The following is a 144,179-nucleotide window of genomic DNA, read 5'->3' as shown; positions in this document are numbered from 1 at the left end:
CCCTGACGAGTCGCATGCAGCCCATGGACTGCAGGTTGCCCACCACTGCTCTGAAGCCTTGGCTTCCACAGAGACAACAAAATATGAACCAAGTTAAAATTCAATGCGCTCATGAAGCATTGATCTTGTTCTCAACATTAGTTTATCTTTACAGTACCTTCAGCAGGCTGAAATATTCCATTGCAACTTCATTATAAGATCTAGTTTAAATTTTCATCCTTAATCACTATAAATCATTCTTCTCTCTCTGTCATTTTCTCAAAAGTCCCTCTTTAGTCTTCTGTTCCTTAAACTGTACATTTTACATTCCCTCAATCTTTCTTTAGAGCCCATGACATCTAATCCACTTAGTAGATGGACAGAATATATTGATTTTTTTTACATTTGGAGGTGTCAAGAACTGTGTACCATATCCCAAGACCTCCCAGAGACGTACAAAAAGAACAAGATTGGATTCTTTTAGCCGTAAGTGTCAACTGGGGCTGCAGCTGTGCCCACATGTCTTTGCTGCTGCCACCCAAGGACAGAAAGGGTAGGATGGGCCCAACTATCACTCAGTTCCTGCATGAATACAGAATCCCAGAGGAGTAGGACACAGTAGTAGCAGAGAACAAGGGCTGGCCATGGAATCCATGTGGACAATATATCTCAAAGAGCCTCAGTTACTTAGGACAAGTAACCATTCTTTCTTCTTCAAATGACTGTCCACATGGATTCGGCTTTTGGCAACTAACAAGCAGTTTTCTGTCCTCTTGGAGGTGGGATCTTGGATTCCTGCTTAATGTCATAATGACTGCAGACAGCCCTACCAAAATGAGCTAAAGAACAGTGTCTTGGAAACATGAGGCCAGAACTCCACACTGCTGCCCTACAAATTTCAGGTACAGGGACATTCTCCAAACTGGACATTCTCAGGTACAGGCTGCCTGAGCACTAGTGGAATATGGCTAGGTGGGTTAAACCTGGCTAGCTCATTCCATGTTCTTATGCACATGAAGACACATTTTGATAATCTATGTGAGAGTATTGCCTCACCTTAACTCTATCAGCAAAGGCCACAAACAGTTTAGGTGTGTCCCTGAATAATTTTGTCCTGTTCAAGTAATGAGACAATACTCTCACTAAATCAAGTGTGTGAAGTTTAGCTTCTCCACAGGTTGACTGAGGTGTGGGGAAGAAAACTGGGAGATTAATAAATTGGTCCATACAGAACTCAAACAACTTAGGCCAGCAACTTGGGGTGAGGCCTGAGGGAAATCCTGTCCTATGAAACACTTCATAAGGGGGACCTATTATGAGGGCCTGAATCTGCTCTATCCTTCAGGCTGATGTAATGGCTATTAAAAAGGCAGTCTATACTGATAGATGGTATAGGGGACAGGTTACTAAGAGCTCAAATGGGGAACCCATCAATCCTGTTAATACTGTACTGAGGTCCCAAAAAGGGAGGGGGCTCCCAAACTGGGGCATAAAAATGTGTTAGGCCCTTAAGGAACTTGCTACTGTAGGCTCTGAAAGTACAGTGTGGCCCTGGTTAGGAGAGTGATGTACACATATTGCTCCTAGATGGACCTTTATGGAACTTAACGAAAGTCAAGGTTGTTTCAGAGCCAGTAATAGTCCAATATGGCTGAAACAGGTGATGTCAAGGGAGACAGCTGATGTTGAGATGCTCAAAATAAAAAACCTTTTCCATGCAGTTTTATAAGTCAGTCTAGTTGAGACTTTCCTGTTTCAGAACAGAACGTTCTGAACTTCAGCTGAACAGCTTCTTTTGGTGGACATCATCCAGTCAGCATCCAAGTTTTAGATGTAAGGATGCTTGATTTGTGATTGTAATGTGAGACTCTGTCAGACAGATCAAGCGAAGTGATCTGGGGCTGCATTGAGAAGTTCACTGGATCCAAATACCTGAACTCCCTGGTTCATGCCGGGGCTGTCATAATCATCAATGTAGCATCTTGCCTCTGTTTATTGAGGACCCTCAGTATCTTGGGGAACAGAGGAGATGGCATACCTCAGTCCTGGTGACTAAGGCATGAGAAAGGCATCTGACAGGGAGCCTGCACCACCAAGCACTCTCTGGAGCAAAACACTTGGCATTTCTTGTTCTTAACTCTAAAGGCACCACCTCCTCCACTGCTCCAGGTTGTAGAAGTTATCATGAGTCACCATCCTGATTTTGAGATGATGGATGAATTTACTGAGGTATCAAAGGTCCAGAAAGGGATGCCTACTCCCTTTTTTCTATGCAATGAAACAATAGTTGGAATAAAAACCCACTGCCACTGAACTTTAAGGGCAGTTCCTCCATTGCTCCAAATTGTAAAAGGGAGTTCACTTCTTGTTTCAACAATATCTCATGAAAGGGGTCCCTGAAAAAGCAATGGGGAAGGTGGGAAGGGATTGCAATAGGGTAGAATATCCCTTTTCGACATTTCCCAGAATGCACTGATCAGAGGTGATTCAAGTCCAGGCTTCCCAGAATTAAAAGAGGTTGTTGCCAGAGGATTGGTGGTAGAAAGGAAGGATGTCACAAGAGGTTCTGTCAGGCTCTTGACACTGTCATCAAACCTCCTGCCTGGTGGAAGACAGAGATCATGCAATAGCAGAAGATGTGGAGGGTCACCATTGCTTCTCTCTTGGCAGCTCCGAGGTTATTTGAGGCTCATAATAGTACTGGCCAGCTGCCTGGAGGAATGTTGTGGTCTCACGTGCATACTTCTTGTGGCTGAGAAACAGATCCAAAGAATGCAGGGTTGCCCTGGCATCCTTTAACAAATGGAGAGCCTCATCCATCTCAGAATTTAAAAGTTCATTGCCTTCAAAGCAAAGGACCTCATTTGTAGTTAAGACCTCCCTGGAATCCCTGAGAACGGGAGCCAGGAAGATCTTCCCATCACCACAGATGTGACTGTAGTACCCTTCCACTATATCGGACTCATCCAGCTCAGCTTGTAGGGAAGTGAGAGCTATCAGTTATCTCTTGGTCTTGCTTCTAAGATCCACAACTCCAGGGCAGCCTGTTAAGTGGACAGCACCTGAGCTCAGGACCCCAGGGCTTCCAGGGGCCACAGCTCTGGGGCAGTCAACCAGAAGCACTACCTGAGCCAGGATTCCATTCCCTTTCATAGAGAATTATGAAATTTGGAAGTGGGGGTGTTCCAATCCAAACCAGAGCACAACCAAATTTCAAAATATCAAAATCCTCCATGAAGAGGAGGACAGCTCTACAAATAAGAACCTCAGTAAGAAGACACCTTTGTGTCCTCTCATCCTTCTTGAAAATAAGGAAGCTCAAAAGATGCACAAACATTAGTAAGTAACTAAGCAATAGCTTTATTTTCTTCCTGCAGCAGATCAGCTATTGTAAGTGTATATATTTTTCTCAACACATAAGAGCACATTTATGATCTTCCAGATTATACAGAATGTGTTACACATGTATTGTAAGCCCTAATCCCACAAAAAGAGTTAAACGCTTGCATAACTCAATGGGACTCATTATGCACATAAAGTTACAGATATGCTTAAACCTAAGCTCCATAGTTCTGATGTATTACTAATATTTTTCTTTGTCTCCCCAAAAGTACTGAAAAAGCCCTCATTTTCAAATAGCCTTTTCACTACTCACCTGTTTTATCAAAAATTTATTCGACTTATTCATAGATTCATAGATACTAAGGTCAGAAGGGACCATTATGATCATCTAGTCCGACCTTCTGCACAACGCAGGCCACAGAATCTCACCCACCCACTCCTGCGAAAAACCTCTCACCTATGACTGAGCTATTGAAGTCCTCAAATCGTGGTTTAAAGACTTCAAGGAGCAGAGGTTACATTCATATGTATTTTGGAGATGAAGTTTTTCTATTTTAAAGCATCTGAACTTCAGTGCATTCTCCCAGGATGTCACTGTGGAAAGACACCATGAGATAACTTCTTGAACTGCCATAATAGCTGAGAGTGCTTCAGAAATGTTGTTTCTCTTTTTCTGGCAGATAATAGTTTTTATAACATTGCACCACAAAAATCTGTGTTATCATTTATTTTTTTGTATGCTGTGAAAATATCCTGCCTAAACTTAACTTGTAATTCCAGAGGATTCCTTGATTGCTAACCACAGCATATGTTACATTTTATCTATTGATTGGGAGCATTCGTCATGCAAATTACAAATCACAACTCCTCCTCCCTTTCTTTTTCTGAGTTAGTACAAAAACACATCAGCAAAATAACTGCAGTTAAATACAATGTGATATTTAATTGAATTGGACAACAAGGTTTTTCTCTGAAAAATGGAAATACGGTCTTCTGGCTAAGGCAGTAGCATGGGAGGGGTGGGGGGGGGGGCTGGGCTCTATTCCTGACTCTCAAACAGACTCCCTGTGTGACCATGGACAACTCATAAAATGACAGATTTTGCTCCTCCCCTAGTCCAGGCCCTTATACACCACTGGTCACGTGCCACGGGAAGACCACAGGAGAACTCCTCTGGCACAGGGTCGGGCCATTTATGGTGGTGTGGAGGGAATGCTGGGCTGTAGCTGAGGGCTAGGAGTAGGAAAGCCAGTGGAGCATGATCTATGAGATTTCTGGGCAGCAGTGTAGCCCATATACAGCTTGATGTGTCTGTCAGATATTACAGCAGCCCTTATCTGCTCCATCTTAACATGGTGGCCATTTTGACCTCATGGAGCAGCAATCTGGAGGATGCAGTGGTAGCTACCTTCACCTCCCCTATGCCTGAGCTGTACCATCTGTGTTGCCCTTCCCGGAGGCACTGTACAGGATCAGACCCAGAATCTCTCTGTGTCCCTGGATAACACTTTAATGTACCCCAGAAAGATGATGGGAGGGTAAATCTTTTTGAGATGCTCAGACAACAGGTTGGTGCCAGTCACGGAAACATCTCTAAATAAATAAAACAAATCTTTTCAAAGGTAACATTTTATAAGGGGAAAAAAAAACATTCTTTTATCTCTGAAAGGGATATGAAGAGCTGTAGCAGGCCTAGTTCTCTAAAAACTAACTTCCACCCTCCACTGGGTCTTCACCTCCCTGCACTCAGCATCCCACTCCTCTCGTGCTCTCTCTTGTACCACCACAAGCACCCTTGTGCTGATGAGAATGGTCAGTCAGTGCTCCCATGTGGCACACCATCTGGTTTTGCTACCCAATAACTCAACTGCGGCCCCTTTTTCACTGGTGCATTCACCTGCTAGTGCTGTGTCCAGAAGCCATTTTTAAATGAGAGACTGTGACTTAAGATTTCAAGTGCAGAGTCAAGAACACCTCTGTGGGAACTCTGAGGTGAATCCACATTCCCATTGTCCCCATGCGTCCCCCAAGACCATGATTATCTCCTTTAAACAACATTTAGGGACTGTTCCTGCACAATGCAGGTATGGAGTGTTGGATGTATACAAGTCAAATAGGGCCAGGTAGGAAGAGAAAAGGAATTCTATCCTGATGTGGTAGAAAACGAATAATGGGTGTGAGGAGGCAAAGTAGAGATTGGCACGAGATACAAATATAATTGAGTAATTTAGAAATGAGAACAGGAGGAAGACGGAGACTGGGAAGATACAGAAGGCAAAGCCTGATGGAAATGGTTAGGATGCAAAGAGGAAGCAGCAAAGACTGAAGAGAAGGAGGGGTTCTCGTGAAAGACCATGGGGAAGAGTGAGAACACAAATGAGGGAAGAAAGAAAAACTAAGGTAGAAAGAAAGGAAAAGAGAAAAGGAAATGAAAGAAATTAATTTAAAATGGTGTTTGGTAAAGTGGAATGTTAGTTGAAGGTGTGCCAGCAAATGAAAGCACACAGAAATGTCTGCTTTTATGTACAGATTCACCGCCCTATCTTTGAATATTCACAAAATTAGATGAAATCACCAGGTGAGTAATCCTCCCCCCTCCATACATTTTAAAGAACAATATGCATAACAGTAAATTTGTGGTATTTTGAGCAGCTCACAACACTTGACTTTAATTCCCCTCAGTTTAATCACTATCTGTGTATAATATATACACAGATGACTCTGAAATGTGGGTGAGTCTTCAGTTTGACTTTGATCCAAACTGTGGCGATAGAAAGGATGCCCCATGTAGACCCAACCATTATTTCCCCCTCCACCTTCATTTCCAGTTCACTTGCTCACTGGCCTTTATTCTTATATCTACCCCTCCTTGCCCCTGAGTTTTCACCTGCACCTGCAACACCTGCAACAAATACAAATGGTAATCTTAGCAATTCCAAAGAACCTGTTAATTCCATGCCCTTTGGCTAGTTTGACAATGATGGGGGTTGGTTTACACTGTGGTCTTATATGGTATGGAGATTTGTAGCTCTGAGCCCAGGCTTTGCATGTTAATTTATTCCTCCTAGATGTGGGGGAAGAATTATTAAAAGGGAGAAAAAAGACTTTTATTTAACCTGATATCATAAGGGAGTAGAAGAAACATTACAATTCCCTATGTCTCTAAAACACTGATCAGAAGAGAAAGTCATGACTTGTTGACCGATATGACTGAAGCTTTTCAAAACCAAAACACAGCTGCCCAAGTCCACCTCTAACAATTACCCTTTTTTTTTACCTGCCCGAGAACTTGCTAGTAGTCATTCTTGGAGACAACACTTGTCATATGAAACATCTTACTTTTTGTGACTCAGTTTCTCAAAAGATGCAAGTCTCATCTATAGCAGTAAAATGAAATAAGCCGAAGAAGTTACATTTTAGTTACTATTTTTCCTTAAAAGTTCTTTCTTGACTGTCAGAGACTTTTGTCAGATTCGTGTCCTGAATGCCACTGCAACATTCAGAGACTTGGTTTCAGCCCTGAATGTATTAATCTGTGTGACATCTGCTGTTTGTATCTGCTTATACCGCTATCACTTAACACAGCAGAAAAAAAATCTAATGCACAATCTCATGTGTTAACAAATGGATTCTTCCAAGGCGCCCCAATGGGTTAATCCACCTGTTGTGGTTTGGCGTAAATTAAAAGATTTATTCTAACAGCTCTGTAGTGACTTGGAATAGTTCCTCCCTGTCTGCGTCGGAGGGAGGCCACTATGCCTCACTACGCCACCTAACAGCTGAGAGCCGATCAACAGGGGATTGGCACTGTAAGTCAGTAGAGTCCGTAGCCAGCCTTCTGGCTGTGGTGGGCCACAAACACCATCAGGCTCAGCCCTCTGGGTGGGGCCAAGCAATACCCACCAGTCAGACTCAAGCCCTCTGGCTGGGACAGAGCAGAGGTAGTCTTTGGCTCAGCTCCCTGGCTGGGGCCAACAGCAAACAGTCTTTGGCCCAGCTCCCTGGCTAGGAATGAGCAAAGCAGTTGGTGGCCCAACTCCCTCGTGGGGGCAGACACCAAAGAAATGCAGGCTGTCTGTCCTAAGGTGGGTAGGCTGCAATCCCAGGAGTGGGGTTGGCAGGAGGAGGTAAGGGCACCCGAGCCCACCCTACTCCACCATGTCCCAGCCTAGGCCCTAACAGTGGTGGGGAATCCTGCCACTGGGTCAGCAGGGATCCTGCCAAAACACGCTGACCATGACTTCAGCAAACATAACCGGACTAATGTCTGGTTTCCCTGGGCTACTTTCTACCCCTACCTGGTCGTAGGGTTTTGCCACTCATGGGCTCTCAGGTTCTTCAGGGTACTCTGCAGTCAACAGTTCCAGCAGCTCCTCAGGGTATTCACAGGGTAGCAGCTCCTCAGAATATTCGCCAAGTGGCAGCTTCTGTATATTCCGCCAGAGGCAGGGGTTGATACAGCTCAGTCCATGTTTCAGGGGCCATAAGAACATAAGATTGTCCATACTGGGTCAGACCAAAGGTCCATCTAGCCCAATATCCTGTTTTCCAACAGTGGCCAATGCCAGGTGCCCCAGAGGGAATGAACAGAGCAGGTAATCATTAAGTCATCCATCCTCTGTCGCCCATTCCCAGTTTCTGGTAAACAAAGGCTCTCTAGTCCCTGCTCTTGGTTGTTAAATTCTGTTGGTTTGTCTCTGTAAGATCTCCATATTTCATACTTCCCATCCCTACCACCAAATTCTGGTCCATCCGCTTGGTCATTTCTCACCTTGATTACCACCAATGTCCCTTCTCTGGTCACATTGATTCCTGCACTGTACCTCACAAGTCTATCTTCCCCATCGGCTTCTCCTACCATGTCAGCACCTTCCCCACAATTTGGACCCCTGCATTGGATTCCAGACTCTCCTCTTGTTATTACAACAGTGAGTTATGCTCCATTGCTGGGGTAACTATTTCAGAATTAGGTCAAAGAAAAGAGAGTGATATAGAAACTGATTATCTTAGAAGTGTAAATGAGAGCAAAAACAGGCATACAGTTTTTAAAGACTTTGTGATGGTAGGTACTATAAGGCTGTAATTTACACCATATGTGTTGCTTTTTTAAAAAAAAATTATAAATGCAGGGAAGAAATTACTCCTTTGTCCAATATTTTCATCTGAATTTTTGAATACTGAAGTATAGGACTTCTGGTGGTCAGGAATTACTTGGCTGAATAGGTATATTTGCCCTGATTTTGTCCTTTTTAACTCTAGACGTAAGAAGTGCTTAATGAAAGTCGTCAAAAAATCCATTCTAGGGTTAATTCTTGAGAAAGTAGCACAAATGCATTAAAAGCAAGTGAGACAAACATAAATCTAAGTTTACATAACCCTACAACGCATCATAATGAAGTTTTTATTTCCATACCTCAGAGTCTACTTTAGCAAATATCTATTAAGGAAACAGGGCTTTCCAAAGAACAAGTGTTCTGTACAACAAATCTGCCAAATCATACATAGCTACATTATGTTGTTACCCTATCTTAAATGATTACCTATTTGTAAGCTAGGGGGAATAGTCCCGCTATTCTGGGGAACTTTCCTGGCTTCTGCACTACCTCGGTGAAGTGGGCTAGCAAAAGGATCTGAGTCCTTGCTCCCACCTCCTTTACCCAGAGTCCTCCCTGCCCACGAGGACTCCCCTTCCACTTTCCTGTCTGGCAGAGTCCTCATAACCCTGACAAGGCTGGGCCCAGGATTCCTGGGGGGTTTGACTCCCAACCCTGCTGTGGTCACCTAGGACAGGGGCTAGGGTGTCCCCACTCCGAGTTACTCTCTCTGCACTGGGCACTTCTCTGACCCACTGACCATTACATTCAAGTTAAAGCAAATGCAAGTTATTTAATCAACAATTAATTTTAAAAAGAATAAGGAAAAATGGGAAAGGTTAAAGGAAACACATCAACCCGCTCTGTGGCAGGGAACATCACAAACAGTGTCTCTGGAATGTCAGAGCAGTTCACAGTCTGTTCCTTGTAAGTCCCAGGCCTTCTTCTCAGGCCCTGGCTGGGCTGCAGGGATGCTGTGGGTTGGACACTTGCTCTGGTGGTGGCCACACGCTCTCACGCTCTGAGTGGTAGGACACGTCTTCCCAGTGTCACGCCCGCCCTGTTGGGGTTAGGATCCAAGCCTGGCCTGCAGAGCCCCTTGGCTGAGGTGTCTCCCTGTGCTGGGCGCACTGCCCAGGATCCCCCTCGCTTTCCCCAGCTGCTCACTGCACCCAGCTCCGGACTGCTCCAGCCCCAGCTCCACCACTCTGTCGCAGCGCTGCTGCTCTGCCTCCAACTCCCTGGGCTGCTCCTTTGGCTCCTCTGCCTCTGGTTGCTGCAGCTCTGCTCCCAGGACAGGTCTGCTCTGCAGGCTGCTTCTGTGACTCTGCTCCCAGCACTGACCTGCTTCGTGGGCTGCTTTTCTGGCCCCTTTGGCTCTGGTTGCTGCAGCTCTGCTCCCAGGGCAAGTCTGCTCTCTCTGGGCTGTGCCTCTGGCTTTGGGGCTGCAGCTCTGCTCCTAGGACAGGGTCTGCTCTCTCTGGATCTGGCACAGCTCTGCTCCCCAGCTCAGCTCAGCTCAGGCCCCTGCTTTCTCCTTAGCTCGGCCCCACTCTGTCTGACCCAGGCAAGTCCAGCTCCCATGGAGGACGGGACCTCCCTGGCCTCCTGACTCCCTGATTAGCCTGCCCACCCTGTCATTCAGGCTGACCTGGAGCATTGGCCTCTCCCCATTGTTCCTGGGGGCTGTCAGTCTCAGGGTCCTGATTCCCCATCGACCCTTCCCCCTTTTCGTTCTGGGAGCTAGCCAACCAAAACACCCCCACTGAATGTTAGTAAGCAGGCAACAGTCCCCTTACATAGTAAAGGAATAAAGTCCTCAACCACTGCACACCTCTTTCCCTGCTAAGGAGATCGCAATAATAATTAGCTGAGTTGATAAGAGAAAGGAGTTTGTAGTGAGGCTGAAGGGCTTCTCTCTGACACAAACAGGGAGGAATCATGCCCCTGGTGGATAGAGCCAGGCCGGGCCTGCCCCTTGCATTGGAAGCAGAGGGGAGAACAGGAAATATAAAAGGCGGAATCTCCAGTTTAATTGAGGGAGAGCCTGGGGAGGGGTCGGATGCTGCTGCCTTGCTGCTGGCGATATGCTATAGCTAAGGTCTCAGTGGCAGTTGGAAGTAAATATCTGCATGTCAGTGGAATTCTCCCTGGTTGATCATTTCAAAGGATGGTTGATATTCTACCAGGTTTGTGTAGGCTCTATGGCACAGAACATTTTTTGATTATTGACAATTTTATTTACAACCTGTATGCAGCTGGGGTAGATATAAGATAAAAATACCAACTTTTTATCTATATTGCCCTCAACACTGCATTAACTGAGCCTCAGTCTTCTCTGCAAAAGTCCCACACGTATATCATGAAGCAAGCAATCCCACTTGCTCAGACACTGAGGGAGGCCAAGGCCTGACCCTGCAATTGAATCCACACGGACAGACCCTTGCACTTGCGTGAAGCCCAGTTGGCTCTGCATGGGCTAAGCACACCCACAAATATCCAGTTATAAGATCCAGGCTTTAGAGAGCTTTTCTATTCAGTAAAAACATGCTTTAGGATAAATAGTAAATAGACTGGTTGTTTCCATCAATTGTCAAATTATTCAAATAATTTCTCTCCCATTGTTTGTCCTGCAGCAGCACTGAGCAAACAATATTAATCAAATTATTCCCAAATGTTTCTCTGTACATCTGCAAATAGTTAATTCGTGAATGAGTCTTTCCATTATTTTAGTACTTAACGTGAGCTAAACTATTCCTTCCTTACTGGGATCTTCAGTACAGTCCTACCTGAAATCTATACACTAGTCCAGGGTATAGTAGACATCGGTGGACTAGAACTTTCATCATTCTTTCTCTGTATTTACAAATATTATGTCACACTATTTACATGTGTATCTGAACAGCAACTCGAAGAGGTATGTGGTGGTGTAAGTAGGCTGGTTTAGTTCCCACTGCTTCTGCAAAACATAGCAGTTGTTTTGACTATCTCCACGGCCTATCAGTAGAAGAGAAAGAAAGCATTGATTAAAGAAATTATAAATGGGTATTTCATCTCTGTCAAACATGACATACGCTACACCTTTACTCAGTTGATATATCAGTTGAGCTGGTATAATATGCCAGTGAAAAGGGGCGGGAGGTGGAGGAGGGTGAAGCTCATTCCAGTTCCTGACATCTGGTGACACCTCATTGAAGACTAAAGATAAGAAACAAGAGACATTATTGTGAGCTTTCTTTATCCTGTATAGTCAGAAGGATGTTTACTTCCACTTACCTGGTGGCTACATATCAGGAGTTCCTCAATATCTGACTTGAAGCAAACAGACCTTTTTATGATGTTTTTGTCACCTCATTTCAGCTTTACATGCAGTCTCCATGGCGTCTGAGAAGCAGGCGGATGTGAATGGTTTTGACCAACAGGTGAGCTAAAATGACCAGGGCAGGAAGATAGCATTCCTCCTTGTATAAACATACTTTTACTGAATAACCGTAGTGGCAGAGAGAGAAGAAACGAAGACTGTGATGGAGAGGAACAACTGGTTGAAGCTGAAGTGGCTTTAACAAAGGGCATGGGAGAGACTGAGAATGAGAAGAATGCATAAAGAACTATATCATAGAGATTAAACAGCCAAGATTACTCTTGTTTTATATGACTGGGCAGACAAACAAGGGCTCTTTAAGCCGAAGGAACGTTAAGAAGCAATTTAAAATTTAATAAAAAAGGTAGAACAAACAGTAACAGCATTTATTTTAGCAGATCTCCTTCAATCTCACTACAGTCTGGTTCAAAAATTCCTGACCTTCTACTGAACCAATGGAAGCAGGGTGTGCTGCCTCTGTAGAACTATCTGCGATAGGCCAAGATAAACAGAATGTACTTGGTGTGGAGACGTTGCCTCCCTGTTGTTAATTCTGATCTCTTCTTCTTCTACACCCAGCAGCAAAATCCTGGAATATATATTTCACTTTTTCCTTGTCGCTTAGAAGCTGGAGGTACTCTCCTTTAGCCCCAGATAGTCTGAAGGCCAACATTTTCTAAGCTGGATGCCTGAAGTTAGGCACCTAAATCCATGTTTAGGCATCTAAATACATGGTCTGATATTTCCCCCCTTCCCCCACAGATGAGCTGATCACCAGCTGCTCTTAAGCACCTTAAGCTCAGCACCTCTGAACATCAGTTCACGTACTCAAATGCCTAATTGGCTTTAGATGCCCATCTTCAGGTACCTAAGTTTGAAAATTTGGGCCTAAAGCGTTTAACTGTAATTTAGTCTGGCATTGCCCATTGTGGTTGGGAGAGTTTTATTGTTTTTTCACATAATCATTAGCCAATGATAATTTCAAAGTCATACATTTTAACCATGATGTAATTCCCTGTTAATATCTCAAAACTAGACCGCTTCATTCAGCTTATTTGACACATTTTAGTGCTGCTGCAATACTTGATAAGGAGAGGGTGGGGAGGAAGAGGTGTGAGGGAATGAGCTGTGAGTGTTTGCACAATCCTTTTTTTTTTTTTTTTCAGCTCAAGTATGTAAAAAGTGAGATAAATGGTCAAACTGCAGACATACTGTACTCAGCAGGAGCCAAAAGCTGCTCTCTGGATTGGCAGCTCCAAAAGCCATCAGCACTGGATCCTTTCAGTAATTTCCAGCTCGGAAATGTCCTTCCATTGCTTGTGACAGACATAAACCAGCTGTGCTTCAAGAAAGGGAGAACAGAGAGAAGAAGAGACAGACGGGTTGGACACAAACAGTAACAAACACTGGAACCAGCTGCAGCCTGCAGGTCACACTTCCACGTCAACAAAAAATGTTATTTAGTATTTGCCAAACACTGAAGTAATTCATCACAAGATATAAGTGGATCTATAATATCTGAAATTGCCTGTGGAAGATTAACTGAACGTATCACATTTCCAATTTGATGACTTAAATGGGAATTGAAATGGTATGCGCTTTGTAGGAAAGGCACTTATTCAATCTGTGCAGTAGCAAAATTCTCATGCTGGTCAATCTCAGCAATGTAATTTAGAAAATTCTAATGTTAGAATATTTGTATTCATAAAGAAGAGGGGGCTGTAAAATTCAATGCCAGCCTGACAGAATTCAGCTGAGTCTGATCAAATATATGCAGCTGCTACTGACTAATCTAAAGCATGTATAAGACAAAACTACCGTGGAACCACAGGGTGAAAGAGGAAGATGTTGATTATTTTAAACATGGTGGTGAATTGGTTCGGAACCACTCATTGCTGGCAGTTGCCTCTAAAAATATCTGCTTTGCTCAGGGGCATTCCTCAAATGAACATCATGGTCCAGTCCAGGGCCAATCGTGGGGGGAAGGGCATTTGGCCTGGGCCTCAAGCTCAAAGGGGGTCTCAAATTTAGACACTTCGTTAACTTTTTGGCATTTGATAAGTTTCGCAACTTATTTTTATGTGCATCCCTATCGGACCAAAATGTGACACACTCTTAGCTTAGAGCTGCAATTTTAAGCAAATAAGAGATGTGATCTGTAAAAGACATAATTTTTTTGTTAACGGATATAGATTGTCATATTAAAGAGTAAAATATGTTCATAAATATTAATAAAAATACGTCGGTTCTGATGGCACAAGATTAGACCATGTGTCGTCATTTTTTATTTGTATTATGGCTAGGGGCTTCAAAAGATAGAAGTGGCCCGGGCCTCTCTGGACCTCTAAGAGGGCCTGGTCCAGTCTATGCAAGATGGCACTTCTAAAGATAATATTGGAGCACATTACTGTAATGCCCGGGTGTTCTTTCATCATCACTGAGCCCTACTGCAACAGCATGGAAAAAATTAAAAAACAACACAGGACCACAAGAAAGAGAGGGGAACATACAAGAGATTTAATAAGAGAAAAAAAATTAAAGCATATCTCTTAGCTGAGCTGAAAAGGAGGAGAGAGATGGGCTTGAGACTCTTTGTTAGTTATATGTATTTATTATTTCTGTTTCCCAAGAGAGAAAAAGCATTAATTCTGTCCCAAAGAGTTCATAAATTAAGGGTCAGATTCTGCCTCCTTTTGAGTAGTATCTTACTTTGTATATAATCAATGGGACTAATGGCAGAATGAGGTACTATTCCACCCACATAAAGGTAGAAGAATCTGACGATAAATTAGACATGATATAACAAGGGGGAAACAAGACAACAAGGAGGAGACGGTGGAAGAAAGACTGAGGAGATGGGAGAATTTCAACAAAACACAATTTTTAGCCAAAATCACCTGCTTGCATAGAAAATTTTGATTTTTTCATTGAATATCCAAACACCTGAAAACCAAATAGCTTTCTGTTTTTGGCTGGAAACTGAAAATCTTCAGTTCAGAAATGCTGCCACAATGCATCATAGGGGCTGTAATTTCGGTGCTTCATACCCCCATTATCCTCTATGGACTGGGTTCCCCAGCTGGACTACATCTGCCATCATCCATCAGAGCCAGGGACTCCTATGATGCATGCAGTGGCTCAGCAAGAGGGGAGATTATGCTTCATCATGGGATATATAATCTGGCAGAGGAGCCCAGCCTGCAGAGAAGGACATGAAATTCCCAAACTATAATTCCCACAAGGCACCACAGTATTTCCAAATCAAAATTTTTCTCTTTTAAACCAACAGTTTTCAACCAACCCTTTTCAATTTTTCATTGAAACTTTGAATTTTTCTATGAGGGAAAAAACATTTTCTGACTTTCTCGACTGTTGGCTAGTTTTATGTAGATGTTGTGGCAGAAGTGGAATATAATGAACTTAAATGTGGAGGGGGAAGGAACCTTGCAAAACAGTTCAGGAAGGGTGTTCCAGCCATAAGGGGCATATGACTGGGCAGTCTGTCATTGAAGACAAGGAAAAGGTCTTGGGAGAAGAAGCCAGCGTTTGTTAACAAACTTGTTTTGTTTTTCTGTTATTTGTTAGATCCCCAGCAGCTAGTTGCAGAGAGGTGGTTTCCAGTTTTAGACGGCTAGACCTGAGAGCTGGGTTCCAATATAAATTTACCCTCAGACCAGTAAGTGGGATCTTAGGGCTTGTGGAGCAGAGTAGGCTGGCTCTTCAGGACAGTGGATGAGAAGTTTAGCCATGTAGGGTATGCCTGAGCTACTCCAGTAGTGGGGAAGGGGGAAAGGCCTGGCTGTCTTTCAGATTATTATAAACCACTGAGCAATCTGACTTCAACAAGAGATAAAATTGTTAGGCATCATACATGGTCACAAGAAGGACTGAGAGCTTTATGATACAGTTAATACTCCTACATTACTAAATTAACATTAAAATACTACAGAAATATTTTCATAGCATCCAAAACAATAGGTCTCTGATATCGATTGGGACCTGCAGATGCTACCATAATATAATTAATAATTGGTTGCTATTATGGTTGCAAAACTGGATAAATGGAGCAGTACCATTTTTGGGCTGTGTTGCTATACAATTCCTTTATTAATTCCACAGAACTACAGTTTCCTATTTTAAACATGGTGGTGAACTGGTTTTGAACGAGTTGAACTATCATTGCTGACGGTTGCCTCTAAAAGTATCTGCTTTCCCCAGGGACATTCCTCAAAAGAACATCATGGTCCACTAATTATGAAAAGTATCAAAGTTATGAAGGAACAGTAAGCTAGCAAATATATACAATAGTCGTTATACTATAACTAACCCATATAATGGTCCTCTAATATAGTATTTCACAGGATTTTCTCAATAATCGCTGAAGAGCCAACATAGGAGTGTTGTGTAAAACCATAACTATTCCTCTAGAGAACTGGATGATTAAAAAAGGTTTTAAATAGCACAATTAAGGATTTAAAACAATGAAACATGTCAAGGTCACACGATGAAGAAAATTTACAGCATGCAGTGTTCTTTCATATGCCTCTCAATTTTTACTGGAATTGAATTGTATAAATTATGTAGGCTTCACAAAGGAATGTTCTACACATCCTAAAGAGGGAAAGAAAAGTTCAACCTCTCGTTTCTGGGAAGGGTCTTAAAGCATATGCCCATTGCTGTAGTTCCTATGCCTGACTCAGGCTAAGGGCTCACCTCCGGCCTTCGTACAGTGCATTTAGTAAAACATTGCAAGGTCTGTTACCTCCTCTATGGCTTTATGTATACCTTTCCTCCCCTGCTGTTCTCTGCCCCATCCTCCTATATGACCCTTCCATTAAAAAAAAACATGTATATAGGATGTTACTCTGTCTCTCGTCTCCTAAAAGAGGTGGCAAAGGTTGCTTACATCCCAGTTTTACTTGCCACTTCTGCAGCTCATAGCCCGTTTCACAAGCCCATTTTGCCTAAAAGTGACTTTTTAACTTGAACAATAGCCACTGCTCTGAAATATCACAAAACACGCAGAATGCCAGGAGGCATGAAACCTCCTGTTTAGGAAGAGAGACATTTTTCACTAAAAGTACCCGTCCTTTCGCACAGTTCTAATTTAAGTACAACAAACGCAAGCCATCCCATTTTACAAACAGAGCTAGTGTAATGTAAAAGGGCCCCATCCTCCACCCCTCACTCAATCCTTCCTCTGGCAATTCTCCCATTCCCCAAGACCAAGAGCACTTTTACTTGAAGAAGTGAGTAATGACCTCAAGTCTGGCCTGTTTGAAAATTTGGATGATATCTTTAATTCCTTTAACTTTGTACTAGACGGCTTTCCTTCTTTCAGATAGAAAGAGATCCAATACGATAAAATACTTAAGTGTAGAAGTAAGTGCCCCTTTATGACATTAAGATCATACATTTCGACTGATCTGTGCACAGAATCCTGCTGATAGAAATGGCATGCACAGAACAAGACTAGTACAAGACCCTTAGTTTCTCCCTGGACCACTGGATCTGATTCACTGCAGGAAGAGCTGATAGCCACTAAAAATGCTTTTCACAGATAAATGCAACAGAGTACATAGCTAATAGCTCAAAGGGAGGTTTCATAGGACCATTAAGGACCACGTTCAGATCCCATATCGGAGTAGCTCACTCATTTGTGGGGGGAAAAAGTTACCCAAACCCTTTGTTAGGGGGCTTATTCTTTCACCCACTCACTTCCCTGGTCCTTCTCGCATGAACAGAGAGCAACGATACCCGAAGTCCGAAGGTGCAAACAATTCGATGTTTACTGGGGTAAACTTCCAGCAAGCATGATTCCAGTTTCCTTCCTTAATATCCTCCTTCCCAGCTCTGACAACACAGAGCCTTACACCTGTGTCCCTGTTCCCATTCCTGCCCTTAGCCAAACATGATTCCAATTTCCTTACCCCCATTCCATTTCCCCCACCCCCCTACTTCCTTGATTATCTGCAGACTATATAGTAAAACTTGAGTTCTGCTTAGCTATACCTTAACCAATCATGTTCCTGAAATTTAACTAGCCAATCCTAACATATTGTAACATGATTATGTACCCAATTATATCCCACCACCTTAATTAGTTTACACCCAGCAAAATTAATTATACAGCAGACAGAAACAATCACAGAACCAGACAGAGATTATACAGACAAACAATAGCAAAGTGGGAACTATAATGACAAAACAATACAGAAGTGAGGATTTCACATCCCAGCTATTGATAAGTGAGTTCTTGCCAGACAGGATGCTATCAAACTAAGTTTCCTTTTACATTTTCTAGGCACTTCCCTTTCTCTGGAGGTGATAGGCACTATCAGGACAGGATTGTATTCCTAACAGCCCAATAGCACCTTCTTTCAATGTGACTAGTTTGGAATGTGAGGATGTGACCATTCACTTCCCAGCTTATGGCTGCCTCTGTTGCTTAGCCAAAGGCCTTAGCCTAAGAACAGGGCCTCAGTCTGTCACAGTAAGAGAAGGCCCTTACACCAGCAGACAGTGATTTTGATTCTCTTTTGTACCTCTATAACTAGCCAAGTGATAAGAATACACCTAAATTCTTAGAGTATAGGCCTTTACAGACAGGCCTGAATATCTATATCCTAACACCCTTGATGAATCTTGCTGTTGTGGGATGAGAACAAACGGAAAATACCTGTATAGGGGAATGAAAGGCTGTAATAGCCACCAAGTGAACTCTGATTTAACTCACAGAAAGACCTGATTACCAACTGGTAATCAAGAACAGCTGAGAGGGGAAAATGAACAGGTGAAAACTGATGCTGAGAACAGCAATGGTGAAATCCCTTCCATTTCTGAAGGTAAATATTTTAATAGAGATCTTTCTGCTGTTTAATAAGGTTTGTTTTACTTCTGATGAACAGGAATCCTCTATTCCCAAGAACCATCAAGGAGCCATGCTCAGAGTCAGAGGATGGCCATGTCAGTGTGGACAGACAAACTGGAATCCTGGGACAGCAGATGGGGAATGGGCAGGAGCTGCTTTGCTGGACAAGCAACAAGGTGAATCAGGTAAGGGTACCAGACCTGCCTCAGCCAAGTTGGTACCACTAGAATGAGCTTGGCTCTGAATTATTTGATCTTGTTCAAAACAAAATCAGTGGTATCAGAGGATATGCATACAGAAGGCTCCTGGTCCAAGGGATGAGAAAGGCTTCTCCCAAGGACTGAGGACCCAGACCTCCTCTCAAACAGAACCCTTTGCTTTTCCTGTTGATGGCAGTCATGAAAAGGTCCATTTATGGAACCCCCCGCATCAGGAATATCTGTCTGAGGATTTAAAGGTTCAGTCCCACTTATCCAGAGAGCTGTCCAGAGAATGTCTGCTCAGATCATAGGCCATGATATTCCGTATGCCTGGAAGTGAAGAGGCTGAAATGAGAATGTGATTGACTACACACCAGTTCCACAGCTTTACTGCTTTGGCACATAGGGAGGAGAATTTTGGCCCTCTCTTTTTAATAGATTCATAGATACTAAGGTCAGAAGGGACCATTATGATATCTAGTCTGACCTCCTGCACAACGCAGGCCACAGAATCTCACCTACCCACTCCTGCGAAAAACCTCACCTATGTCTGAGCTATTGAAGTCAGAGTGTGTGGAGGGGGTGTGGAGAGGGGTAATGGGGAGTGTGAGGTAAAAAGTTTTGGGACCACTTCAGTAGGCCATCCTGCTTTTCTATGCATTCTATGGCATAGTCCAGTAGCTAAAGTAGCAACTGACACTTAACTCCAGAGGACAGTTTATGTCTTATTCACTTTTATTCACAATTAAAAAAACCTCAAAAACCTTTAACTACATCCATGTTTAATAGAGGGAAAAAGACAAGGTGTTCAGGCCTATGGGAGGCCTTTCTTTCCCTGCTATGCAGGTTCAGCTAAGGGCAGGTAGGCTTCCTTGTCCCACTATATTTGTCATCTCTTAATTATTTTTTAAAAAATCCACGATTAAAACCACTGATTTCTCTCTTTAATCTAGACCACTCTTCCAATAAGCATGGAGCCTAAGCCCAGATCAAAGCAACTGGTTTCAAAATTAGCTTAGTCATTGAATTCAATGTTTAACACTAAATGCAGCTCTTTCCTAATTTCAAAATACTTTGCTAGTGCAATAAATATTGGTTCATCAGAATGGTCTCTATAGGGAATAATTCAGACAGATTTAATCAATAGCAGAATGGACTTTATTTAGGTCCCAATAGTCTGTTTCAAGGTTGCATACATAGTAGCCATCATTAAATAACAGTACTTCTGTAGCAGCCCCTACTCACAGCCCATATGGTTACAGTTGTCATTGATCTATTTCTGATTACTTTCCGAACAATGACACAAAACCCTTCCAGAGTCCCCCAAAAACACTAAAAGCTTTGCTACAGCAATACACCTTAGCTTAGCCTGTTGAGAGTTCTACTACTTCGGTGTAATTTCAGCTGTTTGGTTTAGCGTGTGGGTTGGTTGCGGGGTGTTGGCCTGTGATATGCAGGTCAGACAGGATAATCTGCTGGCCCCCTTATGGCCTTAAATTCTGTTCTTCATTTTTAAGGACAATCATTAATGACATGCAAGGTGAGTCCCAGGAGCCCTTTCTCAGAGTTAAGTTTGCGTATTAGCTCATTCAGGGCTCAGTCACAAAAGAATCACCTATTGGTGAGTTCACCACAGTACTAACAGAACCCCAGATTTAGAAATAAAGCACATTTAAAATAAAAATTTAGTTAATGTCTTCTAACCTCTATGTCTGTAATAGAGAAGGAGGATGGTCCAGTGGTTAGGTTAGTGGCCAAGGCCTGGGGTCCTGATCTGACACAAATTTCCTGTGTGAATTTGGGCAAGTCACTTCGCCCCTCTGTGTGTCAGCACCCCAGTTGTAAAACGGAGGACAGTATGTCCTTGCCTCACAGGAGGGGTGTGAGGTTAGATACATTAAAGATGTGGGACTCTCAGAGACCATAGCACTGCTCTCCAAGCACCTAAGATGGAACCTTGCTACTGGGCAGCAGTTAGGAAACGAGTACTATTTTTCAATGTCTCTGAGTATCGTGTTTTAAAAATTCAGCCTCTGCTTCATATATCATCTGAGAAAGCAGTGCCAAATATTTTCTTAAAACAACCTCTCCAACCCCTCTCCCCTTTTGTGTAAGTGTCCACATGCTTTTTGTTCCATGTTCTACGTTGCAGAGGGAGATCGTTGACTGTATTGTCCCTTAAAGGGACTGATCTTCCATTATTTCAAGGTTTTGAAAATTTCCCCAAAACACAAGCTGTTCTCCACCCTATGACCTGCACACTTATACCCATGTAAGCGGGGGAATAGTCCCGCTATTGTGGGGAACTTTCCTGGCTTCTGCACTACCCCGGTGAAGTGGACTAGCAAAAGGATCTGAGTCCTTGCTCCCACCTCCTTTACCCAGAGTCCTCCCTGCCCATGAGGACTCCCCTTCCACTCTCCTGTCTGGCAGAGTCCTCGTAACCCTGACAAGGCTGGGCCCAGGATTCCTGGGGGGCTCGACCCCCAACCCTGCTGCGGTCACCTAGGACAGGGGCTAGGGTGTCCCCACTCCAGGGTACTCTCTCTGCACTGGGCACTTCTCTGACCCACTGACCATTACATACAAGTTAAAGCAAATGCAAGTTATTTAATCAACAATTAATTTTAAAAAGAATAAGGAAAAATGGGAAAGGTGAAAGGAAACACATCAACCCGCTCTGTGGCAGGGAACATCACAAACAGTGTCTCTGGAATGTCAGAGCAGTTCACAATCTGTTCCTTGTAAGTCCCAGGCCTTCTTCTCAGGCCCTGGCTGGGCTGCAGGGATGCTGTGGGTTGGACACTTGCTCTGGTGGTGGCCACACGCTCTCAGGCTCTAAGTGGTAGGACACGTCTTCCCAGTGTCGCCCCCGCCCTGTCGGGGTTAGGATCCAAGCCTGGCCTGCAGAGCCCCTTGGCTGAGGTGTCTCCCTGTGCTGGGCCCGCTGCCCAGGGTCCCCCTCACTCACCGCACCCAGCTCCACCACTCTGTCTCTGCACTGCTGCTGCTCTGCCTCCAGCTCCCTGGGCTGCTCCTTTGGCCCCTCTGCCTCTGGTTGCTACAGCTCTGCTCCCAGGACAGGTCTGCTCTGCAGGCTGCTTCTGTGACTCTGCTCCCAGCACTGACCTACTTCGTGGGCTGCTTTTCTGGCCCCTCTGGCTCTGGTTGCTGCAGCTCTGCTCCCAGGGCAAGTCTGCTCTCTCTGGGCTGTGCCTCTGGCTTTGGGGCTGCAGCTCTGCTCCCAGGACAGGGTCTGCTCTCTCTGGATCTGGCACAGCTCTGCTCCCCAGCTTAGCTTGGGCCCCTGGTTTCTCCTTAGCTTGGCCCCACCCTGTCTGACCCGGGCAAATCCAGCTCACACAGAGGACTGGACCTCCCTGGACTCCTGGCTCCCTGATTAGTCTGCCCGCCCTGTCATTCAGGCTGACCTGGAGCATTGGCCTCTCCCCATTGTTCCTGGGGGCTGTGAGTCTCAGGGTCCTGATTCCCCATCAACCCTTCCCCCTTTTTAGTACTGGGAGCTAGCAACTAAAACACCCCCACAGAATGTTAGTAAGGGGGCAACAGTCCCCTTACACCCAAAATGTCCTGCATGCGCCTAAGGAAAGTTCTGTGTTACGATTACCATAGTAACTGCTGTCCAAGAGCTGCCTTGGTATTTGGTTTCCTGCTGCTTTTAAAATGCTTTTTCTTTTTTGCCAAAGAAAGCTTCTCTCAGTGACCTTATTTTTTAGAATATATTTTTCACTCCCCTAAAAAAAAAAGAGAATCAAAAGTAGAGACCGCTGTGGTAATCAGCAATGTATTTGTTAGTTGTTTTTATGCTTCATTTCAGCCTTATGCATTTTAAAGCTTTTCTGGGGCAGTAGGTTGTTTGGCAATCATGTCCTTTTCGTAGACTGAGGGCCACGCTTGCTGCATACAGCTACCATGACGTGCTAAGGGTCAAATTTAGCCACCAGGCACAGTGGCAGCCCTTCCACCTCCACATGGGGCGTGACAGCAACAGCCACCTGGAATCTTCATTCACTCAGATCTGGATGCAGTGCTCTCATTTACTTTATTGCCCTTGACTGTTGTTCACCGTCCATCCTGCCTCTCACCTATCACAGCAATGGCTCTGCCTCATTCTTCCTGCCCAATACGCTTCTGTCCTTTCTACCTCCGCCCCTTCAGTTTCCTTCCCTCTTTGGCCACTATCTTATTTCAGCCATGACTTTGCTGAGCAGCCCAAGATGAGCAGAGGGTAGAGTGATGAGTTTGCTAAGTAGTGAATCTGTGGCTCTTCTCTCTCCTGCACTATCTAGTTGGACTGCAAACTCTTCAGGGCAGGAAGAAACTTGCTTTTAAGGAGCCCATCAGACTGTTGGTACTGTACAAATAACAAACAATGATAAAAGCCACTTTCCGGATGGACAGCTGGTTTTGAAGCACGGAACTACTGAGGCACCCTTACCATTTGTAATTACAGTCAAAGCCTCTTAAACAAGACACACTTATGTAGATGTTAGGTTAAATGAAAGACATGGCCAAGAATCCACACCCTGAAATTTATTTAATAGGAAGTAATTTCCACTTTATTGGGATACTTCCAAAATCTCAAACTGGATAACAGAAATGGCTGGAGAAGGATTAGCCGTTTATCACCACATAGTGTAACCTGGGGTTTAGAGCAGAGCTCAGATTCAGCTAATCAGCATTGATAACATTTCTATCCTGAGCATTTCTGCTGGTGCCTCCAAGCAGAATGAACTTTCACTCCTTAGTTTATTCATAACATAAGTGAAAAATGTTCAATATCTTGAAAAGTCAAGTGGATTGAATCAGCCCTAATAATGACAAAACCATAGCATCCTCTGCATCTGACTCTAACCAAAGTAAATGTGTGAGAGGAGCAAGCATGATGTGAAAGATGCCCTCCCCATCTGTCACCTGCATGAAGGATCAGGCTGTTTGGACTTACACTGAGACACAATATCAATGAACTTGGTAGGCAGCTACAGCAAGGCACAAGTAGTTTCAAACTGACAGGTAGCTGGTTATCATGTGCATAGGCAATCAAGGCTGGAACTGGAATCAATTGGGTATCACAAGCGTAACAGCAGAACTGGGCTAATGTGTTTTCACATAACATGTACAAAGACTAGCCTGATATCCATGAAAATCAAAAAGTCCATAACTGTGATGTGATCACTAGCATCAAATCCACAGCCACAGAAATCATAGAAAACACTAGGCCCTAGGAAAAAAATGCTTGCCATCTGCAGGCTTATGTGAAATAAATTGAGAATTTATGTACAGATCCTACTGAATAGGGCATTACTTATTACTTAGGTCACATTACAAACACATATTTAAACATTGTACCTGCCCCAAAGAGCTTGCTATTTAAATTGAACAGGAATAAAATGAAAGTTTGAAAGAAAATGCATGGAAGTGGCAGCAGGTCCATGGAAGGCTTGATTCCACAAGGGGCCTGATACTGATCTGATTTACACCAGCCTAAATCAGGAATGGATCTGCTGGGATCACTGGAGTTACAATGGTGAAAAACTTATGTGTGAGCAGAATCAGCTCACAGGTGTTCCCGTCAGTAAACTATTACTGTCACGTTGGATACTGATTAGCATCTTTGCTGGTATTTTCAGCAGAGGACTCAAGAACTGAATGAATATGGAGACTGAAATACCCCCTTTCCCACACAGATTGTCCTTTCTGAAGAAGGTTGATATGCAATAGCAGAGCAGAATGATGAAGTGTTTATTGACCTTGCCAATGCTGTACCTGTTCTGTAAATAAATAGAAGAATTCAGTCATCATGGCCATCAAGCTAGTTTCTTTCCAGAGCATTACATTCACTAATTAGGCCTACATTTTATAAGATGACTAATGATTTGGGGCACTGCCATTTTAGGGCATCTAACTGTGACACTTTAAAGGGGCAGATTTTCAGAAGGCAGGTGTTCAGCGCTTTCTACAAATCAGGAAATTGTAAGGTGTCTCAAGTCTGGCACCCAAAACTTGAGGCACCCAAAATCATTAAACCCTTTTGAAAATACAGGCTTAAAATGTAAGAAGTATCCATGTAGGGCCCCATCCTGCTCCCTTTGTAATCCACTCGAGTTTTGCCATTGACAGTAATGGAAGCAGGCTTGACTCCACAGGCACAGATACAATGGTAGAAATCTCCCCTAATAAATTAAATCTTCCTGATTCTTTGTCCTTCTCTAAAATGTTTGGAGCATGTAGAAGATTTTCAGTCCGGTCTCTGATGGCCAAAACAATTGGCAGGAAAAGCCTGAAAGCCTTTACTACAGCACTTGAACATTAGCCCTGACTCCAGTCTCTCAGATGTTCTTGCTTTTATTGTATTTCTGGCTGTGGTAACTTTTTATCCTACATCATCAAAATGTGGCTTAAACAACATTCACTTTGCCAGTGCCAGATATCTCACTTGCCTCTGTTCAGATTAACTTCTTTGAGAAATCCAAAACATTCTGGCACAAATGTTTACTGCTGCTTGCAAAAATGCATTTCAGCCTCTTTCTACACATTCATTCGACCTACGTTTGTGTGCTTGTCACATGACAAAAAATGGGAATCACTTTTTATTGCAATATAAATTATATTAATTGGATTTCTCTCATAATAGCCATGCTAGGCAACCTAATATTAATTCAAATACTAGGCTAGATTCTCAGCTGAAACCATTCAATGCTTGGCATAGTTGAAGTGGGGAGATGGTTACAGCTACCTGATTCTGGGGGCCACTTCTATGCCAGCCCTGGCCATGGTGTAAACTAGAGCAGCCTAAGATTGGCTGTAAAGTACCGTAGTTAGCTAGTGGAGGAGCAGCTGAACTATGGTAGCACTGCATTCATACCCTAACACATCTCGTGCACCAAGGGACTGCAGGAGGAGATGGCACAGACAACCAGCAGCCAGATTGGGACTCCCCATCACCCAGGGAAATCCAATGGCCTTCCATCTCCTTTCCCGTGCTTAAACGGCACAAAGAACATCATGATATTTTTCTTTTTTTTCCCTGACAGCCAACCACCCTTGATTATGTCCAATTCTTTGGCACTCCCCATCTTGGAATAGACCACTGCTAGCAATAGGCTACATGCCAAGAAAATCAAAATTCCCGCAAAACACAGGTTAACGTATGCTTCTGGATTATAGAGGCTGTTGATTTTTAAAAGATGTTACTAATGTACACTAATTGACTGTGTGCACAGCCAAAAATGGGCCACAGGAAATCCACCTGAAAGCCAAGTGATGCAGAATTGTTAATGTGGCTCTGCAAGAGGGATGTGCATTGTAGGGAACAAACACAGTTAATGATCATTTTCTAGGAACAGACATCTATTAATAGTGCACACACAAAAATAGTTTTTCCACTTTGTTTAAAGAACCACTGTGGTTTCAAGTCCCTTTTTTGTCAACAGAAATAAGGGCTGTATAATGCAAAGAAACCAGCTATACAGAAAATGCTAACTGGAGATAAGAAAGGGCTTTGTTATGTACAGCTGTATTTTTAAATCTTATGCACTTATGCTTTGTGTCTATTATAGTTTTAAAATTAACAATTTAGCACCATGCATACTCTTCTGTGTTGCAGTCATTACTATATTCAAAGGCAATCATGTATAAATAGTATCAATGGTTTATTTTGGGGGTTAAAGATTCCATTAATCTGATTTCCCAGTGTCTGTACAAATGTGTAAAGATAGGAAGACTAAATAAATGTTTGTTGTTTTTTTTAAAAAAAGATTGAACTATTGTATATAAATTTGCTTTCATACCACAGACGGCTGCAGTATTGGGCCTGACTCTCCTCCCAGTTAGACTGGTGTAAATCAAGAGTAGCTTTATTGAATTCAGTGGAGTTTTACCAGTGTGAAACCAATGTGAGTGAAAAGAGAATAAGGCTCTTTGTGCTTTTGATTTTGTTTAATGTAAACTAGAGGGGAGAAAATTGTTTTTAGCCTTGATCCTTTTTTCTCATACATGTCATTGGTTGAGTTTCATCCCTTAGAGAATTGGTGAATGTGGGAATACAGACTAATACAAAACACTTGGCCTGTTTTCAGTTCCTAACACATACTCCAGAGTTCATGTTATGGTTATCAGAAATAATCTATGAAAAATGAAGCTGCACACAACTGCAGATCATCAGCATGGCTTAACCTTGTCAAGTGGGGATGAAACAGGAAGTGCTTTGTGACACTGACTGGCAGAAATACAAACTGATGAAGAAAACACACTGCAGGAAAGAGGATCTCAGACAGTGAGTTAAAGCACAGGATGTTAACTAGAGCAATATTCTACCATGGCCAAGATCAGAGAAAGTTGACATACTTGTTAGATATTTCAGCAAAAGAATCAGTTCCAGCAACTTTTTTTTAACCTTTCTTACAACACAATTTACCAAAAGGTGGCAGAGGGCAACAGGGGTTGCCCTGAGTGATAACATTTTTAATTGTACAAATGCCATTCTTGATGTCATAATCCAAAGGTCAATGCAGCTGCAGGCCCTGAACAGATGTGCTCTACATCTGCTAAATAATATGGAGAAGTGGCTGTAGGATCCAAGTAAGGTTAAAAACATTGGTAGATCAATGGTGCCACTCATGTGGGTATTTGCCTCCTTCCTTTCCAACGTCTTCCATGTATTTCTATACTTCATTAAGAAACCATAGCAAAACAAACAAAAAAGCCCACATGCACAACTTATTGCTGAACAAGGGCCAATGTCCAGATAAAGTCATTGTGTGAAGAAAAATATTCCATGTCTTAAAACTAAGGACAAAATCTTGCCCTTCTTTGCAGTGGCTGTGAAAGTGACTGGGAGCAGAATGGGCACCAATCACACAAATGGTGCCTGAGCCTGAGCTCCAAAACACCTTTTAATTCAAACAGTTGTACTACGTCATTGTATTGTTAAAAAATGGTGAGATGTCCTGTTAACATTTAAATCCAATTACTAGATCTGTTTGCATAGGTCATATTTCCACATGCAAATATGAAGAAGAATTTGTTGTAGGCTGGCTGGTCAAGTGGTTTTCAGTTTTTCTTGCGTTAATTGCATTCTTTTTTTGAGTAAGAAGAAAAACATTTTCTTAAGAAATTTCACAACAATAGGTGCAAAGAGAAAAGTCATCTTCAGCTTTAAATAGAATACTGTTTTATTCTATGTGCTAAACCACTGTTGATACAGAGTGTCCAAAATGAGCGTTAGCATATACTTACTCTTTTCCTGTTTGTCTGATAACTATGCTGTGAGATTTAACACAATGATAAAAGTATACTAAAATGCTGACCACAAAAATATTAGCCCCATGGTTATAGTTTGTACTGAAGAATGTTTTCAGGTATTTCTTGTTTCCTAAATTGACATCACACTGATATTTGAAACAATGGCTTCAGCTAGAAAGGAGTCTGTGGTCATGATACACATTGGTGCCAGTGACATAGGGAGGCGTAAAAGAGAGGTCATGGAAGCTACACTTAGATTATTAGGAGAAAGGCTTAAGTCCAGGATCTCTGGAGCCATTTCTTCTTCGATCCTTCAAGATCCCCATGCAGGATCAACTGGACGGCGGGAACTTCAGGGTCTTGGGCCTCATCTACATTAGAAAGGGTTTGCTGATATCGCTGTACTGACAAACCCTTCTTGTGGAGACACAGCTTACACTGGCAATTTTGTTCGTTTGCTGGTATAGCTTATTTCAGTTCCCTGAATGAAACAAGTTATACTGTCAAAAGGCTTTTTTTTTGCTAGTATAACTGTGTCGACTCTGGGGCTCTTGGCAGTGCAGAAAGGCCGCCAAAAATAATCCCCCACAACCAACATTGTTATACCAACAAAAACCTCTAATGTAGACCTGGCACTAGTGTGTGGATAGGAAGACATTGTAAAGAGAAGGGTGGTTCTAAACATAGTGGAGCCAGGCTGCTGGTCCAGAGCACTGACAACTTTTAGGGGGAATACTAAGACTAGGACCTGGGGAAAAGCTGACAGGTGCTGAGGAGCACACAGGTCAGACAAAGACATCTGCTAGAGATGTTGATAATACAAAGCTATCTGGTAGTAAAGGGTATGATAGAAATGACAACTGAACAGAAGGAGGGAAAGACTGAGATTACAATGGTGCATTCCAGAAAAGCAGCAGGAAGCAAAGCACAAATAGGCAAATGAGCAAAAATAAAAACTATGCATGTCTGTAACATACTGTGAGAAGCATAAAGCAAAATACCAGGGTACTAGAATGCCCAGCAATGGAAGAGAATGGTGCCATAATCAACACTTCTGAAACACAGTGGAATGGTTAAAATGAAAGTAATAGTGTACTGCATTGAAAAAGTGTTAGTCAAGCCTGGATGTTTTGCTAAAAGATGTGCTCTAGCTCATTTAGAGACCATGGGCCTGGTGCAAGAACCAGTTGGTGATGTTCTATGGCCTGTGCTACACAGCCAGTCAGCAGGAAGGATCATAATCACCTGAAAAATCTATGAATAACCCAGGTATAAATTATCCTGAAAGGACAGATTTGCTCATACAGATGAGGAAGTAGCCGTTTACCTAAAAGATTCCACAGAATCTAATGCTTTCCCAAATTTGCCTGTCAGTTTATTCAATTTTATTATAACATATTGCAACACCACCTAGTGTTAATTTACTTATATGAGCAACTCAGAAAATATTAGAATAAGTAAAAAAAAACCACCACTGGAGTCTTTGTGCAATATATTTATGCTCTAATACAAGATGTACAGAACCCTTCCAGTTAATTGCATGTTTGATCATCAATTTCCTGTCTTTCGCAAGTAAATACTCCCACACAGGAAACACAAATATAGTACTTTTGAGTATAGAAGATTTCAACCACTTTTAGTTTATTTTGTGGTCATTCTACATTCTAGTGTTAGTCTCTCTTCTCATAACAGGCCCTTAAACCAATCATGTTAATGAGCTTTAATGAAAGGCAATAAACAGTGCTAACAATATAAATTGAAAGTAAACACATAATACGAGATTTATAATACTGTTCACTACTCTATCAAGAGCAACAATTGATTAGATTTCTGTTTACAAATTATCAATTCCTACAGTACATGTGAGTGCATAGTACATTACCAAATTTCCAAATTTCTACAGAAGTGGCTGAGGCCTATTTCATAGTGTTCTGCAAAGCATGCTATTGAGCGAGGGTCTGATCCAACTCCAATACAATTCAATAGCAAAACTCCCATTGACTTCCGTGGTGAAGGATTGAGCTCCTGAAGCTCCTGAAGATGAGTTAGATACTTAACAAAGGCTCCCTGCCTCCTCAAAAGTGTTAGAAATTTCCTGCTTAAGCAGTTTTGTCAGAACCCATCTTAATTGGATTCAATAAAAAATGGACAATAACTTGGACACAACAGAACCTCAGATATCTAGATCTTAAGCAGGAAAATTCTATAATCTATATATATGATTGGATGTTTAATTTCAGGGATTTTTGCTCACAGTAATACGGTAGAATAAAATAACACCTGGGGCAGTAAGAAATTTCCCCCTGCTTGTCACAGGTCATATTGGGAGGGATTTTGGCTTCACCGAGATCACTATGACCAGGTAGGTATAAATCAGATAATTACTATGACTGCAGAGACTAGGCACCAGGGAAGCTCAAATCTACCCATGTACTGTACGTTCCAAATCAATGTTACATAAGACTCTTCAGTCACAAACAATGAATATTGGCAATCTCAAGAGCCTGTGCAATTTGGAGCCAAGCACTGACAACATTTGAAATCAAGGACAAAAATACAGCCAGTGTCCAGATTCCAAACAAAGCATGCCACAATCACAGATGGTTGTATAGGGCTCAGTTGCAGGGCTACAGGAACGTATACACATACACATACACACATACACATACACACACTGTTGTAGTAGCCAGGCAAGGTACTAACAAACTTCAACAGGACTTTATTTTTTAAAGTGGAAACCTCTTTTCCAAGCTGCTGCTGCACCCTCAGTACCTCTCCCTCAGCCTCTTCAACTCCTCCCCCCTCCTTCCTGTTTCCTGTCCTTTCAGACTCCCAACAGCCCGTGCTCCCAGTTCTAGTAATAACAAGCAACATCTAAACACCACAACAATGAATACAATCCTTTGGTTTCATGGAAATAGCAACTGATCCACTTCAACTCATTTCCTCAAATTTCTTATAAAAATATTTTACATTCTTTCTAAATGATTTATATTATAGAGGTGGCACCAAGGAATACTACAGTTTGCACCTCAAAGGGCCTGGCTCACCAATGCATTACTCCAGTTTTATGCCATGTAACTCCACTGAATAATAAGTAACACAGTGGTGATTCAGACTTCCATTATAACCCCCATTTTCACTCACTCAGTTTTGTGAAGAATTCTCTTTTGGGGCTTAGTCTGTGACCTCTGTCCACAAGTGAATTTTTGTTTACTGCGCGTGACTTGTCCATGACTTTTACTAAAAATACCCATGACTTAAACATAGCCCTACCCATAAGTGCATGCAGGAGTTACTGACACCCATGAAAGCCCTTCTTTGAATTAGGAGATGGGAAGGTCTGAATGGAAAGTCCAACTGAACAACCAGTTGGAAAGGGCACCTCTTGAGATACTCAGACGGTTGATAGATGGCTGTGGACCTGACCCTCAAAAGACAACAAAGGTGAGGATGAGGGAACAAGGGATAAAGAGGGTGCTGAGGGAAAGCAGAAATAAGGGAGATCTCATCAGAAAAATGTGTTCTCATAAATTTTTCACCGTTTTGGTTCACATGCTAGACCTGCATTTGAAACTGGCCCACTGTCAGGATTCAGATAAAAATTAACCCTACTGAATTCTTATTTTAGTAGCACCTGGTTCCAGACATCAGCCTATCTCTGCTCTTTCAATTGAACAAAAAGGATGGAGTTTTCAAGAATGCTTAGAATTGACCTGCCTTTGCTCCTCTTGAAGTCAATGGGAGCTAAACCATTCACTTCTAAAGGACCAGAATTAGGCCAAAGCCAAGTGCTTTTGAAAACCCTGCCCAAAGACGCCCCAAAGACGTCTATAGTATTCACTTCTGATACACATCTTGCAGATACACATATTGTCACACCCAGTTATGTTTATTCTTGCTTTCTGAAATAAATATTATATACAATATATTATATTATATATTATAAACAATCCATTCTAAGTACCCTGGAGCAAATTTTGGGAAAATACTTACATCAGTACTCCTAGACTAGAATCCCCTGTCAGTTCTTAACATTTACCAATACTATAAACCATCTTTTCTTTTGGAAACAGAGAATGCCAAGGAATGACCAACCAACTGAATTACACAACCGTTGCTGTTCGGAAAAGCAATGTCCTGGAAAGAGGATTGTAAACTAGATTGTCCTTGCTGGGATGGAATGTGCATGTGCATTTTCCCCTCAATTTTCTTTGTTTAAAACTATTCAAGAAAGATGAATATGTTGGTTGTTTTACAATATATTGGCGTGAAGGGGTTCACCAATGGTGGTGATATATAGATCTTTAAGTTTATTTTAGTGTGCTGTGTTCAGTTTTGGAAGGAATCCTGTGGTGTTGATAGTTTTGATGATGAAGAATCTTCTGGGGAGCTGTTGCAAGCCAGCAAGATAGTCTGCTCTCTGCCTTTCTCTCTCTAACAAGACTCAGTTCTTCCTGGGAACCAGGCATGGTATCCGGCTCTGAGTTATGAAAGGGAGGATTTGCTTGCATTCCCTTTTGGGGCCACCTGTGTTCCAGGACTGTTGTACATTTGTAAATAAAACAACTTATGCTAAGCAAAGACCCAGACTCTGTATCCCTGATTGCTCCTTGAATGGGAAGCCAACTTGCAGGGCCTTGCTACCATTCAGCAGATGGGTGACAGTATTAATAAGTTCTCTTAATGCTCTCTTTTTTCCTGTTTGTGTTCTTAACTTGGGCAAAACTAGAGCTGTTTGACTCAGCCTCATATCAATGGCCACACATTTTATGTACCTACCTTTCAGAGACTTTTGAGGCTTAATTACTGCTTTTGCACTGCTTTGAAAATGTAAGATGCTATGTCACTGCTAAGTATTATAATTAGGCTCTGAATTCAGTCTAACTGCAAGAGAATGAACAGTTTTGCAGGAATTCTTCACACTGAGCCACTGGTTCAACCAAGACATGCAGGGTTTAAAGGGCCTGATCCCAAACCCACTGATCAGGCCTAAAGTGAATTGAGTTTTGGTGGATCACAGACTTAGGAAACATTTGTCCAGTCTGAGGCAAGGCTCAAAGGGCAGCGCATGCCGCACTCGGGAGAGGAGGGGGAGGGTAGCAGAACTCCCTAAGAGCCCCAGAAGGATGGTGGTTGAGTCAATCAGCACACTTCTTGGGGCCCCTTCTGGCGAGTAGTTCCCTCTGCACTCCCTTAACTTAACTTACTGAAGAACTGCACCTTAAAGAAATAGTCTAGCCCTGGGGAAGGATTTGAGAGTCTGGCTCTGTGGAAATATGAGAAAGTTTAAAAAAATGCAGTCAAAATAAGGAGCAGACACAAATGTGTGATAAAAAAATATAAATAAATGTAAAATGAACAAAGAACAGATCTTCTAAGAAACTTGAAGCACAAAGAAATGAAGTCAGCAGAGTCTTTCACAGGGGAAGTCCTTCACTTCCCCAATCAGTTGGAACATGCACAGAAAGCAAAACAATTCCACAAGACCTACGTATATGGGTTTCTAATCCAGTGAAAGTAATACATGCTCTGTTTTCAAATCCAGAGTCAACAGTGTTTTCCCTTAACAGACACAGCACAGTTAAACTATTTGTCTAACACTGATAAGGTTATCACCCAGGAATTTTTTTCAGAAAGGGTCATGTTTCCTTTGCAGAATTAAAATGCATGTTTAAAAAAAAACAGTATGTTGAATTGGGTTCTCTCTCTTTCAACTTAATTTACAGGATACAGTGTAGATGACACTTAACGTTAATATGCTCGCAGCCCTGAGGGACAACAAATATGATGACCCTAAATTATATCAAAAATCCTATCTGCTTTGGAATCATTGGTCTCTGTAAATTACCGGAAGACAACAAGGCACATTTGCAAAACTTCCTTTATTCACTGCAGTGAAATACTAACAGGATCTGTATTAATTGCTAGGAACAGTTCTTGTTTTTCAGCCAATCTCTTACAAAACAAGATATACAGGATCAGACTTTCTGGATTGTCATAATTCTTCTAACAGCTCCAACCTCTTAGAAAGTATGTGGGAAATAAAAATTAATGAGCCATTGATCATAAGCCAGAGGGCCCAGAGAAATAAATAAATAAAGCAGAAAGCTGATCTTCCCATTTGTTATAACTTCAGGTCAAGAATGAAATGATACATGCCTAGAGCCAATTTTACATTTTTTGGATGCAGGAGTATACCTGTTTTTGACAGCTGCAAATGCAGGCATATGCTGAGGAGAAGAGAAAGGAGACAGGAACTACAATTCCTAATTGAACCAAAGCTGATTTTACAGCAATTGCTTTAGATGAGGGGTGTAAAGCTCATTCAGTGGAAGGAGTGGTGTTCCATTTTTAATTATGGTCAGTGGCCAGTACGCATGCAGGATTGCATAGTATCTTCAATGCAAAGCTGAGCCCCCACTGGCAACAATGGGAGGTTTACACAAATATCAAGTGTTAAATCTGGCCTTTAACTAAATGTTCAATTTTTATTGTTTACACTGTACTACATTGTCATATGATACCTTGCTGAGAAGATATGCTGACCTTTAGGACCAGCACTACTTCTGCCCTTTGTTCTGTTCCTTCCCCATCCTTCTTTGTCTGTTTCTGTCCAATTCTATGCAACTCAACAGGGTCCCCTCTCAGTCCCCATTCAGCAGCTCCTGCCAACTGCAGTGGTCAGTGATTACTCAGTGCTTAATGTGCTTGCAAGAGATCTGCTTTACTCTGTTTCTGGTTTCAAGTTGCTGGCTGGGCATAACAAGTGCTTCACAGCGTCCTGCCCAAATTCTCAATCTGGCAAGCTCTGTCCTTAAAGGCACACTCCCGAATACCAGGCCCAGTATTCGGTTTGTCTGTCTACCTATTTCTAGTAACAGCAATTGCACTGGAATCTCAGCACTGTTATGCTATCTAAGCCTGCTATCTATCTCCCTCTGAGCATTCAAGAAGAAAGCCACTGATCCCATCTGGCCTTCTTTCTCCTTTCTGCCCCCCAGCCCTCCCCAAGTGACTCCTGAGGCCCTGCTGGAATCCTCCAGAGCCTGGACCTTTTCCAGGTGCAGCAGCAGTGGAGAGACCCTATGAGGGTCCCCAAATTATTATCTCATGCGCCAGACTGGAGTGAGAGCTGCTTCACATTCTATGTGCAGGGTAGAGAGTTTCGCCTGGGTGGACGTGAGGATAGCATACTGGAATGGGAGAGGGTGAAAGCTGAATGAGCGTGGAGAATAATTCAATTCTCAGTGTAGGTGGAAAACACCACACACAAACATACCAGAGTTTTGTAACTTGCCCCAGGAGCCACATGAGAAATGATACGTATGGCATTCTCTCCCACCCCACACACATACACCTCACTGTACATTTTACCACCTGACATAATATACAGTCCGAAAAACTACCGGAAGGAAACTCAACAAGTATTCTTTTCTTCAGAAAGGATGTGCACATTTCTTTAAGTGGAAAAAAGAAAAAGGGATCTAAGTCTCTTTTCACAGTTAGCTTCTGAAGGGTTAACATCAATGCTTTTTTTAAAAAAAAAACTAAACTAAAAGCTCTCAGCTCCCGAGATATTATCAGTCTGCTAAACATAGGTAAGACTATGAGAGAGAAAGAGAAAGGAACAGATATATATGTAAGGAAAATTAAAACTCAGCATGTTGGGTGTGGGGGGAATGTGCTTTGAAGTACAAAAGATCTATTGTTAATGTGGGACAAAACCTCCCCAGTATGGGACAGAGATAAAAAGGAGGGAGTTTCTAGCAGATCAAGGTCAACCAAGATATATGAATAACATAAATGCTATTAATCTCGTGCAGCATGAATCAGAGAATTGCAACAGGGTAGAGTTGTGTGGTGGGGTTCATGGCATGAGTGTTCTATGCCACTTTGTATTAGATAATGAATGTATTCATCACGGACTCCTACATACCATCCAAACTGGCAGAGAAGTAGCTTTAAGGAGCTTGAGAGAACAAATCAAAGAGCTGGCTCGAAAGCTCAGAAAGGTAATAGGGATGTTCAAAAACACTGCCCTATGTTTAGATATTTGCGGCTATCCATACAATCTCACTCTGCAGGAAATCGCGTGAGAAAGGAGTTCTGAGTTGGACAGCTTGAAGCTTATTATGCCTGATGCCGCCTCTGTCATTATAGCTATTTTAACAGTTAGAAAAGATGGAGAGTAATGCATGAAAAGACTGTACACTGGAAAATGTCACTTTTTTCTTCTCATGACTAATTCAAAGTACAAAATGAACCATTGCAGAGGGCTACATCTAAACATTGCAGAGCAGCAAGAGACTGAGTCAAAACGTTCATAACCAAATGTAATACTGAAATCCCAGATACAACTAATTCCCTCCCTCTAAAGTTTCCAAGGGTTTCTCAAAGTGAACCTAGATTTGTATTCAAATCTGTATTTCAGTGCTGTGCAATTAGTGGAATAAGGCACCCTCCACAATGGGCTGAACTCCCCAGCTAGGAGTACATCCACATTTTTAAAATTAGGGTTTTTCAATCTCTAGATCTTGCTGCCCGGGCTCATCTCTAAATTATTCTTTATTATTTGTATTACAGTAGCACCTAGAGGTTATGACAGATGTGGAGCTGCTCTGAAAGTGAATACCTCATATTGACCTGGTTATAGGGCTGTTTTACTGTATGAATATATTGATTTAGTTTAAGGTGGGAGGGTGGTCAAGAAAAACAAGCAAGAAAGAAATAATAGCTCAAAATAAGCCACCCTCAGCAAACGCTTGAGGGATGTTAAGGGACAATACCAGGACTATTAACTTTGGAGATTTTGCCTCCTGTGCAGCTAACCTACAAAACTGGTTTGAACCAGGACATGAAGAGGGCCACACTCACAGGAAATTTTAAAAAACCATGGCAGGCTTAAAAAGGAACACTCACTCCAGGGGTGGGGGGAGGGGGAGTGTTTGGGGAAAACTAGACAGACGCAGAGACCTGACATGGGTGACGGCAGAAGTTGGGATTGCCAAGGTTATATCGCCAACTTCAAGATAAAAAATCATGAGTTGAACGCCCCAAAATCATGAGATTAATAAAAACATGATTTTTTTTGCCAAAGACTGTATTTTTATTAGTATTTTTGAACTCCTCCGTGTGCGTGGGGGGGGGGGAGGAGAGAGACTTATGCCCACTCTCCCAAATGTATTGGGTAGGGTTATTTTGGTCCCCTGCTGAAGGAGTTCTCAACCCCGCACATCTACCCATCCCCTGCTCAGCAATTAATTCTGCCTCCATCCAACCTCTGCCTCCTCCATTTAGTCCCTCATCAATTTAATCCTCCAGCAGCCCCAATTTGACCCCAACCCAGCACTCATCAGTTCAGCCCCCAAGCCTCCCCCTCTGCTCTTGCTGAGGTTCTTCAGCCTCCTTTAAGCCTGGAGTGGCTACAGCAGAATCCTTTCTTCTCCTCCCCAGGCTGGAGGAGGCACCTCCAAGGGCTCTTTGCACCTGGCTCTGCCCCTTCCCCAGACTGGATGCTGCAGGGAGTGGGGGAAGAGCAGAATCATCTTCTCCCCATTACTCCCATGAAGGGAAGGGAAGGAGGGAGTGGAAACACCTTGAGCTGCTCGGTGTCTTTAACTCTCTCCTCCCCTCCTGTGAGGGTGACTGCAGGTCGCTTGCTGAGAGGTGGGAAGTGGGGAAAGAGAGCCTAGTCTCTAAGCAGCTCTGATTGGTTGCTCAGCCTAGGAGGCTGCTTAATGGGGCAGACAGCCATTCACTGGAGGGCTGGAGCTTCTTGGGTCATCCTAAGACTGGGCTCAGCCAAAATTATGTCATTTGTGAAAACAATATTGTAGCTGTCAACACTCAGGTTATCAGCAGGAAAGGACAAGCCATTAGTTAAGACAGATGTGTTTACTGTTGTTTTAAAATCCTTTTTCTCGAAATGCTTTGTTCCTACTGTTAAATAAACAAATACTTTGGTTTGAGAAGGCTGTCTGATCACTATACACACCACTGGTCACACTCCACAAAAGGGAAGAGATGCAGGTGCCTGCACTCAGTCCAATCTGCTGGGTAAGCAAGACTGATATACTTGAAGGATACTGTAGTCCAGGGATCGGTCTAGGAGTGAGAGAATTCCGCATCAAGAGAGGTAAAGGCACGAGGCCTGACACCTGAGAGGATCCATTCAAAGAGACCACAAAGAAAACTTAGGCACAGCTGCCTTGTAACTGTGACAGAGGGCCCAACCAAGATCTGGGTACCATTGTTCTACAGAAGCCTAGCAAAAGGCACACCTTGCCTCAAATTACTCACAATCTAAATAGACAGGACAGAAAAAGAAAAAGATGAAGTGACTTGCCCATAATCAGACAGCAGGTTAGTGGTAGACCCAGGAATAAAACCCAGGTATTCTACTCCCAGGTGTCTTATCCACTGGTCCACACAGCCTCTCCCCAGATGAAAAGTAAAATATTGATAATATCCTAAATATAGAAAGTCAGGTTCCACAACCATCTGAGGGCTGCAGAACGAATTATTTGTGTTCGTATTTTCCTGTGGCTTATGTGCAGCTTATTTCTAAATTACTCTCAATGTTTCCGTACCTGTACCATAAGATGGGCCCCCAAATTAAACCTAGAGATGGTGATGCCACTACAGAAGATCTGAAAAAAAAAATCTAATGGAGGTGTGGCCTAAGGGAAAGAGGAAGGCATGATGGGAAAACACAAGTACTATGCAATATTTGATACCCTCTATGAAACCAACCATAATATACTATACTACAAGTTCACAAATTAAGATCACCTTAAGCACTAGCTTGCCATAGGCTACCAATGTAAGCCAAGGGTGGCCCCAATAACAGTACTACCTCCCCACAGAGAAGTTAAGAATAGAAAAGACTGTTTCTTACCTCTCTGTGCTGCAAAGAACCAGTTCAACCTATTGCTATGGGCCTTTTCTGAGTTACTTCTTAGGCATAGAGTATTGGGTTAATAGGTACCTCCAAGAATGCTTCACTTAATGGTATGGAATCCTGGGGACAATGTAGGCAGAGGCTCCACAGAGTAGGCTGAAGTTCTCCTCTGTATGTTTTGATCTCAGTTTATCTTCTTTCTGACTCATTCTGGGAAAACCTGTTTTCAGATGCAATGGAGAAAGAATATGCTTCTGAACAAAGTGGAGAAAGCACTGTAGAAAACAAGTGTGAGCAGGGAGATCTTACAGCCCTTGACACCAAACTATTAGTTGTGTCCTTGTGCCTGTCATGTGGTGAGGGAAAACTATATGGTCAAATAGCTCTCAGTAAAACAGAAAAGAAAAGAACTCAGAAGCTCTTCAGGAGCAGGTGAAAGGAAAATATCTGTACTATCCATCTCACTAATAACTTCACATAGTTAGATTACTATTTACTGCTGGATTCCCAACATTTATTACTCATTAAAGAAAAATGGAAAGAGTGGCCTACAGAGAGAAATACTCATCCCTGCTCTGACCCCTTTACATGAAGTAGAAGTGCCATGTTTTAATTCAAAGAGAACAGCTTTCCAGCAGAGAACAGCAGACAGCAGCTTCTGGTGATTAAGACACTGCTTTAGTAAGACTTGGGATAAAATTTTCAAAGGCACCTTCAAAAGTGTTACTCTCACATCTCAGTTACTATAACATCCTTTTTTCTGGGCTTGACAAATGCAGTCTTGACCCACTTATATCCATTCAAAATACTGCTGCAAAGATCATTTTCCAAGCCCATCACTTTGACCACATCACCCCTCTCTTTACATCCCTCCACTAGCTCCCTCTTCTCTAAGCTACTTTTCTTCACTTTCAAGCACATAAGAACAGCCATACCGGGTCAGACCAAAGCTCCATCTAGCCCAGTATCCTGTCTTCCGACAGTGGCCAATGCCAGGTGCCCCACAGGGAATGAACAGAACAGGTAATCACCAAGTGATCCATCCCCTGTTCCCCATTCCCAGCTTCTGGCAAACAGAAGTTTCATGACCTAACCCCACCTTACCTATCATCTACCATTCAGTATTGAAAGGTCAGCTCCTGCCTCCAATCAGCCCATGATATCAGATTATATTGTCCACTTGATACATTTTCAAATAAACACCTTCCTGCTTTCTTCTATGCTGCCCCTCACACCTGGGACAAGCTTCCCACAAAACTAACTCATTATCGTCCTTCTAAACCCTGCTTTGCCATGAAACCTACAAAAACACTGACAATGGCTAATCTGCTGGTATGCTGAGACCACATCCTACCATGCTGACCACATTTTCCATTTTTCCCCCTTGTACTACCCTGTTTGTCTATATCCATATGTTGTCTCTTATCTTATACTTAGGTTGGAAGCTCTTTGGGGCAAGGACAGCACCCAGCACAATGGAGTCCTAGTCCACAACTAAGGTCTTATATGCTATGCAAATAATAATAAAAAAAATAGTAATATCCATTTGTAGTTCAATGTAACCAAACTATATACAGTCAGATGAGCTTCTTCACTGCTGCAAAGTCACTGCAGCTCTGGGTCAGCCATAGGACTGCTCCTACCCTGAATAATTCCATTCAGAGCTGTGCAGAGAATGGAAGTTCTCTTTTGAGAAGGATTCTGAGATTGAGATTTCAAAATTTGGGTTCATTCTGAACTGGATCAAAACCCTAACATTTCTAAGTTCTCTGTGAAAAAACATTTCAAACAAATTTTCATTTTGACTTTTTTATTTTGTGTTTTAATACAAACTTTAAAAAACTCAAAACACAGTCATTTAAAAAGAAACAATTAAAACATTCCCATTAAAAAAAATGTCAAAGTGAGACAATATCAGAGGTTTCCCTACCCAGTTTTCTTCTGAAATGAAATTCCAGCAAAATCGTTCTGATTTAATGTAGTGTTTTGATTTTAACGGACTCAGGCATTCCAATGGAATGTGGATCCATTGAAGTTTCTCCAGTAAGCGCTACTTACAATAATAAAACTCTCCTTTCCCCACTGTAAGAAACCACAAAAACCAAACACAGTTGTGCAACAATGCAATCTCCCTCAGTCCTCTATGGAACACTCACTGCATTGGACTTGTAACTTAAGCAGCCTTTATTCAGATAGAAAAGAATTCATAAGTGAAGGCAAACTGCAGCCTATTTGTATCACTGGCGGTGGTTAGGTAACCAGCATACGGGGAGCTATAATGATGAATTCCTATAGATCTTGGTGGGCAACCTGTGGCCCATCAGGGTAATCTGCTGGTGGGCCGCCAGACAGTTTGTTTACATTTGCACGGCCGGCCAGAGCTCCCAGTGGCTGTAGTTCGCTGTTCCCAGCCAATGGGAGCTGTGGGAAGCGGCCCACGGGTTGCCCAGCACTGCTATAGATCAGTGTTTTTCAAACCATGGGTTGCAACCCACTACTGGGTCGTGGCTTGTAAGGCGCTGGGTCACCTTGCTCTGGTCAGCACTACTGACTGGGATGTTAAAAGTCCCGTCAGCGGTGCTGCCCAGCTAAGGCAGGCTAGTGCCTCCCTTTTCGACACTGCACTGCATCCTGGAAGTGGATAGCAGGAGGTCCAGCTTTTAGGCAGGTGGGTCATGGAGCTCCACGTGCTGCCCTCGCCCCGAGCACCGGCTCCCCACTCCCATTGGCTGGCTGGCTGCCGGCTGACGGGAACTGGCAGGGTGGTGCTTGTGTGCCTCTGCCAAGAAGCCAAACCCACTGCTGGCCACTTCAAACCCACTTCTGCGGTGCACCCCGGCTGTGCCACGGACCAGGAGCCGCTGTAAGTCCACACCCCCTCCCATACCCCAACCCCTTGCCCCAGCCCAGCACCCCTCCCACACCCTGAACCCCTCACTCAACCCTCTGCCCAAGCCCTGAGCCCCTCCCACACCTGAAACCCCTCATCCCCAGCTCCGTTGGGTTGAGGGCATCAACAATTTTCTTCAACTGGGTCCCCAGAAAAAAAGTTTGAAAATTACCGCTATAGATAGCCTATCCCCAGACAAAATATGCAGCATGTATGATTACCTACCTTATGGGTGGGTGGCATGTGTGTGCATTCATTGCAAGGAGCTGCTGGCCCTCAGACTGCATACGGGCTTTGGAGACCAGAGTGGCTGAACTGGAGGATCTAAGGGTGACAGAGATACACATAGATAAGACTTTCCGGGACACAGCAGAACGGTCCCACCCTCCACCCGCATCTGACAGCTTCTGTGCTGTTGAGGAGGATGAAAGTCTCAGGGAAGAACAACATCAAACCGGAGCAGAGGGAAATGATCCCCTAACTGGGACCCTCCTTCCGGATGATGTCATGGTATCCTCTCACTCTAAGGATACATCTCTGGGGGAGGAAATTCCAGTTATTAGGAAGACAGGTGATAGTAATGGTAATAGTAATGGTGGATTTGATCATTAGAAACATAGATAGCTGGGTTTGCAATGACCAGGAAAACCACATGGTGACTTGCCTGCTGGGTGCGAAGGTTGCGGATATCTTGAGACATCTAGACAGACTTATGTGTAGTGCTGGGGAGGAGCCAGTGTTGTGGTACATGTAGGTTTATTAGGAACTGGGAAACCTTTTGGGAAAGGGGGAGCCTATATAGGAAGGATGGGATCCACTTACACCAACTGGATTGCTGGCACATAAAATTAAAACAGTCATAGAGCAGTTTTTAAATGAAGGGCTGGGGGAAAGCTGACAGGAGCAGAAGAGCACATGGTTCCGACAGAAACATCCCTTAGGGTAGAATCTATTAATGGAGTTTCTCTATATCCTAGTAAGGAGGAAAAGATGGAAGATGATAAAATACAGGTAGGATCTGTTGAGAAACAGTCAAATGAAAGAGTCCCATTTAGTTACATCACATAATGTCAAACAACTAAAAAATGACATTTTTAAGTGCGAAAATACAAATGGTTGAAGTCTAAATACTAAGATGGGTGAACTAGAGTGCCTCGTATTAAATGAGGATATTCATATGTAAGCAGTCAGAATGAGCTCTACCCTGACATCTGGTGGTGAGCTGTGGAAAAGGACTTCAAGGGCTGATCTCGTTTGCATGAGCACACCCACCCCACCTAGCATGATGGGATTGCTTGCCAAAATGGTCACTTTGGCTGCTGTGGGATCCTCAGTCTCTTTGTTATTGGGGCAGGAGTAATAAAGTGTCATCCTGGTTATGTGAATCAAGGACAGTAGAACTGGATCTGGCATTTTATGACAGGGGGACTTGCCCTCAACGAAGTAGCACTTGCTAGGCAAGGGACATGGGTTCTAGAACCCAGTGAGTTGAGAGAAGTTGGGGACAGGTATGTGTATCTGGGGGTGTTTAGGGCCCTAAACACCAATTTCACCCTCTCCACTGTGTAATATCAGAGCTAATTTTGATTCCATTAGGAGTCTGGTTACAGGCTGCTGAGCTGAATTCACTTTGGGCCAATATTGCACCAGTACTGAGACTCCCCTACTATAAGCTGAAGTCACTGAGTGCTGTTAAGTAGTGGAGGGGGCTGAAGATATATTGGTGAGCGGCTACCGGGATGTCTGCTGGAGATGAGCGGCTCTTGGGATGGCTGCCGGAGCGGCTCGCGATGAAGGCTGCAGCAGACCCCTGTGGAAAGGCTGGGCATTCAGCCGTCAACACAAGCAGTGGAGCACGTAAGGTACCCCCATACCTCCCCCCTTTTCCACCCAGGCTGGGAGGTAAACTCTGCAGATGAACTTTTGAACTCTGGGGCTGCGCTGGACTTTTGGGACTTTATGTAACTTTTGGGTTGCTGGACTCAAGAACCAAAGGGAAAGGATACAGCCCAATCTGTTTGGGGGTGGGTCTTCTGGTTCATGGTTTGTGTTTATGAACCCTAGTTATGGTGTTTCCCTAACATAATGCCGCATTGTTTCCCTCCTTTATTAAAAGGGTTTTTTTACTACACTCAGACTCTGTGCTTGCGAAAGGGGAAGTATTGCCTCTTAGAGGCGCCCAGGGGGGTGGTATGTAATTGTCCCAGGTCACTGGGTGGGGGCTCGAGCCTGTTTTGCGTTGTGTTATTGAAACAGAACCCCTAGGTACTGAACCTGGCTGCTAACTCTGACGGGCAGAAGGGTTACACATATAATAAGCATCACAGAAACTTGATGGAAAGAAGATAATCAATGGGACACAGTAATACCAGGTACAAAATATATTGGAAGGACAGAATGGGATGTACTGGTGGGGGTGTGGCACTATATGTGAAAGAAAGCATACTCAACTGAAGTAAGGTTTCAGAGTAACAGCCGTGTTAGTCTGTATTCGCAAAAAGAAAAGGAGTACTTGTGACACCTTAGAGACTAACCAATTTATTTGAGCATGAGCTTTCGTGAGCTACAGCTCACTTCATCAGATGCATACCGTGGAAACTGCAGCAGACTTTATATATACACAGAGAATATGAAACAATACCTCCTCCCACCCCACTGTCCTGCTGGTAATAGCTTATCTAAAGTAATCTTCAGGTTAGGCCATTTCCAGCACAAATCCAGGTTTTCTCACCCTCCACCCCCCCACACAAATTCACTCTCCTGCTGGTGATAGCCCATCCAAAGTGACAACTCTAGTCTCTAAGGTGCCACAAGTACTCCTTTTCTTCTTTCAACTGAAGTAAAAATCTTAAATAAACCAAGCTGCACCATAGAATATCTATGTGTAGTAATTCCATGCTTGAATAATAAGAATATAGCAGTAGGGATATACTACCACCCACCTGCCCAGGATGGTGATAGTGACTGTGAAATGCTCAGGGAGATTAGAGAGGCTATAAAAATAAATAAAAATAATAATAATGGGGGATTTTAACTCTCCACATACTGACTGGGTATGTCACCCCAGGACAGGATGCAGAGACAAAGTTTCTTGACACCTTAAATGACAGCTTCTTGGAGCAGCTAGTCCTGGAACCACAAGAGGAGATGCAATTCTTGATTTAGTCCCAAGTGGAGCGTACGATCTGGTCCAAGAGGTGAATACCACTTGGTAATAGCGATCATAACATAATAAAATTTAACATCCCTGCGGGGGACGGGACACCAAAGCAGCCCACCATGGTAACATTTAATTTCAGAAAGGGGAACTATACAAAAATGAGGGAGTTAGTTAAACAGAAATTAAAAGGTGCAGTGCCAAAAAGTGAAATCCCTACAAGCTACATGGAAACTTTTTAAAGGCACCACAGCAGAGACTCAATTTAAATGTATACACCAAATTAAAAAAACATAGTAAGAGAACCAAAAAAGTGCCATCATGGCTAAACAACAAAGTAAAAGAAGCAGTTACAGGCAAAAAGGCATCCTTTAAAAAGTGGAAGTTAAATCCTAGTGAGGAAAATAGAAAGGAGCATAAACTCTAGTAAGTGAAATGTAAACATATAATTTTGAAGGTCAAAAAAGAATTTGAAGAACTACTCAAAGACTTAAAAAGTAACAGATTTTTTTTTAAAGTACATCAGAACCAGGAACCACAACTATCACAACAATCACAACCAGGAACTACACAACCAGTGCAATGGACGACTGAGATGCTAAAGGAGCCCTCAAGGACAATACAGCCATTATGGAGAAACTAAATGAATTCTTTGCATCAGTCTTCATGCCTGAACATGTGAGGGAGATTTCCAAACCTGAGCCACCCTTTTTAGGTGACAAATCTGAGGAACTGTCCCAGATTGAGGTGTCATTAGAGGAAGTTTTGGAACAAACTGATAAATTAAAGAGTAATAAGTCACCAGGACCAGATGGTATTTACCCTAGAATTCTAAAGGAACTCAAATGTGAATTTGCAGAACTAATAATTGTGGTATCATTTAAATCAGCTTCTGTACCAGCTGACTGGAGGATAGCTAATGTAATGCCAATTTTTAAAAAAGGCTCTGGAAGTGATCCTGGCAATTACAGGCTGGTAAACCTAACTTAAGTACCAGTCAAATTGGTTGAAACTATAATAAAGAACAGAATTATCAGACACATATAGATTAACATGATTGTTGGGGAAGAGTCAACATGGTTTTTGTAAAGGGAAATCATGCCTCACCAAACTACTAGAATTCTTTGAGGAGGTCAACAAGCATGTGGACAAGGGGGATCCAGTGGATATAGTGTACTTAGATTTTCAGAAAGCTTTTGACAAGGTCCCTCACCAAAGGCTCTTAAGCAAAGTTAGCTGTCATGGGATAAGAGGGAAGGTCCTCCCATGGATCAATAACTGGTTAAAAGATAGGAAACAAAGGGTAGGAATTAATGGTCAGTTTTCAAAATGGAGAGAGGTAAATAGTGATGTCCCCCAGGAGTCTGTACTGGGACCGGTACGGTTCAGCGTATTCATAAATGATCTGGAAAAAGGGGTAAAACAGTGAGATAGTAAATTTTCAGTAGTAAAAAAATACTCAATAGTTAAGTCCAAAGCAGACTGTGAAGAGTTACAAAGGGATCTCACAAAACAGGGTAAGTGGGCAACAAAATGGCAGATGAATTCAGTGTTGATAAATGCAAAGTAATGCACACTGGAAAACATAATCCCAATTATACATATAAAATGATGGGGTCTAAATTAGTGGTTACCACTCAAGAAAGATATTGGAGTCACTGTGGATAGCTCTCTGAAAACATCCACTCAATGTGCTATGAATCCTTGCCCAAATATATCTGTATGTCAATCTAAATAGACAAGATGGACACAAAGGGTGTGGGAAGAGGTCAAACGTACAAGCAGAGTGTTCAATGTGATGGCAGCAAACATATTTGTTCCACAATTTCTAGGTTGGGGTGGGGAGGCTAGTTAGGAAGGGATATGCTAAATGAAAAGAATAGAGAGGGGAAGGGGCTGAGCAGGGCAGGGCAGCGCAGAAAAGGGCAAAGGGGCAGGTGTGGAGTAAAGCTGAGAAGACATTGTGGCACAGAAGGGGGGCTAGAGCAAAACAGTCAATCAGCAAAAGGCAGAGAGGGTCCAGTCAAAACTGTAGAAAGTGCTCAGACTGTCAGAGGTCTCTTCTTTGGCTGCATCTGGTCCTACTGGCTGGGTCATTGCTGAGGTTTTACTCCAAGACCACATGGCTGAGGGAGAGGAGGCACCACCTGAGTCCTAATTTCCTCAGATCATGGAAGATCATCATGTCTGCATGGTAAATTTTGATCTCCATCTTTAGACAAATATTATGCTTCATCCATGCTCGTTTCTTTTGTCTGATGAAAGAGAGACTTTTTAGCATAAACAACCAACTTCCTGGCCCGTTGTTACATGACTGGATAATTTGTTCCTGAGAAGTTCAGATACTACACTGTGGAGAGCCAAGTAAAACTGTAGATTAGACAGATACACACTGGAATCATGAGTAAGTTTGTTTATAGTAATTATTAAGTCCACTGGTGCTGGTTGGTGCAACATTTCAGTCTTCTTCTCTAAGTCCGCATCATTTTGTTGAGGCTTCAAAGTGGTGTATGCTTACTTAACTTGTGGCAGATGTAGACCAAATGAGAGCCCAGTTGTTGGCAAATAGGAGTTATACTCAAGGCTTCGTGCATTCCATGAGTCCCCAGAATTCACCCTTTGCTGCAGAACTATGCTCCAGAACCTCAGATTACGTTGAAACAACATTATTTTTCTAGCCTTTCTGGTGCCAGAGATAAGCTTGAAAACATGAACTTGGTGCAAAAGTGCTGCAGTGATGTCTGCCCGTGTCTGCAGACAGCCTAAAACAATAGCTCTTAGACATATGAACTGTTCCACTCAGCTCCTTCAGGGTCACATTGGGTCTGTGATTCTACAACCACGACACTTGGCATTTTTCCAAGACCTCAAGGAATTCACCAATTTGCTGCAGCCCAGTTCACAATATTTAATTTTCAATCCCCCTTTCTCATGGAGAAATGCCTGAAGCTGCCTCTCACTCTCCAGCTTCCCCACAAGGGATTACACTGTGTGCTCACTGCATTGTTCCATGGAGCCAAGCAGTAGGGGTCTGGGGAACCAAAGCTACTCTCGTCTCCAGTTCGTAACCAGTGCGTGGAGGAAGCCAGAAGTGTAGGCTGGCCTGCTGAGGTCCAGGATGCTGGGAAGATGAGCTGCTGAAGCCAACTACAAGCTCCCTGACATGAAGGGAAAAGAGCATCTGAGCTGTTCTGTCTGGACTACATTACTGCTCCCTCCTGGGGAGTCAGAGCCACTGGAGAATGGGGGGCAGTTGGGGGGGGGGGGCGTGGCGGGGAACCATCCACAATAGAAAGCATTGTTGCAAAAAGTCATCAAGGAATTTTATGTCCCATGAGTGTTTTCAGCTATAAGCCATATCTGTGAATGCTTCTGTGGGAGGGAGGATGGTTACAAAAAATAGGTCAAGGTGATGAACTAATGTTGTTGTATAATTTAGGAGTTCCTGCAGCGGAACGTGGTCCCATCATGTCATACAGTGCACAGGCCCCTGATCATGGTAAGTTTTGCTCTGACTTTTTGAGCCTGGAAAGTTGCCATCAGTTCTCACTTGACAAAAAGCCTCATTTTACCTTTTCCATTTATTATAAGCTGTTTTCAAGTTACATTGGCTCAAAATACGGACAGGGAGCAACAGTTAATTTCTCCAGCCAGCTAATGCTAACAACATATGGAAGAAGGGTCTGCCGGGCCAGCTCTACAAACCTAGCTCTGTCCCCTCAATTTTCTCACTGAACCTCCGTTCTATTACCTCATGTTCCTGCAGAGAACTTCACAAAGGCTTTTGACAGCAAAGCTCCAGAAGACCTTACCGGAGTCCAAATACATGCACACAGCAGGACAGAAAGGGACGGAAAAGGCTGAGTCTCTCCCCCTCTAATCCCCAGATGACTGATAAACCACATCTTGCTTTGCAGTTTCATATAAACATTTATAAAGTTGTTGAGGTTTTCTTTATTTTGTTTTTTATTTGTGGGTGCAGAATTTCTTGTTCATGGAAGCAAGGGACTATTGGTACTGGCTAGAGCCAGAAACGCTGTGGGGAGGTATTGTGCAAGCTTCCTCACAGCTCTGCCAATTGACCTCGATTCTTGACCTGCAAAATCTCAGCTATTCATGACCGGTGCCAAATTATGCAGTGGTTTTGAGAGGCACACAACTAAACCAGCAAACTCTTTCTGACATGTGACCGAACTACTATTTGAACTCAAGTTTCAAGGTGACAGCTACGCAAACCCCAGCATTACATAGTGACCAAAACGTTGGCGTTTTGGGGCCAAACTTTCAAAAACAATCTAATTTTGTCTCTGAAGTCAACTGCTGAAGGAATATTCAGACACAATCAACTGTGCGTGCAAATCATCATTTCATACGCCCAGAGTAAATATTTTTATATCGTATTTACTGAACTGCTGATGTACACACAGGGCTGCTGACTGGAGGAAACTAGATACTAAGACAGTGTCTCAGTGGATAGTTAAAGCAGGCACTTTACTCTCAATTGTGTAAGTAGAACCTCAAGGCAAGTCTGGATGTCTTCTTCCCTATTTCCCGCCCAGGGTATCAAAGCACTTAATTGCAAGTACTTGTGCAGTGATGCTCTTCTTGCAATATTTGCTGGAGTGCCATAGTATATGTTGGCTGTTCCATAAGAAACTACTTCTACCATGTTTTCCTGTATAGCCTGCAGCCAGGGCAACTCAACTATTTTTTAAAAGTCACTTTTTATCCATTAGTCTAATCTTTTTTTTTTTTTTAATTTATGGTCCACAATACCCATTTAAGCAATTAATATAGTACACCTGAAGAATGTAAGTGTACAGTAAACAGTACCACAGGTAAAGAGCCTTTTCTTTGTTCGGACAAAGTAAAAAAAAGTTTCCTATGTTTGCAGCAAGAAAAAGAAAGACGCTGTTTTTAAACATTGTTATCCCTATCAAGATGAACACTAGTGCTTTCCTTTTAAAGAACACATTCCAGCTCCAAATCCATTGCTCTTTTAGTTCCAGGAGTCATTCCACCTTTTTTAAAAAAAAGGAATAGAGCACTGAAAGAAAACACTGTACTCTATGAATGCTGCTTTATCGTTATATCAACAATTGCACAGGGCCTAGCATTTAGCAAGAGCAATTTACTTTTAGCCTAAAAACTTCCACATAGACTGAAGCAGACAGCACACACAACATCAGGATCAATACAATGTGCCTAATTTGCTGCACAGTGAGAGCAAAGTGCAGAAATGCTGTGGACAGCTGTTGTCAGCACTATATTTCATTGCTGTTAAGTTTACTTTATGCTATTCCTGCCTTGGTCATGTTCCAGCCAGAAGGGAAAGAGAGGAAAGGGAGGTTACAAAACAAAAGGCATTAGAAGTTCCATATCAACTCTTATTTGCCAATCCGGAAAAGAGTTTCGCAAATAGGTCACTCATTAAAAGTTTATATAGCTGAATTCAGGAAGGCCACCTCTAAGCTGAACAACCGTAAAGAAAAAAGGGTTTTATTGAGCCTTCTGGGTGGGCACAACCATCAGGCAGAATCCAAAGCTTACATAAAACATTACCTTTCAGATACTTATCTAGCCACTCAGTAAGCATTCAGTTATTATTTACCCTTATGCAAACAACTCAGTAATCATTTTTGTTCCTCTTTAGGGAAACCTTAAGTAGTAAAACTTGGCTACAATATTAAACAAGTCACCTTCATGCTGCTTCTTACCAATAAGGTAATGTTATGAAGCAACCTGAAAAACAAAGGAATGACCCTAACAAATTAGGCCCCAATCCTACAATTGCTTACCCTTGTGCTTAACTCTGTGCACACCTTGACATCAGAAGAACTACTTGCACGTATAAAGCTAAGCATGCGTGTAAGTGTTTGCAAGATGGGGGCCTTAGAATTTGTGAAACTAGCTATATAGTCTCACAGTGGAATTTGAAAACAATCAAAACAAGTTATTCTCCAAACTCCCCAAAACAAAGGCCCAAGTAATAGTGTTGCCCCATTGACTTCAATGGGACTATGACAAATTTACACCACCTAAAGTTCTACACCAAGAATACGGGTTAGAAATTGAGGCTACAGAAAAAGATTTGGGGCCTGATGGTAAATTAAACGAGAATGCCTGTCAATCTAGACTGCACAATGTGCATCTCCTGCTACCTGACTTGCATTTTGCAACCTTAATGGTTTTGAAGGTTTTAAAATATTCTATAATCCTGGATCCCATACCATACTGACCTTTGTGGAGTACTGCTTGACATATCTCCATACTTTATTACAGTACTAGTAATTTCGGTCTTCATTCTCCTTAAACTTGTTCTCATTTCACGTAAAGGATTAAAATGTTCAGATTTAGTCATTAAAATACACAAAAGAATCTGAAGAAATACCTTAAAGAAATCTCTCTTTTATTAGTGCAGGTTGTATTCAACTTGACACTGAATTGGCTCCCAGTAGCTCAGAGAGACAGGTTTAAGAGTTTTATTGTTACCTATTTAATGCATGTATGGCCTTGCTCCAGGATTACCTGCCTGAACTTGCAATAGAGTAAATTCACAGAATAAATTTACAATAAGTAGACAAGGGTCTAAAAAACGTCCCCCAGAACACATGCAAAAACTAGTTTCACTCGTAACAAACAGAACATCTCATACCTTCCTAAACCTTGTCCATACACTGTTTGCTAATATTTCCAGAGCAATCCTTTTTCACTGGGATTCAGCAATCCCTATATGACAAGCTGAACATTAGGACTCATCACTGGCAGAGCCCTTGCCCTTTTTTTGCAGTGAGATTAATTCAGGAATCTAAGGGACCTGCAGCATCTCAAGGACTTGAATCATTTTAGATCTTAAATTTATCCAGCAAGTGATCAACTGGTAAATTAATATATTACAAATAGGGCTATCAAGTAATCACAGTTAACTCATGTGATTAATTCAAAAAAATTAACTGCGATTAAAAAAATTAATTGTGATTAATCGCACTATTAAACAACATTGAACCCATTAAACCCATTGAAATTTATTAAATATTTTTGGATGTTTTTCTACATTTTCAAATATATTGATTTCTATTCCAACACAGAGTACAAAGTGTACAGTGCTCGCTTTATATTATTTTTTATTACAAATATTTGCACTGTAAAAATGATAAACAAAAGAAATAGTATTATTCAATTCACCTCATACAAGTACTGTAGTGCAATCTCTTTATCGTGAAAGTGTAACTTAAAAATATAATTTTTTTTGTTACATAACTGCACTCAAAAACAAAACAATGTAAAACTTTAGAGCCTGCAAGTCCACTTAGTCCTGCTTCTTGTTCAGCCAATTGCTAAGAGAAGCAAGTTTGTTTACATTTACGGGAGATACTGCTGCCTGCTTCTTATTTACGTCACCTGAAAGTGAAAACAGGAGATCACATGACACTTTTGCAGCCAGCGTTGCAAGGTATTTATGTGCCAGATATGCTAAATATTCGTATACCCCTTCATGCTTCAACTACCATTCCAGAGGACATGCTTCCATGCTGATGATGCACGTTAATTAAAGCTGTGACTGAACTCCTTGGGGGAGAACTATATGTCTTCTGTTCTGTTTTACCCACATTCTGCCATATATTTCATGTTATAGCAGTCTCAGATGATGACCCAGTGTTCCTTTTAAGAACACTTTCACAGCAGATTTGACAAAAACGTAAAGAAAATACCAATGTGAGATTTCTAAAAATAGCCACAGCACTCGACCAAAGGTTTAAGAATCTGAAGTGCCGTCCAAAATCTGAGAGGGATGAGGTGTGGAGCATGCTTTCAGAAATCTTAAAAGAGCAACACTCAGATGCGGAAACTACAAAACCTGAACCACCAAAAAAGAAAATCAGCCTTCTGCTGGTGGCATCTGACTCAGATGATGAAAATGAACATGCGTCAGTCTGCAGTCCTTTGGATTGTTATCAAGCGGAACCAGTTATCAGCATCGACTCATGTCCTCTGGAATGGTTGTTGAAGCATGAAGGGACATATGAGTCTTTAGCGCATCTGGCACGTAAATACCTTCCATTGCCAGCTACAACAGTGCCATGCGAACACCTGTTCTCACTTTCAGGTGACATTGTAAACAAGAAGCAGGCACCATTATCTCCTGCAAATTGTACCCAAACTTGTTTGTCTAAGAGATTAGCTGAAGTAGGACTGAGTGGATTTGCAGGCTCTAAAGTTTTACATTGTTTTATTTTTGAATGCAGTTATTTTTTGTACATAATTCTAAATTTGTAAGTTCAACTTTCATGATAATGAGATTGCACTACAGAATTTATATTAGGTGAATTGAAATATACTATTTCTTTTGTTTTTTAGAGTGCAAATATTTGTAATAAAAATAAATATAAAGTGAGCACTCTACACTTTGTATTCTGTGTTATAAATGAAATCAATATATTTGAAAATGTAGAAAACATCCACAAATATTTAAATAAATGGTATTCTATTATTGTTAAACAGTGTGATTAATCGCACGATTAATTTTTTAAACTGCTTGACAGCCCTAATTACAAATACCGTCCAAAAATTGGGTAGGAGTCTTATGAGATGGCAAATTCTTAGTGGAATCTGAGCATCAGAGTAGTTATCAGTGGTTCACAGTCAAGTTAGTAAATGCTAGTAAATAAACACAACTATGACATAGTTGGCATCATGGAGACTTGGTGGGATAATACACATAACTGGAATACTGGTATAGAAGGGTACAGCTTGCTCAGGAAGGACAGGCAAGGGGAAAAAAGGGAGGTGGTGTTGCCTTATATATTAAAAACATCTACACTTGGACTGAGGTTGAGACCCTGCTCCTGAGCCAGCAGCAGCACACAGGACCCGCTGTTCCCCAACCCCAGCTTAGAGTCAGCGATGATCAGGAACATGGGCAGGAGGAGGGGTCAGCCTCTGCCGCCCACACACCCAGAGGAGGCAGGATCCCAGTCTGGAGCAGCTTGGCTAGGGGGTGGGGGGCAGGGGAGGAGGAGGTGGGAGCCCAGCAACCTGGCATGCAATTAATGCTCATTAAAAAAAATGCTTTAATTTGTTTTGAGTTAATCGCCTGTGTTAACGGTGATTGGCAACCCTAATAAAAACTGAAAAATGAAGGCTCTTAGCTACAATTCTGTTTCACTGAAATTATATTGCAACTGTCAAAGTTTATGATACCAAGAGTAACATACCTAAATACTGATTTAAAATACAGTATAGGTTTATGAGGTGACCTACTGTGTAAGCGAGAGAGCTTTGGCACCTCTACCCCAATATAGAGAGAAATTATACATTTTTATAGTTTCTCTAGTTCATAGAATACTTGATTTTTCTGTTGATATCATTTCCAAACAACAAACACATTAATTTTGAGTTCTTCGATTCTATTCTGCAGTTACTATCTCCTTCTGAGCCAAAATTTTCTATGCTTTGGGACAGAAAGTGGGCTTCTTTTAGTGCAATCCCCAGATCTTCACATTGAAATCAGGAAACATTTTGTGGTTGGGGTGCCCTGGAATTCAGATTAATATTTTCCAAGGCCAGAAGAGACCACTGTGATAATCTACTCTGACTTTTGTAGAACATAGGTCACAGAACTTCCCCAAAATAATTCCTAGAGCAGATCTTGTAGAAAAACCATCTAATCTTGATTTGAAAATAGCAAATGATGGAGAATCCACCATGACTAGAGCCCTACCAAATTCACGGTCCATCTTGGTCAATTTCATGGTCATAGGATTTTTAAAAACTGTAAATTTCATGATTTCAGATATTTAAACCTGAAATTTCATGGTGTTTTAACTGTAGGGGTCTTGACCCAAAAGACGGTTCGGGGGAGAGGTGGGGGTCGCAAGATGATTGTGGCAGGGTTGAAGTATTGTCACCTTTACTTGTGCACTCCCTTCAGAGCTAGGCCCTTGGCCAGCAGCCGCCGCTCTCTGGCCACCCAGCTCTGAAGGCAGTGCAGAAGTAATGGTGGCAATACTGTAACATCCCTACCCCTTGCAACTCCCGTTTGGGTTAGGACCCCCACTTTGAGAAACACTGGTCTCCCTCATTAAATCTGTATAGTTTAGGTTAAAAGTACACAGAAGACCCGATTTCACAGTCCATGCCATGAATTTGGCAGGGCCCTAACCATGACCCTTGGTAAGTTTTTCCAATTGTTAATTACTTTATTAAAAATGCACACCTTATTTCCAGTCTGAATTTGTCTAGATTCAGCTTCCACCCACTGGATCCTGTTATACCTTTCTCTACTAGATGGAATAGCACATTATTATTTGTTCCCCATATAGGTATTTTACTGATTAATCAAGTCAACCCCTTATCCTTGTCTCTGTTAGACTCATGAAGCTATTTAGCTTGTCAAGATGAGGCAGGTTTTCTAAAGTCTAGAATGGTAGATATGCACTGAGTCACTTTAACTGGAGTTTAATCTTAACTGCTTAGGACCTTGGAGTGTGCTTGTATTTAGAGAAGTGACTATGTAAAAGGCACCTTCCTGCTCAAGAGATCTGTTCTTTATGTGTATTCAGAGTTATATTAGGGTCTTTGTGACAAAAGTTTGTCTTTTGTGTCGCATTCTTTTTTTAAAACAGCACCTTTTTACTCTATGGTGCAGTCAGCACAGCTAAAGGTGAGATAGCTGGGTTCTATTTCTTCTTCCGCATTGTCAAAAGAATTAGGGATGCTAGGTAGCATCTCGTAAGACACTCTCAGATTTGGCAGACCTGTCACACATGCCTATATTTTTAAGGATTCCACCCACTCAACCTGTCCCCTAACAAAAGCTCTCTCGAGGAACAAAAAGTAATTAAAAGAGTTTCTCAACAATTGAGAATGATGCAGAATTGTTAGTTCCTATTGCAGGGCAGAATTCTTCCCTCAGTTACAAAATTATCAGTATAGTTCTTTGGACTATAACAGGTTGTACAGGTGTTAATTGTGGGAAGAATTTGAACACAACTGAGCTGTACAAGTGTAACTGGGAGCATACATTGGCCAGCAGAACCTTTATTACTAATGATGACGTGCAAGATAAGAACTCAAGTTGCAGAACTAATGGCCTGTGATGGGATGTTAGATGGGGTGGGATCTGAGTTACCCAGGAAAGAATTTTCTGTAGTATCTGGCTGGTGAATCTTGCCCGTATGCTCAGGGTTTAGCTGATCGCCATATTTGGGGTTGGGTAGGAATTTTCCTCCAGGGCAGATTGGAAGAGGGCCTGGAAGTTTTTTGCCTTCCTCTGTAGCATGGGGCACGGGTCACTTACTGGAGGATTCTCTGCTCCTTGAGGTCTTTAAACCACGATTCGAGGACTTCAATAGCTCAGACATAGGTGAGAGGTTTTTCGCAGGAGTGGGTGGGTGAAATTCTGTGGCCTGCGCTGTGCAGGAGGTCAGACTAGATGATCATAATGGTCCCTTCTGACCTTAATATCTATGAATCTATGAAACTCAGGTGGGTTTTGCAGGGCTGGCAACTCTAGAAAAAAAGCTCTTTTTTAATGCATCATTGAGCAAATATGATTTTTAAAAATCACTGAGACTCATAATATGGACACCCTTCCCCCCTCCCCGCCATCTTTACATTCACATTTCAAAGAACTGCCACATTTTAAAACATTTAAGTGACATCACTTCAGGAGTAAAGGTGTAAATTCACCCTTCAGTATTTCTTCCCTGAAAAGCCTCAGGGAAATTAAATGCAAAAAAATTAAGTTAATGCAGAGTAGACAAGCACTCAAACGTCAGGAAATTCATAAAATTGACGTATCTGCTGCAACATTATCTCAACCAAATCACACATTAGTTGAATTCCCATAGAGCCCGGAGCCCCAGTCATGGACCAGAACCCTGCTATGCTAGGCCAGGAGTGGCCAACCTATGACTCCGGAGCCACATGCAGCTCCTTATATTGGCACAGACTCTGGGGCTGGAGCTACAGGTGCTAACCTTCCATGTGCCGGGGGGTGCTCACTGCTCAACCCCTGGCTCTGCCGCAGGCCCTGCCCCCACTCCACCCCTTCCTGACCCCGCCCCTGAGCCTGCTGTGTCCTCACTCCTCCCCATTCCCCCAGAGCCTTCTACACGCCACAAAACAGCTGATTGGGAGGTGTGGGGAGGCGCTGATGGGCAGGGCTGCCGGTGGGTGGGAGGTGGTTGGAGCAGGGGTTGGTGGAGCTAATGGGAGGGGCTGCTGACGTATTACTGTGGCTCTTTGGCAACGTACGTTGGTAAATTCTGGCTCAAGTTGGCCACCTCTGTGCTAGGCACTGTACAAACACAGAACAAATAAATGGTTCCTGCTCCAAATGTTCAAAATAAAAAAAAAAAAAAAGTCTAGTCAGGTCCCCCCGAATCATAAAATTTTTAAAAGTAAAATAAAAAAAATTGGGGAAGGAGGGGGGAAAAGTGGGGCATTCGTCTTCTGCTTTTTAAGCCTCTAGACTTCATGTTTCCATGCTTCTCTTGACAACTATGACTGGACCAGAAACATAAAAATAAACAAACAAACCTGAGATTCTCATGTAACCACCAGACTCCGGAAATTGAGAAGAAAATCACCAGGTATTGGGATATTTGTGACAGTCATAAGAAATGGCAACACTATTTAATGTAAACCTAATATTGCAAAAGTTGAAAAGGAGGACTATGGTATAATTTGCAGATTTTCTAGTTGAATATAGCACTGCAAATTACATTGCAACTGGCAGGGCTGGGAGAGGCCTGAGGCAGTGGTACAGCAACATAGTTCCCACTGGTCAAGCTAACAACTGACTGAGGCCTGGCCTACATCTAAAACTTTTGCCAGCGTACCTATGTTGGTTGGGGGAAAGAAAAAGAATTACACCCTACCCAACACCTATGTGAACAAAAGCTCTGGGTTAGAGAGATTATACTGGCAGAGTCCTTTTGCTACTATTTCATTCAGGAACCAGCGCGACCTATACCAGCAAAACAGTGCTTTTGGCACTACAAGCTGGGTTTTCACTAGGAAAGTTTGCTAATATAGTTATACTTGTGTATCTATACTAGCAGAGGCAACGTGTAGGGGAACACGTTGCCCCAGGTTTGCTGCTTGGTTTGTACTGAGCATGCTCAGTAACACTGCTGAAGCCAGCTGCCTTCACTCTGCTGCCCCACTATCCGCAGGCCTGGGTTGTCTCTGTAACCAGCAAACGCTTTCTAGTGTATACAAAGCCTCAGAGTATTACTGGGCAACAAATGGGAGGCCTCCCTCAGCGTCCAGAATGCAGGGAAGGTTGTTTCATAGCTGCTGGGCTCCGGCAAGTCAAAATTGCTAGTTATTTATTCTGCACACTTCTCTGGTACAAAATAGTGGAAAATAAACTAAACAGCAACTAATCAGGTTTGCAATACCCTACACAGTGGTCTCCAACCTTTCTGTAGGAATAGCATATTCCTATTCCCAGAAGACTGTGGCAGGTGCCAGACACCCCGCCGCTGAAATGCCGGTGAGAAGCGGCAGCGGCAAGAAACATCGCCGCCGAAATCCCGCCGACAAATGGCAACACTTCTCGGCGGCATTTCAGCAGGTGGTTCACCGGCGGTCGCACTCGGCAGCGGCCTTTCCGCGGCGCGGTGTCCTGCAGGCGCACACAACTCTCCGGCAGGAGCCACTGCGCCCACGGGTACCATGTTGGGGACCCCGCCCTAACATATCTAGGATGTGTAATGTGGCAAACTTAACACTACATGAGAAACAATGTGCCAAATTCAGACCCGATGTAATTCCACCAGGTCTGAATTTGGTCCCTTAAGTGAGTTTCCTGAACACCTATACTTGGATTCCTCAACCATGGCATTACGTTAGCATTACAAAAGTATGTATTAAATGAAAAAGTAAGTCTAAATGGTATGGACTTCGTTAAACAATGTTACAGCGCTGAGCACCAGCTTTAGAAACATGGATAGATACCTTGAATGGATGCTCTAATCAGCAAATTTGAACACTTGACTCTCCAGCATGTTAACGGCATGAGTGACACCACTTCAAAAATGTAGGGAAATAGAAAGTTACCTAGCTAGTAAAAGACAGTTACCTTTTCCTTAACTGGTGTTCTTCGAGATGTGTTGCTCATGTCTATTCCACAATAGGTGTGCGTGTTTGCCACGTGCACCAGTGCTGGAAGTTTTTCTCCTAGCAGTACCTGTGGGGGGGAGGGGAGGGTGAAGTGCCCGCCACGACCCCCGGAGTGGCTCCTGCCTGGCATGGTATAAGGGGAACTACGCGCTCCCCCGACCCTCAGTTCCTTCTTGCCAGACAACTCCGACAGAGGGGAAGGAGGGTGGTAATTCCAAGCTATATCTGTTGGAGGTGGGTAGGAGTTCACAAGTTCCCAGGACAGAGGGCATCCCTGCTGAACCCGGCGTCATCCCTGGTTTTGGAGACGATTGCATAGTGCAAGGTGAACATGTGAACCAAAGACCACACGGCAGCCCTACAAATGTCCTGGATCGGGACGTGGGCCACGGAGGCAGCCAACGAGGCCTGCGGCCGAGTCAAGTGTGTCCTCACAATGGGTGGCAGGGGGACACCCGCCAGCTCATAACAGGAACGGAAACATGAAATGATCCGATTGGAAAGCAACTGAGTGGAAATCGGCTGGGCCCAGCGCGCTCAGCTGAGGCGAAGAACAGTTGCGAGGACTTTCTGAACGGCTTGGTCCGCTCAAGGTAGAAAGCCAGAGCCCGCTGCACATCGAGCGTGTGGAGACGGCACTCCTCACTGGACGCATGAGGCTTGGGGCAGAGGACTGGTAGAAAAATGTCCTGAGCCATGTGGTAGGCGGAGACCACCTTCAGGAGGAAAGTGGGGCATGGGTGGAGCTGGATCTTGTCTTTATGAAAGACCGTGTAAGGCAGCTCAGAGCCCTGAGCTCTGAAACTCGCCTGGCCGACATGATTGCAACCAGGAAGGGCACCTTCCATGAGAGGAGAGACCAGAAGCACGTGGCCAGTGGTACAAACGGGGGCCCCATGAGAAGAACCAACACCAGGTTTAGGTCCCACTGCAGGACCGCGGGTCTAGCATACGGAAAAAGACAGTCCAAACCCTTAAGGAACCAGCCAGTCATAGCATGGGAAAATACTGCGTGCCTTTGCACCGGCGGATGGAAGGCTGATATGGCTGCCAGGTGCACCTTGACTGATGAGGGCACCAGGCCCTGGGCCCTTAGGTGGAAGAGGTAATCAAGGATAAGCTGGATCGGGGCGGTCACCGGAGAGACACCCTGGTCTGCCACCCACTTAGAAAACCGGGACCACTTCACCAAATAAGCACGGAGAGTGGAAGGCCATCTACTTGTGAGGAGGGCATGCTGAACCTGCTCTGAGCACGTCCTTTCCTCTCCACCTAACCCCTGAGCAGCCACACCGCGACGTGAAGAGCCGCCAGGTTGGGGTGGAAGAGGTGGCCCTGGTCCTGAGAGGGAAGGGGAGCAACGGCCACAACGGAGCTACCCCGAGGCCCGTGAGGGTCCTGTACCAATGCTACCTGGGCCACGCCGGGGCAATGAGGAGGACGCAGGCCTTGTCCGTCTTTAACTTCTCCAGGACCCTGCTGATTAGAGGGAACAGGGGAAAGGCATAGAGAAGCTGGCCAGACCAGGACAAGAAAAAGGCATCGGTGATAGCACCCCTCCTGAGCCCCTCTCCCCGGAGCAGAACTGGGCCATTGCCGGTTCGGTCGAGTCACGAACAGGTCCACCTGGGGAGTTCCCCACCTTCAGAAGAGCTGGTGGGCCACTTCCAGGTGGAAGGACCACTCGTGTTGCGAGGAAAAGTCCCTGCTCAAGCGATCCGCCCTCTCGTTCTGGGCGCCCAGTAGTTGGAAGGCTATACAGAAGTTCCACAGCCTGAGGGCTTCGCGGCAGAGGACCAGGCCCCACCTTGCCTGTTGATATAGAACATTGAGGCAGTGTTGTCTGTGAGGACCCTGACTACCTTGCCCTCCAGCTGCAAGCAGAAGGCCATTTACACATCAGCTGCACCGCCCTGAGCTCCCTGACATTTATATGTAAGGTCAGGTCTTGAGCCGACCACAGGCCTTGGGTCTGAAAGTTCCTCGCATGGGCCCCCCAACCCACGTATGACGCATCAGACACCAGCTCAAACAACAGGGCCCTGTCCCTGAATGGGACCCCTTGGAGCAGGTTGTTTGGGGCGGACCACCACCGTAAGGACCACAGAGTCCAGCATGGTGAGGACCTTGTCCATCCTGTCTGTAGCCTGGGAGAACTTCGAGGCCAACTAGAGCTGGAGGGGCTTCATGGTGTAATGGACCACGTACGTGCACGCCGACATGTGACCTAAGAGTTGTAGGCAAACTCTGGGTGTTGTCACTGGGAACCTTGTGACCGAGTCAATGAGACCTTTCAGGGTCTCAAATCTGTCTGGCGGGAGAGAGGCCCTGGTTGACACTGCGTCCAGGAGCGCCCTGATAAACTCTATGCATTGGACGGGGACTAACATGGACTTGGTGTTGTTTACCAACAGGCCCAAGGCGGTGCAAGTGGACAGAAGGAGCGCCATGTGATCCCTCACCTGCAATCGGCAGGTGTCCTTGACAAGCCAATTGTCCAGATAGGGAAATATCTGGATCCCCCGGCCGCCGTCTGAGGTAGGCCACTACCACCAACCTGCATTTTATAAACACCCTGGGGGCAGTGGACAGACCAAATGGGAGGATCGTGAATTGGTAATGATTCTGTCCCACCATGAAATTGAGGACGTGCCTGTGCCCCTCGAATATGTGTATGTGGAAGTACGCATCCTGTAGATAGAGAGCAGCATACCAGTCCCTGAGATCCAGGGAGGGGATGATGGAAGCCAGGGAGACCATGTGGAACTTGAGATTCACCATGTACTGGTTCAGATCTCGGAGGTCTAGGATGGGCCTGAGCCCCCCTTTGGCCTTTGGGATAAGGAAATAACAGGAGTAATACCCCTTGCCCATAAACTCCTCGGGCACCACCTCTATCGCTCCTAGACCTAGGAGCCGCCCCATCTCCTGCTTGAGCAGAGCTTCGTGCGCAGGGTCCCCCAAGGGGGATGGGGGCAGGGGGTGGTTGGGAGTTGAGGAAGTAAACTGGCGGGTGCAACTCTGGGAGATAGTGTTGAGGACCCATTGGTTGGAGGTTAGTCGCGACCATTCCGGGAGGAAAGCAGACAAGCAGTTGGAGAAGGGAAGCTTTATTGGGGGGTGGATCCCTGATGAGGACTGGTGGGGTGCCCCCGAGCGTCCCCGCCTGCTTGCCCTTGGAGGACCCAAGCTGGAAGGCAGGCTGAGATTGCCTTGGAGGGCATCTCTTATAGTCCCACTGCTTCTTATGGGAGACCTTGTACTTCAGAAGGGCAGCTGGGGCGGGAGTCTGCTGCGGCTTGAACTTAGGGTTTGCCGGAGCCAGGACATAGAGGCCCAGAGTCTAGAGGGTCGTGCAGGAGTCTTTCATGCCATGCAGCCTTGTATCTGTTTCTTCCGCAAACAGAGCTTTCCTGTCAAATGGGAGATCCTGCAGGGAAGACTGCGCCTCGTTGGACAGCCTAGAGAGCAGGAGCCATGACGCCCGTCTCACGGACACCACAGAGGCCATGGATCATGCGGCTGTGTCTGCAGCATCTGAGGTTGCGCGCAGGGGCGCCCTTGCAGCCGCTGCCCCTTTCTCCACTAGCACCTTGAACTCCTTCCTATTGCGCTCCTGGAGGGAGTCCTCAAACTCGGGCAGGGACTGAATTCATACCGGCCCGGGAGGGCCTGATGGTTTGCCATTCATAACTGGAAGCTTGAAGATGAATTAACTTTCCTTCCGAAAGAATCCAGTCTCCGAGAGTCTTTGTTCTTTGGGGTCAGGGCTGGCTGATCCTGCCGTTCCCTGTAGTTGACCAACTCGACCATCAGGGAGTTGGGCGCTGGGTGGGTATACAAGTACTCATGCCCCTTAGCGGGCACAAAGTACATGCATTCTGCCTTTTTAGAGATGGGGACCAATGAGGCCGGTGTTTGCCACAGGGTATTTGAAATCTTAGCCACCACTTCATGGAAAGACAAGGCCACCCTACCCGGTGCCGATGGGGACAACACGTTAAACAGGGAGTCTGAGGGCTCCTCCATCTCCCCTGCCTGGAAATGGAGGCTTGCTGTCACCCTCTTTAAGAGTTCTTGGTGGGCCCTGAAGTCCTCCTGAGGCCCCGCCCCCCCTCCGTCCTGCAATCGCCTCCTCTGGGCGGGGTGAAGAGGCCGGTGCGGTGCTCTGGGTGTCGGCCAGCACTAGAGAGGCCACCTCCTGGTCGGACTCTGGGCACAGTGCTGAGGACACACGTCCCACCGCTTCCTTTCTCGGGGGTCTGGAGAGGGAGGCCGAGACTGCCTCCAAAACTTCGGCCACAGAGCGAGCTCCCACCGGGGCTGTGCCGCAGGCCACAGTGCCCACTGGTACCATTGGGCCGGCCACGACACTCGGTACCACTGCACCTGCTGTGGCACCGGCGGGGCCAGCTGTTCGGGTTGACTATGAATGGAGACCAGGCTGGAGCAAGATCTGCTGCTGTCTCTGGACTGGGAGGAGCGGCGGTGCTGGCATCTAATGACGGCCAAGGGACAGCGATCTCGACATGGAGGACTGGTACCGGCAGTAACAGCTGCTCTGTGAATGGCCTCGATGGGCAGACCCGCAACGGTGAAACGCTGGCAATTGACCCCAGGGCTGCGATGTCTTGGAGGAGACTTGGAGCGGGAGTCCGAGCAGGAACTGCGTCGACGACCATGCCGTGATTGACCGTGGTACCCTCTCCGAGACTAGGACCAATGGCGACGCCCACCACAGTCCTGCCAATATTCACTCCTTTAGGACAAGCAGTGCCGTGAGTCCCGGCCGGACAGAACCCAGCCAGTCTGGTCGGCGTTGAGGGTGATCCACCTGGACTCTGCCCCGAGCAATCGCTGAGCAGCGATCGGCGTCAGGAACGTTTCCTCGACCAAGACTGGTACCAGGCCAGAGGCGACTGCAAAGATCCCAGCATCAGCTCCCCCCTACGGGTACTGCTCTGGGCACCGGCATGGACATAACGTCCCAGGCTGCCTGGAGGCTTCAAGTGTGGACGGCATCCAGAGAGGCCGGTTCCGAAGGGAACAGGCTACTCCGCTCAACACGAGTCGGAGGCCTGGGCCCCGGTGGTGATCGAGCACTGCCCGACGTGGGCCTAGCCTCTGTCCCAGACATCCCTCGGTGCCGCTACTAACGGGGAAGTCTTCCTGGCCCTCTTGGCTTGCCCCATGGATGGGGAACGGTGCCGACTGGTCCATGGCATTGCAGGGTTGTTGCGTACCGACACCACGGTGCCAGGTACCGGTTCGGAGCGGCGTGCCAGGGTCAGGGTCAGCGCTGACTCCATCAGGATGGTCCGGAGCCTGATGTCCCTTTCTCTTTTGGTCCGAGGCTTAAATGACTTGCAAATCTTGCACCTTTCGCTGATATGAGTTTCTCCCAAGAAGTGCAAACAGTCTGCGTGCGGGTCAGTTCTTGGCACAGAATGCCTACACGCACGACTTAAACTCTGGGGTGCGGGGCATGCCCCAGCCTGGGCTCACTGACTAAACAGCTAAATAACTACAGGTACTAACGCTAAACGAACGAACAGTTCTGGGGACGAGCTACAGCAAAGCTGGAGCAGAGCAGTTCCGACGCACCTTCGCTGGCAGCAAGAAGGAACTGAGGGTGGGGGAGTGCAGAGCTCCCCTTATACTGCGCCAGGCAGGCGCCACTCCAGGAGTTGCAGGGGGTGCTCCCCCCTATGGGTACTGCTAGGGGAAAACTTCCAGCACCGGTGCACATGGTGAGCACGCACACCTATTGTGGAATACACATGAGCAATCACTCGAAAATAAGTAATTATTTATAAATGCAAATTCCAGATCATATTGAATCACAGACCCAGACCATGCTCTGAAATAGTATATGACCCAGAACAGACTTCATTCTCAATTTACCAAAAATAAATGTCTTTGGGTTGTCAATGAGATGCACAATGACTTTGAAAAGCAAGAAGTATGCATAAAATTAACACATTGGTCCAAATTCAGCAGTAGTGTATTGCCCTGATTTAACTGGAGTTGCATCAGGGGTGAATTAATTGCAAAATAATTAGCCCCCTTCATTCATATAGATCGGGGTGGGCAAAATACAGCCTGCGGGTTGGATCCGGCCCGTCTAACATTTCTGTCCAGCCCATCAGGCTCTTTGGCTGCCCCCTCGTGATCTCCAGGGCAATAAAAGTCCCTTTTGGCCCCATGCTGCTCCCGGCTGCTGTCTCTGGGCCTCTGTGCTGCCCATACCCACAACCACCACCCCCGCAGCTCCCATTGCCTGGTTTCTGGCCAATGGGAGCTGGGAGGATGGTGCTGGAGGCAGAGGCAGCACATGGAACTGCCTTACCTCCCCCCCGTGCGCACCCCCCCCCCCAAAGGCATACAGAGACATGGGGGGGGGGGGTGAGAGGGAGATAAGGCAGTTCCACGTGCTGCCTCTGCCTCCAGCACCATCCTCCCAGCTCCCAGTGGCCAGAAACCAGGCAATGGGAGCTGCGGGGATGGTGGTTGTGGGCACGGGCCGCACACAGAGACCCGCTGCCCCCCTCCTCCTAAGGAGTGCGCAGAGACATGCCAGCAGCAGCTGGCCGCAGCCACTCCCCCAACCATGGGGCCACGGCATGCAGGGAGCCTGCCTGAGCCCCTGCTGCACCAACAGCCGGGAGCCACCTGTGGTGAGCACCTCCTGGCCAGAGCCTGCACCTCACACCCCCTCCTGCACCCCAATCTCCTGTCCCAGGTCAAACCCCCTCCTGCACCCAAAATTCCCTCCCAGACCCTGCATCCCCTCCGTTAATATGGTAGAAATGTGCGGCCCGTAACGACTTACCAAATTTCCCCCCTGCAAAAATTATTGCCCATCCCGGATGTCGATTATAAAATAAATCTGCACATTAAGCTTCTAAGAAAATTGCAGGAGACATTCTCAAATGCAGAGGTAAGTAATTTAAAGAAAAAAAACTTGGAAGACAAACTAGCTGCAGACTGATCCCACAGACATTGCCATCAGTAGTCTTACAATAGTTAAGCAGTGACTTCTTCCAATAGATGCCCCAGAAAGGCCTGCCAACTTAACTCTGCAACACCCAGACACCACTGATAGAAAAATGTAATACACCCTTCCGAATGTGGATTGTGAAGCTGCCAAGAACACTACAGTGGCTGCAGCAGCAGCTGACTGATACTACAGCAGACAGAAGGAAGGAGAGCACATTTAACAAAGTGAGCAACTGGGAGATGCCAAATGAGTATTGCAGATGAATGTGTACATGTGCCAATTTGCTTTATAGCTGTGTTATTTTTAAACAGAACAAATTATGCCAGCAGCAGTCTGTATTTATGAGACCACATCTGGACATTTGCAAATCACAGTACGATACCAATCTACAAAACTACAAGCAAAAGGGACATCCGTCTGTAGTCATGTATAATGAGGAACCAAAGAGTAACTGCTCATTTGTTTAAGAGTCCCACCCAAGAGAGAGTTTTTTAGACCACAGAAAAAGAAAAAACGAACAACAAAGACAGGCAGATAGAAGAAGAGGTATAAGGTTGGGATAATCGTATCCCATTACATTATATTTGCTATATCCAACCAAAAATACTTTAAAATGTGTTCTTTAATCAGGTGTCCATTCTCATTTTAAATAAGAGATGGATATTAACTGGGGCTGTCAAGCCATTAAAAAATTATTCACAATTAATTACACTATTAAACAATACAAATACCATTTATTTAAGTACTTTTGGAGGTTTTCTACATTTTCAAATATATTGATTTCAATTACGAAGTGTACAGTGCTCACTTTATATTTATTTTTGATTACTAGTATTTGCACTGTAAAATATAAAATAGTATTTCAATTCAACTAATACAAGTACTGTAGTGCAATCTCTATCATGAAGGTTGCACTAATGTAGAATTATGTACAAAAAACAGCACTCAAAAATAAAACTATATAAAATTTTAGAGCCTCCAAGTCCACTCAGTCCTACTTCTTGTTCAGAGAATCATTCAAACAAACATGTTTGCTTACATTTGCCGCTTGTTTACACACCAAAAGTGAGAACAGGCATTCTCATGGCACTGTTGTAGCCGGCGTTGCAAGATACTTACATGCCAGATGCACTAAAGATTCATATGTCCCTTGATGCTTCAACCACCATTCCAGAGGATGAGTCCATGCTGATGACGGGTTCTGCTTGATAACAATCCAAAGCAGTATGGACTGACACATGTTCATTTTCATTACCCGAGTCAGATGCCACCAGCAGAAGGTTGATTTTCTTTTTCGGTGGTTTGGATTTTATAGTTTCTGTATTGGAGTGCTGCTCTTTTAAGACCTCTGAAAGCATGCTCCACACCTCATCCCTCTCAGATTTTGGGAGGCACTTCAGATTCTTAAACCTTGGGTCCAATACTGTAGTTATCTTTAGAAATCTCCACTGGTACGCTCCTTGCGTTTTGTCAAATCTGTAGTGAAAGCGTTCTTAAAATGAAGATGTGCTGGCTCATCATCCAAGACTGCTATAACATGAAATATATGGCAAAATATATATAGTGTCATCAGCATGATATGTCCCCTGGAATGGTGACCGAAGCACAAAGGGGCATACGAATCTTTAGTGCATCTGGCACATGAATATCTTGCAACGCCAGCTACAACAGTGCCATGCAAATGCCTGGTCTCACTTTCTAGTGATGTAAATAAGAAGAGGATAGCATTATGTCCTGTAAATGTAAACAAACTCCTTTGTCTTAGCGATTGGCTGAACAAGAAGTAGAACTGAGTAGACTTGTAGGCTCTGAAGTTTTACACTGTTTTGAGTGCAGTTGTGTAACAAAATTCTACATTTGTAAGTTGCACTTTCATGGCAAAGAGTTTGCACTACAGTACTTGTATGCGGTGAATTGAAAAATACTATTTCTTTTGTTTACCATTTTTACAGTGCAAATATTTGTAATCAAAAATATACACTTTGATTTCAATTACAACACAGAATACAATGTATGAAAATATAGAAAAACATCCAAACTATTTAATAAATTTCAATTGGTATTCTATTGTTTAACTGTGTGATTAAAACTGTGATTCATTTTTTTGTGATTTTCTTTTGAGTTAATCGCGTAAGTTACCTGTGATTAATCACCAGCCCTAATATTAACTAACCACTGCTGCACAGCCTTTGCTATTTGTAAAAGTTTAAAATCTCACTGGTAACTAGTTTGCTAGTCTAGAAAGAGGTTACAGAGCACAAGATACAGAAAAGGAGTAGAACATTGTCACTGTTTAATTGTTCTTCCTTGTGTGATATCAGAAGGCATGAGGTTGACCACGCAGTGGAAGCAAAAAAAAACCCACCCAAACCATAATTCTCAAGCCAGTAGTGACTTACATCTGTGAGTGACCACACAACACTGCATCAATTCTAGGAGGTGGAGAATGGCAACCACATGGTGGCTATATGTAAAATTTCCACTAATTCAAAAAAGTCACTGGTTTGAGAGAGCTCCCTTTATAAATAAGGATCTACACATAAAGAATAAGCAATAGCAATAATGTTAGTAAAAACTATCAAACTGGTGGAAAAATGTTTAACTTCAACCACTATACTACTCCTACCCATGTACCATCACATAAATTATGTTTGAAAATCTCTACATAGATACAAGCCTGACATTGCTAGCTGACAACTGCTTTCTGTTGGTATTATAGAACTGAGATCCATTAGACTAGCTGTCAAGCCAGGAATAGATATATTAGTGTTTGACTAATATATTTAAAAGGGTTTAACTTTCTATAGTGAAAAATACAAAAACATGCAACAAGAACTTCCTAGATTACGTTGTGGAGTAATATAGTCTGTTACACTTCAGGTCAAAAGAAACATACAATAAATAATAAAAAAAAAACACACACACAACAGGTTGTGGACCAGAGTTCATTTGTGTGAAGGGTTACCCCCTTAAAAGCTCAGGCAAGATTTTCAGGAGTAGAATTAAGTTAAAATTAAGCTCCCAATACATATGTAGCCCCCTAAGTAAGTAGTCTGCTTTTCAACTGTACGAGACTAACTTTAACTACCCATATTTAGTATTAGCTTAAATACATATTAAAACCAAATCAGCTAGAAATTGATAGAAAACAAAAAAACACCAATCCAGCCATTTACAAATATCAAAACAATGCAGCAAAATGGTTGACAGTCAGTAGGGTCTTTCTGCAGTTACATTATCAGAACACCCTAAGTATTATCCAAGATAGATATGCCATATGGCTAAAATGTTCCCCACTCCAAACTTCAGGGGTGGGGAAACTGTCTGAGTCAGTAGGGAAAGCAAACACTGGTGCACCTTTAAGGATTGCTCCCTTCCCCTTCCACTCCTTGTGGGAGCTCAGCTTCGTTATGGGCATCTGGGGGTTCCTAATGAACTGGCTGCATGGAAGGGAACATCAGAAGCCCACTGACTCCTATACATCCAGGAAGGTGGGTTTTTTTGTTTGTTTTTATAAGCCCTTTCCCCTGCTTGGGGATCATTCTGCAGTCGGGAGCAATAGCTACCATCCTTCCCTCTTTGAGATTAGCTGTTTCGGGTCCTTACAACGGGCATCACATTAGTTGCTTTTGGCCTGGAAAGAATACTTCCCTCACTGCCTGATTGGCCTGCAGCAACCCAGGATCCAGTGGCTAGGGTCAGTCGTAAAGTTCATGTTCTTGAAAACTGGTAGATGTCCAGAACAAGTCTGGTTCCTCGATAAACCAGAACTGGATTAGAGGACGGCATGTCCAAAAGAATGTGGAGAATGGGGCTGGGGCTCCTAATGGCTGGTACAACGAGGGTTCAACCCCTCTTTCCCCACTTCATTAACTTGTATACATGGGAAGGGCAGTACAGGGTCCCAGCAACAGTGGTGGGACCAGCTTAAATGGGTTGAGAAGGATGGGTGAAGGGAGCCCTCACCAGGTGGTACAAATTACGAAAGGATGACCTGCATCAGGCAAGTTATTGCCAGATTGTTTCCCAGATGCATTAATAAACTGTGGCCTAGCTGAACCACATTCCTGGTGTCTTGGACAAAGGAAACAGGCAAGAAGAAAGCTATAAATAGGGTTTGTGCAAGTTACTTAAAAATTTAATGTTTTTTCCTCATACTTCAAAGCTCTATTCTGCATTCAAACAAAAACTGTTTACAGTCAACCTCGTATTAGTTTGTTTTCTAACTTTAAGGCAAAAAGCAAAGCTGGCCAAATTTCTCCAAACCATGGAGGCAGCTGCTCCTATCCAAGTTCACAGGAAATAGCAAGAAAAGTACACAGCATTTGACACATCTGGAAGAGATTGCATAGTCTTTGAAAATACTGTCCTAATTCCTTTCCTCCTGCTGATGATATTTCAGGCTACTAAAGTGCTACATCAACTACAGAGGATTAGATAACATGTAGGCTTTAGCTCTACCCATTCTTTTTGTCAGAACAAAGGAGAAATTTTTCAAGCTAGCCCGGAAAAAACAAACATCCTGATTCAGAAGAAAGAATATTGTGAAATGTACTGGCGTAAACAGAGAAATGAACTGGAAGGTTGATATTTAACTTGGGAAAATTGGTATTTACTGTACTAGGTGACCAAGGTAAATTTAAAAAGGAAATCAGCATTACATGCTTTTCATGTTTGTACTAAGTAGTGAAAAAAAATGTCAATATAGTAAGTTTTAAGTAATAAAGCATGGAATGAAGGGAAGTAGTAGTACAGGAGTCTGGGATTTGTACTCATTTAGCCAGAAATTTACATGTAATTACATGCTAACTGACATACGTGAATACTGCAAATGGGTAATTCTCTAATGTAAGGTGCAAAATCCAAAAGCAAACATCATAATTAGCAAAACAAAATGTAATGTTTTATTTTCTCTCTCTCTCTCATAAGGACAATGAATGAAAAAAAAAACAGATGAACTTCAAAGGGAAATGCAAATCAACTATTAAACATAATGAATTTTATTTTATTTTTTCAAGAAAGGCTGGAAAGAGGAGTTTTCCCCTGAAGTGTTAGTCTATGATCATTTACCTTTCTGGTAGTTTTGAAAGATTAAGAATAATGAACAATGTGACCAGTTTACATATGCATTTTTTTAAAACATTCAGTATAGATACAAAATATAGCACTAAGTTAAGACAACAAATCTCATTCTTTTAATGTTAGTATTAAAGCAAAGCTCCAATAAAAAACAGAAAGAAAATAAATGTGTTTCAAAGATGCAAAATATATCTATTACTGGTTGCAACTGAGATTCCAGTTGTAGTAAAGAATTAAGAGGTCTATTCTCCCATTGTGTCAGAATCGTAAGTCTCAGACATTAGTGGGAGTTACGTATGTTTATGAACAGGAGAATGCACCTTCTAGAGATGATATATTTTAAAGAGTAATACTGCTACTTTTAAGTAAATACAATCAAGAACCCATTTCCTATTTTTGCTGGTAGAGCCTTAAAAAAATAAAACACCCATGAAGAAAAAAATGTTATTTCCAAAGTGACAATAAAAATGTACTCATCAGCTTCATTCTTATGTAACACTGAAGTATTTATTCTAAACAAGCGTGGTAAGACAGCTACAAAAGCCCTTTTGAGAAATTTAAATAAAACAGATTGTGTTTATATAAACACAAGCCTTCTTAATTAAGATGATCAGTGTTACAAACCAAGGAACTGATCTGCAATTGCACCTATGCAGAAGCCCAGGCCCAACTACATGGATCCAATTGCAGAATCAGGGCTCAATGGCCCAGTGCTTGTTTGTGAGAGTAGCGCCATCCCTTTTAATGGGACTTTCCATATGCGTATGGGTTTCCAGGATCAAGCCCAAATTAGTTATTCAAATCATACTGCGAAGAAACTAAATTGTTCCGATGGACATTTAAAAGCTTTTGCTCTCTTTTAGAATTATATCTAAAATAAAATTATACTTTAACATCCAAATTAGCCAAAAAATATTGTGTATATATATACTGTCCATATGAAGATTAAACATAATTTACAGTGAATGAGAAAATACTGTGGTTACAAATATATTTTGACATAATTCCTAAGAAGCAATCTAAACAGTAATCTATGCATAGTTATTTACACAGGAGCTAGCTGGAAGGGATATTTCATTTTTAAATCAATACATATTTTGGTCAGAGAGTTTGATAAAAGCTGATCAATACAGGTTTATAATAATCAGGAGCTGCAGGTTTTAGTAAAAACTTTATAACAAAAATGTTGTATGTTGCGCAATCATTCGATGAACCTAAATGACATAAAAAACTAACTATAACCTGACCTGGTTAATCTGAATCATTTAGTATATCCCATTTTTACTCTCAATTTAACTTCAGATCAACAAGACAGTGGTACATACATGCTGAGACAAACCACCATTTAAATCTTTCACAAACAACAAGCACAGATTAACCAATCTGACTGTACTTAATCTCTATCATCAGACTGTATGTATGGTTTGTTCTCAGTTCAATCCTATCCTCTAGTTAGCACATATGCAAATGTGCAAAAACAAAAAGGCAATACTTAATATAAATATTTACTAGAATGAACAGAACTGGCACTTAAGCAAAAACCACCCTGTCATTCGTTTTAGAAGCTGTATCTTTTCTTCACAAATTTGTCTTCTGTTTTTAGTAGTCTTCTATCCTATTAACTTGGAGGGTTACCGATCATCTGGAAATTTCACATTGGTAAAGGAAAGGAATGTCTGGTTGATGCAGTCTGGAGATAAAGAAAGAATCATACTTCAGTTCTTCAGACTGATTACCTGTAAGCAACACTGATAACTGAGTTAAGATTTACAGCTGGGGGGAGGAAGGGGAAAAAAAAAAAAAAAGTAGCTACTCCCCAAATCAGGATAACAGGATAACAGAAAGTGACAGGATTAAAAAAACAACCCTTAACTTTCAAAAATATTCTATAGTTTTTCTCTTGAACGATTTGTATGTTTCATGATATTTTAGAGCTGCTAACATTGACAAGTAAGTAACTTTCTGTCCAGTGCAATTATTCCTTGTATTAAATGAATAAAATTCATTCATTTATGCTTGTTGGCATTTGCTTTGACTGTATTATTTCAATTTAATACTTAAAACCTTTGAACAAATATTAAGTCTCTTCAAGAGCTGGAGAGCTTTTTTTCCCCCATAGCCCTCACTGTGATGAGGTCAGAAGTCTGGGGACCTACCCAGCACCCACCGAAGTCAATGAGTTGACTTTAGTGGGTGCTGCATAAATCCCGAATCTTTGATCCTATACCAGATTTCCATCTCAGATGAAAGACTCACCGACCAAACCATCACAGATTCTCTTAGGTTTTCCTTAAAGCCACTGTGTTCAGATACAATGTATGCAGTTAATTTTTAGTACCCTGAATTTTAAAAGTTTTATGCCTGCACATGTATTTTATTCATCACCATAAATTATTTAGCAAAATAGATACTAGATGTTTTCATGCAGTGTTTACTATACTTTTCCTTACTATGTAGAGGCCACTGTACTGCTCAGAAAATGAAAGATGTTATTCCTATGAAAAGAATAAAATACTGCAGTGTGGAGACCACTAACTTACTAATATATGGCATTTAAAAATCAGCCTAAAAGTTTACCTTACTGCACAGTTTTGACAAAATGGCACAAAGTAAACACACAGTACATTGCAATTTCGCTCACTTAGATTTATTTCTTGATCAAGATCTGTAAAGCATAGCATAAGTAATTATTTTCCATATTTTAAATGGAGTAGGTGTCTAAGTGGATGTCACCATCTTAAATAAGAGACCCATCATTTCTAGACTAAGTGTCTCTGTTCTTTTCCCCCCAGACTTCCAATACTGTGTTGCTGGTTACTTCATACTGATCCTGAGGCCAATCTTGAAGAAAAAAAAAAGTTAAGAAAATCATCTTTATGAAGTTAAATATAGCTTCTAAATGAAATCAGATTAAGAACCAATACCAAACATTTCAAGTTGCTCATGAAATAAGGAAAATGCTACAACAGTTACTTGTGGACATGAAGATAGTGGTTAGTAACGCTAAAAGCAACCGAGTCTCCCTGTATTAAGTTATGTAGCAAAATCCAAAAGATCTACCTAATGGATAAAAAGTCTATAGAAGCAAAAAAGTGGACATGTGCCAAACAGATTAGTCAGATAGCTTAAGGTTATACAGAGCACACTGTTAGATACATCATAAAAATCGTGGCTCACAACTGGCTTAAAAGAGTCATGTACAGAGTCAATATATGTCTGGTTTCAGAGTAGCAGCTGTGTTAGTCTGTCTTTCTTATCTCTTCAGAGCAATATCAATCAGACTTAATATTCAGATTGCCAGTGAGGAAGCACTGATCTGACTGATCAGTTCACATTTGCTGATGACTATCCTGATTGGCTGCAGATTGATTATACAAGATGAACAATTTTCACCTTAATTTCTAAGTTGGTTTTAGATTTAGAATGCTAGTTTCAAAAGAACACAATATTTTTACTTTCAGAATGTAGCGTTATAAAAAGCATCATACTTCTAAGTACCTTCAGAATGCATGGCAAAACACAATTCTTTTTTTGGTGGCCAAGATCTAAAGTTCCTTAAAATAAATCTTGATTTCAGCTCCTCTGTGCTCAGCATTTACCTCTAGAATAGTGGTTCTCAACCTATTTACCATTATGGTCCAAATGCAATACTACTGTACAGCTGTGTGCTGACTAGGCTGCAGGTTGAGAACCACTGCTTTAGAGACTTAAGTTTTAATATTAAATATTTACAAAATTGCTTACCTCTAATACAAGAAGAAAAATCTTGTTCTATGAGCAGCTGCCATGCTTTCAGACATGTTTCGGACTTTAAGGTAATTGACAAATCCTCGGAAGAACAGGAGGAGACCTGAAAATATTTAAAATAGATATCATGAGAAGTGCTAAGGTAGCCAGTCATATTAATAGGTTAGATTATTAGCTGTATTAAAATAATGGAAAAAGTCAGTATTATTTGTATAACCCTGATCTTCCACAAACCAACCATGAGTTGTGAGCCTTTAGTGTCTTGTCCCATTCATATCTATATAAATTTATGTATCTAGATATATAGTTCCAACATCAGGAAAGATTTTACAATGAACTTCAGGGTTTTAGGTTTCTAAACAAACATACAAAACACTTTTTTTTGAAGTACGCAAAGAATGTTTGCTATACAGTTTTACAACATTGCTCCGTTTCTTCCTTTTTTAAAAAAAAATATAGCTTCTAACTCAGAACAATAAAACTGCTGTTGTGTCAGAAGACCATCTGAATTCTAAAACAACCAGAAATATATAGATGTAGGAGAATAAAGGTACTTCCAGACAAATAAATAAAATAAAAATAAAAGCGCTAGCAGGAAGATGATAAATGGCAGTAGATGACTGCTTGATGTTTGGACTGGTGAAGTTTTTTGGCTGGCTAAAAGAAGAGGCAGAGTATTGACTGATTAACACAAGATTTGTTGAGCATTAGTTGTAAATACATGCTTTTTTTGGTGTAAGTCACTTAGAAAGTAACACCACACTTTCTCTAAATTATTAGAGCTGAAAGATGAGGGAGTTACTTATAACAATAGGTACAAAAACTGGTCAAATGGAAGTTATTTTTCAAGTTTCAATGTATAATTAAATGAACTCACTTTCATATGATGTTGATGACAATTTAGCAATTCAATGACAGACTGGACTTTTTTTTTTTTTTTTTTAACAAAAAGACTATCAATGAGTATAAGGCTAGTAATATGGCCTAGGGCAGAAAGTATAATGGGACTCAGGAAACCTTAGTTCTATTCCCAGCTCTGCTATTCCCCTGCTGGGTGACCTTGGGCAAGTCACTTTACCTCCCTGTGCTTCAATTTCCCCATCTGTAAGATGTGGATAACGATATAAAGGGAGGTAAGTAAAACATTTTGAAATCTACCGATGAAAAGGGCTATTTAAGAGCTAGGTCGTATTAATTTATTATTAATTATTATTATTATAGTAAATAGGGAAAAAAGTAGTTGTAGAAGAATTGCACTTCACGATTTATGGTTTTATAATCTCTAACTTTTAGGCATTAAGAGGACACTAATACTCCATCTGCCTATTGTGAGGTATTTTGCACTTTCTTCCATGCTGCTGGCCATTGTCAGAGACAGTATAACGGACTAAATGGATTCTCGGTCTGATCGAGCACAGCAACTCCTATGTTTGAGATGATGGTGCTCCTTTAGGATTAGCAAGCTTCTTTTAGAATACTGAAAAATTAATTTCACCAGCCCATGTATGTGTTTCTCACTACCATAGCTAAGCTTACATAGGGCAAGTCTACACTATAAAATTAAGTCAACCTAAGTTACATCAACGTACTGCCACCGCAGTAATTCCATCGCTTTTACACATCCACACTATGCCTTGTGTTAGTGGTGCACATCCCCACCAGGACCATTTGCATCAATTTAACTGCTAGCGTAGGGCATTGCGGGAGTGTTTCTGAAAGGGAGCAGTTGATGTAAGCAACACAGTGATTACAATGACATTGAGTCGACACAAACTACATCAATTTAAGCGCTATGTCTCTCGCAGAGGTGGAGTTATTAAGTTGGTGTCGTGGGAGAGTTACATCAGTCGGAGCTACGTTTTAGTGTAGATGCTTACAGAGTTAGGTAGACGTAAGCTGCCTTACATCAACCTAACTCTGTAGTGTAGGCCAGGTCATAATTAGAGCTGTATGCTCATCTGAGAACTGAATATTTTACAGTTGTCTTGAAGTTTATACTAGTGGATCCCAAACTTTCTTGTGTGTTAGTCAAAACCACTTCTTGCTATGGGAATGGCACACTTTCTCCCCTCCCCTGTATCCCAACAGGCTATGTCCCAATACAGTTACTGTAATTGCCCTGCTTTTGTTCATCCCCGCCCCCACACTATGCTGGCCAAGGACTTTTGTTTTCTTTTCACTGTGATTTCTTTCCTGTGTGTTTTTTCCCCTATTGAACTCTTTTTTGCTTTTTGTTGTGTAGAAATCACCCTACTAAAAAACTAAACTCATTCACCCAGCCACCAATAAATGGTGCCAGGGGCTAGGGAAAGTTTTGCAGATTGTTGACTTTGAGAGTAGAGTTATGTGAATAACTCGTTGTTTGGTTCATTGGCAGTTCCAAAAACTTGTGGAAAAAAATTAATGTCAGATCAACCCAAAGCAAAATTTTCCTGAGTTTTCAGCAAATGGGGGAGTTTAGGGTCAAATTAAACATTTGTTTGACCTGAAATTAAATGTTTCATTTCTGGGCATTTTTAACCTTTTAAAACAAAAACAAAGGAAATTTGAAACAAAGGGCTAGATTCACAAGGGAACTTTGGTGCCATTCACAAGACTGAGTAGACAGAGATGCTCTCCACATGCCTAATAAACCAGTGGTCAGGGCACTCAGCTAAGATGTGGGAGATCCAGATTCAAATTCCCATTCTAGAGCAGGGACTTGAAACCAGGTCTCCCACCTCCCAGGTGAGTGGTGGGTCTCTCTCCCCCATTGCAGCTGTTCTGCTTTGTATAAATTAAATATTCATTTGAGCAGGGACTGGAACATTGGTGTCTCCCCACCAATCCCTAAAGTGTGTGCTTTCTTAACTGGACTAAAAAAAAAAAAAAAAAAAATCACTCTCACTTACTCTTTCTGGTCCAATGAACATTTAATTTTTTCAAGTGAAACAATTCACCAAAATCAACATGAATTCATGAAATATTTCAGTTGACCTGGTTCGGCATTTTTTGATGAAAAAAGTTTTAGCCAAACCATTTCACCCAGCTCTACCTAAGAGCAAGTCATAGGTTTTTGTGACTAAGCTGAAAGCTGTGGGAATAGAGAAGTTTAGACTGCATTCTACTGCATGAACCTGCAACCATGCACACAAACTGCTTCCATGTCCAGGTGGCTTTCAAGGACCCACAAATGAAAGCTCTTTTTTGCATAGCATGTATATTGAGCAGCAGATCCAAGGTCAATCAACTTTCTGCATTTCTCCCAGATGGGAAACTTAGCCAGCAGTGCATTTTTTTATTTAAGAAACAAAGCACCTTTTTTTAAAATTAGTATTTTCTCCCCCCCCAGTGTGTTTACTTTGTGCATTTGACAGTACTTCATGAGCAGCCAGTCTGACTCTTTTGTGGGTAGTGCACCCCTCTCTTCAGGCTCTAAAAAAGGGAAGTAAGTATGCAGTAGGCATTTAACAATGAAAAAAAGAAAAGGGAGATGATGGGTGAGCCTGAACATGTTTGATGGTGCCACTCAAAGTACTGTCCAAAATATCCTTCTGAACATAAGCAAGACACCAGAAAAACTTTTAGTTGTTTTTCCTTTTTTAAAAGTATTTTTTTTAAAAAAGGACAGATCATGCCCTTTAAATGGTGTTCCAACCAGAAAGTTGTGGTTTTTTTAAAGTAGTAAAAAAAAATAATAATTCTGTCCCTTCAAGCTCAGAGTATTTTTTTCCACGTTCTGTTAAGTCTCTACTTAGTTAAATTCTGACACTGTGATTTTTGTCACTGAAATACATAGCCCAAGATGTTAAAGACTGTAATTTTAAAATATTCACACATAAACAAACGTTTGGACTGACAAAGCGATCTTTAGAAAGTGAGAATGATATTTATTCAATACATCTAAATGCCAGGTAGTACCTTTCATCCCAAAAGGATTCCAAAAAATATTATAAAGTTTACAAATTAAGGTCAACATTTTCAAACTTGTGAGACTGAAGTTAAGCTTCTTAATTTGTATCTGGCATCTAAACAAAAGTGGCCCGATTTTATTTTTATTTTTATTTTTTTTGGAGGTCCTGAGTACCCACAAGATGTTACTGAAATTAATGGGAGCTGCAGGTGCACAGAACCTCTGAAAAGCACCCTCCTTTTATATAGGTGGGCAAAGAGGAGTTAAGAATCCTTACTTTAGGCATCCAAGTTTGAACATTTTGATTTAAAATTATTTTATATCTATGCAGGGAATCATTTCATCCACTCCTGAAATACAGTCACCCCTGGGATGAAACATGAAAGCTATTTAAAGGCCTGGTGCTACGAGGTTTTCAGCAATTGTGATTCCCATTGATTTCTGGCCCCAACAGTGCACCACAACAGAACAAAAGCAAGTTGAGGATAAAAAGTGAAGAATACCCCTCATATCTGACTGAAAACAAAAGGGGAAATGTTAGTGTGTTCCAAGGATCTTTAATGATCATAAACAGTCAATAACTAGGTTCTACATCTCGCCCAACAGCATAAGGCCCCTAACATACTGTTGCCAGGTCCCTTACATCTCAGAGGAAAGACTGCCATCTACTGATCCAGCAACATCACATTTTAGTGCATTTCTCAAGTTAGAAAATGGCAGGAATTAAAATAAATTAATGGTATAGGCTGAACTCTCACATAAGGAAAAGCTACAATGGTAGTATGTTTATACATCATAACTATTTAACTAAAGCAGAGACAAGAGGAGCAAAAATTAGAAATCTATGAAAACTTCTCAAAAGTTTAGCTTCATGCTCAAAGAAAAAACAGATTGAAAGGAAGTACTGTGATCAAAAAGCATGACGCCTTTCCCCTTGACTGAGTGAGTAATGATTAATGTAATATGCATTTCAAAGGCAAAAAAGGATACTTTCATGACTCAAATAAAGACTGATTTTGAATAGTAGTATCTGTCATATCCATTAAAATCTTCTGAGAACTTTAATGACTGAATACGTACAAGTTACACATGTAGATATTGAAAATTAACACCTACAGCTAACATGTGTTTTTTAATTTAAGTTTACAGCTTTAATTGTATAACGCTACACTCTTAACAGTCATGTTTGTTTATTTTTGTTTTAAAACACAAGTTACAAATCACAGACATCTGCATAATTATAATATTTCCAGCATACAACTCTGAACTGAAGATTAATAGAGTAATAAGAAATTCACACAGGAATAGGATGGCAACCCAAGACTTTGGAAATAAAGTACAAAAGATTTTTGATAGAGAAAAAACATACAGCTTTCAAGTATTTATTGCAATGTTTTGATTTTTTTAAACATATACCCAACTCATCTTTAAGAAATTCTCCATCAAAATAAGATGCGTTTTGAATTATAACTCACCAAGTACAAGAAATATCCACCAAAGCCAGTACTGTCCATTGAAATATCCAGTAAAGTAGTCTGAGAACTAGAACAGACAAGGAATAACCAAAGTCACACACAATATAAATTACATTTAATATTTTAAATGCATCTAGAACAAAAGAAAAAAACAGTGAAACTAGCACATTTAAATATAAAATGTACTGGAGTAGATAAGCAAATACATCTTTCGAGAAGCTGTAAAATATACAAATAGCTTCAGTGTTGTGTTTTTTAAACAAAGAATTTCCAAGCTCTCTTGTGAAAAAATGTATTACTCATTTGAATCATCTGACATTTTCTATTATAATGAATTACTGTCAGCTCTTTTTCAACGTCTGCCATCCAAAACACACTGCAGCAGCCTGCTGCTTTAGATATTAAGACTAAAAGCCACATTAGTTTAATCTTATCAGACGGGGATGTTCTGCTGACCCTTCAAAAGAAGAGCTTTTGACCTTCTGTACACCCCCAACTGTTAATCGCTGCCAAGAATACCAGTCCCATGAAGACCCCTAACTCATTAAAAAGTCTTTTCATTTTCAAACTCGATGCTCCAGCATTCAGTTCCCAGCAGTGAACCGAACACAGCTAAATGAACCTTGAAGTGGCATTTCATCTGTTCCTGTTAGTGACCATGGTAGACAGACAGTCTTGTCCTCTCTGTGATGTGGGAATATGAACAGGCAGCTGGAGGGTAGGGTGCGATGGTATTGGAGACCGGAATCTTTTCCTTTACCAGACTGCATGCTTCACTGATAAAAAAGGCTAATCAAATGCCTCCAGAGCTCACTTCAGATCTCTTGCTACTCCTACACTTTCAACTCTTTTCTAATAATTAGTAGAACGAACAAAAATAGTGTGTTGTAGCAGTTCTATAATTTTCTGTACATTTCCTGTCCTACCGCTACTCAGCATGCTTGATGCATACTGTCACAGAGTTTGCCTATATCGTCATTTCCAGCACATTTTGTAAAGTAGCTAATTAATGTTTAAGTTCAGACATCACTTATATTAAAATGAAGATATGTGCTCAGATCCTCACTTGATGTAAATCAACAGAGGTCTATAAATTTAGACCAGTGATGATTTGATTTATGATCCTCATTAAATAAAGAATGAAAATTTTCACTCTGTAATTAACTTTAATTTTTTTTCCCAAAAGGATTCTGTTTCTAACAGCATTCACTCACTCCAAGCAACTTCTTTAAAAAAAAATAAAAAATCAAGTATTCATGTACGGAAGAGTCAGTGTTGGCATTGGGAGTGGAGACATTTTTATAATTGTTTCAGTTATCAAATCGATCTCTCATGGATTCCTAGATCGTTAGCATCAGTTGCTTCAGACACACAGAATCACAGAAATGCAGACAGGAAAGGACCTTAAGAGGTCACAAATCCAGCCCCCTGCACTGAGGCAGGACCAAGTAAACAGACCATTGCATGCAAGAAACCCCATAGTAGGCTTATTTTGTATAATCTCAGGAGAGCCTCTTCCTAATTTCTAACAAGGGTGAGATTCTGACCCCCCACCACCACACACCCACCCTCTGGCTTTGGTCCTTTTTACCTAGTGTACAAAAGTAGCACAAAGGGACTCAAAGTCCCAAATCAGCAAAGAGAAAGTTCCCCTGGCACAGAAACTGAGGAAACAGCTATAGGTGGTCTTTCTAAGAAGCTGCTCACAAGTACTGGAGAGGAGGCATGGCTGGGAGGGGTGGGACATATTAGGGAGAGGCCACAGCACATAGTGTTATAGAGATTCAAGGCAGCCAAATGAGGTCACAAATTAGACAATCCTCCAGGGCTGAATTACACCAATAGCTGCTGTAGCCCCTGGAACAGCCCAGAATTGGGAGGGCACAAAAGATAGCTTAATACCTTAGCCTCCAGCTTCCTTGGATTGGGCTGAAAGTTCTGTGCTGTGCCTCTGAAGAGGTGCTGCAGTTTCACAGATTCATAGAGTTTAAGCCCAGAATTGACTGTTAGGTCATCTAGTCTGCCCTGTAGATCACCAGATATTAAATTGCTCCCAGTTAACCCTGTATCGAGCCTGGTAACTTGTGGCGTGATAAAGCATCTCCCCTAGAACGGCATCCAGAGAAGACATCAAGAGAAGGAGAATCTATCATTTCCTTTGGTAGTTTGTTCCAGTGGTGAATAATCCTCACTGTTAAAAACGTGCCTTTTTTCTAATTTATTTGTAGGGGGCTTCAGCTTCCAGATTCTTGTTATGCCTTTTCCCATTACATTAAAAAGACCTTTCATGTGTGTTATTTTCTCCCCATGAAGATATTTATACACTAATCAAGTTACCTCTCATCTTCTTTTTGATAAACTAAAGAGAGTAAGCTCTTTAAGTCTCTCACTGTAAGGCATTTTCTCCAGTCCATGAATCATTTTTTGAAGCTCTTTTTTGCACACACTTGAATTTTTCAAAATCCTTTTTAAAATGTTGACAATGTAACTGGATACTGTATTCCAGAATCACTCTAGATATTCTTGTTATCCATATATATGTCCAAATCCTTTTCAAATCTTGACAAATTCTTGGCTTCAACAGCAGACTGTGGTAATGAGTTCCATAGTTTGTTTTTTTTTTTTCCAAGAAGTGTTTCTCTTTTTAGTTTTAAATTTTCCACTTTTCAGTTTCATTTAACGCCTTCTTGTTCTTATATTATCTCCTCTTTATTATTCATTATTTTCTATACTTCACCATATTGTCTCCTCTTAGTCTATTTTCTTCTAATATAAATAATCCCTGGGGGAAATCTAAAAAGACAGACGTATAAGCAAGCATCCTACTGGGAAAACAAAGGTCTGCTGGTGGAGTCACTGTGTTGATAGATTTGGGGAATGTCACAGAAATGGAGCTATTCAGAAAGGGGACAGAGCCTTAAGATGCCTTCACCTCCCAAAAGGTCAAAGGAGGCCCTGAACCATTTTAAAAAGTCCTCTATTGTATTCTACATAGGCTCTTGTACTGATAGATTTGATGGCAGATAAGAACCTAAGTTTATTATGCACCTTTACACACACACACACACACACACACACACAAAAATCAAATATTACAGCAGATAAAAAGTAACTAGAACATTCAAGAATCTACATATTAGAAGACAGTAAAAGCTGTTAAAGGAATAAAAACAAGCAAGTTCACTGATAAAACATTGCAATTTCCACTTTAGTAAATATTTATTTCATTAACTTAAAATATTAGAACATCTAATAAAAGTCAATACACCAGTTTAAAAAGTATTTTAAAGAAACTAGACACCATGAATCATTTTTCTAGTTTCATTCCACAGAGACACAGGAACAATATGTGCATCAAGAACCTTACCCGTACAATGAGAATCCATTTGATCAGCGATAGGCCAAATCCACAGATTGCACCATACCTTCCTGCTATGGTGTTAGTTATACAGAAGGATAAACAAAATCCAATCCAGTTGAAAATAAATGCCACTAAGACCAAGAGAAACAGTAGTTGTGTTAGCGACAGACTCTTGTTTAGCCATATAAAATAAATATAACTAATTTACTTTAATGAACTAATAAGCAAGTATATTCACAAGATTAGAGATCCCTATTGGTATTTCAGATAAAAATAGTATCCTTCAGAAATGTAGGTATTCCTAATGGTATATAAACCTTAGAAAGTACACTAGCTAACATCCATCAGCCAGCTATTTTAAACAGAGAAGAAAACCAAATAAAAGTAGATTCCCTCTTTTAAAAAAAAGTGTTATAACCGCCACAGAATTCTGACTGGAAGCTACAGAACCACAGGAATGAACATCAAATAAGCACTATGAATTGGATAAATACATGAAGTGATACATTTGTCTTAGAACTACGAAAAGCGTAGCAAGATTAACCATAAGAAAAATGCAATAACAAACACTTGACTGATTCTATGCAGAGATTTGCCTAGTCTGGATAAAAAAAAATATATTTATTTTGCTAATCTATTGGGAGGCTGACATATTACAAGAACAGGACTCTGATGACCATGATTTGGTGTCAATGAAATCTGATACCAGGACCTGGTGGTATAATACAATCTGCAATATATTATTCAGGTAAATGGGATACATTTTCAAAATATCTCTTATTTTCATGGGAAGTCAACCAAAGTCTTCATACTGCTCTCACTAACAGACCAACCTCATTCTTCATAGAAGTTCTCAATGATTGGCCTTTAACATTTTTAGCAGCAGTCAGCAAGTGAGAATGATAATGTCTGTACTGACATCAGCTTGTACATGATGGACAAAGTGCGAGAATTCTCAATAAACTGGTCTTCAAGCAGGGGAATAACTGGAAGCTTTGTGCCTTTTTCTTTTTTTAGAGGGACCAGAACAGTTTGGAGAGAGAAGTAGGAGAAGAAACTTGAAGAGTTCTGGAGTGGACGAGACAGTGGGAAACTGAAGAGATCAAAAGATACTGGCTACACTGCAGCTGGGAGCATAATTTCCCAGCCTGGGTAGACAGATACATGCAACCTCTGCTCAAGTTTGTGTGTGAAAAAGAACAGTGCAGATGGTGCAGCATAAGCTATTTGCCCAAATACAAACCTGCCTACCCCTTTGGGCATGTACCTGGGTGGACAGTCTGTGTCCCTTTCCCTCTCCAGTCCCCCCTTAATATTTGCTCCTCCTCCTCTCAAACAGATTCAGCGGCAACACTGGCTCTTGTCCTGCAAGGGTTAAATCAACCTCCTGCATAGGGACAACAGGAAAGGAGGATTCTGCCCTGAACAGGGCATGGTCACAAGGCAAAGCTGAGTCGCAGGTGCTATCTTTGTTAAAGACAATCCTTTCAAGTATTTGCTGACACAGATGTAAGTTACAACTGCAGTAACTTTATTGGCAGGATAGTGTAAAAGCACATCAGGGTGACTCTTCCCCACAGAACCCCCCCAGGGCAATAAAGGGATACAGCTAGAAGAGCAGGTCTGGGCCATGTGCTGGACAAGGAGAAACACGGCTGCCCCATTATGCTGTGCAATGGGAGTGCCTGTTGTGGGTACTGACCAGACATATGCCAGGCCCCACTGTCAAGGGACCAGCTCTCCCCACCAGCACAACAGGCCCTATTGACACCTCCTTGCCTGCCAGTCGCACTGTTCTCTTTGGCACATCAAAGTACAGTAGTGGGTCCATGACAGTATCGAGACAGACAGGCAAAAGTTGATAGAGCAGCTGCTGTATGCTCCTTCTCACAAGGCCTTGGGCTTCAGGAACATTGCCCATGTGTTCCTGCGCTGGGTGCTCTCATTGAAAAATCAAGTAACTCTACAATACAGACCACCCCCTGTTTCAGTTAATCCAGCTACTCTCTAACTAATGCACTTATATCCTGCTTTCTTTATAGGCTGGTGCCATTCATTTTAGCACTATATCACTTCTGCAGTCAGTCAATCTCATTAGTTTACTGCAATTTGTACTCAGAATTGTGAAACATGAAAGGTGCTTTACAAAATAAAATTAATAAATACTTTTGACACCCAATCTTACAACTACATTGATCAAAGCCCTTTTACTTTATTACTCATTCTTGAAAATAATAGGTTTTTCAATGGGAGGAATTATTCAGACAGGAAATTATTTGATATTAAGTGCAGACTCTTTCACTCAATAGTTAACAATAAATAATAAATAGCACTTCTATAGTATGGTACAATAGAGCTAGATATCAGTACATCCTGGAATTCTTAAAAGCATTTTTTTTAAATGGTCTAAAAAGTGTATTTTTCCTGTAGAGATTTTTATAGTTTGACCAAAAAAAAAAAACACTAAGTTGTGGATGTTTTACTTCAAAATATAGAGCTTACTTTCAAGCTATTACAAACTTCTCTGCACTCACTTGGGAAAATTCAAGTGAAAATTAAGTATGACAAAATTTCTCTTCGTGATATAGAACCGCCTAAATATCTGAGGGAAAAATGACAGAAATCCAAAGTTATTTTATCAAACATGCATCAAGGTTAAAGAATCTCCCAAGCATACCAATGAGGGGGGGGGACCTTAATTTTATTATATAAAGCACTCTTGTTATCTACTATAGTGGAACCTGTATCTATCATTACATTTTGTTTACTATATATGTGAAGCGCACACATGAAATGAAACTGAATTCAAGCCAGAAATTTGTCCTGAAAGCCCTCAAGTCTTTACCAAGCTTATAACAAGGCTGTGGAAACAGTTTTCAATGTACATGATTACCCTTTAAAAACTTGTAAGTTAAAAAAAAACAAAACCCACCAAACCTATTTCTGCACCCAAAGCCCTTTCCTGATTAGAGACAGTGTTCAGCATACATTTACTGACTAAGTGCAATTTTCTTTTTACCTTTGTTGTCTTTACTTCTTGCCAGCTTTCATTTCTAAATGACATTCCTCCCAGACCCCAGCTAATATGAAATTTTAAAGAAAGATATAAGATGGATTTCTGAAATTCAGCAACATCTGTTGCCTTTCTTCCAATAATTCTGTAGTTTGATTTTAAAAAAAGAGTAAGTTTGTCTGGCATTACTAGTGCTATATAAAGCCCATGCTGTTTCTCACTTACAGTTTAGCTACCCTCTAGGGTTGTACCTCCCAACTGTCTTGCACAAAAAGGATTTGTGCACAGAATTAAGTTGACGGGAGGATGGAATTACTCTACCCTCTGCCAACCTGGAGACAGGCTGCAATGCAGCCCCTCTTTGGTCCTCTGTATACAATACACCATCTTGTGGGGCTAGCAGGCACCACTGTGTAAGGGACAAAAAGGAGTTCTAGATTCTTCGCTTTCAGTAGAAGGATTGTTCCAAAATACAATTGAAGCCTATTCCAGAGCAGCTGTCACTGCTGCTGCTCATACTGTACTGTACCGTACCATGGAGAGATTTCAGTCTCCAGAACTGTCCATCTAGGATCTGCCAAAAACATTACCACTTCACTTAGTATTGAAACAGCTGAATATACCTTAAGAACTCAGAGTCAGCAACATAAGTTGCCATGTTTAAAAAAAACCCTTACAAGTAACATCTCTCTGGCACTCAAGAAAAATTATGAAGACACTTTTTTGCCACCTCCTATTATGATCCTATTTGGATCAAACATGGCCTTCTGTGTCCTTAAGACATGGCCTTCTGTGTCGTAAGCCTTAAGAGCGGGGGAAACAGGATAACTTCACTCTGAAGAACTGCATGCAACAGAGGATGCAGAAGGTTAAAAAAAATCCTAAGACTCAAAGAAAGTCTACGCAGTTAAAATAACATTAATATTTTCAGTGCCAAAGGCGCTCTACCCTTTCCATTCTGTCCGGCACAGGTTGTTATACTGCCCCCACCACCATCTGCGTCTCTCTCACCAGTACACTAAATGACCAGATTAACATCTGATACATATTTATTCTCTCTCTCATATCCTCTTCCCAGGGGGAGAATTGTGGGTTTAGTGTTTTGATTGGTAGGGTTGTGGTTTTGGGGTTTTGTTTGTTTTAAAAACTGCACATGCTCAAATCTCGTCATCATCAAAACTGACAGAAGAGAGAAGTGAGATGGATTCTGGTGGCAAAGCTGTCATTAGACTCAATGGCCCAGAAAAAGCTGGAACTTATATTTATCAATACTAACAATAAAACTCGGCTTTTGCTCTTTAAAAAAGTTTGGCTGTTGCTCTGAGAAACTGAGGCTCAGAAGCTCCTAAAAATTCATAACAAATGTAATCACATAATGTAGTCGCTCTCTCTAATATAGATTTTGAGAGAATCAAGCAGGAGTAAGATTTGCAAGCATTAGTGGTATGATTATCCCTCACATCTTTAGAACAGCTTTGACACAACTTAACTTTTGTCTACGTTTAGGGTCACATTTTGAAGACAAATCTAATATATCAAAGAAAACTAAAAATTAAAAAACAATTCAATGATTTGAACTGCAAAAACATTAACTACTTAAAGAACCAAGAGTAATATCAAGCACTTAAATGTTAAGCTTTAAAAGAATATACACAAGCACAATCTAAATGGCAATAACACTTCTAGAGTACAACACAAGAAGTGAGATTAAGTGATATACAACTGCAGAACACTTATAAATATTTATACCTTTAGTGCATATTCAGGAGCTTGTATCGAAGGCCCAAAGTCTACTTCGAAAATGATTTCTGGATTCATATTCAGATGAGTATACATAATCCAAAAGTCATGATTTATAAAGAAATGCATACTGGATTTATGAATATTGGATGGACAAATTTTACAGTAATACAGAAATGGTAGGGATACTATGACAGTTGAAATAAGGAGACAGATCAGCCACTGAAAATGAAAGGGAGAAAAAGGTTGAAGAAAAAAAAAAGTAGTACATAAAAAACTTAGTAGAAAACAAGGAAGGCCACAGACCGGGGTTCCCCCTACCCCTCTTACTCAGATGAAGAAGTTACTCATGTTGTGCAGTAATGATGGTTCTTTGATGCGTGTCCCTATGGGTACTCCACTGTAGGTGCATTTGCGTCCCTATGCTACTGATTGGAGAACTTCAGTAGCAGTGTCTGTTGGGCCCGCGCATGCGCTGTCTTTGTGCTGCGCTACAAGGCTAGCCAACATGCCTGGGCTAACCCTCATCAGTTCCTTCTCTACCAGAGAGTGACAAATGAGAACCCGCAAATAGAGGGGAGGAGGGCAAATTGTGGAGCACCCATAGGGATACACAACTTGAAGAATTATTGTTACGATCTGAAATTTGTACCCCAAGTTGGGGGAAAAAAACTTGTAGGGAAAGTCTCCAGACCCAACTGGATGAATAATCACCTCAAAAAGGTTATCAGGAGTCAGCAGCCTTTAGGGAATGGAAAAAAAGGGACCAATCAGCCAAGAAAGCTACATCATGGAGCTTAGAAAATGTATGAATGAAGTAAGAACTGCCAAAAGTCAAGTTGACTTAGCTCTTGTCAAAAAAATTAAAATTAAGTAACAAAAGTAAGATTGTTATATAAATAAAAAGGAAGGATGGATATGGCTGGGCTGCTGTGCACTGTGGACAGGGAAGAGTTTAAAAATAATCTCTGCAGCCCAAAAACTAAATGAATACATTGCCTCTGTTTTCAATAATTGTAAGATGGAACATGGATATGAAGGCAAGACGGCTGATGGCAACGTGTGTATAGAAATGGAAATTACCACATTTGAGGTAGAAGAAAAACTCAAACAGTTTAATGCACTCAAATCCGGGTTTGGGAGTGGAGATGGGACGGGATGGAACAGGAGACACCTAATATTTTTCAACCCAGAATACTGAAAAAACTGGCACGAGATTGCTAGTTCATTAGGAAGGATTTTAAATAAATTCTATCTACTTGGGGTTAGTTATTCTCCAGTCATACTGAACTAACCTTGTATCTATATTTAAGAAAGGCAGAAAAAGTCATCCAGAGAATTACAGACCTGTTAGTCTGACCTCAGTAGTATGCAAAGCTTTAAACAAATGATGGAAAGAAAAAAATTCATGGAGGCAAATGGAAGAGCAGATGTAATGCAACATTAGTTTCCTGAAAGTAGAGAGTACCTCTGAGAAGGTAAAACTGATTTTTTTTTTAAATTTTAAGGAGAGAGAAATATAGCAGATTCAAAATACTTGGACTTCAGTGAAGAATTTGACAGTACCGTATGGGAAATTATTAATTAAATTAGAAAAATGGGGTTTAGTAAAAGAACAGTAAAGGTGGGTAAGTTACTGCTTAAAGAGAAGGCAAAGGTTGTGCTAAAAGGTAAACCATCCGACTGGAGGGAAGTTACTAGCAGAGTTCCTCAAGGACCAATGTGATTTAATATTTTTATTATTGTCACAAAGTTGGAATGTCCTAATGAAATTTGCTGATGGTACAAAGTTGGGAAGCATTGTCTATACGGAGCAGTATCGAAATATCAGACAGAAAGTGGATGACCATGAAGACGGGAGTAACAGAAATGGATTGAAATTCAATAGCATAAAGTGCAAGATTATGCACTTAGTGCCTAATAATTTCTGCTACGAGTGGGGGCTCATCATTTGGAAATAATGGAGAAGAGATTGGGGGTATTGGTCGATCATAGGATGTTGAGCCACCAATGGGATGCAGCTGCAAAAGAGGCAAATGTGATTTGGAACAGCCTTCCACTAGAAGCTGTGGGGACAAACAACGTAATTACTTTTAAGAGAGATGAACAAATTTATGAGCAAGGTCATATCACTGGGTTGCTTGTGAGGATGTGGCACAGGGTTCAGCGGTGCCAAAATCTTTTGCTTCAGGGCTTCACCCAGTCAGCTGCAGGGTAAGGAAGGGATTCCTATCCCCACTGCCAGTGTATTCTGTTTTGGTCTCCTTGCTCTGAGGGATCAGAGCTTGCAACAGGTGGAGACAGGACACTCTACAGAATGGATGAGTGCTCTGAAGTGACACCAGTTCTTTTCCCCCACCCTCACACCGCTTGGGCTTAGCTGACTGGTTCTTGCCCACATGTTCAGGGTCTAGCTGATCACCATATGCAGGACTGGCAGTGACCTTGGAGGGTTTTCACCTTCTTCTTGCAGCATGGAATTTGGATTGTTTATTCCGATCATCTGGGTATATCTCAATTAATTCCTGCCATCGCAGGGAGCTCAGGCACTGGTGCACTGCGGTCCCTCCTAGTCTCTTCATTGGGCATACAATATTTTAGTCTCCTGTGAGCTGTAACACTTTGGTCTAGTTTTGTTTGTTGGGTTTAGTGAGAGGGTTCAGGATGGTTTTGGTGGCCTGTGATATACAGGAAGTCAGATTAGATGATCTGGGGTCTCTCCAGGCCTTAAAACTATTACTTTAGCTAAGGTCTCTGCAGCAGTTTTAAAGCCATTTTCCCCAAAAATAGTTTTTAGTTATTTATAAAACACAAAAAAAAAAACCATTAAAGGTCTAATTGTCTACTAAACTTGCACTATAAAAAAAGGTTCAAAGAAAAAAATTTGTATTAATGTTTAAAACTTGTCTGTAAGTAGGGTAAGAACACCATTAGACTTCAGAGTAATTTGCTGAATTACCCAAATAGCAAGTGGCAAGGCAGCACTCAGCTAACTTCAAGACATAGCTGCATGTTAATATCCTCTGAACTTGCAGATATCTATCCCTCACTCCTGCAGACACCCCTCTGTAACATTAAAGTTAAGTACAGATTGCCAGTCATATTTGATCAATTTCTTAGCTTTCATTAAAGTCACGCTCTCAGAATTAAACATTTTTGAATTTACTTGCAATGACAACACTGGAATCCAGTTTGTAGAATGGACATATGCAACACATCTCAAAAAACAGTTTCAGAAAGGTTAGTAACAGTTTCTTCTTTGAGTGACTGAACATGTCCATTCCACTATAAGGAGCTGCTCACAAGCAATCCCAACAGGAAGTGGGCTGAGAGTCTATTTTAAACAGGGACTGGAGAACCATTTGTCCAAATTTAACATCATTTCTAGGTCACTGAGAGATAGTGTAGTGAAAGCCAAAACATGACATGACGACCACATTGCCGCTTCGCTGGCCAGAAAAGCCACAGAGGTTGCTTGGGACCTAGCTGATTGACCCAATGCTAGCTGGCAGATTCAGGTTAGCCTACCGGTAACGCAGACAAGTTCAACTGGATATCAAAGAAGAAATCCATTGAGTGGAAAAAGGTCTGGCCTGCATTCTGTCTGCAAATGCAATGAACAATTGAGTTGAAGACATGAAAGACAAAGCAGAATAACTCTGAGACAAAGTAATGAGGACTGGACATCCCACCATCTGTTTACATAAAATATGACCATGGTATTGTCAGTCAGCATCAACATATCCCTTCCACTGAAGCACAGAAGGAATGCCATGCAAACTAATCAGAGAGTTGAGAGACAGAAGTCTGGGAGAGACCAGAAGCCTTGCATCTGCAGGGATCCCAAGTGAGCTCCCCATCCCAGGTCGGAGCCATCTGTGACTAAGGTAAAAGATATCTGAGACAGGACAAAGGGAAATTCCTCGTAGACATGGGCCAGATCCATCCTCCAATGTAAGGCAGATAGAATCCAATTTGGAATGTGCACTAACATGTCTCTGTGGTGCCTCATTGATGAATGCACCTCAGCCAACCAGCCTTGCAGAGGTCTGAAATGCAGTCCAGTGTATTGGACTTCCTAAGTGCACACTGACAGGTTACTGAGTACCCTTGAACAGTTTCTCACTGTGGTGAGCGGATGAGCCTTTAAGTCTAGAATGAAGCTTTGTATTGTAGGAAAGCTCTGGCTGTTGTTGAGTCCAGAACTGTGCCAAAAAATCCCATTATCTGTACTAGAGAGGAAATGGTGAAAGCATCTTAGTGGCTTGAGCTCCAGAGAGTTGAGATGTAGGGAAGACTCCTTGGTGGACCACGTGCCCTGGACAGTGTGGTCCTGTAGATGAGCTCCCTATCCTAGGAGTGATGCATCCAAAACTATTGTGAAAGCAGGAGGGCGATGGATGAAGGGAACTCCTGAGCATACCTTGTTCGGATTCTTCCACTAGTTGAGAGAAACTAGCACGTGGCTGGGAATAGAGAGCAACTTGTTCAGAGTGTCTCTGTTAAGGATATAAACTATCCTGAAAGCAGAGTAAATGTAAACAGGTATGTACTGTGACAAAGACTCATGCTGCCGTACGCCTGAGGAGCTGCAGGCATGAATTGGCAGTGACCCATGGGCTGATTTGGACTCATGCAATAAAGTGCATCAAAGAACCCTCCCCTCCACTCCCCTTGAAAGATGTCCCTCAGTGTCTAGGCAGACCACTCGTGGTGAGAGGAGAAAGAACCAGCTAGCAGACTGCGTCAGCAGGCTGAGTCCTGGGAAAGTAAGATACCCCTAGACTGATAGAGTGACTGGTACAGAGCTCCCACAGGCTTATTGCTTCCTGGTTGGGAGTGGGGGGGAGAGAATGCACGCAATGCTCTGCCTGTTTTTGTAGAACATAGCAGTCATATTGTCCGTGAGGATCGAAACAGATGTGTGTGACAGGTGGGGTAGAAATGCCTGGCAGGCCCTGAACTCCCTGACATTGATGTGCAGGAAGAGCTCTTCTTGGAGTCCAAAGACCTAGAGATCTGATGAACCCCATGTAGGCTCTCCAGCCGAAGGCTGATGGGTCACATACCAGCAACAAGGATGGCTGGGGTTTTGAGAAGGGTACACCAGCACATACCATGTGGCTGTACAGCCACCATGTCAGCAACTCGAGGACCTGTACCAGAACCATGAGCACAGAGTCCAGGTGATGGCGAGAGGGGAAACAGACTGTGGCTTGTAGAGGTCTGAGTCTTGCATGTTGCACTATGTATGTGCATGACTCCATGTAACCTATGGGACTTGGGCACTTCTGCACAGTCATCATCCAATGACCCTGGAGAGATCTTATCAGGGACACAATCAAGAGGAACTATTTGTCCAGAAGTAGAGCCCTTGCTTGCACCGAGTCAAGTACTGCCCCCCCCCCGGTGAACTCTATGCTTTGAATAGGGATCAGGGAGGACTACTGAACACGTTTTTCCTGGGGCACTGGGAAAGATGATCAATGCCAGGAGACACAGGATTATGGAGGAACGCTCTGCACCGAGGTCAAGGCACTTGGTGCCAACTCCAAGCACAGCTTCGAGGCCAGTCTTAAGGCTGCCTCCAAGAGGAGGACCTTCAAAATTGAGCAACTCAGTCCTTCTGGGTCCAGGGCTTGAACTCCTTGCAAATGTGGCAGTGACCTTTCCTATGAGCTTCCTCTAAGCACTTGAGGCAGGTCAAGTGCAGGTCGTTCAAAAGCATAGACTTATCACATGACGCGCAAGGCTTGAACCCCAGTGACCGAGGCAAGCCTCGGCACCGGGACAGCGGACAACACCATCTGAGAGCAGAGGAGCCCAAAAAGCCCAAAACTATATAGAACTCCTAAAACTACACTAATTACTAAACACTACAATAACTATTTACACTAAAATTGACAGAAAAATCCACTAAGAGAAGAATTGCCTAAGCAGTGAGGGTGCCAGCAACCATTATGGGCAGTAAGAAGGAACTGAAGGAGTGGGCTCAGCAGGGCTCCTTATACAGACACTGAGTGTGCGACACCAGGGGGTGCTAGAGCAGACCCAAAAGGATACCACTCAGGGAAAAATTTCCAGCAACTATGCTAGGGACACACACACCCTTACACTGGAATGGACACATGCAAGCACTCAAAGAAGAATATTACTCCCCACTGGCAAAGCTGTGTGGGGACAGTTGAGAATACAAGAGAGGAGCCTATACTGATAGTGGTCCTGAAAAATGGATGTTATAACCTCCAAAATCAATTTGCTGGAGGTAATTTGATTATCCCCAAAAGTGAGAGGATTGAAGGGGCAGGGATGTACAGCATCAGATCTGGGTAACGGAGATGTTTGTGGTCAGAATGAAAACTTTGTAGATGAAGGCTGTTACATCAATTCAGGTGCAATGATTGAGAACTTTCACCTCTACATTCTAGATTTCTTTTTAGGTGGCTCCAGCACCCTATGGTAGATATGGGAAACTGAGCTGTCTGAAACCAAACTAAATCTCCTTGCTTACAGGCTTATATATGCCCATCAATCAAAGGGTGGCCCTTCAACAAATGCAGGGAATCACTGTGGACTCGAGTAAGTTATGACCACCACAAGGGAGGTCCTCTACAGTGTTTTAGACTTCATGTGGAAATCTTGAAGACTGCAGCCACAACACTGGACACAGAACTACAGCTGTGAAGTCAGAGTAGGCTGCTGTGTCGCAGAATCAAGAGAAGCTCACAAAGATGTCCTTGCAAGAAGCTGTCCCACTGTGATGAGAACCTGAAGATGTTCCCTCTGCTCTTGCAGGTGGTGTTCAATAAAGGAATTAAATTTTGAATAGTTAATGTGGTTATGTTTTGTCAAAATCACCTGGCAATTAGCAATTTTGTATTGCAGGGTGGCAGACAACTAACTTTTGCAACCGAAGTCTTTGCACTTTTGATCTTTATCATTTGGGACAGCTTGTGAATGGTGTTGCCTGTTGTAATCATTTGCTGAATCCACAGCTAAGGAATTTGGGACAGAATGGGAAGATATGGCTAGTGGTTCAGACTAATGTAGTACTGTGTCTGTTCTCTCAGCTGTTCAGGGAGTCAGTATGGGGGGGGGGGGGGGCCTGTCTACCAAATTGTCTTGGCAGTATCTAACAAAACTTGGTTTACTGGAAGGGCTACTTGTGCTGAAGATGGCGTGTGAAAAACACCCAACAATTTGTGCTGAGTCTCCTGTGATCCTTCGAATGGGATATGAAGAGAATCTGCTACTCTTGATATCAACTCCTAAAATTATTATAACCAGTCTACATTAAGATGTGATCCTAAAAAGGGCTCAGCTGGAGATGCATACAATTTTGCTATATATTTTGGATGAAGAAAAAAAAAAGTTATGTTCAATATTTTTTACTTTTAATCATTTAAAATATGTCCAGATTTTCTGTTCAGCTATAACACTTCTGAAACAAATATTTTACAGCATTAAAATAAGATGCTACTGAATGCCCATGTCTCATTTTTTACATGAAGCAAAGGCAGCTAATGTCAGCAGCTTCTATGACAGATGTATTTACTTTTCATTCTGCTGTAATTTTTATGAATCACTGTATTACTCCTACAATGTATCATTTCCAGCGCATGCTGTATTGATATTTCTACAAGGAAACATGTTTGCTCATATAGAACTCTAGATAAAATGACTTTTTTTTGGTACTAGCACTGAGGTTCCCCCCCCCCCGCCCCATTTGTAAAATACAGACATGGCCACTAGATGGCTTGAAAACATGACTTTCTATGCAATTTAGAATTTTACCACTAGATGGTAGCTACAGATCATAAACTGATTCCGAACACTAGCTTGACAGTAAAAGCTTATGTTTGGTTCTCGCTCAGTTGGGCTAAAATAAGCGTAGATAATGAATGATCCCTTTGCTGTTTTACACAACTAAAACTAAAAGCAGAAAGTCTGGTTTTAGGGGATCTTTGGTTTCAAAAATCACAACTTAATGCTGGAAACTACAGTCAGTCATAAGGTCTGTCTACACCGCACACTCCTTTCAGCAGCGTGAAGAGCACATGCACTACACAAACCCTACCAATAGCAGGACAGGTAAGGACACATCTGAACCCTACTTGCTCAAGCAGCGTCTCCACATCAACACTATTTTTAGCAGCGTAGTTTCCCCTCTGCTCAAACAGCTCCCCACTGCCAAGCCTTTCCTTGCTACCACCCCTTGCCAGGGCCTTTCACAGAAGCATGTAGCTCCACAGTGCAGTGTGGACACTACCTACTTTTCACTGTGGTGTGTACCAAAACATACCCTACATACCACTGCCAGTGATGTGCAGTGTAGACATAGCAACAGAAAATGAGTTATGTCCCTGTTAGGGCAAGCCACAAGAAAATGTACTGTAGGGAATAAGCCAGAATTATCTAGTTTTACATACAGTAACTCCTCACTTAACATAGTTATGTTCCTGAAAAATGCGACTTTACGCGAAATCATGTTAAGTGAATCCAATTTCCCCATAAGAATTAATTTAAATAGGGGGGTTAGTTCCAGGGAAATTTTTTTCACCAGACAAAAGACATTATATATATATATATACAGTATACGTTTTAAACGAACAGTTTAATACTGTACACAGCAATGAATGATTGTAATGCTTAGTTGAGGTGGTGAAGTAAGAATGTGGACTATTTCCCAGGGAATGCTTTACTGCTAAATGATGAACTAGCACTCGGCTGAGCCCTCAAGGGTTAATATGCTGCTGTTAATGTAGCCTCACAGTCTACAAGGCAGCATGGACTGAGGCAGGAGGGAGGAAACACAACAGATGCAGGACAGTAGCTGCAAACACTTCCCTGCAAAAACTGAACATGATGATAAGCCCATGCTATCCACTCCCTCCTTCTGACAGCATGTGCAAGGCTGCACAGGTGCTGACTTTCCAAAGTGCTGGGGGGCGCATGCATATGAGAGAGAGAGAAAGAAAGATGTGCATTGCTCCTTTAAGTATGCTGACCCCACTTCAAGTATGTTGCTCTTTTAAGCAGATCAGCCAGTTCAGATAGGCAGCAACAGCTTCGAGCAAGCTCCCTCCTTTCTGTCCCTGAGCTCTGTCCCCCTCCTCTGGTTTGTGGAGAGGGGGTATGGAGTGGGGGGGGCAGGAGCAGGGGGGACATCCTGATATCAGCACCCCTCCCCCAGCAAGCAGGAAGCTCCCGGGAACAGCTCCAAGGCAGAGGGCAGGGCAGGAGCAGCACAGCGGAAAGAGGGACAGCTGAACTGCTGCTGGGCAGCTGCCGAGCCACATACCTTACAGGGAATTTAGGGGAGCTGATGGGGGGAGGGGCTGCTGGCCCCCTCTGGATCTAATCCCCACCAGGAGGGGCTGCTCTTCCAGAGAATCCTGCAAGCAGTGGACAAAGCAGGCAGCATTGTGCAACTTTAAACGAGCTTGTTCCCTAATAGATCAGCAATGTAACAACAAAACGACATTAACCGGGACAATGTTAAGTGAGGAGTTACTGTACCCCAAGGAATGGGGACAATCCTCCAAGCTCCTACAGATCTCACCTTCTGGAAAGTGTTTGGTTTTTATTTCCATGCTGAAGTACCCCTTTCGTTATTTCACCCCATTCCTCTTTAACATAACCACTTGCAGAACTTTAAATCATTTCCTTCTTCGGGTTGGTGTTTAAACCCAAGCACTGGCTCCGCAGCTCCTATTGGCTGGGAACCACAGCCAGTGGGAGTTTGGGGGTGGTGCCTGCAGGCAGAAGCAATCACAGAGCCGCCTAGCCATGCCTCTGACCTAGGAGCAGCAGGGACAGGTTGCTGCTTACGGGGAGCTGCCCAAGGTAAGCACCACCCGGATCCAACACCCTGCACCCGCTCCCGTTCCCCCTCCCACATCCAACCTCCCTCCCTCCTAGTTAACTGGAATTTTTCCACTTACCAGCACCCCCCATTCCCATAACATGCCAGATAAAGCTTTTACTGTATATCTGATAGAAAAGAAATGGTGCACAGCACACAGTTTCAGTGAATGTAAGTGCTAAGGCAGTGTTGGTGGCAATCCAAAGATTATCTGGAGGCAGAGTGCTTTACGTTATTAAACTGATTTATTGTAATTTAAAAAGTTATATTTTACATACCTAAGTTAGTTCAACCTGAAAAAAATTAATACTATGTAGGTCTGAACAAATCCCTCCATAGCTATTTAATCCAGTAGGTCGCCCATATAAGTGTATTACAGGTAGATTTTCAGGTAGAATCATAGAATCATAGAATATCAGGGTTTGAAGGGACCTCAGGAGGTCATCTAGTCCAACCCCCTGCTCAAAGCAGGGCCAATCCCCAACTAAATCATCCCAGCCAGGGCTTTGTCAAGCCTGACCTTAAAAACTTCTAAGAAAGGAGATTCCACCACCTCCCTAGGTAACGCATTCCATTGTTTCACCACCCTCCTAGTGAAAAAGTTTTTCCTAATATCCAACCTAAACCTCCCCCACTGCAACTTGAGACCATCACTCCTCTTTCTGTCATCTGCTACCACTTACAACAGTCTCGATCCATCCTCTTTGGAACCCCCTGTCAGGTAGTTGAAAGCAGCTATCAAATCCCCCCTCATTCTCCTCTTCCGCAGACTAAACAATCCCAGTTCCCTCAGCCTCTCCTCATAAATTATGTGTTCCAGTCCCCTAATCATTTTTGTTGCCCTCCACTGGATGTTTTCCAATTTTTCCACATCCTTCTTGTAGTGTGGGGCCCAAAATTGGACACAGTACTCCAGATGAGGCCTCACCAATGTCGAATAGAGGGGAACAATCACGTCCCTTGATCTGCTGGCAATGCCCCTACTTATACATCCCAAAATGCCATTAGCTTTCTTGGCAACAAGGGAACGCCGTTGACTCATATCCAGCTTCTCATCCACTGTAACCCCTAGGTCCTTCTCTGCAGAACTGCTGCCAAGCCATTCGGTCCCTAGTCTATAGCGGTGCATGGGATTCTTCCGTCCTAAGCGCAGGACTCTGCACTTCTCCTTGTTGAACCTCATCAGATTTCTTTTGTCCCAATCCTCTAATTTGTCTCGGGCCCTCTGTATCCTATCCCTGCCCTCCAGCATATCTACCTCTCCTCCCAGTTTAGTGTCATCTGTAAACTTGCTGAGGGTGCAATCCACGCCATCCTCCAGATCTTTTAAGAAGAGTAATTAATCACATTTCTGCCATGCAGATTTTTTAATTCAAGTTAGCAGTTCTGCAGCTGTTAGAACTTTATGATGCGGTCCACCATATAATCTTGATATTCCTGAGGTTATCAACTGAGGATTTGTTCAGACCTATCTGCGATAGGTGTAAGTTAGTTTTAACACCATTCTCAGAAGTGACTGAAAAAAACACAACATACTTGCTTTTTCTGAGTAACAGGTACTGTTTTACATCTGTATATAAGTAAAAAGATTCCATTTGTTACAGTGTGTTCATGCAGTTTACTGTGGCTATCTTTCATAGTCTGCTGTTCCAATGGAAATCTAAATTATACACCTCAAAGATCTGGGATGTAAAAATAACTCACTGAAAAATGCCAACATGAAGATGCCATCATTGCCAACTCTAAGTTGATCTGCATCACTGAAGTCATCCCGAGGTGGATATTCTTCTTCCTGGATTTATAGGTTGGAGAAGTGTTAGTGAAGGAAAGTTAACTTTAGGCTTATGCATTGTCTTGTAGATTTAAACTGTTAATTGTGTTTTTAAAAACGTCAGACTGCCATTTGTTGACAGATCTACATAAATGAACCTCAAAAGAACAAAATACTATTAAATCTATTAAGCTACAGAAAAATGAAGTTTATTGCTTTACTATGATAAAGCCCAGTTATCAGTGAAACTCAAATGAACTTTGGAGAAAGAAACTGGAACATGTACATAGGAATTAATAATATTCCATTTAAATTGAGCTACAGACCATTATTTGAGACAAAAAATTATGTTCAACACCGAGCAGAAAAAAAATCCATCCTCAATGTAATTCCACTGTCTTCAGTAGTTAAGTTATACCATGGATGAATTTAGCCCAATGTATTTTAACATACCCTATTCATGTACTCACTGTAAACAGAAGAAAATAATTTCCGTGTACTTGCCAACCAAATATGTAGACATAATAGCTAATATCCATTTTCCCTGTTTGTGCCATTTATCCTCATATATCACGTAATTATTTTCTTCCAACTTGAGAGGATATCACTAAGTTGCCACGGAATTCACATTCTGTATGTTGACTAATATTTACCATATTAGAAATCCTTGACTTACTAAAGTTCAAGGGATCACCACATTTTCAGAACCACAAAATTCACTGAGGTTTCTGGTTTTGTTTGTTGGTGTTGTTTTTTGTTTAAGTAAAATGTCATCTTTCATCACAACATACTTTATAAACCATACACAAGGATGTCTACTGTAGAGACATTTTTAAATAATTCCCATAGCTGTGACCACCATTTTAGCTCCTTATTTCCAAACAGTTTTTATGTAATGACAGTTCAATCACATTTAAATACCGCAGAAGACTGGATTTTAAGGGTCTATTGGAAGCCTCAGATCCCAGCACTAGCAATAAGTTTGTATTTGTACAGGTTGTGTGACCTACAAAAATCTAAGACATAATACATATTAAGATATTTATTTATATACAAGAAGCAAGAAACTATTTTAATTCATCTTTTTAAAGTGAAATCTTCATATAGTTTTCAGTTGTTGGGATAGAAGGGGGACAACTGACATAAGAACATTTTACACTACCAAAGTAGACTAAACTAAGGTAAGTTCCATCTTTTAAGCTTCTAAATTTAAGTATCTGGAAAAAGAAAAATCAGTTTAATATAGCACACAGTGAAGTACCTAGTTTCTTAAGAAGCTAAACTTTCTTTTTGCGGATATAGACTAACACAGCTGCTACTCTGAAACCTGTCAGTTTATTTTCTAACTTCTTTAAGAAGTCAAGTCACATACAAGGAGACACCTACAAGATAATGATCCACAAAATTCATGTTAAAACACTGAAATCCCTAAACCTTGCTTTGTTTTAATGATTTAAATGTCTCTTCTCAATCTTTGATTTTGATAAGAGATAAAACGTATACACAGTTTGGCATTTGTCTTGCCTACATGAAGAACTGTAGGTGTAATGATACAGTAAGAAAAAAATATTCATTTAATTTGATAATTATTAATTTACATGGCAAAACTGCAAAGTTGTAACTGAATAAAAAAAACATACAAAACAGTCCTCTTTAAAGTACAGAAAATATACATATTTTAAAGTCACTTCATATAACTTTGGGCACCCAAACACTGACCCTTTCATTGTTATTTGATCTTATTCCAGGTCCAATCTCAAATGCTAAACTAGAAACAGCAACTTTCACGCAATAAAATTCTTGTCCATACACGTGAAATCTGTATTATCTGGTTAGAGGAATTTTAATAGAAGGTTTGAAAATGAGTATTTAAGATTTGTACTTAAGGCTAAGTGAATAAAAAGTGATGCAAAGCTAAAAATAATGATGCAGTTGTTTAACAGTGGCAAGACAAGCTTCCTCTAGCTGAAAATAGCATAATGGTCAGGAGAGAAAATATAAATTCCTGTAGCTTCTTAAAGAGTCTCTCCCCCCACCCATCAGCCCTAATATTATTTTAGTTCATCTACATTAAGGGGAAAACAGACATATAATACCAAACTAGCAAAATTAATTTGCTTATTTACTGTTCTTATCTACAGTAAAATATAAACTTATCAATTTTACAAATGAAGTAATATTTCAGAGGGTATGATCTCCTTCCTTTGAAGTTTTTAAGATCAGGCTTGACAAAGCCCCGGCTGGGATGATTTAGTTGGGAATTGGTGCTGCTTTGAGCAGGGGGTTGGACTAGATGACCTCTTGAGGTCCCTTCCAACCCTGATATTCTGTGATCAAAAATACTTCCCGGATGCTGTTCTAACCTTTGCTTTGTATCTTCCATGATATCTAAAACACACTTTGTTTTTTTAAAAAAACGTGTTTTAAATTAACACTATGTGATCTATAGATGAGACATCTGACTAACGCATCTCCTGTTAACAGAGGGTTGGGTGCACTCATTTTTACCCGGTAAGTTTTATTACAAAAAGGAAGGACAGACAACTGGGACACATTTGCAAAAGGTGGTAGTCTTCAACGTGCACAATGGCCACTAAGTGCACAATGGCCTCCTAATGGCCACTAAGTGCCCAAAGCCATTTTTTAAAATTCATGGTAAAAAAAACCCCTCGGCGCAGAAAAATCACTCTGCTTTGAAAACATAGCTTGGAAAATTAGGCACCCTAGAGAACTTAGGCAGAATGTAGCATCTCTGTAAATGCCAAATAGGCTCACCATTTAGGCACAAGCCCTAGGGGCCTGTGTGCATCTTTCGGCACCTAAATAGCGTTGAACGTTTAGCCCAACTGTTGATATAGCCTTAAAAAAAAAAGTCATGTTATTGAAGTTACATTACATAAAAGTTTTCATACAATGTGCACATTTCTCAAATTCATGTGCCAAAGTTTACTTTCTCAGTCTTTGATGGCACAAAATAGAATTCTTCTTTATTTCAATCAAAAATGTTACCCAAATCAGACGTCAAGAATTATAAAACCAGTTGGAGAACGTTTCAATCTCTCTGGTCACTTGATTACAGAACTAAATATGGCAATTCTTCAACAAAAAAACTTCATAAAACAGACTCCAACAATAGACTGCTGAATTGGAATTAATTTGCAAACTGGACACCATTAAATTAGGCTTGAATAAAGACTGGGAGTGGATGTGTCATTACACAAAGCAAAACTATTTCCCCGTGTTTATTCCCCCGACCCCTCACTATTCCTCACATGTTCTTGTTAACTGCTGGAAATGGCCAACCTTGATTATCACTACAAAAAGTTTTTTTCCCTCTCCTGCTGGTAATAGCTCACCTTACCTGATCACTCTCCTTATAGTGTGCATGGCAACACCCATTGTTTCATGTTGTCTGTGTACATAAAATCTCCCCACTGTATTTTCCACTGCATGTATCCGACGAAGTGAGCTGTAGTTCACGAAAGCTTATGCTCAAATAAATTGGTTAGTCTCTAAGGTGCCACAGGTATTCCTTTTCTTTTAATGTTGCTTTAGTTATTTATTTTTTGAAAAGGTGGAAAGAGAATCACATTCTTCATTATTTAACCATAGTGCACCATGGTGTATCTACATAGATGTTGCGATGCTGCACCATAACGCTTTATGGGAATATTCTTATGAATGTATATACGACATAACTGGAATGTGTTTTATGCTACATATGACACACAACATCTCTGTAAAGGTTATGATCCACTGAATATATTCATCCTATTTGTATGCATGCATTATTTTTGTACTTGAAGTTATGAATACTGGCTATGTACTTGTTTAATTTTAAGTAGCCTCAGTGAAGCAGTTGGTCAGTTTCCTGAGAAAAGACTATTCTCAGTAAGTGCCCAATCAAGAAACATTTAAGCTAAGAATGAACTTGGAGACGCCAATCCACATCTAAACTTTCCCAGGAATGTGGCCTGGCTAGTGAGGAACTCAGTCATGCATAGACATGTGACTTGCCCAGGTGACTCCAAAACTCCATCTTGGAGCTGAATTCTGGATAGGAGAGAGGAAGGGGTCTCCATCCACAAGAGAAAGTCTATTTAAGCCCCTGTGAGACCCCTCCATTTTGTCCTCAGCTGGCTCAACAGATCTTTTGGGGGTGGAGAGGCTACCTGGAAGAAACTGGAACAAAGGACAGTAACCACAGGGGTGTAAGTGATTGCTGGACCCAGACTAGAAGGAGGCTAGTCAGTAAAAGAAACTTCTTGGAAATCTCACCCTCAGAGATGTTCATCTGTAGTCATTTTCTACTGTACTAAGTTTAGATTTGTGGGTTTTATTTTATTTTGCTTGGTAATTCACTTTGTTCTGTCTGTTATTACTTGGAACCACTTAAATCCTACTTTTTGTATTTAATAAAAATCACATTTTACTTATTAATTAACCCAGAGTATGTATTAAATACCTGAGCGGGGCGGGGAGGGGGAGAGCACGGACACCAACAGCTGTGCATTGCTCTCTATATCACTGTTATAGAGGGCAAACAATTTATGAGTTTACCCTGTATAAACTTTATGCAGGGTAAAAAACTGATTTATTGGGGGTTTGGACACTTTGGGAGCTGGGTACGTGAGTGTTGGAGACAGGAACACTTCTTAAGCTGTTTTCAGTTTAGCCTGCAACTTGTGGGAGACCTGGGTCTGTGTTTGTAGCAGGCTAGCGTGTCTGGGTTGAACCAGGCAGGGTTCTCAAGTCCCAAGCTGCTAGGGAAAACGGGCTCAGAGGCAGTCCCAGCACATCAGATAGCAATTCTCAAGGGGGTTTCTGTGATCCAACCCGTCACAGATGGATTACAACTTTTTGAACAGCAAAAAGTATTTGCTAATATTTTTATATACAAACGTAAGAACAGCCATACCAGGTCAGACCAAAGATCCATCTAGCCCAGTATCCTGTCTTCCGACAATGGCCAATGTCAGATGCCCCAGAGGGAATGAACGGAACAGGTAATCAGAGGTGATCTATTCCTTGTCGCTGATTCCCAGCTTCTGGCAAACAGGCTAGGAACACACACCATCCCTGCCCATCCTGGCTAATAGCCACTGATGGACCTATCATTCATAAAGTTATCTAGTTCTTTTTTGAACCCTGTTATAGTCTTGGCCTTCACAACATCCTTTGGCAAAAAGTTTTACAGGTTGACTGTGCGTTGTGTGAAGAAATACTTCCTTTTGTTTGTTTTAAACCTGCTGCCAATTAATTTCATTTGGTACCCCTAGTTCTTGTGTTATGAGAAGGAGTAAGTAACATTTCATTATTTACTTTCTTCACACCAGTCATGATTTTGTAGACCTCCATCATATCCCCCTTAGCCATCTCTTTTCCAAGCTGAAAAGTCCCAGTTTCATTACTCTCTCCTCATACGCAAGCCAATCCATACCCCTAATCATTTTGGTTGCTCTTTTCTGAAACTTTTCCAATTACAATATATCTTTGAGATCAGGCAACCACATCTGCATGCAGTAGTCAAGATGTGGATGTAACATGGATTTATATAAAGGCAATATGATATTTTCTATCTTAATATCTATCCCTTTCTTAATGATGCCCAACATTCCGTTAGCTTTTTTGACTGCCCTGCACACTGAGTGGATGTTTTCAGAGAACTATTCACAATGACTCCAAGATATCTTTCTTGAGTGATAACAGCTAATTTAGACCCACCATTTTATATGTATAATTGGGATTCTGTTTTCCAATGTGAATTACTTTTCATTTATAAACAATGAGTTTTATCTGCCATTTTGTTTCCCAGTCACCTAGTTTTGAGAGATCCTTTTGTAGCTCTTCGCAGTCTGCCGGGGACTTCATTATTTTGAGTAGTTTTGCATTATCTGCAAATTTTGCCACTTCACTGTTTACCCCTTTTTCCAGGTCATTTATGATTCTGTTGAATAGGACTGGTCCCAGTACAGACCCCTGTGGGACACTACCATTTGACTCTCTCCATTCTGAAAACTGACCATTTATTCCTACCCTTTGTTTCCTGTCTTTTAACCAGTTACCAATCCATGAGAGGACCTTCCCTCTTATCCCAATAAAATTAAATGATAAAGTTCTGTGTAGATCCATGAAAGCATTATAAACTCAGATTTCTGCTATCTTTACATGTCTAGGTCCCACATATGAATGGAAAGCTACACACTGAAATCAAGATCTTTCCTGGGGAATCTGAGTGCAGAAATTGACATAATTCTAATAATTTTCATCTATTTTGTAAAATTTGAGGGCTCTTATTGTATGAATAGTGCAATTCAAGAGCAGGCTGTACTAACAGTGTCATAACATTTTCATATTAAATTCTGATAACCTTGAAAATAATGCAATTGGGCACTTTTATACTAATCTTAGAGCAAGATGTTATAGCTGCATGTAAAATTTAAGTAACCCCAGATTATACAAGCCATCTGGCAGCATAAGTTTTTATAATCATAGAAATGACAGATTGAAGACACCTTTCAGGCCAGTAGTCATGCCTCCACTAATACAGGTTTGCCCTGGACAGAAAATCTTGGTTTGTATAGTTTTGTTTTAGATGTTTCAGTCTTTCTGCAAAAGTAAATACCCCCAGCCTCTTACTGGTGTTTTTAATGGGGTCTCTGAATTTAATTTTTTGGTCATGTGGTGACCTGAACTGAATCCCAATTATTGCTTAATATCTTTTCATAAATTTTTTTTTAAAATACGTGGAAACTGCTATGAACGCATAATGTTGATTCAACAACATTCTATAAAAATTAAAGACATGTCTCTGCTTCCCAACTGTAAACTCCTGATGTCTTTTGCGCTCTAAACAAAAGCTTTAATTCACTTAACCCCTTTTATTGTACAGTTCATATAGTGGATTATGCAGCCCGAAAGATTCATACACATTTTTTGTAACTGTTACAGATCTTATGATATACTTGTGCCTATACAACTGATTTGGTTTCTAAGACCAGAACTAAAGGATTGCAACATTTAAGGAGGTAAAAATACATTAACTATCTGGGTAAGTATCACAAATACAATAGCATATCCTCTACACAGAAAGGCACTAACTTTCCAGCATCTTCAATTTTAGTGGCACCTCTTATTGCCACTATGAATAAGGTTCTACCATCAGCTCCATTATGAATGTTTTTCAGGGGTTTATAACTTTCTTGTAACTGAAACCTGGAATGTGGGGTCTACCCTAAGAAAAATTGGTTAGTCAATTAAGAAAGCTGATTCTTAAGGAACCCGTTTGACAGTTAGCTGGTGCAGTTTTATACAAACGCAAATGGTTTTCAGAATAATTTTTTTTTTAATTGGATTTATAATCCCCTGAAAAAAGGGCTGACGTACATATTAGCAGAATTCAAATGTAGATTCTAAAATGGCACATATTTAGCGGATGCAACAATTCTGAGATTTCAATAAGATAATTCTGAAGTGGGTAAGGGAACCCATCATTATTTACCAGCAGGAAAATTTACAGCAATGTCTCAACTAAATAGAACTGTACCATACCTCTGGTGGACTGAGGAATATTTCATCAAACAGACTCCTAGACTCCCTAAACTGGCCGTGCTAAGCATGTAAAACAAACATAAGACAAAAGAACTAAAGAACAGTGTTAAGAGAACGTTATTACAGACAAACAAACCATTTAATTATTTTAAATATTCTGTTTTCACTTAAATGACTTTTAAAATGTCACTTAGATTCTAACTGCACTTTCCCGGTTTTCATTATACATTTAAACTCTACACTTTCAAAAGGAATGAATTAGCGAGGGGAAACTTGGGGGTGGAGAGGGCGGAATACCACACATATACCAATATTACACACAAAAAACGCAACATGAAAAAACAGTAAGGTTGAAAAGTCAAGCACTCAAAAGTTAGGAAATACCATAATTAAGGTTGCCAGGGCAACATTATTACCCTTAACACTCTAAAAAGATCAAAAATATTTGTTTCAATTTATCTATTTTTTGTCAGCAATAAAAAGCAACATACTTCTCTGACTTAAGTTACCTCTTTGCTACTAACAGAAATCATTCATAATATCACAGCACTATCCCAGGAATTGGAATTGTTAACTCAGTGAATCTGCATCCTCCCCTCCCTCCAGATATGTACTAGCTATAGAGTCAAAATCTAACCAAGAATGTGGCTTTTTAAAGTGTTTAGCAAACAGCTGTACTTCAAAGAAATGCTCTACAGTTCTATAGCACTTCACATCTTCAGAATGTCTTGCAAATATCTAACTAAATTTTAAAAGCTATTTAGCATACAAAAGACATCACTTGATAACAATGATTATTAAAAAAAGGTTGAAGTGTGGGCCTAAATGCTTTTTAAACACTACTTTAGAGTATTGTACATTATCAAAATCAACTTGGTTTACAGATTCCCCAAAAGATTTTTACAGAGATATTTCACTTACTCTTTGGGCAGCTTCTGCTGCAGCAGCTGCCATTGCTGCAGCTTTGGCTTTCTCTGCTTCATCATAAGTAGGAAGAGAGGTAGCTACACTATATGGAGGTGGTACAGGGTAAAATTCATTAGGTGTTTCTGTTAAAAACAAAAAATGAGATTCATGCTTTGTATCCCAGAAAAATATCAACAAGAACAATAGCAATCTTAAAAAACGCACACTAAAGTAACAGCAAGCCTGGTGACATTTAAACTGTCCAGTCATAAATTTCAGTCTCTTTGTTCTACAGCAACTTGACCTATAAGTGCTTACAGACATTGTGAGAAGTTTTTTCGTTTATTTTATTTTTTAATGAACAGGAAAGAGTGAATCACAATTTAAAGATGCCTACTGCTGCAACTCAAAACTAGTTAATTTAAAGTTTGACCTAGATACTGCAAAAGGGCGAAGAGTTTTGGAACTAAGATTACATTCTGCTGAAAAGCAAATGCAAGCATTCATCAGATACAATAATTTGCATATGAGTGGGTGAGAGAAGGGTGCAAAGAAACATCCTAAAAGAAGAGTTTCAGGTTCTTAGTGTTTTAAAAAAAAAAAAAATGAACTGAGGCCTATCCTGGTCATGTCACATCTCATCAACTACAGAGCGCTGTTGCAAACTGCAGCTGGTCTACTGAGGCAAGACAATTGCTTGTTCTTGGAATGGCTCAATTTTGCCAATTTAGTAGGTAAAGTATTGCTTTTGAAAAAGTAACGTGAACAACAAATTTTGTTTTATGACATTTTATTTATATACCAAACGCTCAAATTATTAATACATTGCAAAACCAAGCAATATTAACAAGTGTCTAGTACTTGGCTTCCCATCAGCATATAACAGGATTCTGCAGCTGATTAAATGATGCCAGCAGAGGTGCTTCTCTTGCAAATACTTCATATGCGTGAACATTTATTCATGGTAGTCACATGGGAAATGTATGCACTGTGGCCCTGATCCTACAAACCTGCAGACTACTCTGAATAAGAGCCAAAGAAGGACTGTGGAATTAAAGTACACAGAACTTCAAAAAAAAAAAAAAAAAAAAAAAAAAAAAGAAGGACTACCTTGAGCTAATAATTTGCTACTTGCAGAGTCTGGTAATTTGGGCAGTCAGCACAATTCTAAAAAGTTGCCTGGGTTTTGGTTAAAACTCACACAAAAAAGAGAAACATACATCTGTGGGTCACCTTTAATCAGATAACAGTAAACGGGGGGGGGGGAGTTTGCATCATACGCCCCCAAATCAGTAGCTGACTCATGATCTTTGTACTTCTCCAACAGTAATACTACCTAGAGCTGTTATATAATAAAGGGAAAATACCTGAGGCTGCAGCTGCTTCTACAGCAATACTACAATAAGGTGGAGGAGAAACATCTGCTTCAGATAAAGCTGCTGGTTGAGAATTTTGTGCAGTCTCTGTCGAAGTGGATGGCTCTTCAACAGTTGACTCTGGAGGATCATCTTCATTGTGAAGCTTAAAAAAACCCACCAACACAAAAATTTCAAAATGCATTCAGGGAATTCTTTATGTACAAGTACAAGTTATTGACATTAACCTCTTCAGATGTTACCAAAGAATAGAAATTTAGCACTATTTTTAGGTTAGTGGAATAATTTAAAACTTCTGCTAATAAATTCAGGGACTAAGCTAATATACCCAACAGTTAAGATTTAATAGACACACGAGACTTTATCCAAGTACTTCTAACAGCAACCTTTCTTAAGCAATCACTTCAAAAGTACATCAAAGTGTTCCGTACAATTCCATTCTATTTTAAAACCTCCTCTGCTATCAAACTGATTTCTGATGCTTAAAATGGGCTTCACTAAAGTGCAAAGTGTTTTCTTAAAAGAGCATTGAAGATTCTAAACCAGAAGTGGGCAAACTATGGCCCGTGGGCCACATCCAGCCCATGGGACCGTCCTGCCCGGCCCTCGAGCTCCCGGCTTGGGAGGCTAGCCCCCTGCCCCTCCCCCACAGCCTCAGCTTGCCATGCCAGCAGTACTGTGGGCGGTGGGGCTGTGAGCTCCTGCTACGCAACACCAGCACGGTTGCAAGAGCCACCAGGGTGTAGTGTATTAAATTGCTCCCCATAGGAATGTGCTACTTACTAAGCACCAGGACTGGCAGCAGTAAGTAGTACACAGTAAGCATCACATTCTTATGGGGAGCAATTTAATACACCACACCTCCCCAAACACCCTGGCCCTCCACCCCCATCCGCCCCTCCCACTTCCTGCCCCGTGACTGCTCCCCTCAGAACCCCCAACCCATCCAACCCCCCCACCCCGCTCCCTGTCCTCTGACTGCCTCCTCCCAGGACCCCCCACCCCAACCTGGACCCCACCCCCTATCCAACCCTCCCTACTCCCTGTCCCCAGACTGCCCCGACCCCTATCTACACCCCATCTCCGACAGGCCCCCCGGGATTCCCACACCTATCCAACTGCCCCTGTTCCCTGTCCCGACTGCCCCCCAGAACCCTCTGCCCCTTATCCAACCCTCCCGCTCCCCGCCCCCTTACCGTGCCGCTCAGAGCACCAGGACCTGCAGCTGTAAGTAGTACACCGTAAGTAGCACATTCCTACAGGGAGCAATTTAATACACTACACCCGGCCCTCCATACAGTTTCGGAACCCCGATGTGGCCTACATGCCAAAAACACCCTATTCCAGGGATTCTCAAACTTTTGTACTGGTGACCCCTTTCACATAGCAAGCCTCTGAGTGTGACCCCCGTATAAATTAAGAACACTTTTATATATTTAAACACCAATATAAATGCTGGAGGCAAAGTGGGGTTTGCGGTGGAGGCTGACAGCTCCCGACCCCCCATGTAATTACCTCGCGGCCCCCGAGGGCTCCCGACCCCAAGTTTGAGAACCGTTGCCCTATTCGGTTTATCTCATTATTTGAATCCATGCGTATTCTGTTTTATGGTCTTCTCAACTCAAATTCTGAGACAGCCTATATTAAAGCCCCTGCCTCTACCAATAATCTCTTTCCCACATACATTTACAGTAATCAGTTATGGCATTGCAGGGTTTATTTTTTAAACTTTGTGTTTTAGAGCTATTTTACAGTGAAGTATACAAGTAAACATGATCTATAGGAGAAGAATTTGGGTAGGCAAGTATACGGATTTAAAAGGAAAAACAAAACAAAAAAACAAAACAAAACCTTATTTGGCCATGATGCTGTACTAACACCCTTAAGTAGAGAAAATCCTTGCGGTTATTTGAGCCCAAAACAAATATCCTTCAGAAAATGAAAATCCAATCTAACAAATTCAACAGAAAAGAGCACAAAACTATGGCAAGGAGGAAGTACTGGTATTAGGAGGGCTAAAAGATTTGAAGAGCAAAAAGCTAAAAAGATAAAACATATGAAATTAAGCATAAGACGACTTAGTGGTTTCTTTGGATTAACTGAATTAAGGAAGATAAAGATATTAGAGAAAAGATAAATTATTTCTTTACATCAACCTTCACTGTAAGAGATATTGGTGAGATACCTCTCTCAATCTTACTCTGATTAAGAAAGACAAAGTGCTATTGGAGACTGGTATGCCAAAGAGGAGATGGTTGAATAAATTTGGTAAGGGATAACAAAGTCCGCAAACAGACAGCGAACATGTGGAGGAACTTTAAAAATAAAACAGATCACCTAATATGCCAGAGAGGACTGAAAAGTTGTAAATATTGTTCCAGTGCCTATCTTTTTTTCAAAAGGTACTAGGAGATATTGTGGGAATTACAGACCAATAAAACTTAGTTCCATTGCAGATACCTTGTTTGAAGAGACAGTTACCAAGTAATTATAAAACACCTTGAGAAAAATGATTTTTAGGACAAGATCGCATGGTTTCTGTAAAGAAAAAACATTTCTCTATGATCCATTAGAAATCTTTAAATGTTTCACAAAATAGCAGATCAAATATAGTTTATTTGGACTTTCAAAAAAGTCTTGGTTAAGAATCCCGCACAAGATGTTACTCAAGGAACTATGTATGCATCAGATGAGAAGTAAAAATATCATGAATTAGGAAGTGGGTAAAACAGAAAATCAGTAGGAATAAGTGATCAACTTTCATTATGACAAAGGGTTAATACTGGGGTACCACAAAGATATATTCCGGGACCAGTAGTATCTTATTACTGGTCCAGACAAGTGGATGAATGAACATTAATGTGAAAAATACACAGATGACACAAAATTATTTAGCTTAGTGAAGACTAGAGAAAACTCTCCAGAACTTCAGGATGACCCAACAATTTAGGCATAAAAGTCAATCAGGACTATCAAGGCAAAGTGGAACAAAAAAACAGACTGCACTAATGCAAACGGCGGGGTTCTGAATTAACTATAACTCTTCAGAAGAAACATTTGGGTGTTTTATTGGAGACAGCTCAAATGTTGGGATGCATGAGGAATAGGGATGGGGAATACAGGAAATATGTTTTATAGAAGCTGATTGTACACCTTCATTTGGAATACTCTCTGCAGTTCTGTCTACCCTATCTCAAAAAGGTACAAAAACAGAAGAGATCCAAAGAAAGGTGGCAAAGGAGACAAGGAAAAACTCCCATATGAAGAGATTGAAAAAAGACTGCAGCCGTTCAGTGTAGTGAGGAAGCATAATAGGAGGTACACAAAATAATTCTTGTCTCATTCAACACACTTAACTTCTCTTGTATTACAAAAACAAGGGGTCATTCTAGGAAATTGAAAAACAAGTTATATAAGGCAACACTTAAATAAGCAATGCCAATGGAACTCATTGCCACAAGATATGATGGAGGCCAGAGCTTAGTATGATTAAAAAGATCAGCCAGTTATACTAGACAGAAAAATCAGAAGGGATATAACTACACCCGCCCCATGTTCCAAGACATGAACCAATCATTAACTGATGAGGATTAGGAAGAAGTCTACAGGTTTTTCCATGATCCTTGACCACAGGATTTGTTGGGCCTTCTCTGAAGCACCTGATGCTATCATTGGCAGACACAGTATCCTCCTGGACTAAATGATCTGACATGGTATATCAATTGCTCTGTCAGCTAAGTCACTACTTTCTGAGAAGCTGATATTTAATAGTAACATTTTAAAAAAAATACATTGGAATACTGCTTTAAAACAGTAATCTGATTTATGCCATTCCATTAAGAGGAAACAGATTTTGTTTATTTTTGCCATCATAACAAGTGAATTGCTGCCAAGCAGTTATGAAGACTTTCTGTGCTAACCATTGTGTGTCAAGGAGTCTCCTAAGACTAACTGACCAACTTGAAGAACACTCTCAGTTACCAGTGCATTTTAAGTACAGGTTTCGAACAGTGGTATATTCCTTTTTTCATGTCTACAATCTTCTGTTAGTTAAAGGCAGCAGATAATAGAATATCTTTTTGTTTTCCTAACCTTAATTCAGTTTGCCGTCTCCAGTACAAAACAATCTGCTTGACAGCAGTTAACTGACATTCTATGGCAGGTCACACACTTATCAAGATAGCGTGCCGACTGTACAAAGATTTACTGTTAAAGCAGAGCATGCCTCTATTAGCGGGTTTAGATTCCCCTTGAATTGTTTATGCATGACTATATGCTGCCTGATTTCCCATCCCCCTATCAAAGCTGCCACACGCTGCATGCTCAGGAGGCATCAAAGGTCACGTTACATGAACTAAATACTTTGGATTTCTAAATTGATCTTGAGTTAGGTATAAATGATTCTTCTGAAATCAAAGGTTCAGAGACATATGGAGATCACTGGAGAACAAAACAATCCAAATCATTCATTTCTATCACATAAATGTTTACGTATAGAATAGTTTCTTTTTTCTGAAAAATTATAAGTTACGTTATAAAGAATTTGTACTTCAGACAACTTAAAATTATCAGCCATACTCGATTCCAGGACAGGCTGTTTTCAGTGGCAGAATCTGCAATTCATTCTGTTCTTTTCGATCTTTTAGGATGAAAGGCACTATATACAAAATTCATGATAGAACCATTACCTGCGATTCTCACACTTCACTTCTGATTACCATAACCATGTGCCTTCAAAAAGACAACACCACATCTCCTTCTATCGTTTATTCCCTAACTGAAGTACTCATTTTCTATTTGTGACACATCATTTCCACAGCAACCAGATGTGATGTCAAATGCTTTATGACTTCAAATATAACATTGAACACACAATATGGCATCTGCTTACTCCTGCAAAAGTCTTCAGAGTGCAGGGGGGTGAAGGAAGAAAAGGAAATGGCTGCAGGTGGCCTGCTTTCCCCCCCCCCCCCATTATATTTCTAAATCTAAATTCAAACCAAAAATCTATATCGTATACTGTCTGTAACTTTCATTTTACCTTCAGAAGGTTTTGTGTGTTTTGCATAAATCTCATTACTTGCGTAAGCTGAGTCTGCCTCTCCTCTGTTGTAATGCTGACTGATTGCTGAAAGAACAACAACGCAGTTGAATAAGGATCTCATTCAAATATGTCGAATTCTCAACTTGTTGAGATAGGGGTGATATTTTGCAGATCTCTTTAAGCACAGTTACATCCCATGACAGCCAAAAATGCAAAGTAACTACACAAGAGAATTGGACATATCCTGTGACACATACGGCCCAGTTCATCCCTGTTGTTACTTCACTAGAGCTGGTAGTTACTACAGAGATGAATTTCCATCATTGACATTTATTGGTTTCCAGTCAGTTAACATACTTTGGCTATCTTCATAACAAATCATGCAGCCATACAGGATGTGGTTGTCACTTGTCAACCCTTTCCTCAAACTATCTGCTGCTTATGCGATTTCAAACATTTTGCTGTAGTCATAATGTAATGTTGTATTTTACCACCTTTGCTAATCTCATGGAGTAGTGGCTTAAAATTGGATTGGCCATCTGTTGGTGCATTTGGGCCATAATGAGCTACTAAATACAAACAATTACAAATAAAATATCCTATTACACTAGATAAATTTTATCCTAAGGAATACTGTGCCATATACCAGTACCAATGACCTTCACATAGGAAACGCTTTATAAGAAATAATTCTCTTTCAAGACAGTCACCACAAAACAGTCTTTCCGAGAGTCTTTTTGGGCTCTTTGGTCTAGCAGACAAAGGTTTAATAAGATCTAATAGCTGGAAGTTGAAGCTACATAAACTGAGACTAGAAATAAGGTGTACATTTTTAACAGTGAGGACAGTTAACCAAACAATTTACCGATTCTCTATCACTGGCCACTTTTAAGTCAAGAATGGATTTGTTTTCTAGAGACATATTTTAGTTCAAATAGGAAGTAATTCAGGCAGTTCTCTGGCCTGTGTTATACAGGAGGTTAGAGCAGATGATCATAATTCTCCCTTCTGGCCTTGAAATCCATGAAGCTCCACAGCAACAGCTGCCAACATCAACCAGACCAGCAACTACAGAACTGGGTTCATCTGTCCTGCCTTCTTCCTTGTGGACTCCCATGAGAACTGGACAGGGACTTAGATTCTTACCTCCCATCAAGCACTGCCTCTTTTTACTATGGTATCACCCAACACAGACAAATCCTTCAGCTTCATGGTTTCAAGCACTATGGGTACATCTACACAAAAACTGGGACTGACTTCCCAGCATGAGCAGACAGACACACTCAAGCTAGTGTGCTAAAAATAGCAGCGTGGTCACAGCAGCATCAGCTAACTATTTAAGTACATACCCATAACATTGGGGGAGTTTGTACCCAGATGGCTCGCCTGAACCGCCGCTTGTATCACTACGGCCACAATGCTGTACTCAGCATACTAGTTGGAGCAGAGCTAGCATGTCTGTCTACCCATGCTGGGAGACACCCTTCCAGCTGTAGTGTAGACAATCCCTGATGGACAGGAGTTAGGAAGAAGCCTCCCCCCTTGACAGTTTATTTCATAACTGTCCAATGCACTTCCTTCTGAAACATCTAGTACTGTCTACTGTTAGACACCCCCAGTCTACTATGGCAAATCCTATATTCTCATAGTTGTTCTGTTACCAAACAGAACCATTCACTATCCAGGGATGTTGGTCTTGGACCTTTCCAAAGCATTAATTCCCTACTTATACACTGATCAAAGAGATATTCTATAGCTAAAGCATTTCAAAAAGTACAGAAAAAAACCCTCAGAAAAGCACATCGGCTCCTGCCAATGTGGTGCATTCACTGCTTTGTGCATATGTATCCTGCAACAAAATGATTACTAAATAAAAAGTTGCAAAGCGTATCAAAATGCGTAAAACTGATACACAATCTTTTAGTTCTGGGAGCAGAATTACTAGCTTCAAATGGTTGAAGCAAGTTTCCCCCGATCCCCTCCCCCATCATTCTACAAGTATTTGCCATAACGTGTATCTGGATTTGGTATGCCTGCACTGATAGTTCGGTTTTTTGTTTTTTAGATACCCTCCATCAGAGAAGTATCAGTAGTAGCCAGTACCATTATACCATCATAGGTTCAATGTCTACACAAGCAAGGAAACAGAACAGAAAGCCAGTGCTGGTATTCCACAGCTGTGTGTCAGCTAAGTAAGCATTAGGTACCATGGAAACCTATCTGTTCTATAGACTCCAAAGGGATATTTGATTGAATATGGTTGAAAGTATGTTGCAACAAAAGCTTTCCTGCTGAAATTAGACTTCCATTAAGTAAATTGCACACAAAAAGGTGTCACATTGTGATGCACTGTCCTTAAAATCCACAGGATGTATTAGCATTTAGATAGGGACAGAGACCATTAAAATAAATTCCAAACATAGCCAAATAAGGAGACCCCAATGTCTGTGCATCTAACAACTAAATTTATATCAGGCTTTATCCATCCATAGAAGTGGGGAGGAGGGGAGAAGAGAAAAAGTCAATATTTAGAAGTAAAGGTCATGTACACATTCCTTTCCTACCCTTAAGGTTACTTATCCCTCCCCACAAATACTTCTGCATATCAACATTCAAAATGGCTTTTCAGAAAACAATATTTCTAGTCTGAATGACAAGGGCAAATATCTTTAGTTACCATTATTTTTTCCTCTTTTCTAACTGTTCCCTTTTTTCTCCTTCACTTTACTCAGAATGTCTCTTCCCTAAGCATTATAGTTAGCCAATGTTAACTCTGGATTGCACCAAAAATCCAATTTTCAAGTATCAATCACCAATATGTTGCTAGATATCCAGCAGGAAATTATAAAATACAATTGTCAGACCAAAACTATTCCTTATTGCAAATTCATTCCAATGACCATATAATCAATAAATCTGTCAGAGTCAAACAGTAAACCACTCTTTTTAATCATTTATATTAAAAAAGGTTGTCTGTGCTAAAGCTTCTCATATTTTAATCTGTCTGAAGAAATATTTCTGGTAAGTTTGTGCAAGATCAAGTAGAGTTACGCTGCAAATAAATGTTTGCAGTTAAAAACAAGCTCACTTTAAAAAAAAAGCATTTTATGTTTGCCAGTTAACACAAAATTCATCACCTAGTCGGAACTCAATGAGAGCATATGCCTTTGACAGGTAGAAAATCTGGATAAAATTAAGAAAAATTATTCTTAATACCAACTCATTTTAGATGCAGGAGTTCCACATTAAGAATTAAATATGTTTGCCAATAAGCATCTCTATTGTGCTGGGGTTCAAAGTTTTTCTTAGGCTATTACAACGAAACTTTTGTAAAATCAAGCATCTTGGTGGGGGGGAAGGGGACAAAACTTTTGTATAATCAGGGGAATATGGTAGCTTAAGACTGGGGAACACAGATACTTTGGACTAAAAACAATTTTGAAAGAATTAATTTGGGCTGAAAGTTTCCAGTGTCTGATCTCAGCCAAAAAGTGAAATATTTATCCAGTTCCAGCAAAACATTTTAAATAATTTGAGTTACAGAAGCCAGAGATGGTGGGAAAAATACACAGAAGACTTTTTTCCACATCTTCTAGGTGACCTTTTGCTTAAGACAATGAGGGATGATGTCGATGTCAAATTTGATTTCATATTCCTCATAGGATGGAGGAAGAATCCAAGTTTGATTAAAGTTGGTTCATTATTTTAAAATTTCATGAACATTTTAAAATGTGTAAGTCTGTACATGTACATTACAGCCTCTTCCATGCATTTGGAGCAGGGACCTGAAATTGAGTCCTCCACTTCCCAAATGACAGCTTTAAGCACAGGCTACTGGCTATTCTAGAGTGGCTCAAGCTCTCAAAAATTTCATCAGAATGGAAACAAACGTAAAAATTTCAAAGTTTTTCACAAAAACAGAATGCGTGTGTTTCTAGCCAGCCCAATTTAGAACCTATTAAGGATTTCCCATCATTTGTATGCATTACCAAGGTCTGGAAATTTACCTGACTCTCCTAGATGGCCCAAGAACTGTGCCTACTGGCCAGGATGCAAAATATCTAAGCAGTCAAGACCCTTGTAATTTAAAGGAATAAAATTGTGCACCATTTCTTCAGGGGTTCTCAAACTGGGGGTTGGGACCCCTCAGGGGGTCACAAGGTTGTTACATAGGATGGTTGTGAGATGTCAGTCTACACCCCAAATCCCGCTTTGCTTCCAGCATTTACAATGGTGTTACAAATTAAAAACACTTTTTTATATAAGAAAGGGGGGTTGCACTCAGAGGCTTGCTATGTGAAAGGGGTCACCAGTACAAACATTTGAGAATCACTGTTGTATACTGTATTTAATGCTGTCAAACTTTTTATTTATTAACTTAAAAGTGTAACTTATTTCTCATCTTTGTTATCCTCCCTTTTCCATCCTGGCTTCACTCCTCTATTCCCTTCTTTCCTGAAACAGATCTTGGAATCTCTCCCCCTCTCTTCTCCTTAGAATCTCTTTCTTCTTTTCTTTCTCTTTCTTGCCCCTCCCACCCCCCCACTACCCCCATCTTCCTGTATTGTCTACTTTTGAGAGTGAAAAGTGGAGGGGAAAAATAGCTCCAATCTCTCAACACTTCACTTTTTAACTTGTTATAGACTCTCTCTATTCCACATGTCCCCTCACATGCCTTCACATTCATCTACTCAAACATATGTATTGAATGTTTTACCACACTCCAAACAAACCAGAAGACTAGACCTGTTAGTCCCAGAGAAATACAAAATATTGGGATCTGTAGTCTCCAGCATCGGTCTCCATGTAAGAAGCCAACTCCCCTCTTCTCCCCAGTTCCCTCTAAGCTGCACAGCCATATAGCAGTCTATCAAAGACTGCACAGATGCGCCTCTCCCCCAGCCCCGGGCTGCTGCAATGAGAGGGTGCTAGGTGGAGTCCTCTCTCCCCACTGCAGCCCCTGGGCAGCCTGCACCCCAGAGCCCACACCCCCAGCCAGAGCCCTCATCTTCCCCCTGCTGCACACACACACGCACACACACACCTCAACCCTGTGGTCCCAGGACCCCTGCCACACCCCAAACCCCTCATCCCCGGCCCCACCCCAAAGCCCACACCCCCAGCCAGAGCCCTCACGCTCCACACTCCACACTCCAACCCCCAGCTCTAGCACTGAGCCCCCTCCCACACACCCGAACTGCTGCTGCTGGCCCAGAGCCTGCCCAGCTCAGGCGGCCCCTGAGCCAGCACCAGCCCCTGCAGAAGTCATGGAATCTGTTACTTCCGTGACCTTCATGACAGACACACAGCCTTAGACATTTGTAAACAAGTCCTCCTTATGCTCTTCAATGGATCATCTTTGCTGTCTGAAGGTTGGGTTCCCTGAGCAGAACTTCCTGCTACTCCCAACTCCAGCTTACTGCGGTCATGTGTGTTCATATATAATAGTGGTTCTCAACCTATTTACCATTGTGGGCTGCATATGCAGCTCTCTCTGTGTTACATGAGCGGCATCCACACAATATATATAAACACTACTTGTATGTCCATGAGGTCACATGGACTGCAGCTGTGTGCTGATTGGGCTGCAAGTGGCCCGCGGGCCACAGGTTGAAAACCAATGATATATAAGAACACTTCATACATGCATGCACACAGCTCAACTTTTTGCTAATCTTTGCATACCCAAACTAACGGGGAGGAGGCACTATTTTTATAGTTTCAGTATACAGAGTAATAAGGTAGACATTAGATGTAAATTACATATGCGATAAAAATGTACTTTTATTACTTTTAAATTTGATGTGCATATATATTAGCTTAAATCACATGCAAATTTGTAACATTTAAATCTTAAATTCTATTATTTAACATGCTAACTTAGAAATGAAAACTACTTATAGAAAAGGTACCTTCCTGAAGCTGCTTTGTGTATGCTTGCTGATGTACACAGAAATAACTGTATGAAGCTATTGCTTAAAGGAAAAAAGGCAAACTGAATTAGCTTCCACCATTCAATTACCTGTGTTTCTTGGCTCAATCCTTATCAGTAATAGGTAGTTGACTGCAGCTACATTGCATGTAGCTTTATGAGTCTGGTGTGACCTGTACAAAGTACAGCCCTTTCCTAGATCAGAATAATTATATGCAACAGTTAGTCAAAGATGAGACTCCTCCTCAAAATAAATCTGAAATAAAGTGTGATGACATGGAGATGCTTTTAAATAGTCTAAAATCAGATCTGTAACCTAGTTACTGAAATAGACTAACTTATTCTACTGCCCCAATATGTTTATTATTCACCTATAATGCTTGAATGCAATGGGGACTGTTTAGGGAGGCAAATCAACTGCTCCTCAGACAAGAATAATGAGGAGTCCTTGTGGCACCGTGGAGACTAACATTTATTTGGGCATAAGCTTTCGTGGGTTAGAACCTATCCTTTCATGTATTTTCACTCCATGCATCTGATGAAGTGGATTCTAACCCACAAAAGCTTAGAGACTAACAAATTTATTTGTGCATAAGGTGCCACAAGGACTCCTCATTATTTTTGCTGATACAGACTAACACGGCTACCACTCTGAAACCTGTAAGATAAGACTATCGCAGCACACACTTGGAAGACAACGAGTGAAACTACCAACTTCCACAATCCTATATTTTATCTCCAGCAAATAAACAAGTCTTAATATTTCCAGGTTGGGAGTCTGGAGATCAAGAGGATACTGAACAGCTAAAAGCCCTCTGACAAGAGGCAAGGTGATTGCCAGGAGCTGGCTAGGAAGTTGTCAGTGACCTCAGACAGCCACATGTCCTGCAGAAGTGTAAACAAGCCTGAGCCTTCCCCAGTTTCAGGGAATGGTAAGCCTTAGAAAGAAGCAAGCATGCACGTAGAATGTTTATTGTATTAAAATGTTTTCACAGAGATAGTTTTGTTCTAAGTAAATAATATTTTACTTTAGGAAGGCTGTTTGGTCACTAGTTACCACTGTCATTGCTGCCAGAGGCAACAGATTTTAGGTGCTGGGTCAACATCAGACCAGTCAAGGTAATCACAACTGATACCCAGAGGGCTACACCCAGAACCCAGTACAAGAGTGGGAGAAATTTCATGATTCTATCCTGAGAAATCTCATGATTCTATCCAGCCTGAGGAGGTGCACTCAAGGAGACCAAAAGCAGTCAGAAGGTGCAGTTAGCCTGGGAACTGTGATAATCAGTAATGCTAGGAGTACACAGACTAATGGAGATAACTTTTGTAATGCCTATGCAATAAATGTTTGCGATGTTAACTTTAAAAGCCACATCTCACTAGACCATTCTATAAGTTCAAAAAAAGGCTTTGTTTAAAAATATTAAATTATATTCAAGAACGGATTCCACATTCCATAATGTTAGTTTAGAAAAAAACTGTTGAGACACTAAAGAGCATATTAGAGACCTTTGAAATACTCACCAATTTCTTAATTTTATACTAAGAACTACAGGATTAGAGTACACAAAGCTACAGTGAGCCCACCATTCAAGACATTTGGAGAAAAATACATTAGAGAGATTGCATCTGCAAGAGTCACCAGATGTAACAACTCTTTACCAGAAAACTGAAAAAGCACTACTTTTTCCATATTAAATGCAAATGGATCAGATATGGTCTCTTCTGTCGTTTGCGAAGATTTTTGTCAGGAAACAATGTTTTCTTTATTAAAACTTGAGAGAGAAAACTCTGCTTTACAACTACTACAAGATCAAGAAACTTTAAAGGCCTTCTCTTCATCAAAAATGTGCAACTGTCATGTCTTCAATGTTGCAGAAAGTGAAATTGTGTAACTATACAGCACTAACTCAACTTGGAATGACACCCAACTATAGGAAGTCAGTTGAATGTTTTAGAGCTTGACGTGGATCCAAAAAAGGACAGCTTTCAATAAATGTAACAGGCTGGGAAAAAAGATCAACTTGGTCAATTAAGCTCAGGAATTTTCAGAAGAGTATTATTACTCCAAAAAAATTTCTTAAACTGTCAAAACTAGGGCTGTCAAGTGATTAAAAAAATTAATTGCACTTAAGCACGCTGTTAAACAACAACAGAATACCATTTATTTATATATTTTGGAATGTTTTCTACATTTTCAAATATATTGATTTCAATTACAACAGAATACAAAGTGTACAGTGCTCTTTATATTTTTTATTACAAATACTTGCACTGTAAAAAACAATAGTATTTTTCAGTTCACTTAATACAAGTAATGTAATGCAATCTCTATCACGAAAGTTGAACTTACGAATGTACAATTATGTACAAAAAAATAATGGTATTCAAAAACAAAACAACGAAAAACTTGCGAGCCTACAAGTCCACTCAGCCTTACTTCTTGTTTAAGATCAGTACAGATTTAGGGGTAGGTTGTGAAACTCCTAATTATCTTGTCAGAAAATCATTGGAACTTGCACACCTAAACGACTTAGGCATTTCTAAAAATCTCACTTAAGGGCCTAACTTTAGACCTTTATTTTTTTAAATTCTTATCCTCAATCCCTGGTTTCCCCCCCACCAAATCTGGAAAATACAGAGTTAATGTCAGTTTGCATTTACATTGTGTTTTTTCAATTGAGGATTTAAGTGCCTTACAACAGAGAGCACAAAGTAGCCGCCACATCTTTCAGATATCAAGGCCATGCATAGAGATGCAATCTTTTTTTTTGTTTGCTATATGGGGGCATAATGGAGCAGACTTGGAACTACCACATCAGAAACCCCAGGTCTAATCTCAATTCTCACAAAAACTTCCTTTAACCTTGGGCCACCTCTATCCTCAGTTATTCATCTGCAAAGTGTAGATCAGATAATATTTGTTTTAGAGGTGTGAGGCCTTGCTAAATATGGGCTGTGAGCATTCAGGTCTTATTAAACCTAGTTACCTTTGTAACTCATGATCTAGGCTCTGAGCCAGGAGAACACCTTTCCTTATACTGCTGCAATTGCAGTTTCTTACCTCCATGCCATTTTAGTGGGGAAAGCAGCTGAGCAGAATCATTTTCCCTAGATTTGTTCTCTCAATGCTCTCTCTTTATGTAAGACATAAATGCAAGTCTCAATACTAGTGGTGCCTCTTTCACTCAGCACAGAGAAATGCACAGGTCTGCCCATGAACTTCCTATGGTGGGCTCTGCACATGCACACATGTCCCAAGAACCTTATTGCCAACTGGCAAAGGGGTTACAGCAATCTTCTGATTTTGGTATGTACATTCAGGTTCACCAAACAATGTCATGTGAAGTCTCAAATGAAATCCAGTGTGTCACTGGTTATTCATATTATTGTGAAATGTATGTACACATACTATGTAAGGAATTATCTATATATACACTGAAAATATGATCTTAAAGTCTGTTTCAAGGTATTAGTCACCAAAGGTGCCAAACAGGTTCTATCAGACAAGAAATGTACATGCAAACTGAGTATTGACTCATTCACAACAGGTCTCGCATTACAAACCTGAACTGAATGCAAAAGAAGAATTGTGGAGACTTCAAAAAGAATCAAAAAGGAAGGGAAAAAAATAGCATGGAGAGAAAATCCTATCTGGTGGGTGCACTCCAAAAGTTTGTTTGAGTTTCTGGAGGCAAGACAACATGCTGGAACCCTTCACTTGGCGGGACGGGGTGGGCGGGGGATAGTACTTTTGCTTCATGAAAAAGGGATCTGAACCAGGCGTGGTTGAAAACAAGGAAGAGAACTGTGTGATATTAAGTTATTCTCGTGTCAAAAGGTGTTAAATTTAGTCTCTAGAAAGCAAGTTATGATTTTATTTTTATATATAATCACTTATTTTCAATATTCTTACTTACTATTGTTTGACTCTCTCTCTCTGATAACAAAACTTATTCTTGTTTTCCCTACAAATATACCTAAGTGCTGTTGTGGTAAGCAAAGTGCTGGTCATGGGGAGAATCTTACAAGCTGGTGTATATTGTTACTTTGAGAATAGCAGGCCTGGTAATTCTGTGAGTGTTCAGGGGACAAGGGACTGGACACTGTATAGAATACTGCGACAACGCGGGGGTTGGTGCGTGCCTATCGCTACCAGTACAGAAAGAGTGAGCCTGGAAAGTAGAACTTTGTGCTGCCAGAGGCTGGTGGTTTCAGTGAGCTGATCCACAGCAGACAGAGACAAGACTGCTTCACACTAAGTGCAGGTTGTGGTGAGGTCTTAGATTATTCAAAAGATTCTGCAACAACCTAAGAACTGTCTCCTCGCCAAATTTCAAATCTATCACCTAAAGCTGGTATAAAAATATTGTTGATTTTTTAAACTGGGGAAATAATTTTTCACCATCAAAAACATCTGATTTTGCATAAATAAAACACAACCCCCCGCCCCCAGGAATAAGAACATATCTGCTAAATTTTAGCCCCAAGGGTAGAATAGTGACAAAGTTTAAGCAGCTAAAAGTCATCCATTAAAATGGAAAAGCTTGTGCAACCTTAACTGGAGGTGTCATTCATGCTCTGTATAAAAGGTTCTTTGCTTTGACACACAATCCATGAATACTTCTAATGTAAATTTCTATTAAAGGAGTTAAAAATAAAAGGATAATAAAATGAGCCAATAATAAAAATGTTAGAGTACCTTAATTAACCATCTTACTTGTAAGATAAAAGAAATGAAATTTGTTTCAAGCACTGAAGATTGCAAACTTCATCGGATGAAGTGAGCTGTAGCTCACGAAAGCTCATGCTCAAATAAATTGGTTAGTCTCTAAGGTGCCAAGTCTCTAAGGTGCCACAAGTACTCCTTTTCTTTTTGCGAATACAGACTAACACGGCTGTTACTCTGAAATAAGATCATTAAAGCTCAAAGATATCTCATCATGGAATTGGGAAAGTCACACCAGTGAACTGGTGGAAGTCACTTCGGAACTTGGATTCAGAGACTGTTGAAGTGATAATCTCACTTTTAACAGCAATAGCTTCTTCTGCTGGTGTAGAAATAATATTTTCTTTCTTTGGACTAATTCATTCCAAATGGAGAAATCATTTGGGAACCGAAAAAGCAGGAAAGCTTGTTTTTCTTTTCCAGAACAAACAGGAAAATGAAGGTGAAGACAACTGAGTTAGCTACAGACCCCAATATTTTAAGTTTCTCATGTTGACCTGGCTGACATAGTCTATTTAATTTTTTTTTTTTTTAAATATTTCAATTAACTATTTTAGTTAATTTTAAAATCAGGTTTTTGTTAAAAACCTTGAATGTTTAACTAAATTCAAATGCTTGTTTTGTTAAATTATATATTTGCTGTTGAAGAAAAAATCCAGAATACATAACGTTGTTGTTTCAATTAAATAGAACAATTTAAATGTCTGTCTGGTGATGTTCTCCTAATACAACATGACAAGAAAATCCTCCAAATATTAATGATTAACCTGTTGAATTGGAGATAGATATTTATGAAGTAATTGGAAGGTGAACTGTGTCAATTACCTTTGGTAAATGAAATAACTAATCATTCATTTTCTGATATAGCTGTAAAACTAATCTGAAAAGTTTTCAAAATAAATCACTTTAAAAATGCATAGTGTGTACCTTCTGAAAACGAAACCTACATCTCTGAGTTGTGAAGAATGTGTGTTAAGGTTATAACAACCAACAAGAATGCACTTTTATGTAGAAATCTATGATTAAATTAAGTCTTCCTGACTAGTGATTTAAATCAAATCCATCCTGCATAGAACCATCACCTTTGAAAAGATACTAATAATTGAGAAAATATATGGTATGTCACAATGTTACACTTTATCATTTTTAGCCAACAGGTTTGCCAGTCAGTATGAAGAATACTTAATCACCAGAAAATACTTTGGAAGAAGAAGAATTCAAGCCTTTCACAATTATCGCTGGTGTTATTCTTTTAGGTGCATTCATACCTGATTGTGACATATTAGATTGTAAGCTCTTTGGGACAGGAACTGTCTTTTTGTTCTGCATTTGTACATCTAGCACAAGGGATCCCGGTCTATGACTGGGACTTCTAGGCACTACGATAATACCAAAAATAAGGTATGATGCAATCATAAGAAAGTAGTGGACCTTATCTTTCACAATGACCCAAGGCATACATTGGCTCGTTATTGAACAGATTGGCGATTCAAAAAGGAACTGGAGGTCAATGAGCACTTGCATTTCATAATAAAAAGTTTGGGGAACATGAAGGTGAGAAACCCAGAACAGTGGAGGAACTCAGAATTATTTTGCTTCTTGGTTTATATTGCTCAATTTACTGGATTAGTCAAAGTAGAAGTGTACCACTCCATTTGCCTGATCTGTCAGGTGTACATGGTCAAGCTAAGACATGCATTACCCCAAGAATATAAACTAATAAGTTTACCATGCATATAAAAACGTACTTTAAATTTTAGCTTACAGATGAAATTATGTACACATCCAAAAGTTAAACAGCAGGTCAAACAGAATCTGCTGTTTATATTTTAAAAAAGATTTAAAACAGCACCCTCCGCCTCATCTGAGGTTATATCTGTTAGGATATAGATATTCAGGCCTGTCTGTAAAGGCCTATACTCTAAGAATTTAGGTGTATTCTTATCACTTGGCTAGTGATAGAGGTATAAAAGAAAGAATCAAAACCACTGTCTGCCAGTGTAAGGGCCTTCTCTTACTGTGACAGTTTGTGGCCCTGTGCTTAGGCTCAGGCCTTTGGCTAAGCAGCAGAGGCAGCCATAAGCTGGGAAGCGAACGGTCACCTCCTCTCATTCCAAACTAGTCACATTGAAATAAGGTGCTATTGGGCTGTTAGGCACTATCAGGACAGGACTGTATTCCTATTACCTCCAGAGAAAGGGAAGTGCCTAGAAAATGTAAAAGGAAACTTAGTTTGATAGCATCCTGTCTGGCAAGAACTCACTTATCAATAGCTGGGATGTGAAATCCTCACTTCTGTATTGTTTTGTCATTATAGTTCCCACTTTGCTGTCGTTTGTCTGTATAATCTCTGTCTGGTTCTGTGATTGTTCCTGTCTGCTGTATAATTAATTTTGCTGGGTGTAAACTAATTGAGGTGGTGGGATATAAGTGGTTACATAATCATGTTACAATATGTTAGGATTGGTTAGTTAAATTTCAGGAAAATGATTGGTTAAGGTATAGCTAAGCAGAACTCAAGTTTTACTATATAATCTGTAGTCAATGAGGAAGTGTGTGGGTGGGGGTGGGGGTGGGCATGTGGGTGTGTGAGATGGGAACAGGGAATGGGGGTAAGAAAATTGGAATCATGTTTTGCTAAAGGGGGAGATGGGAACAGGGAATGGGGGTAAGAAAATTGGAATCATATTTTGCTAAAGGGGGAAATGGGAAAAGGGAATGGGAGTAAGGAAGTTGGAATCATGTTTGGCTAAGGGTAGGAATGGGAACAGGGACACAGGTGTAAGGCTCTGTGGTGTCAGAGCTGGGAAGGAGGATACTAAGGAAGGAAACTGGAATCATGCTTGCTGGAAGTTCACCCCAATAAACATCGAATTGTTTGCACCTTTGGACTTCGGGTATTGTTGCTCTCTGTTCATGCGAGAAGGACCAGGGAAGTAAGTGGGTGAAGGAATAAGCCCTCTAACAATATCAAGAGGAAATTTGATAGCTATCTTCCTCCATGCACTAATGAGAGGATCTTTTTCAGTTGTGGGGTAAAAAACTGATTAAAGTTTCTCAAAACAAAAAATGTACCTACTCAGGCCATTAAACAAAAAAGACGCTTTTACTTGCAGCTGAAAGTATTGTCCATTCATGGTTACACCAACTAATTTTCTCATTTTTAAAAAGGTACTCTAGGTATTTCAGTTTTTAGTACAGTACTAAATTCCAGACTGAGCTAGTATGAAAGAGGCCTGTTCTTTGAGGGTACAACTCATCTCACTGCATTAGTTCTTCAGTGCTATACAACATGGAGCTTAAGGGGGACAACAGTCTTGCACAAGTCCACTGCAGTGAAGAAAATTTCACCTTCAATGGACAGTGGATTTATACTCATTAAAAATGTCAGTATGACTGACTGTCTTAGGCATTACAATGAAGACAGTAAAGGTTGTCACTGGGATGTGACAATGTTTCATTGTTTTTAAACAGGCGTTTAAAAGCAAACCACTATCTTCAATTTATGGTACAGCAGACACTCAAGAGTAGCAACATATCAGTGTCCTTTCACTATGTTGCTCTTAAGTGGCTGTTGCTCCTAGGGAGGAGAGGGGATTTCAAGAACTCACAAAGAAACAGTAGGGAAAAGCTTTCCAGGAGAAATGTTGCTTGTAAGCAGTGGCTGCTCTGGCTTGTTTGCAGCAACACCTTGTATCTACTGTATCACAATTGCGTCAATGGAAAAAAAAAACCGTGGAATATCATTACATAATTAGCTTGATCTATTCAGTGATACCAGCCATCAGAAGGGTCTCCAAGACTGGCAGGATCAAAATTGCTAATGTAAAAACAACCTCAGTGTGTCTGTCTGTCTCTCTAAAATAAAGCAATAAAAATGGAAAGCCAATATCTTTCTCTGGCACTCAAATTTTAGGCTCAGTGCCATGAGGTGCTGGGGTGAGGGAGGGAAAGAAGGAGACTTGACTAAGCCTTCTCCCGAGTTTCTTGAGTAGGTTCACTTTCATTTCAGTGCCTGCACGCTGACAACTGAAGAAGCTGAACTAACTTTGATGTATTTTATTATTTCTAACATGTGGTATTTTAATTAGTTGCAAATATAGCCAGAGTTTGCACTGAAAGCATGTTTTAGAAACCAAAAACCCTACAAGCACTTAACATACTGTAATGATACAGAAAGATGCACAATTTCACGGAATGGAAAAGATGACCGAGAAAATTTAGCATGTGAAGAAGTTGGAAAGAAAGTTTGTTTAGATCGATATCAACTGCATGCAAAGCGAAAGAATGACATTTTTTATCTTTTAATGCACTATGGACGGTGTTAGGTTTTCTAAATCACACCTCCCTCTACTGTAACATCAAGAGGTTCAGATGCATGTACCTTGCAGAACAATGATCTTACATTTATACAATGACTTTCATCAATATAGGTAAGTTATTTAGAAAATGTAGAGAGTAATGAATGTGTCTACCACTAAGGTAAAACACAGCCATCATCAGTAGCCTACACCCTGCATAGCATCCCGTACTTAGAGCCTGACATCCCACACACATGACCTAGCAGGCAGAGCATCATCCCTAATTCCCACTCGTGGTTTTATGTGACTCCGAGATGGCAGATTGCAACAGGTTTTATAAGCTAAATGGAACTTTCCTAATAGAGGGTTCTGCTTTGGTTAAATCTCCTGGCTTCCCACTCTGTGTTGCAAGTGGGAAGGCATGCTCATCAGGGACCACTGAACCTCATAATAACTAAGGGGTGCTCATGGGCAGGTAGGGGGGTGTAACTGTACATGAACATGGTCAATTTACTTATAGCTGAAGAGGAAGACAGAATGAACAACGTTACTTTGCCTTGGGTCCCACAATAACCTTGTTCTGGATCTGATGGCAACTCTTCAGTAGTGAAAAAACATTGCTTGCCCAAAAATAATCAAAGACCTTACTTAGTCAAGTACTATGGGTAAAATTTTTAAAGATTCCTCAAGAGACTTAAGCACTTATGTCCCACTGAGTGGACTTGCAGAGTCTAATGTTTCACATTGTTTTATTTTTGAAGGCGGTTTTTTTATATAATTCTACATTTGTAAGTTCAACTTTCATGATAAAGAGATTGCACTACAATACTTGTATTATGTGAATTGAAAAAATACTATTTCTTTAGATTTTTTACAGTGCAAATACTTGCAATCAAAAATATAAAAAGTGAGCCCTGTACACTGCGTATTCTGTGTTGTAACTGAAATCAATATATTTGAAAAATGTAGAAAACATCCAGAAATATTTAAATGATATTCTATTATGGTTTAATCATGCCATTAATTTTTTAAATTGTGCAATTATTTTTTTTAACTGCTTGACAGCTCTAGTTTCTATATATTTGCAGTTAACTACTCTATTTCTACTGTTCTTCTGCAATAGGGACCAAAATGTCATTAAAAAAATAAAAACAAAAACAAAAAACATTTTTCTGCAGACATACTTGAATAAAAAAAACTTCAAACAATGAGACACCTGGATAATAGTATCCAAATTAAAGAAGGAAACGATCATACAAATGAGAAGTTGGGGGAAAACTGAAGAAATGTCGCTCTGCTGTTACAATTCCACTAGGTTTCAGAGTAGCAGCCGTGTTAGTCTGTATTCGCAAAAGGAAAAGGAGTACTTGTGGCACCTTAGAGACTAACCAATTTATTTGAGCATAAGCTTTCGTGAGCTACAGCTCACTTCATCGGATGCATACTGTGGAAAATACAGAAGATGTTCTTATACACACAGACCATGAAAAAATAGTTCTCACCCCCACCCTACTCTCCTGCTGGTAATAGCTTATCTAAAGTGATCACTCTCCTTACAATGTGTATGATAATCAAAGTGGGCCATTTCCAGCACAAATCCAGGTTTTCTCCCCCCCCCCCCCCCCCCCCCACCAAAAACCCACTCTCCTGTTGGTATGTAGACTCCCTCCTCAGGCCCTGCGCTACCAGCACTCCCAGCTACCTTCGAGACACCACTGACTTCCTGAGGAAACTTCAATCCATCGGTGATCTTCCTGATAACACCATCCTGGCCACTATGGATGTAGAAGCCCTCTACACCAACATTCCACACAAAGATGGACTACAAGCCGTCAAGAACACTATCCCCGATAATGTCACGGCTAACCTGGTGGCTGAACTTTGTGACTTTGTCCTTACCCATAACTATTTTACATTTGGGGACAATGTATACCTTCAGATCAGCGGCACTGCTATGGGTACCTGCATGGCCCCACAGTATGCCAACATTTTTATGGCTGACTTAGAACAACGCTTCCTCAGCTCTCGTCCCCTAACGCCCCTACTCTACTTGCGCTATATTGATGACATCTTCATCATCTGGACCCATGGAAAAGAAGCCCTTGAGGAATTCCACCATGATTTCAACAACTTCCATCCCACCATCAACCTCAGCCTGGACCAGTCCACACAAGAGATCCACTTCCTGAACACTACAGTGCTAATAAACGATGGTCACATAAACACCACCCTATACCGGAAACCTACTGACCGCTATTCCTACCTACATGCCTCCAGCTTTCACCCTGACCACATCACACGATCCATTGTCTACAGCCAAGCTCTGCGATACAACCACATTTGCTCCAACCCCTCAGACAGAGACAAACACCTACAAGATCTCTATCAAGCATTCTTACAACTACAATATCCACCTGCGGAAGCAAAGAAACAGATTGATAGAGCCAGAAGACTTCCCAGAAGTCACCTACTACAGGACAGGCCTAACAAAGAAAATAACAGAACGCCACTAGCCGTCACCTTCAGCCCCCAACTAAAACCCCTCCAACGCATTATCAAGGATCTACAACCTATCCTGAAGGACGACCCAACACTCTCACAAATCTTGGGACACAGGACAGTCCTTGCCTACAGACAGCCCCCTAACCTGAAGCGAATACTCACCAGCAACCACACACCACACAACAGAACCACTAACCCAGGAACCTATCGTTGCAACAAAGCCCATTGCTAACTGTGCCCACATATCTATTTAGGGGACACCATCACAGGGCCTAATAGCATCAGCCACACTATCAGAGGCTCGTTCACCTGCACATCCACCTATGTGATATATGCCATCGTGTGCCAGCAATGCCCCTCTGCCTTTTACATTGGTCAAACTGGACAGTCTCTATGTAAAAGAATAAATGGACACAAATCAGATGTCAAGAATTATAACATTCATAAACCAGTTGGAGAACACTTCAATCTCTCTGGTCACTCGATTTCTGATCTTAAAGTAAGTACCCTTCAAAAAAAAAAAAAACTTTGAAAACAGACTCCAACGAGAGACTGCTGAATTGGAATTAATTTGCAAATTGGATACAATTAACTTAGGTTTGAATAGAGACTGGGAATGGTTGATTCATTATAAAAAGTAACCTATTTCCCCTTGCTTATTCCTTTCCCCCCCCACTGTTCCTCGGATATTCTTATTAAACCCTGGATTTGTGCTGGAAATGGCCCACCTTGATTATCATACACATTGTAAGAAGAGTGATCACTTTAGATAAGCTATTACCAGCAGGAGAGTGGGGTGGGGGGGGAGAGTACCATTTTTTCATGGTCTGTGTGTATAAAAACATCTGCTGTATTTTCCACAGTTTGCATCCGATGAAGTGAGCTGTAGCTCACGAAAGCTTATGCTCAAATAAATTGGTTAGTCTCTAAGGTGCCACAAATACTCCTTTTCTTTTTGTGGCACCTTAGAGACTTACAAACTTATTAGAGCATAAGCTTTTGTGGGCTACAGCCCACTTCATCGGATGCATAGAATGGAACATATAGTAAGAACACACACACACACACACACACAGATAAATTGGAAGTTTCCATACAAACTGTGAGAGGCTAGTTAGTTAAGATGAGCTATTATCAGCAGGAGAAAAAAAAACTTTTGTAGCGATTATCAAGATGGCCCATTTAGACAGCTGACAAGAAGGTGTGAGGATACTTAACTTATAGAAATAGATTCAATATGTGTAATGACCCAGCCACTCCCAGTCTCTATTCAAACCCAAGTTAATGGTATCTAGTTTGCATATTAATTCAAGCTCAGCAGTTTCTCCTTGGAGTCTGTTTTTGAAGCTTTTCTGTTGCAAAATTGCCACCCTTAAATCTTTTACTGAGCGGCCAGAGAAGTTGAAGTGTTCTCCGACCGGTTTTAGAATGTTATGATTCCTGATGTCAGATTTGTGTCCATTTATTCTTTTGCGTAGAGTCTGTCTGGTTTGGCCAATGTACGTGGCAGAGGGGCATTGCTGGCACATGACGGCATATATCACATTGGTAGATGTGCGGGTGAACGAGCCCCTGATGGTGTGGCTAATGTGATTAGGTCCTATGATGGTGTCACTTGAATAAATATGTGGACAGAGTTGGCATCGGGCTTTGTTGCAAGGACAGGTTCCTGGGTTAGTGTTTTTGTTCTGTGGTTGCTGGAGAGTATTTGCTTCAGGCTGGGGATCTGAATAGAGACTTGGAGTGGCTGGGTCATTACACATATTGAATCTATTTCCCTAAGTTAAGTATCCTCACACCTTCTTGTGAACTGTCTAAATGGGCCATCTTGATTATCACTACAAAAGTTTCTTTCTCCTGCTGATAATAGCTCTTCTTAACTAATTAGCCTCTCACAGTTTGTATGGCAACTTATCTATATGTGTGTGTGTATATTATATATAATTACACACACACACACACATATCTTATTATATTTTCCATTCTATGCATCCAACAAAGTGGGCTGTAGTCCACGAAAGCTTATGGTCTAATAAATGTGTAGTCTCTAAGATGTCACAAGTACCCCTGTTCTTTTTGCGGATACAGACTAACACGACTGCTACTCCCAAATATAGGAGAGAAAGTTACATAACACTCTGATCTACTTATGGGACTTGGTTTGCAACTCTCACCCTCCCGATACATTTGTAAATACAACCATTAAAAAGCTGCATTTTTTAACATTTTTTAAATATATTTGTATTTTTATCCAAAAACGGTGGAGAAAGTTTTGTTCTTTTAATATTTTGAATCTTCAATCAATTCTTCTGTCAAAGAAATAAAGCAAGGAAATGGTTGGAGTCAAAGTTCTTACACAGAACAGTGTGTGTTGACTTAAAAATTTAACGTAATGTTCATTAGACTGAACAAAAATGATCTTTTTGAAAAACTTTTTACAGGGAGTTGATGATCTACGTCCTCAAAAGCCACATAAGTATTAATTATTCAATCAACAATAGTAGCAGAATTAATTCATCATCCCAATGTATTTATCAGAAAAGATATCCTGGAGTCACAGCAAGAGGAAAGGTGGGGGAGAAAACAGCTCAGAGTTAGAGAGGGAGAAAAGAAAAGAAATCCATGTTTACTATTCACATACCAGGAAAAAAAAAAAAATACACACAAAGGTAGTTATGGTACTGGTTGGATTTAATGAGCTTACCAATAGGAGTGGGAGGCTCACAAAACCAAGTATTAGAAAAGCCTATTACCATCTTAAAAATAAGATAATGTCTCTTTCATGGCAAGGTGCTAATATTGTACAGTGAATCTAAAACAGTTTTGGTTCTTCCACCCTTTGGAGCCATTACAGTATATACACAATTGTATGAGAATCCAGTTGATAGTGTCAGGTCTGCATGCTGATGAACAGGATAAAATATGACTGAAACAGTCATGGTTCTTCCTAGGACACTACAATAGCACTATCAAAATAACCTCGTTAGTATATACTACAAATTAAGAAAAGGAGTACTTGTGGCACCTTAGAGACTAACCAATTTATTTGAGCATGAGCTTTCGTGAGCTACAGCAGTGAGCTGTAGCTCACGAAAGCTCATGCTCAAATAAATTGGTTAGTCTCTAAGGTGCCACAAGTACTCCTTTTCTTTTTGCGAATACAGACTAACACGGCTGTTACTCTGAAACTACAAATTAAGCATGCTATTCTCACTGTGACTTAATCCAAGTTCAGTGCACACTCTTTTAATGTAAAAAAGTTTAATGAAGTTAATAGCAAATATTGCTATAATTACAAAATTCATTTACTTAACCTTTATGTAGTCATTTTCAGATAATTTATGCGGTGAGCTATTGGAAATAAACGCAAGACATAGTTCAATTTCACTCATAGAAACTCCACCCAAAAGGAGACTCATCCAAAAATCGGGGCACCTTATTCATACGCAGATCTATCAAATGAATAATACAACTTCAAACTCCTACCACACGAATTACACTTTCAACAACTTCCGCCCTCTGCCAATTCTGTTCAGATTACAGTATGCTGAGAAGGTTAAGCCTATTTCAGACCCTGGAGCAATGGGGCATTTCAAAAGGAAGGGGCCCGTATGAAGAATGCTCTACCAGCAACCCTCTCCCCTTTTCATAAACAAGGTTGATCAAAATGCAAGGCCTCTGTTGAAATTCCCCCGTTCCTCTTCATTTCCCTTCCATGTTTTCAACGCCAGGCAGATGTAAAAATAAATCACTAATCTGACATTCACTCCCCCTTTGGATAAACTTTTGTCGAGCAACGGTTGGAGACATCGGCCTGCAGTTTAACTTTCAGAAGCACTGGAGCCACCCTCCCCGTCCCCCCCCCAAGTCTCCAAAATCGAGGCCGTTCAGGAGCCAGGGGGAGGGTGGCCCAGCTCAGTTGGGCGAGGACGACCTACGTGCCAAGCACTGGGCCGCCGGGGCACGAGAGGGGATCAAGGTTAAGCGCTGCGGAGCCGCTCAGCTGAGGTCTCCGAGCGGCCCCACCCTCGCGGAAGCTGTGGATTACCCACCCCCGAAGCCCCATACAGCGCCCCCAACAAGCCGGGCTCCCTGGCGCCCCTCGCCGCGTCCCGCGGCAGCGCCCCGGCCGCCAGACAGCACATCAACGACACTGACCCAGGCCGGCTCCGCCGCGACAGGCACCCCCACGGGGCGGGCTCCCCCCCCGCCCGGCCGGCCGGCTGGCTGGCTGGCTCCCCCCCCAGCATGGGGCGGGAGCTCCACGTCCCTCCACACCCGGGGCAGAGAGAGGCTCGGGCAGGGGCCGAGTTCCCCGGCTCCGGCCACAGGCCCCGCAGCCGGGGAAGTGGCCACTGTGAGCTCCCCGCGCCGGCCCCGCAGAGCCGCCTGGGCCGCGGCGGAAGGAGCCGGGCCGGTCACTCACCACTTGGTAGCGGCTGGCGGGCTGGTGGTGATCCATCCCGGCCGCCTGCGGGGACAGAGTGGCGGCGCGGCCCAACCCGGCTCCTCCTCGCCCGCTCTCCCCTCGCGGCTACCGCCCTGGTTCCCTGCCGCCGCGGCCGGGCCCTGCCTTCCCCCTCCGGATGCGGCTGCCTCTCAAGCGGAGCCGGCCCCCTCGCTCCGTCACCACCGCCCCACCCGCCTTCCGGGGGCGGGGCGCGACAGCCACTTCCATGCGGAGGAGCACGGAGGTGAGAGCGCCGCCACCCCCCTCCGTGACGCACATAATAAAGGGGGGCGGGGAAGGACACACGTCGGCCCCGGCCTCCTGTGTCACACACCAACTACTCTGAAACCAACACACCTCTGCCCCTCACACCCCTGTACCCGGCCGGCCCCGCACACGCACACTGTGTCCCTCCCCGTCCCCTACACACCCCTGTTCCCCCCTGTCACACACACACTGCTGGGTCTTAGGCCAGCTCCCTCCACACGCCTGTTCAAGCACACACAGCCCTCTGCCCCTTGCAGAGGCCAGCCCCCTCCACACAGATGCATACATCAGTGCCCCTCACAGCCCAGCCCTTTACACACACACACCTGTGTCACAGGCACACAGACCAGCTCCTTACTGTGCTTCTGAGCCCAGCTCCCTACATGTACACATCTGTACCCTTCACATACAGGGTGACCAGACAGCAAGTGTGAAAAATCAGGACAGCAGGGGGTAATAGGAGCCTATATAAGAAAAAGCTCCCAAAATGGGACTGTCCCTATAAAATCAGGACATCTGGTCACCCTATTCACATACATCAGTGGCCTATATACACACAAACCTATGCCCTTCAGAGCCCAGCCCTCTGTTACACACACACTTGCTTTGTGGTTTCTGAGCCTTTGGTTTATACTGGGATTGCTTGAATTTTTATTTCCTGCAATCATGAGGGCATACCTTTTTTAGAAAAATGAAAGCTGAGATGTTCACGTACAGGTGCTGGGGCTTTAAGAAAGACACCAGTTATTGTGACGGTCATGGCTAGAGTTGGCAAGGTTGCAAATACGTGTGCTGCACTGCGAGTCATGCGGCATGGCATGCCGAGACTCATCCTATAGCCCAGCCATCGCCAGTCCTTTTCATAACAGTCACACCCACGTGGCACCCCCTTCTTAACTAGGGTTGCTGCTTTTTCCAAGGCTTTGGGGAGGAGGGGGAAGAGATGTCCTGTAAAATCTGTAAAGGTACTCAGTACATACTGCCAGCTGTCCAGTTTTATGGGGTCAGGAGCAGCATGGATGTCCTATTTTTTGGAACCTCAGAGGTGGCAACCCTACTTTTCACCAGTGCTGACTTTCTAAAGTGCTGAGGAGCACTTGACCCACAGCTCTGCCCCAGGTCCTGCCCCTCACTCCCCTCCCCCCAAGACCACACCCCTCTTCCCACCCCCGCCCAGCCTCTTCACTCGCAGTTCCGCCCCCTCTCCCAAGCACGGCTGCATCTTCGCTCCTCCCCCCTAGAGCCTCCTGCATGCCACAGAACAGCTGATCGTGCAGGTGGGAGGCATTGGGAGGGGGTCGGGGAAAGCTAATAGGGGGGCTGCCAGTGGGTGCTCAGCACTCACCATTTTTTCACACCCCTATATCTCATGCAGATGGGGTCCTGGATCTTGTGTAGTCATTCACACCTGTACAACACCATCCTAACAGAATTTTCCATTCACAGATGCTACCTACCACATTCAAACACCTTTTCCCATGGGGTAAATGACTACACAAAGTGTGAAACAATGGAAAATTAAGCCTTTTCCCTCTTGTAGAGAAAAGATTTCTCTTGCACATACCTGCATGCATTCACCTTGACCATGTCAACCGAGAACCATTTCTAATATCAGTTGTGGAGAAAACATGTTGGACTGACCTGGGCAAATATGATTAATTTTTATGGTGTAGGCCCAGTTGCATAAAATCACTGTTTTTAATTACAGCCACTTGCTGACCTTAATCATTAAACTTGAATTATGGAAAGCTAAATTCGTAACTACCAAATTGGAAAGCTAGATATTGGGACATTAGTGGAGAAAAATAGGGACTTCCCTTTTAATTCTAGTATTATGCACTGGTCTAAAGACTCTATAGAGGGACAGAGTTGAAAAATAATAGGGACTGTCTCTCATGAATACTTGGTGCCCATGTTAATATTTTAAGTGGGAGATTTTCAAAGGCTATGTCTACACTAGAGATCTTACAGCAGCACAGCTGTATCAATGCAGCTGCACCGCTGTAAGATCTCTCATGTAGCCATTCTATGCTGACGAGCTCTCCTGTCAACATAATAAACCACCCTGCAATGAGCGGCGATAGCTATGCCAGCAGGAGAAGCTCTCCTGCTGATATAGCACTGTGCACACTACCACTTATGCCGACGAAACTTATGTTGCTCAGGGGGGGTGTTTTTTTTCCAAACACCCCCTGCCCACCCGAGCAACAAATTTTGCCAACATAAGTGGTAGTGTAGACATGGGCAAAGACACAAAGGACAGATGCCCAACTCCCATTGAGTCTTAATCAAGGCCATATCTGCCCTTCATGCCTTTAAAAAAAAAAAAGTCTCACCATAAAGCAGTAGTTCTCAACTTTTTCCATACTATGACGACTGCACGTTAGAACAGAAGATATTTTGAAACAATTTTCCCATCCAGCCATAATGAAAATGGAAGGTGATCGTGATCTCCAGGCCAAGAACCTGTGCATAAATAAATTCCTCTTACATTGTCACATCAAGTTATTACCACCTATTCTATTGTTTGTGGTAGTCCTCATTCAGGAACTTTGTCATTCATCAGGGGCCTTAACAGCATGAAAATGAAGTTGAGACTAGAGTATAGTTTAGAAATTGGCTAATGAGCTTATTTTCCTATCAGGATGTTCTTCTCCTTCCTCTTCACTTCCATGTGTAACGAGGATTTCTGTGTTTAACTACTCTAGCCTAAGAAAGATTTAGTACTAAAGGTCATGTTATTGACTTTATGAATAGTGTATACAGACTAGTGTTTTGAGTTTAGTGATTTGACTGTCAAATCACTGAACTACACTACCAAATGTCACAGGGAAGGGCTATTCAGTTTAGGTTTAAGGTTCAATATCTCCTGCCTCTGTGCCATTAGAAGCACGCTTTATGGAAAGGAGTTTTATGTGTTCTAATGGGAAATTTAACATGGTTGGAATTATTAATGTTTGAAATTATTAATACAAGAAATCAAACACCAATTTAACCATAAATTTATTAAATCCAAATGGTATTTTATGCAATTGCTGTAAACATGCCTTAACTAATAAGCAATTTACTACATCCAAACAGTAACAAAAAACATTTATAAACATTTGATCAAGATACTTACAAATGGCTAAACGCAGTGGTACTTAGACCCATATTGGTCACCTCCAACATACTCAAGCAGGTATTAACAATGAGCTCTTTAAGAGTTTAGTTTTTATACTCTTTTAAAAAAAAAAAAAGATATAATTGCCATTACTGTCTTCAGCTAAAAACCAATTTGAGACGGTTCACCCTTATTTCTAGTCTTAATCCAGATAAGATTTACAACCTCCTTTCTTCCCAATGCCTTTCCTCCTTATTTCTTCCCCTCCCTGTTTCTGACCAACATCTTTTTTATTGCACCTGGGTTCATATAGGAGATAACACTGGTCTGTGGGGTGGGAAGATCCATGTTGGTTCCTTTTAAGAAAGATAAAATTTTTTGTCTTATTGAAAATCATCTGCAGTCACCCCTATTAGTCAAAGGCCTTTTTTTTAAGAAACTTCCCCTTATTTCATTAGTTATTCTTTGAACCAGACATCATCCCCAATTCATTTCTTCTGGCCTCATCACTTATTTTCAAGGCCTTCTTTCTACTTGCTAATCAGGGCCTTTCTTTACAACACATTTTTTCAACCAATCTTAAACTAACTTTAATTCTTATCTGGGCTGGAAGATATCAGACTAACTTGGTGGGTATTTATATTTAAAAATATTGTGGTTAATTTTATATGTAGTTTAAATTTATTATGGAATGTCAATAGCCACTCCATGGAGAAGATCAGAGCGAGCTTCCCATTATAGGGTTGATTTGTTTCCCTTAACTTCTCTAAAAGAAAAGCACTGTTCCAGACATTTATAACTTTTACATCTTACCCCAGCATAGGATTCTTCTGGGATGTCTGATTTTAAAAATAAAAAACAGAAGAGGAGTTTTAAATTGATGTTTTGAAAATTGCATCTGAACTTCGCTTTTGACATTTTTTCTAACTCTTTTGTAAGCCTGTCAAGTGATTAAAAAAATCATGATTAATCGCACTGTTAATAATAGAATACCATTTATTTAAAATATTTGTGGACGTTTTCTACATTTTCAAATATAATTATTTCAATTACAACACAGAATACAAAGTGTACAGTGCTCACTTTATATTTATTTTTGATTATAAGTATTAGCACTGTAAAAAAAAGTATTTTTCAATTCACCCAATACAAGTACTGAGTACAATCTCTTTATCGTGAAAGTTGAACTTACAAATGTAGACTTATGTACCAAAAAACTGCATTCAAAAATAAAACAATGTAAAATTTTAAAGCCTACACTCAGTCCTACTTCTTGTTCAGCCAATTGCTCAGACAACCAAATTTTGTTGTGTATTTGGTTGTCATGGTAATAGAATCTTGTTGTTGCTCTGGCAACTGAGTTCGATTATTAGGGGATAGCCCAGCCAGTTTTGGCTGGTTTGCCACACATTATTGCCAATGTGTGGCAATAAATGGCTGCTTTTAAGGTTCATAGCTCTGTCTCAAGTGATTTCTTTCTAAAACTGCTGCCCCCAAGGATACTACAAAGTGGCGACAAGGGTAGGATTCCTGTGCTGCCCCAGCAACAGAAGGAAGTAGAAGTCAAGGTACAAAAAACCAAACTTTTTGCTGTTGGAAGGGGGTGAGAACTGGCTTGTTTGCATTGACTGTGCAAACTGAAACTAAAACCATGGCTACACTTACAGGGCGACTGGAACCTTTTGAGAAGACTGTAGTGCAATGGCACGTATATACACCGAACGTTTTGTTGTTGCAAGTGACATTACAGAAGAGAAGAAGGTGCCAATATTCTTAAGTGTTGTAGGGGCTAAGACCTACTCCCTGCTATGCAGCTTACTACACCCTGTTAAGCCCGAGACCAAATTTTACAGTGACATTGTGGAAATCATGGGGTCCCATTTTTCTCCAAAACCATTGGTAATTGCTGAAAGATATAGGTTCCACAAAAGAGACCAAAAAGACGACGAAACAGTTGTACAATTTGTAGCAACTTTGAAAAAGCTTGTGGAACACTGTAAATTTAAGGAGATATTAAATGATGCCCTACGTAACAGGTTAGGGTGTGGCCTGCACAGTGAAGCTATACAGAAGCACCTATTGACAGAGGCACAGCTTACCTTACAGAAGGCTGTTGATATTGCAGTCTCCATGGAACTGGCAACAAAGGAGGCATAATCCGTCAGTGCATCCCCTAGAGTGCATAAGGTGTCAGAAGAACCTACCCACAAAACTGTGTGGGGTAGGAATGTTACCGCTGTGGTAAGCCAGGTCACCATTCATCAGAATGCTGGTGTAAGGACCTGGTGTGTCGACCCTGTGGCAAAAAGGGACACATTGAGTGTGCCTGTAAACAAAGGAAAAAGAGGCCTGTGGTCTGGCTGACCAAAAAGGGAAATCTGCATACCCTAGAGCAGACCCAGGATGAACAAGAGGAAGAGCCACTCCACATTTTGTCTTTGGCAATGAATACTGGGTAACCCTGTTGTTGGACGGCAAACCTATACGCATGGAACTGGACACTGGTGCAGCCGTCTCGCTGGTCTCCAGGATTGTGCATAAAGAAAAGCTACAGCATCTTCTGCTTCAGGCAACAAAAACTGTTCTGAAGACATATATGGGAGAAGCTGTGCCCATATTGGGCACTACTGATGTTAAGGAGCTCAATGGAAAGGCTCCTAAATTGCCACTGTTTGTGGTGAGAGGTAATTATTCAGCCTTAATGGGTAGGTCTTGGCTTAGGAAGATCCAGCTAAACTGGGCAGAAGTGCACCTAATGACTGAAGAAGAAGCCAGCCTGACCGCTATACAAAGGAAACATGCTGCTGTTTTTGGAGAGGATCTGGGAAGTATGAAGGTAATCACTGTCACATTGAACATTAACCTGACAGTCAACCAAAATATCTGAAATCCAGAACTGTGCCATATGCCATCAGGCCAAAAGTTGAAGTGGACCTGGACTGCCTGGTCACAAATGGAGTCCTAATACCAGTTACCTATAGCCCATGGGCAACTCCCATCATTCCAATAGTGAAGAAAGATGGCTCCCTATGGATTTGCGGTGATTTTAAAGTTACCGTCAACCCGGTGTTGTGTGCAGAGCAATACTCACTTCCCTGCATCCATGACTTCTTCGCGGGCCTGGCTGGGGGACAAAAGTTCAGTAAGGTTGATCTGAGTCAAGCGTATTTACAGATGCACATAGATGAAAAGTCCCAAGAGCTGTTGACTATTGTGACGCATAAAGGTCTTTATCGATACTGTCACCTACCCTTTGGAATAATGTCTGCACCTGCCTTGTTCCAGAGGGCTATGGAGTAGATCTTGTGTGACTTGCCAGGAGTCCAGTGCTATCTGGACAACATCCTGGTCACTGGAAGGAATCAGGAAGATCACCTAAAGAATTTAGAGGCTACCCTACAAAGACTGGAAGAGTATGGCCTACGAGTCCGTAAAGACAAGTGTGAATTCTTTCAGCCCTCTGTTGAACATGGGATACATCATTGATGCTACAGGTCTTCGTAAGACCCCTGCAAAAGTTAAGGCTATTGTGGAGGCTCCCCCTCCTCGAAATGTTAGCCAGCTTCGCTCATTTCTAGGACTATTGAACTATTATGGAAAGTTCATCTCACAGTTAGCCACACTGCTAAAATCACTTCATGAACTCCTTGGGCAGAACAAGGCCTGGAAGTGGACTGAAGCCTGTGATGTTGCATTTAACAAAGCTAAGGGTGCATTGCTAAATTCTGAAGTTCTGATGCACTTTGATCCATCCTTACCTACAGTTGGCCTGCGATGCCTCCCCTTATGTAATGGAAGCGGTTGTGTCACACATCGGAAGAAGAGAGACCTATTGCTTTTGCTTCACTCACTCCAAGCAAAGCAGAAACTATCTATGCC

The 144,179-nt window shown here is 41.7% G+C and overlaps 1 protein-coding gene across 2 annotated transcripts; it reads right to left on the bottom strand.

Moving 5' to 3' along the window:
* Positions 1–71,074: 71,074 nt before the first annotated feature.
* On the bottom strand, positions 71,075–137,117 carry NDFIP2 (Nedd4 family interacting protein 2). 2 transcript variants are annotated; one of them, XM_077812645.1, is made up of 8 exons: positions 136,907–137,114; positions 109,961–110,114; positions 108,609–108,736; positions 100,070–100,157; positions 83,754–83,878; positions 80,387–80,453; positions 75,017–75,122; positions 71,075–72,962 (listed from the first exon to the last, which is right to left on the bottom strand). In XM_077812645.1, exons 1-7 carry the CDS (start codon positions 136,940–136,942, stop codon positions 75,019–75,021), a joined length of 702 nt encoding a protein of 233 aa, XP_077668771.1. In that variant the 5' UTR covers positions 136,943–137,114; the 3' UTR covers positions 71,075–72,962; positions 75,017–75,018. The 2 variants fall into 2 exon arrangements, with proteins under 2 accessions (XP_077668771.1, XP_077668781.1); XM_077812655.1 differs by lacking the exon at positions 71,075–72,962 and adding an exon at positions 73,904–74,113 and having other exon boundaries at positions 136,907–137,117.
* Positions 137,118–144,179: the final 7,062 nt, after the last annotated feature.

Source organism: Eretmochelys imbricata, chromosome 1 (assembly GCF_965152235.1).
Source record: "Eretmochelys imbricata isolate rEreImb1 chromosome 1, rEreImb1.hap1, whole genome shotgun sequence".
Classification (NCBI taxonomy): Eukaryota; Metazoa; Chordata; order Testudines; family Cheloniidae; genus Eretmochelys; species Eretmochelys imbricata.
Note: the sequence above shows the minus strand (reverse complement) of the source record. Positions and strands in the feature narration are given on the sequence as shown.

Coding starts and splice junctions, on each gene's coding strand:
- NDFIP2 (XM_077812655.1), bottom strand. CDS start 136,942: ATGGATCACCACCAGCCCGCCAGCCGCTACCAAGTG. Junction 108,737..109,960: donor AGAAGCAGCTGCAGCCTCAG/GTATTTTCCCTT, acceptor TGTTTTTAACAG/AAACACCTAATGAATTTTAC. Junction 75,123..80,386: donor GTGGATATTTCTTGTACTTG/GTGAGTTATAAT, acceptor AAATATTTTCAG/GTCTCCTCCTGTTCTTCCGA.